Raw genomic sequence first — 144,179 nt, 5'->3', positions numbered from 1 at the left:
TTATGATAAACATTCGACTATAGGTCCTGAGAGGATATAGGACTTTAATTCAAAACTGTCTAGGGGTTTACAGTTAGGAGTACAGTGAAGACACCTAGTTATCAGTAAATCTAAACACAAACACAATTTGTTTCCAGAAATAGAATCCTTATTAATTACACAAAATGTCATGACTGGCTGCATATTTTGGATTTTTTACCTGAGTAGTTACTTTTCTGTACCATGTAGGCCTATCAGACACTGCTGCCAGAAAACCTCTCAAGATCCCCTCACTACAAATCATTGTATATGTTTTACTTAATCAACTTAAACACATTACTGTGTTGTTTTGAATAATTTACTCACTCCAGTACTGGACGAGAGCAACGTCTGAGAGCTAGTTATATATTAATAATACTTCTCGGAATAATTTGTATGCTGCAAAGTTTTTATTTATAGTTATTATTTGTTTGTTTGTTTATAGATTATTTAGTGCAATACACACATATACATATGTATGGTTTTATAATGATTGTTTTATACTTTGTTTGATTGTTTTGTCATGTATGTGAATATTCATGCTTGAAAATAATATGCATGTAAGTAGTTCACATTACAGAGGCCGCCACTAAACCTTGCTGTACTTCGGTAAGCCACTTGTACCAAATAAAAACCTGATCTTTGACCCAGTGTGGATGTTTTGGTCTTAGCATAGATTCATCATCTGACTCCCCACCATCCCCTTTCTCTTTGGAGAACCTTCAATATTTTTTTTTTAATGCATAGGAATGATCCATCCAGTGTAGACAGATACATCAAAAGTATAAATCAAAAGGGGGGGACGGGGGACAATAACTAAACAAACCTCAAATATCACAAACGAGCAAAAAAATATTATGGAACAAAGCAATACAAAAACCAGCATAATGCAGGCAAAGAGGCATGGCAGGGTGACAGCATACAGTATGTACTGTGTATACAGCATACTAAATCTTACAAGGTTTTCTGTATATGGTAGTGGGCAGTGTTAATTACTTTATATCAATCATCTGATTAACTCTCTATTAGTAAAAACTACATAAGCTAAATAACAATTTAAAAAACTATGGGTTTGACATTTCCTTACATATTGATATTTGGACAACTGCATGACACCAAATCAAAACCATATGAATAAATGGATAAATGATAAAACAAGTGAAGAAAACTAATAACATATAAAGATGACTGACATGATGGTGGGATTTCACAACCCAGTTTGTTTTGGTAATATTTTTTATTTCATACATTAGTTTGGAAGGTCTATTTGTTATGTTGATTTTGGATTTCATTACTGATTTAAGTTGATGGTGGTGGAGGAACTGGTTCTGGAGTAGTTCCTTCAATGTTATGAACTGGTTATTTTGGAAGTGATGTTGGAGATAATAACTCTTTTCTGAGAATTATGAAGCAGAAAGTCTAGACTGTGCCAGATAGGAGTGTATTTACAAGGTGTTAGTGATGATTTGATTTGAACTTTGATTGCTTTCCACAAAGCTGTCAGAGGTTTTGAGATACTATTATTTTGAGGGCTTGACAGTAACATTTAGGATGGGCAAGACATTCTGTTTTTTCATGAGCTTTTCTCCTTGTACTGTATGGTCCATTTAATAAGATACTGTAACCAGTTTGCTAAATGGTACTGAATAAAGTTAGGAGCTTCTAATCCACTTTGAGATATTTTGTTTTGTAGTGTTGATGATTTGATTTGCTCATTGGGATGATTTGATTTGCTCATTGTAGTGTTGATGATTTGATTTTCTTATTTTAGAGTAAAACTTTCTAGTTGACTATTGAAATACCAAATATATCTGTGGGAATTGTTGGGAAGAATGAAAAAAGATAAATAACCTATGGAAGACTTTTCATTTTAACAGTTACAATTTAGTTAATCAGTAAGACAGGGAGACTGAGCCGTTGCCTTAAAGCATGTTTTATATTATTTTTTAATAGGGGATAGCGAAAGTGAAACAACTCTGACCAGTTTCAGGCGATATTAATACCCAAACATTTAATATTTCCTGTATGAAATGAGAGTGATGGATCTTGTGGGGAGGCCGGACTGAGGAGTCCCAGGCATCTTCACACAAAGGAAGTACTGTTTAGTTATACCAGTTTAATAAATAATTTGATAGAATTGAAAAATAATTTATTAATGTACAAGTCTCTTATAATGATGGGGATTCCATAAATAGAGCAGAATGCTGTTTGCATAGTGATTTTATGTTCCGCAATGATGGTATGCAATCCGATAATTTCATTACTTTGTGGGATTGCTGCGGTGAGAGGTTCAATAAAGATGGCAAACAAAGATGGAGAGAGTGAAGATCCATATCTGGTTCCTGGTGAGGTACGAAGCTGTGTGTGTGTGTGTGTGTGTGTGTGTGTGTGTGTGTGAGTGTGTGAGTGAGACCCCATTTGTGATTATTATGGCCATAGGTGAGGTGTACATGCAATGGGGGGGACAACTCTCCAAAATTAAATCTGTGAAGGCTTCTAAAGAGAAAAGTCCAGTTGACTTTATCAAGTGCCTTTTCTAAATTTAATGATATGATTTAATTTGTTTACAGTGTGATATGTTGATTAAGTTGAATGGGCTACAAACACTGTCAGAGGCATATCAATTTTTATGAAGCCTATGAATTATTGTCTAGAGGTGAAAGCTTTAGTAATAATTTTAAAATGAATATTTATTTATATATATATATTTATATTTAAGACAAGTGTCCATAACTGGAGGGGTCAGTTTGGTTCTTATTGGGTTTGAGTACTCATTCTCTACTTGTTCATTGGGATATTTTCAGAGTTAATATCTGTCAAGTTTTTAATCTAAATAAAATCTTTCTCCAGTTTCTGTTGCTGTTTTTTTCCTTCTGTGATGACGATGATGTAATCTTTCCCTGATTATTCCTTTGCGCATTTCCTAAAGAGGTGACGGAAAAAAAAATTCCAGAAAGTCGTTTACCTTCAGAAAGTGTGTTCACTGTTTTTGAAGCAATCGATCAAAATCGGCATCTTTCGGCAGGACTGTGTGAGAGCGCTGCCGGGCAGCAGCTCTAATCGGGGGTTTCATCATCTGCTGGTGTTTAGCGAACTAAAGAACTTCGGGATGAGACGAACAATCTGACTGATGTGCCGCTTTCACGTCGCACGGAATGTAGATGCTGTGGATTACGGAAGCTCCTTACTGTTGTTCTGAGTGGATGAGGGTATTTGAAAAAGATCCCTTAGATTACTCTGGGAGTGTACATACACTGTCTAACATTTGTCATATAGCTTTTATACTGACGAGGTTCGGAATTGTAATTAGATTTTGTGGATGTTGGGTGTATTGCATGCATCCCAGGGCTTATTTATCTAGACAATGACCTGAGCATTTTCTAAAATGACTTAATTGGTGAACTGTAAGTTTGAATCATATGAGTAGTCCTTGTATTTATAAGGATTTGGTTCTCTTATACTCATAGCCTTGTAGACTTTGCTTTGAATTGAATACCTGAAAAAGTAGATGAATCCATAAAACTGCAAACAACTTTTTTGTCAATTTTCACTTCATTTTAAATTAATACATCCATCCATCCATAAGATTCAGAGTTATTTTTCTCCTGGCATCTATAGTGCAGCAATAACAGCAATTTTCTGTGGTGAAGGCTGACATACTGACTGCTCTGTATCCCGTAACAGTCCATTGACAAAAAACATATGTTGACCCCACAGTGGGGCATTCTATCAGTGGAATTTCAACTATAAACTATTGTTACTTTGATGATAGGCTCAGAATTTTGTATTGTAGAATAACGTTTTCTGTATTTTTAGTTTAATCATTTGGATTTTATTCTTGTGCCAGCGCAGAATGAGCAATATGTTTTATAATAAAATACATTTAATACTTGTTTAATGTGTTCATCACTTGGCTGATGATGTTAAGTTCATGCCATGATGGTAAGTAGCTTTGTTTCACAGCTAACACAAATGGAATGGATCACAAAGATGCAGGTGCCAACAGCTTCAGCTCAGCTTCTGTCTGTAATGCTGATGACTCCATCGCAGACAAGCAGTGATTGACTTATGAGGCCAATGGCTTATGAAGAAACATACACAGCGAATGTAAGGGGGACGGTATTTAAGGCCTGTGCTAATTCACCATGTCCTTTCATATGAAATATGCCATTTTGTTTTTGTGTATCTTGTAATCTTATCGCCACAGAACACAGAGACAATGTTAAGCGAGACTAATCTGTAGCTGGTTGGTCACCTTTCTTTTCATCTTTCTTGGCAATGAAAACAGATTATCTCAATGGAGCTCTATAACGTTGCTCAGAGGGAATGGGATCCTGTACCATATAAACTGTAGGAATGTATAGCGCAATGCAACACTGGTCATTTCATCTCGGGTCCTGCTAAATGTATCCAATTCTAATGTGACCCCTTTTGTCCATTCTGTGTAATTGCTCAATTGCTGCCTGAAGGGTGATATTGGTCTTTTTAAAATAACTGAACAATCAGTACTAGTAGAATTTCAATCCATCTAGAGTTAGACTACTGTGTGCTGATATTTTGAATCTGATTAAGTAAGAATTCTCTTAGAAAGGGAACGGGGCCTTTACAGATCAGCAGTGTTATACTGTACGTCATACGCTTCCATCCCGTACACCCAGGCAGACGGCTTTGAGATCAGTCTGCCATGACGATGTAGCTTATCGCTGCTGAAGGAGAACTGACAGGCAGCCGCGATTGCATCTGCCTTTTCCTTTGTTTGTTTTGCGGCTTCATCTGTGAGCTGCCCCATCCGACCCCTCCCCTAGGCCCAGCATCCACAGCATACACGCAATATTTATCATTTCTTCCCAGTCAGGACAGACAGGAGCATCGAGCAAAACAAGCACATGATGTCTAAGTTAGGTGCCATCTGTAGGATTTCTGAGTAATTCATCATTAATCTAAACAAAAAGCTGAGCTTATCAGGAAAAGGACCAAAATTGAGAAAGAGGAGTCCAGCACTATTTATGCAGTACAAATGTGTTTCTGTATTTCTCAAATCCCTAGATGGGTTCGCTGGTTCAGCACATACTGGTTCCAAGGTGACAAAGCATTGAAGACAAATCGCTGATTTGTCTGGACCCCTCCCAAAAAACACAGTGTATAAATGAGCTGTGACTGTTAATGTACAAATTCAACTGCACTAATATTTACATGAATAACTGTCAAAATGCTGAGTGATCATGCTTATTATTAATGCTACAGACCTGAATGCACTACGTGCTAGGGGGGGATAGCAATTCTCCAAATCCACGGTTCAGTTCAGAACTCAATATTTGAGCCATGATTCGGCACATACCTGGGTTTTTTTTTTGGGGGGGGGGGAGGGGGGTAATGAATAATGGGGGGGAAAATCTGTGTTTTATTAACTGCCGACTAACAGAAGAACACTAAAGCAGTGTTTCCCAACCCAGTCCTTGGGGAACCCCGGTATAGTCCACATTTTTGCTCCCTCCCAGCTCCCAGCCAATCAGGAACACCGAATACCTGGTACAGGTGCGCTGGGAGCTGAGAGGAATCAAAAACGTGGACTGTCCGGGGTTCCCCAAGGACTGGGTTGGGAAACACTGCATTAAAGGTCATGTTAGATTGCTTTAACTTCACATAGAATAAGTACATAAACAAAAATTAATGAAAAAATAAAAAACTATATTCTACTGAATAACCATTGTTCTCACACCGCTGACTTGAATGTGTCTGGGGTTTTGATCAGTCTTCGGCTAATGAAACTAGCCTAGTTTTTACTGCAGGCATGATCAATCGATCATGATTTGATCAAAATAGTTAGCATGACACACTGTTAGAAGGTATAATTATATTTACAGCTTGCCCTACCTTTAAATAGAATAGTAATTTAGTGATTTATGTTTGATATAGTGCTAATTGTGAAATGAAAAATGAGTTTTGCAACATTAATAACATAGTGAGAGTTCAACAGGCTGCACCTGCAGCAGCTTGTGCTGTACAGGGAGGGGTCAATATCGCGGTTCTGTTTTCTGGAACCGTGACATTGTGGACCTTTGTATCTTGATTTTGGTCTCAGTTTCACAGCTGTTACATCAGTATCATATCATATCTATTTCCATTATTATCCTTCTAAACAGGTTATTCTGAAAATGCAAGTAAAACGCTGAAAGAAAAATGATGAGCATAAATTATTTAGGCTCATCATTTTTCTTTCAGCGTTTTACTTGGATTTTCAGAATAACCTGTTTAGAAGGATAATAATGGAAATAGATATGATTAGATTAAATAAACTTTATTGACACCAAGAGGAAATATCACTATCATATAATTTTTATTGAGAACACTTTCTCTAAACCAAGAGTCAGGACCAGTGAATGCTTATGAAATATCTCCATTATGTCTATTTCAGCCTTTGCAAGGATTTACAAAAGGTGAAAATATCTGTGCAATGCAATGCTCAGTGTTAGGATAACTGCCCCTACATTTGTAATCCTGCTATCCATCACATGCCTTATGTGAGGCCCTACATCAAAGTAAGCGTCTTTTATCGGGAGTACAGAACTAGCAAAAAACAATCATTAGTACATCCAGTAAATACATAAATGCATTTGTGAGAGTATGCTTAACAGCACCATAATAGGGCATTTAGTGAGGATTGAGTGAGACATACCAATTGCCCTACTTCACCTTAAATTGTGTGTTCCGTTCTTAAAGAATATTAGTCACTTTTAATAAACTAATATTGAGCAGCTTTGCATTTTGAGAATGTTTCGCTAATCAAAAATTATAATTAGAGCTTAACAATTCTATAAACACATCTATTTTATGACTAGCCTATGTAATGCAGCAGTGTGCAACAAGGGACCATTAGAAATGTCACTTCATGTCAGCATTAAGCTAATTTTACTAATACAACTAATTAAACTAGTTGGCAAAAACATCAAGTGCTAGCCCCATGCTAATGAAGAACTGATAAACTGACTCGTTAAATTTATAGCCTCTTACACAAATTAAAATCCAGAACACAAAACAACATGTACAATTTCATAAATTTTCTATTTCCATTTTCAAATTCTACAAAAAGCTCAATAAGCCTGTCAGAGTTAAATCTGGACTAATAGAATATTAGTTGAACATTTTATCTGAACCATCGCATGTCTTTTGTCTATTTATTATTTCTTGTGGATACTGTTGTTTTTGTGCTGGATGTGGTTGAACAAGTAAGCATTGCAATACAAGATATTGAATCCTGAAATTTTTAGGTGCCCAGTTTTCTGTCATTCCACATGTCTCTTTCTAAAACCAGAATCTTTCCCGCTCAGCTGAGCCTCTCACTCAGCTGGCTAGCGATGCCATGTTATCTGCGTAGATGTGGCCAGAGATACCTGGCGGCATCTGAAGACATCTGGGCGAGACTGAAAATCACTTTCAGTTTAAAGAGATTATTTGTCATGCAGGGCATGATATGTACTGTAGTCTGTCCAATCAAGTGCACAAACGTTTAAAATTTTTTGTGTTGTTTCTGGCTTAATTGAATGATGGTTGACTAAACAGTCGCTAGGTTGTGAGCCAGGGGAATCTACAAGCGCTAATCTATGCAAGATCATACTCTGTACAGAGCAGATTGGAGAGTAGGGAGACGTGAAAGTTTCACTTGCTTTGGAGAATTTTTGGCACACCATCAAGAGAAAGAAAGAAGTTATCCTTTCAGAACTCATCCTGCTATTTTGTGTGAGACACCTGGCCATCATCAGCCAGAGCACTATGGGATTGGCCCCGAAAAGCAGAATGCATAAATAGCCTATTATTAGCTGCATTGCATCCCCATCTCAGGACAAAGCAGCAGGGGAGCAGGAAGGCTGGCTGGAGGTACTGTAGGGTGGTCTGCAGCCGCTAGTGGGGTTGAGTTTCAGCCACAACTTGTTGCCTGGCACTAAATAAATTCTGGCATGCAATTGCAACATCCGATCCTCCACAACCCAAAAGGGTCATCCAGAGTTGTTCTGGGCACAGAATGCTCCTCCCCTCCCCCCCACCCCCGGGTCCTCCACCTTATACCTTTGCGAGTTTTCCCACCGTGTTTAGGCACCATAGAGCCAAAGGAATAGAAGTATAATGGTCTGAATTTACCATACAAATGTGGGACACTTTTCTGTGTCTTTCTGTAAAGAGAATAGTACTGATACTGGAATTCCTTCAAGTGAATAAGAGAGTCTGCCAAAAGTAAAACTGAATGTCTAAACATTCGTGGCAACTACTTTGGGGGACAGAAAAATGGCTTTGACTAACACATTTTGTAAAATGTATTTTTATTTACCTGTACGGCATCTATTATATAAAAATTTATATGCAGTAGTATGATATATAAGTAGTTAAATTAAAATATAAGCAATAATTTATACTGAAACATTGAAATATATTGCATAAAACTGAGTCTATTCAACAACAAGATGAGTCAATGACGTTGAGGCTGCAGCTGTTGTTTTTGAGTTAGCCAGTGAATGGAAAATATAAACAAAGGCTCTTAAAACATAATTTACTAATTATTGCGATATCCCCTTGCAGTAACTTTATGAATCGGTTAAACTGCTTGAGCGTATTTTAATTTTATCAATGCCAGTCTAGCCAAATGCCATTTAACTGTTCTGTAACATTCTTGAAATTTTGAGATACTTAATTTTCTGTAATTGTGTATATCACTGTGTAAAAACAGACTCATTCAACAGTTACATTTGCAGCTTGTACCAATCAATAGTTCATGCACAAATAAAAATCAAGCTAATGTTCTGATTGTCATGTCCTGTCCATCATGTCCACCTGATCTCCTTTCTCCTCTCTAGCGTGGCCCTCATAAGCCAGGTATGTTGCTCATTGAACCCTCCTTCGTCCTTGTGTACGAGTGCTTGTCTGCCTCGTCAGCCCCTGTCCGGTCATTCACATGGTTCCTCGCCTGTGCCCGTTCTCGTGCTTCTCGGTTCTCCGTTGAACCCTAGGCCTTTCCTTTTTGTTTCCGGTTCTCCCGTTTGCAGCCCTCGCGGTCCCGTTTTGTTTCCCCCATTACCGTTAGCCCCTCCCTGTTCACCTTACTCCAGTCCTCAAATTGTTCCTTTCCATGTCATGACATTAACCTGAATTATACATGTTTACTAATACTGATAGTGTGGCTTAGGAATTTCTAAACACTGCTAGTAGAGGAACCAAGCTAAGTTAATTAAAAAGTTTCAAAAGAAAATCATCTGCGTGTAACACATTAATGATTTTTAATTAAATCTCTAAGGAAACTGAAAATGAATAGCTAACACAGAGAAAGAGCTGTTGAGGAAATTGAAAGTAGCTATTCTTTCAGCAAATAAATTCTCAGGTCTCTCACATGTAGGCTGGGCATGTAACTGAGGCTAAGCAGTCCCAAAGTTCAGAACAGCGGCTAATCATAACAGAGAATGTCCTAGAAACACTAAGTTTAAAATTATCTTTGAGGTTGGTACATTTATAAATGGTAATTTTATTGCCACTTAACAACTTGACGAATTTAAAACAACTGCACAACTCTATTCACATTAAAAATAGCTACTGAATAATTTATACAGTAATATGTTAATTATTGTTAACATAATATGTTATCACTGCTACAATGAATGTATAATTAAGAATATAAATTGTCTAGTGGGACTTCATTCCTTGCCACCCTATTTCATTTTTTGCCTAAAATATTACTTATATTGTATATGCAAACATTTTGCTCCATTTTATTATTGTTGCTTGATAAGAAATTGTTTTCTTCAGTTTGATTAACATTCCTGCAATGAGATGAGCCATCCAGGGAGACAGGGGACACCTTTCACTGGATGCCAGTGCATTGCAAGAGACACACTCACACAAATAAATTTTATGATACCAGTCGACCAAACAAAATATTCAGTAGAGAGAAAAAAACACACACAAGGACTGTAATCCTTTGTAATCTACATATGTAACATGAAGGGATTCAAGAACCTTAAAGTCAAAATAAATACTGTGGGGGTTCGGTGTGACTTGGCCTGTGTAACAGGAGCAGACAGATCAGTCACCTACATTCTCATTCTTTCACACAAGATAGCAACATAGCTAAGAAGGAGTCAAGGGTGTGTGTTGAAACAATCAAATCTAAAACAGAAAAGTCTTTTAAAAGATTTCCTTTAACGGATTTATTCCTTAAAGTCCTATTTTCCTTACCATTCACAGACGTCATAACTTCTGGGATTACCCATTTAATTAGTTAAGGTTTAACATCCCAAGCTCACCCATTTGCCCAATATGTAGACAGAACCGTTATTTTTAGAATCCAAATCTGGACTTGGCTAGAAGTTAAAAAAAAAAAATAATCAGAGAGAGTTGGGTGAAGTACACAAGTGCAGAGCCAGTGAAAACCCATGTGACGCCCCAGACAGCTTCAGTGCCAAAGCCCCGCCCCCAGCTGACCGCTACATCCGATACCAAGATAAGTGTGCAAACTGTGGGAGTAAAGAAATAAATGTTTCTCATTTAAAATAATACAATAAAACAAAATAATAATAATAATTATTATTATTATAATAGCAACTAACACTATAATTTTTAAAAACAAAGTAAATAATTATATATTATAATATCTTAAATAACAGGTGTAGGAAATGCAAGACTAAAAACATCATTCACACGTGTTATGACCCCCAAGTATAGTTTACACTGCATATTGGGTGGATCTTTCTTTGGGGCGTGTCGTTCTGTTCCTGGCTCCGCCCACTATTACATTTTATACATCTCCATTTTGATTGGCTGTATTCTTCTTTCTTTCTTTCATCACTTCCTTTATAAGGCCTGTCCTGACAAGAACAGCAGGCCATTGGTTTGGAATTTGCTTTGTACTTCTTGTGTTGCTGATATTTACTGTGCTTGTCATGTGTTGCCTGTTTGGCCATTGATTTTGCTTAGCCCTTCTTGGATTTGGTTATTTTGGATTTCGGATTTTGTAAATAGCCTGTAATTCTCTGTAAATATTGTGTTCACTGTGTGCAGCTGGGGAAGTAGGGAGTGTGACGCAATTTTGTTTCGATTAAGTCTTCTCATTGTTTTGAAGCTAGTTAGGGTGATAGGTAAGTTTGTGTACTTTTATTTTCTTTTTGTTTGGGCTAGTTAAGGGAATATCTTTTTTCTAGTTAGATGTGTTTTATTTGTTATTTTGGCCTGGTTGGCTCCATAACTTTATAATAGAATTTAGTTTCTGTATTGAATATACTGACTAAAAAATCTTTAACGTAACCTAAGAGCATCCTTCACAGAATTCCCCCCCCCCCCCACCCTCACAGCGTAGCAGCTCTGTGCCAGCACTGCAGAGGGTGTGTGTCTAAGACAGTGTGCACCTCATGCAAGTGAAATCAGCTTTCTAGGTGGGCGCCTCTCAGAAGTTGGGGCCGTAGGTGTCCATCTGTGTCACTTGATTGGTTGACTGGTCCTGCATGTAGAAATCGAGCAAATCCCTAGTAACTTCGGACTATTCTGAAACAACGCTTAAAAATGGCAAATTTTCCTTACAATAGAAACTGCATGCTTGCTCAACAAATATCCAGGCATGTCCAAGCATAAACTGCTGAAACCCTCATATTTTGTCTCAGTGTCAGCATTAGGGATGAAGCGGTTACCGGTTTCGAGGTAAACCGTGGTAAATTTTCCGATAGTATTACCATTTCAAACTTCAATAACCGTTAACACCATGGCTGATTAATGTGCTTTGAAAAACTTACCATAATGTGTGTGAGGCAGCGCGGCAATGGCGAGAAACGAAAACATTTGTTTTTAAAGGGAAACAATGCCTTTTTAAGCCATTAAAAGGACTAACACAGGAATCAAACAACCACCAAACACACATAACGGTGAAACGCAGGGAGGTCTAACGTCGGACTATAAGGAACACACCTGGTGGGTAAGTTTACACAATAACTAGACACACGGATGGACCAGACAGGGTTCACGCAAGACACAGGTGAGGGCACCCACTCCAGTTGGGAACATTTACGTTTTTCCCAGCATGCTCCTGAGCTGTTACTGGGCTCTGCTATGCGGAGCCATCTCACCGACGCTACATAACGTTAAATACTGTGCAGCATTAAGCAAAGTTAGCAAATCTCCCAGATGCAGGTGCGCAGGCACAGCATTGCTGCATGGGTTTGTTTTGTGTTGAAAACATGGTGGAAGGCGATGACAGTACTCAGGAAATTTTTCAGCCATCTAGAGGAATAGCGAATGCATGATCTGGGGACTTCAGAATTCAGAACTTGGTACAGTATTAGTAATAGCTTGTCAATAATGTAAATAGTCAATAACGTAAACTGAAGTTGTAAAAACATTGCACGTTGTCATTGGTGTAATGGAGCCATCAATTTTTGCTCCTGTGAATATGTTTGTATTTATATATTCATTAAAACGGAACACTGTTTAAATCAGTATGGATTTTCCTACAACAGAGTATTTGGACCACATTAAAGAAAAAAATATCTGAAATTTCGAGAATGACGTCATAATTTTGGGCTACGTATTATTTTAGAGGGGAGATATTACAATAGCCACTTTCAGGATGGAAATATAGAGGCAGGAACAAACCACAGTCAATGATAGCGGAATACATGGTGTTTGTTTTATTATTATTAACGTTTTTTTTTTTTTTAACTGTTTTATTTTACTGGCTACATTATTGTTATTATGTGTATTTGTGGTTTTCAATATAAAACGTGGTGAAATGATTTCAGTTTGTGCATCAGTACTTTTTTAACATTTTCAGCCCATTATAACAATACCGCGATAATACTGATAATAACCGTGATAATTTTGGTCACGATGATGGTAATGTTACATTTTTTAACCTTTTCACCTGTAGTCAGCATTTAGGCTTATCCTCCAGCAATGCATGGGCCACCAGACTATTTATGATGTATCAGCAGCCTGGGCTCCCGATTGCGCAGAAAGTATGAGTGAAAATGCACAGCTGTCTCTAATGAAGGTGCCCATAGGCGATGTTCATTATAAAAAGCTAAGCAAGACCTCAAATGAACTTAGTGTTCATTAGTGGCGCCTGCAGAAAAATTTGATTGGAGCGCCCATCAGGGGCCAGTCATATTTATAGGGGCGGCATGGAACAGTGTCTGCAATACAAGTAGAAGACCTATAGCTCTGGAACAACATAAGAGACCACGGCACAATTTTTTTGTTTCACTCATTTTTCAGTTTATATATACATACAAACACACATATATATTGTATCTTTTTTTTGCACACTGCAGCCTGGTACTTTTCTCATTGATGAAGGGCTTCTTCCTTCCTTTATGTGACTTCTGTCCTAATTATAGGAGCCTGATACAAACTATCCTAGCAGTGCACTTCACACCTGCACTTAATGTTTCCCATTCCTTTTGAAGGTCACTTGGTGTCATCCTATGATTCATGAGAAACTGTGAGATAAGCTAACGGTCTCTGGCATTAGAACGTCGCTTTTGCCCTTTACCTGGCTGGTTTCTGGTCGTTCTCAGTATCTCCTGCTTCATCTTATTCTTGTGTACTGCTGTCTTAGAAATGTTGAGCCTGGAAGCAACCTGCTGCTCAGCTGTAGCATTCAGCCAGAAGACCAGGATTAAACCAGGATTTAAAAATGTAGATTTTAAAAAATATATGCATTCATGGAGTGGTCTCTTAATTTTTTCCAGAGCTGTAATTTTAAATCCTGGGAAGTGCTCCACTGTGTCTCTTCTATTAGTGGCCCATGTACAGTATTTACTTCACTTAAGGGTGGTCACCCCTTAGGTTGCCCTATGGTCCTTCTTAGTGTTCTTCAGAGTTTTGTTGAGCACTAATAAATAATCTAAAAAAATAATCTTTGCAGTCAAACCTGTATCTCCTCTTAAAACTGATAAGAAACAGCAACTGCTACATACTGCCATCCTGAGTTACAATATTCCAACGCAGAATTTTTTCCCAAACTTTCTATGTGGTGAACCTGAATTAATTTAGACCTTGTCCTCACATGCACGGGTATTTTTAAAAACGTGGCTTTTTCTGTGTTGTAGCCTTTTGTCTTCATGCAAATTTGTCACTGAAAATGGAACGTTTGGAAAACTCCAAAAGTGAAGATTTTCAGAAACTCAGTTTTCAGCATCGTGTAGACAGTTTTTATGTAGACGTCAGAGTGAGTGCCGTCCGTTGTTTACTGTACATCAGGCGAGCGTGCTATCGTTTTAGCTTAGCAGAACTGGTAATAAGGCTTCTGATTGGCCAACATGGCTTTACGGTTAGAGATATATCGCCACCTGTTGGTTTGGCATGCTCTCTGGACGTCCACGTGGGTGGATATTTCTTTTTAATAATGCAGGAGGAAGAACACCATTTTTAAAAATACCCATGCATGTCTGGACAAGGCCTTAGATTTAATCACAATGGTTGAAGGCCGTGTCCAGGTATTTTGATCTGGACAAGAAAATAATAACAAGTTTGATAACCTGAAATGGGTGCTATTTTCTTAGCAGCTGGAATTGGGCCTCCGGCATAGTATAAGATATTCTCACATTCTCTTTAAAAAAAAAAATCCCTCATTATCTCACTAGCATCCCTTTTCTTTATCCATCATAAATATTTAGTAGGATAGAAGACTAGTAGATGTCAGTTTGAAGTTCTTGAAGTACCTTCTTTGAAGTGGCCAAGTGAAAAAATGAGAAAGAGCAGAGAAAGGGTGAAGCCTTTTTTATAACAATAAAAAGAACATTGACTGGTACAGCATTTCTTGTGGTCTGTCACACATGGTGCAGAAACAACGCCTGGCATTACTCTCGCTGAATGCCTTTGGGATCCCACAGTCATTCAACAGTAGTAGACAAGTTCACTAGAGGATAATTACTACACAGTCTAGAGCAATGAAAATCAGCCTGCTCCTTCTGCAAGGGGAGCAAAGAGGGTAGAATACTCAAACATTTAAGAAGTAAAGAGAAGCACATTTTATATGTTTTATATTTTTATTAGTTTTTTTGCTTTCCGTGTTAAATGTGTAATACCATCAATATTACTGTAAGACCTTTTATTGGGGAAAAGTTCTTTTGCTTTTTATATGAAAGTGGGAGGGAACTTGATCATATTTGAAATGGCAGAAATCGTTGCCTCCCAGAACATATTTTTCATATTTAAATTTTTTTCACTAATTGCACTAGATAGGTCCTTTTCTGACGTATTTGGGCACAGCCATAAAAGGGGAATTCTGAGTGGCTGAGTGGCAGCCTGTCTTTACATGAGGTCATAAATTAGATCAAATTATCTGCCACCAGATTTTCAAGAGTAGACGGTTCTAACTTTTCTATGGCTCCCTAGGCTGTGTGTGTGTGTGTGTGTGTGTATGTGTGTCTTTGTAAAGTTACCACGTCTTCCAATGAGCTGATTCATTTTTCACACACCGTGCCACTTTCTCAATAACAGTCCAAGAGTCCTAATGAAAAATGTTTAACATAAGCATGGTTTTTCCAGATGCTGAATTTTCCTTGTTCCATGTCAACTGTTGACAGTTTTATTCCTACATAGATTTTGTCAGCACACATGCTGAGGTCTTGGAAATATATCTTTATTTTAACCTTTAAAATGTACTGTGAAGTTCATCTAGTAGCATTTGCTGTGATTGGTTTGCCATTAAACATTTTGTGTAAGATGGAAATTGTAATAGAAAACTTTGGGATTATTAAGGAAAAATACCATTATCTGGGCATAAAAATATCTCTAATGTTCTCTACATATGCTAATAATAAAACACATATATGCTGTTAGAATCTCCTCTGTGCTGGAAGGCCTGGTCAGATTTTGTGCTACATATGCAAACTTATCTCCAGCTACATTCATACTGGGACAAAATATCATGCACTAGTGGCACCTTTACCCCATATTCCTGCAGCACCTCTCACCATGTACACGTCTACAAAGCTCATCCAGACTGTGCTGGCAAACCCACACAAACCATGTGAAGGAGAAACGTTCATCCTCTGACCAGCTCATAGACAGGCTGGAATCTATACTGTTCCTGCTGAATTCCTGGTTCAGTCATCGTCTCCATACTAAAAACAAAAGAGTTGGAATAATTATAGCTGAAATAAATCCTCTGATCCAGAGACCACCCCCAGTGGATCCATGCATGCACACAAACAGTCAGATTTTCCTCTGTGCAGCTCACAATCACACAGACACAACCCACTTATTCACTGGTAAAAAAAACTCCAGCAGCACAGCCTCTGCCTGGGAATATAACCACACCCATCTGAGGTCTTTCACTATGGGGAACCTTAAAGTAGGAGAGACTTGCGAGCACATGATATGCATAGAGGTTAACTAACGCCTTTCTATCTCTTGGGGTATATCTGCACTGCATTAATTTATTTAGCATATGCTTTTGTCCTATGCGATGTAGAAGTGAGGATAATGTGTGTCGGAGAGCAGATTCAGCTGGCATCCAGTGCCCTGTAACAGTTAGGGTTAAAGGCTTAGAGCAAGAGCCCAACAGTTATATGAATACACTGCTGACCACAGGATTCACACCCCGACCTCACAATATGGACCCCGAATCCAGCCCTCAGACTCAGGCTCCACCAGAACGATAACTTCCCAAAGCCACAGTGTGATCCATCTGGGTCCTTTCTGCTCAAATAAGTACTGCACCTGACCTCTTACCTGTCATTTTGTGGGTGATGAGCCCACAACATGGCTACATGTACCTATATTGGGGGTGAACGTGGCTGATTTACATATGTAGTCACCAGGTGCTTATTGAAAACCACCATCACCAGGCAAAACCCCACAGATGAACATTCAGCAGGTATTCAGCATGGCCTGTATTCTTTGTCACTTAGCGTAGACTAATAAACCTAAGTCATTTTTATTAATGAAGCAAAAAATATCTTTTTTTTGTCAGTCTGTTGTCACAAGGTTTGGGGAAGCTACATATTATAGAGGTAATTAAAAACAAAAAATAACTGCAAATGAAACACTAAATGAAAAAAAATGGAATGAACATGATTTGCAAATACATGCAAATTGGCTTAAATAGTTTCCTGATGGTTGAGTGGTATTGAGCTGCTTATGCCAGGGTACAGGGACAGCCTCCCATCCACAGCATTGATGGGGGGGTGAGTGAGAAGGGGATGAGGGGTGCAGCAGCCACCATCCGACTGCCGACACAGGACCCTAACCCTAACCCTAACCCTAACCCCACTCCACCTCCGCTGCTGCCTGCGTGAGTGATTTAAGAACATTTTTATATACTAACATGTATATTGTTCTTTTTAAGGACAATAATGTTTCTTGCATATCCATACACAAACACCAAACTTCAAATTTCCCTACACATTTACACAGTTGGTGAGGACTGTAGATGTACACAGAAGGTTGTCACGTCCCTTTAATCACCCAACCCAATGCCGCCGTGTTCATTCATAATCCAGTTCAGTTCCTTTGCATAGATAATGATATTGTGAAGAACTCCCATGGGCCTGTCATTTAAGACTCATTTCCCCTTTGGGACCGAGGGGGAGGAAGTACGATGAGACAAAGGCTTATAGGGAGCCGAGGCAGTGCGTCTTTTGGACTTCCTTCTTGTCTTCCGGGGCCATCAGCTAGTCTTTTACCAAAAGTCACGTCTGGGAAAGACACAGGGGAGGCTTTCTCCTAAATCATTGTCAGCCTGGAAGAAAAATGTCTGTCCCACACCTAGAGAAGTGGGTGACGTACAAAAATCTGCATGCTACCCAAAAAAAAAAAGTGTCTACTACAGTCAAGGCCATTGATAGTTTTACAGTTATAGTTCCTGCTGATCATGGGCTTTGTTCCCACTATGTTTGAGGTAAAACACATTGCATCGGTGTTTTCTGTAGGCTGCGCTGCACAAAAATATCCTTCACCGATTAAAAAGTTGCAATAACATTGTATATATTGCGTCACCCTGAACCTTTTCATAGCTCATTAATTTGACTCTGAGATGATCTCACCAGCTCTGCCCTCTGTGTGACTCCTCCCACTGCATTCCAATCCTGGAACACACCGAGCTGATTTTTGGCTGTTGGAAACCGTCAGTGAGTGTCGGTGACTGCCCATTATACTGGGGTGTGTGGCACAGTGGGACACAATTGGTCACCACTGGCTGTGTTTTGCCTGATTGGTCATGTTGAATTGGTGTCCAGAGTTTGTTGGTGAAACTAAGTCATCTAGTCATGCTGGTGTTTTCCTGCACAAATTTTCACAATCAACGTGAGCCGATGGAAGCCATGTCAGCCGACAGGAGCCGGCCATTTGTCGGTCTTGGTCATTGCTAGTGTTGTAGTGTTGTGCTGTTGGCTTGGTGTGTACCCAGCTTCATATAGGTACATGTAGCCATCTTTTGTCGGTCTTGGTCACCGTTGGCTTGGTGTGTACCCAGCTTCATATAGGTACATGTAGCTATCTTTTGTCGGTCTTGGTCACCGTTGGCTTGGTGTGTACCCAGCTTCATATAGGTACATGTAGCCATCTTTTGTCGGTCTTGGTCACTGTTGGCTTGGTGTGTACCCAGCTTCATATAGGTACATGTAGCTATCTTTTGTCGGTCTTGGTCACCGTTGGCTTGGTGTGTACCCAGCTTCATATAGGTACATGTAGCCATCTTTTGTCGGTCTTGGTCACCGTTGGCTTGGTGTGTACCCAGCTTTACTGTATATAGGTACATGTAGCCATCTTTTGTCGGTCTTGGTCACCGTTGGCTTGGTGTGTACCCAGCTTTTTATATTCACTTCACCTATAAGACATGTATGCATGTTCCTGCAAGCAGTATTTAGTAAATTTTAATGAATATTTTATTTTTGATGTACTGTTTCTTTGTAAAATTTCATTCAAATCATTTATAATCCATGATTAATGTTCATCTTTGCCCTGTGTGTGTGAAGCCTGCATGTTCTGCCCAAGTCACGCCTGGTGCACCAGTTTCCTCTCGCATTTCCAAAGACATGCACTTAGACTAATTGGTGCTTATTTATATTTATAATTACAGTTGCTCCTGCAGATTCGCAGATCTGACATTGCAGGCCAAAAATATATAAACAATATTGAGAATGATTTGGATCACATAAAATTAGATATACGTCTTAGTTTTAATATTTGTTAGTGTACTTGCATAAGATTTCTTTGAAATTAAAGTGATTTTTGGTTTAAATGAGGAATCCACACATCCTTGTCTCGGCATCCAGCCACGTTAACTGTCTCTGTGGCTGTGGAATCTCTTGTTTCTCACAGTAACCTTGAAATTTTTACTGAGCCATGAATTTTGCATTCTTAACATACCTAAGTATTACTCATGAATAGGTGTTTAAAATGGCTTAATATTTTCTGCAATATGCTTGGAAGAAAGGACACTGGCAAACATGAGTTACATAACAATGAGAACAAGGCTGAATAAACCAGTTTTCTAAAACCTTCCTATATACAGCACCACTCAAAAGTGTACTATTTTAGAAAGGTTTATTTGTACTATTCTCTACATTTTAGATTAATTATAAAGACAGCAATACTGTAAAATAACATAAACAGAATAATGCACTGACCAAAAAGTAATAAATAGGAAGAAAAAAAAATGTTTGGGTGGGCTGGTCTGTGGGTTGGGACTCAGAAGGTTGCCAGTTCAAATCCTGTGGTCAGCAGAGTGATCCCACCATTGGGCCCTTGATCAAGGCCCTTAACCCCAATTGCTCCAGGGCCAGGCTGACCCTACTTCCTGCTCTACATCAGTTTCATGAGGTGGCTTCCTGAGATAGTTTTTGCTGAGCACTCATTGGCCACGTTTCCTTCTCTACTGTGTTGGTCAGGTGGCCAGGTCATGTGATGCGACACTATCATTCCCCTCTGTGGTAGCTTGGCGTGTCCAAACTTTTGACTGGTACCGTGTATCCTGTTAACACATTACTTAAAATAATCTTCACACATGGCTTACAATACGGTGTTTTGAACTTTTAATGTACTGTCAATTTTAGTCAGCTTTCAATATAAAACTGATGCTCTATTATCCATTACAACAAGGCTTATTGTGACAATAAAAAATGCACAGTTAAGCTGCCTCACATGGGGTTAATGTCTAACGTAATTGTATTGATAAAGGGATAACAAGCTAAACTATCCCCACCTGGTGCAAAGCATGTGGGCACAAGACACAATATGGTGAAGGGATTCGTTTGTGAGACACGAGTAAAATCCAGATGTTTCTCATGTGAAAAAGAGAAAAAATAAAGAAGTCAATGTAATTTTTTGAGTCAGAGTCAAACATGATTTTGTTAGAAGGTGATGGGTGTATAACAATCCTATGTTCTGAGACAAGATTTTCTGTGTTTATTAGAGAAAACACTGATTATTTTTTGAACAAATAGCATTTATGAAGTAGGGTATTTTTATCATCACCTTTCTTAGATTCTTTTTTCCATTTTATAAACAATAATTTAAAATGATGCCTGGAGTTATGAAGTGGAGCATGTTATGTGACACATATTCCTGAGAATTATTTAATTTTAAATATTTCTCTGAACTTTAAAGTAAAGCTGTGTGTGTACATTGTGTACATTATGCATTCACTGTTACATAGTAAAATTAGTAAAATGTTAGCTTTCTGATTCCGTGCAGTGAACTTTCCATTCTCCAGGCATAATTTTTTAGAGTGACTTATGGGAAGGTAATCCCATTCAGGATGTCCCCAGCCTTTCTCACCCCGTGCTTCCTGGGATAGGCATGAGGCCCACCGTGATCCATCAGCCTTCTGGGAAATAAATGAATGGATGCAGGGATGATGTATTGGTCATTCCATGCAAAAGTCTGCTGTCCTGAGTACCAAACTCCTCCAGACTGAAGTTAGCAGCAGAGGTCAGTGACTAATGTAACTCATGATGAAAGGTCTCCTCACTCCCTGTCGTCACACCTGTATTCCTGCTGAAAATCACCATGAAACCTTTAAGGAAAGTTTTTTTTTTTTTTTCCCCGAATCGGAAAGAATTTGCCCTCCTGCTCCAAAAATGTATAAAAAAACTTGCTCACGAGGGAATTTCCTGGTACTAAATGGACAGCGTTGTTCCCCCCCTGCTGAAAAGCGCTCCTTTTTACGGTGTCTGTGACCCAGTTTTAGAAACTTTATGGTACAACATTGTGTTCCACCTATGTAATAAAACATTCTCTCAGAGTAATGGAGCAGGTAAGGAGGCACTCAATAATAGCGGACAGGAAATAATGTGTTACATTTGTACACCATTAAACAGCTTAATCTCAAATTCAGACCCGATAATTTATGGATCCCTTTCTTAGAAGTTGTGTTAGGGTTAAGTGACTGGAAGTGATATGATTCAATGTCAGCTGCAAAACCACTGTGTTGCACCAGGTAGCACATGGATATGCATGCAGCAAAGCTTTTTTAAACAACCAGTTTGGTGAAATGGGTTATTTAAAAAAAAAGATGAGGTGTGGTGGGGGGGGGGGACCCCGACAGCCTTTTCAGTCTGCAGCAGCGCTTCCCCCTGCTGAGAGAAGGCTTACAGGCCCAGCCATGACCCCAGGGTCTGAAGCATAGCAGCCAGAGGAAAGCTCATTAGCACGAGCTTGGCTCCATGACAGTCTCAGGTGCAGCTGGTAAGTGCTCGGTAACAAGCACCACGGGCTGCAGGCTGCCGTCTATAATCTCGCCCACAGAGTTTTTAGCAGACAATTGCAGGATACGGTACATCATTCTCAGTATTTTCATTAGCGTGTTTGAGCCCGATGTAACATCTGGGAAAATACATGAACGCTGCAATCATCCCGCTGCAATTACAAATGCATATCTAATAAAACTTGATAAATTTCAATAAAAAGTTGAAACGTGTCTCACAAACTTCATCGTTTAAAACAGGCTCAGTGGTAATGCTGCAATGCATAATTCTTGTGTTAAACAATGGGAGGGGGGACATATTTAAGCTGCTTATATGTCTCTGTGTCTTTGCCAATACAAACTGCATAGCTGCTGTGACCTGCTGCTTAGACGAGCCCCTGGCTCAATATAAAAACCAGGCAACCAAAGCCAGTGGCTTGGACTTCTGGGGTTGCCTTGCATCACACCATGAAGCCCATCTGACACAAGCTGGCAGAACTCATGCGCTCACACTGTGAGGACTTGCACAAAAATGAAACATGTCTAAACACACTTAATCGCTCTCGATCGCTAAAGTGCTTCACTTCAGTAGGGTTGGGCTGAGTTATGGAACGTGAACTGAAATGCAATATTCCAGTGTGCCATTCGATTTCCTTTAATACTGTTTTAAACTGGAAAATAGCAAGCAATATCCCAGGTTATACAACACGACTACATAATTGCATATGTGGGGGGTGGGGGTAAATCTTCCTGGGGGCAATTTAGAATTTGGATGGGGGGGGGGGGGGGGCGCTGATATAGATTACTTTTTAAATTGCCCCTTCATTTGGGGGCCTCAGTGTGTTTCTCAAATTACACTACCAGATACCTGTCATAGCAGCATGAATACACCATGATCAAGGCATGCACTGGCTTGCCTAAGAGCAGAGAATATTTGCCCTCATAGCCCTCATTGCCCTCATTAGGATGCATGCTGGTAACAGCAAATCATGCCATGCTCAATGTAAAATTTCTTTCAGAAAATAAATAAATCCACAATTCAAATCTACATTTAAATTTTTTTTTCCATAAACAGTGTTAATGTCTTATAATTTAATCAATAACACTAAGTGCAATTGTGTCAAATAAATCCCAGGGTACTTTCGCTGTATAGAGGAGAGGATGAGCGGCTGCGTGGCTTCCGATTGGACAGTGACAGGCCCTGGCTCTGTGCCCACTGTCTCTGATTCCTGCTCATGTCAAACAGTCATTAATTTTCTGCCCTGCTGGGCCTGGCAGGCAAAATAAATGAAGCCAGTCCAGCTGCATCTCCATCAGACCCCAGGCGCGAGCCCTGTCATGACTCGTCTCTCGTATATTCTCAGCTCGCTTCCTGAATGAACACAACTTCCTCAGTAAAAACACATGAAAATGTGATGTCACCTCACCGCTACACAGATCTGTCAACGATCCACATAGATGGTCCCCTTCCTTAGGTACTGTGTGCCCATTTAGGGAGGGAACCCATTTAACTTCAATGAATTCACATTCTCATTCTATTAAAGGAAAACTGCAATACCTAGAACAATTCTGATTGTAGCTTTATCTCATAGCTTATGGGAAGCTCCCTCAATTTATGCCTTTGAATGTCTTATAAACACAGTGGAATTCAAAGAGAAAAAAAATCATTTAAAACCTAGCCTAGTAAACCAGAAGGTCACCAGAGCAAGGAATTAAATTTGACTCAATTAGATTTGCTTCACTAGCTACATTTCTAGCTTTGCTAATTAGAAATTACTATAATAGCCAAAGAGGAAAACAGTCTTTGCTACGGACAGGGTATGCAGTTGAATCTTTACCCTCTGTTCGCGTTTGACTACTTATTCAGCACAAGACACCACAGGAAGCTGATGCAATATCTATCACTCATTCTTGAGAATAGGAACAAAATCTTATTTTGGGGGAATTTTTATTCTTACTCTTTAATCATGCTGGGAAAATAGATTTTAAAAGATCAAAGTCTTGGCTATTAAAACTTTGTAAAGGGCTAACCTTGGAGTGATTTTATTTTATCTTAAACAGCATTTTTTTGCATCTGAGAGCTTGAATCTTGTCAACTCTGCCAGTCACACAAAAATTTATAATATTATAATATAAAACACAAATAACATACAGTAGGTGTACAGTAGAATTTTTAGTGACATAAACTATTTTTTTTAAAAACATTCTGAGCATACTTTTAATGAATATAATACAAAATCCATCTGACGGAGCTGACAGCCAACTGACAAAGTTGACATCATATAAAACACAAAATAGTACATAAACATTTTAAAAACTTGGAAGCACACAGATTGCCATTTCAAACATGAATCTACAACTTTTGATTGTTTCAGACTTTAACAGAACTATATCAAAACCTTTAAAATATCTGATAGAGTTGACATTTTACGGAGTTGACAAGATTGTTATTTTTCTTTATGTCACAGCATAGCCATAATGAGTACTTTTTTAAAAGTAGGTAAGAGTTCTCTTAATGTTAATCAAAATATGCATTTTTAAACCAGATTTTTAAAATTTAGTTTTGATTTATAAGGTCTAAAAAGTTGATCTTTTATGGTTGAGACATACCTGATTAAGTATTATTTCATGAATTTGTCAAAAAAAAATAGAGAGCTTACCAGTGCTTGAGCAGTATTCCCTCTTTTTTTGAAACCAGGAAGTGAGGTAGGTAGCTAGTCCGTAGGATACAGTGGATCGTTTTAATCCTCGATTAAAGTTTGTTTTTATAGAAATCTGACAGAGTACACAAAAAACTGTGATACAACTTTAAAGGGGCACCATTTTCATAAAAATATACATTATAAACCAAATATGTTTATAAAAGTAAAATTTTACACCAATGTAAAATGATATTTATTGATAGTTTTAGATGTTGAAGGCTTTAACACATTTTTAAATTGTTTTAATTGTTTTCTGGCACAGAGCAAGCTTAGGAGTTAGAAAAGTAAAAGCAGACCAATAATGATGTAAATCATATTGATTTCATGCATATAAATATTAAAAAAATAAAATTTCACCAAAATAAATAAATTAAATTAGTAATATTTTTAAGTTTTTTCTTTTGTAGGACATGGTTTGGCCCAATTCTGAAGAATGGGTACTATACAGTATATCAAGTCACCATTCCTGGTGTTCCTACGTGAATGTTTTTCTCAAAGACCACAGAATATCCCTGGTGAAAAGGAAGTCCCAGACATATAACATGAAATATACTTTACATTTAATCAACGTTATATGATAATGACAGAATCAGCTGCTTCATATCACTGAATACCCCGATCTCAGACAGCAAATAAAACTACAGATGTCATTTTCTACTATGACAATATTCTGTAGGTGTGTTTGCATTGCAGAACAGTAATGTGAAGCTATGTAGCCTACTCATTATAATAAAAAGTACATTCATATGTAAAAAAAATAAACTATCTGATTCATAAATATTTAAATAGATAGTGAATGGCCACAAAGCATAGTTTTGTACATTTAAATAAGGAAAAGTGAATAAATTTAGAAAGGGAGACATTGTAAGCATTATTTTAAAGATATGGGCTGAAAGCTGTATGCATATATTTAAGCAATAACATACGAGGAGTGCAGTTGTACTTCAATATATCACAGCTGTGATTCAGTTGTAGGCACGAGGTCGCATATATATCGTGTGTATGCCGTTACTGCTCTTACAGTTCTTTCTGTATTGTCACCAAAAATGTTGGTCATAGTGTAAAGGAGAAATAAATAGAATATAAATATTTAGATATATAAAAAATATAAATGACATTTTAAGACACACACAAAGCCAAACAGGTAACCACCTCATTTGGGGAGGAAAGATTCTCTGAATTGGCATGTAATGGCAATGGAATGTACAGTAAATGATTGGCTGTAGTTTCAGAGGATTTAATGAGGATTTAAAAAATACATTTATCGGCTTTCACATTTCCTGTTGATCCATGCAGTACTTCTAGAAATTGTAGAGGTTAGAGGGTGTGGGAGGAGTCAGGATTAGATGGGCAGGGCGGGTGACGGGGCTGTGCGGGGAATACAGTGCTGTCATTTCCAGAGCCCTCTTTCGGGTCACGCTTCCTGTCCTATATTAGAATTATGCCATTGTCATATTTGGGATGGTAGACAGAACCATGCAACACGTAGATAGTAATAAGCTGGAAGTTTATCGGGATACTGGAATGGAGATGGGATTAACAAAATGGTCAGGAGGACTGAGAGCAAGACAGCTGTCTCAGCATCAGCATAAGGGGAGCAAACACAGCAGCAGATCTCAGGAAGGGGCCATATCAGGCTGTGTGCTTCATGGTCTGGTACTTATTCAGGGTTGAGAGGCAAAAAATAGGCACCTTTCTGTGATCCAAAATGAGGCACAGGTGAACGGAATAAAAGCCCCTGTCACCTGACTCCGCCCCCCCCCTCCCCCGCCCGCAGTCATTATTTATAAAGAAGTATACATTTGTGTCTGGCCTGTCCTCTGGCATTTCCAAATGACTGTGTACAATGTGACAGCACATTGTATGCTTTCCTTTTGAACTCCTCGCACATGGCAAATCAGCCCTGAAGTTCAATATCCTGGGAATGCAATCCTGTCTATGAGTAATCGCTTCCAGTGATTAAATGGCATTCAGCATTCACTGCCTCTCCACTGCACCCATGCATATGAAAACAGTAGCATAGATGCCATGCTTTTCTGTGGCGTGGGGTGGATCCTTTACAAGACCATGAATTTTGTAGGTACCCAACCTCTATGCCTGCATATAAGGCTACTCTGCACTCTACAAAAGACACATATTTGCTAAAAAAAAAAAGCTTAATTCAGTCATGCTGAATATATTACTTGCAGGCTCGCCTTTTTTTACAACCTCAAAGAATATGGGATTTCAAAGAATGTGAAGAAGAGAATGAGAATATCTGTTTCATAGTCAGCAGTTAGAGTTTCATTCAATTGAACCTGAGCCAAATGAGTACATGTCCAGAACTGGAAAAAAAACATAGTATAGACAATGCGATAATGTGAATTATGTGAAAGCAGATGTATAAAATGGAACCATAAGAGTAAAGTGTAACCTAAACTGCTATACAGATATATTCATCTTTCCTTGTCTGTTCAGAAAAATAATCTCCATGTTTTCTTAACTGAAACATACATCCATTTTCATAACTGTTCACCGTGTGAAGGCTTGTCTGAAGCTCAGGAAGTCCAAGGCACAAGGTGAAACCATGGAAGGGATGCCAGTCCATTGTAAGAAGCTCAGTCACAGAGTCTGGGAAGTTTAGAGATCCCACTTTTTCAGTAGGAAGAAAAAATGAGCAGCTCATACACACTTGGGAGAACCTGGCAGGTTGCACAGATGCAGGAAAGGATTCAAACCCACAGCCATGGCGATATGAGGTCACGGTGCAACCCCCTGAGCAGCCACTGCGCATAAGCAAATAATGCAAAATATGATTCAGTTATTGCAACTGTTCTTCCACTTCCATAATACCCTCATGAATTCCAAGCCATTGATGTGCTTTCAGTGATTTTTGGAAGGCTTCCAAATCCAAAACAAAAAAGGAAGGCAGTTTGAAAGGACCACACATGGGAAAAAGCAAAGACAGAGAGTTAAATGTTGGCAGTGTTCTTCATTAAGCCGATGTGTCACAAGTGCCAGGAATGCTCTTACCCACCACAAACGAGTGCAGTTGTTGAGAAACAAGTTTTGTGACCAAAAGGCTACCAGCTTAAATCCCACAAGGGGGCTGGCTGTTATATCCCTTAGGAAACCACTTGACCTCAACTGCTTCAGTTAAACACATCCAGCTGCATGAATGGACAAGAAAACTTCCTTCGGGTGAGAGTTAGGAGGGCAACAGTGCATTGTAATGTATTACACAAATAATACCTGGCAGAGAGTGACCAACGTTTCAGTCTCTGCTTCACCTAAAAGCAATTAAAATGGTGAAAGCCTGTGGATGTTAATATGAAACTTCGTCAGTCTTGGCAAACACAGCTGGTGACTGCAGGCCACATAAGCCAATAATATGCGTTAAATAACAATATGTCTGATAATAAAAATTGATATGAAATATGTGATCATCAATGGATATTAATTGGTGTTGCCCTGCGTTATGTCCTTCTCCAAGATTTACACCCCTAAGGAGCAAACACAGTAATAGTATGTGTTAACCTATACCAGTATTAACCTCTACCATTTCCCCAAAATATTTTTCACTTGCGCTTTAGAGGGTGGTTTTAAGTGGGGAATAAATAATTTATCTGATTATCTTATGCATTAGTCTTGCCAACAATGCATTAGTATCACTTTAAGTCTGTTTGCGGGTTTGGATTTTCCTCTGTCTGGCATTTTGGAACCCATGCCGTTTCCCAGATTGCACCTCTTGGGATAAAAATAAACTGTGGCCTATAATAGCAGTCACCTTTTCTTCTGGGTGACTGAGGAGTTTCAAGTTTTTCACTTTACCTCCATTAAATTAAGTCGGCCCTCCATCTCTGCCCTTCTCAGTTATTGTTCCGGCAGCTTCTTTGGTGATTCCTGATACGTGGTGCTGTTTAAACCTGCAGCTTTTTCTCTTACTTGCCAAGATTGACTTTGTGTTCTTGACTTACTCAGCAATAATGTAAAATCAACAGTGATTAAATTCAGTGCTTGTTGAGGTCGAAGTTAAGATGTGAATCTTTGTTGTCCCTTTACAAAGCTGTGAAATGTAATTTAATGGCAATACAGCAGCAGTTACAGCATATACTACATAGACAAGGACCATCAGGAGCGGCAGGAGGTAATTCAGTGTCAATGTAATCAAAAGCAAAAGAAGGGCACAAATTCCCCGTCATTATAATGAGCTAAATCCAGAAAATATAATTGGGGGCATTATATATGTTGAAAGGAATCTGCATAAGAGAGATTTTAAGGAACATACTTTTCATTCTTGCACAATTATGTTGTCTTGAGGTGTTGGCCCACCCCAGAGGGAAAGAAATATGTGCGTAGGGAATTCTCTGAAAGATGAGGAAGAGTGGCCTCTGCCTGGTTCATTGTCAGAGATGGGTGACATGATTTGGACTCTGAGCAGACGATAACAGTAAAGCATTTTAAAAATCTCTGCTGATTCCCTGCAGAAATAGTCATTATTAACAGAGGGAGCCAAAATGAAAATGCTGCACAGAAAGAAGACCAGAAACTGACCCAAGAGACTACTAAATTTACTGGCTACAACAAATCTTGTTAAAAAATACAGAAAGAAGGCATGAAGATTTAATGCACCTCAAATTCCAAGAAAAAATTGTACCAAATAAGTCATCACTGGAAATGCTGAAATACACAGCGCTGCAGAGCTTTCAAACGAAAACTATAAAAGGTAGGAAAACATGACATTCTCTCCATACAGCAGATTAGACTTCTCTGATTATGCAATATTTCATCACATCATTAAATACACCTAAGTGAAATAGACCTAAACCCCAAAGTACTGGGGGAAAACTCAATTCTTTTAGGTATTAGTAGGTAATTTCATCAAATAAATGATTTTCCATTCAGTAAGTACAGCACGGTGGTATCATGGTAGTGCGGTGATCAGCATTGCTGGCTTACACCTCTGGGAGCAGCTTTTGAGTCCCCACCATTGCTCTCTGTGTGTGGAGTTTGCATGTTCTTCCTGTGTTGTTTTGGGTTTCCCTCTGGGTACTCTGGTGCCAAATTGTGCATGTATGAGTGAATGGAGTGTGACCTGTGATGGGTTGGTGCCCCCACCCTGAGTTGTTCCCTCTCCATGGGCTCCAGACCCCCTGCAACCCCAAATAGGATGAGCAGTTACAGAAGGGGGATAATTATGAAATTCAATCTTTATTAACACTTTTTGAGGCACAAATATTGTAGTAGTACACCCTTTACTAATTTGTTAATTAATAATTAAGTGTTAGTTATGCACTGATCCCATATTTGTTCATAATTAATCAGTCATAATGGTTCATGTCTTTCATGCGGTTACTATGTTTGTTCATGATTTGTTCTGAGTAGTAACTGAGTTACTAAGTTACTCGTGCCCCCTCAAGTAAAGTGTTACCCAACCTGTTTGGTATTTTCAAACAGAATATGGGTAGCTGGAATACGATGGGCAGATACTAGTGATTCATCCGTAACTCCTTGGGAATCTCTGAGAAAGCTCTCACCTTCCAGTTAAAGAATGAACTGGAGTCCATTTCATTGTACTGGAATGACTAGGACTCTGTGTGAAGGCTTAAACCTGGCGCCGTTTCCCAGTATGACTAGAACTTTGTTGTGGTTGGCAATGAATCTTGACTGGGGTACATAAGAAATTTAATCCTTCTGCTGTTCTGTGTTTAATAAGGGAAACTAAAGAAGAATATCATTGGAAACAGGCCAATACCCTTACGCAAGTCTCTATTGTAATATCAGATAGAAATATTAGGATAAATGAGATGTCTTTGAAGCAGACACTAGACACCTACAACATGCATATGCCCAAAAAAACTAGTAAAATCAAATAAATGTCAAATCTACGCATTTGTCATAGCTGCAAACATATTTTCTCATATATCTATTCGTATACGCATTGCATACATCATCCTACACTGGATAAACTGTTACAATTCCGTCATTCTTTAAAGACCTAAGCAGAAGAATGGAATCAAAATTATGATAATTAAAGCCTGTCACAGGACACGGAGCTGCTACAGATAGTGACAGTTGACACATAAATTACCATGAAGGAAGGTGTAATTTTAGATGCTGTCGGCTGATTTGAAGAAGGTCTCCACTTGCAGAAGCTGACAAGAGAAATATGAATTGCCATGGAAAGGTTAGACTTGACGGGTAATAACGACATGTTGGGAATTTGTATGGGACAACAATCTGATTGGACGTGGACTCCTTAGAATCGTAAAACGGGGTAAATAGAGGTTAATTCAGGGTAAAAAGAGGTTAGAAGGCAGATTAGTAATTCAGATTAGTCATTATTGAAGTAGCTGCTAATAATCGTAAAAATTGCATCCTTCATGCTGGTTCCTTCAAGGTCCTGTAACCTCTCAGGCAATATTTATTTATAAGTGGGATACAAAGTAGAGCTGTTTTCAAATTTTATTTAAAAAAAAAAAGGAAAATCATAGAGAAATCATACAAACAAAGCTTAATACAAATCATGTCATTTTAACTATCATAGCATATTAGGGAGAGAAATATGGTGTATGGTAATAGGTATTGTTCTCGTTATTATTATGAATTTGGCTCAGGTCATGGTGCTGCGGGGAGAGGAGATGTGGGCAGCTGTGTGCACGGGTAGGCAGCAGGGTGGGAGTCATGCAGAGGCCTGCCTGATCAGGTTTCTCCGTGTGATTTACACCAGGGCAGCTGCACCAGTGGCACAAGGGCACCACATGAACCGGCGGGGGTGGGGGGGGGGGACAAAGGTGGGCGTGGCTTTATTCTGCTGCTTCATCCCCATCTCAAAAATGACCCCAAAGCCGCCAGCTGCAAATGATCTACAGAGATGATCAACTGCAAGTCTGCGGTACAGAGGGCTCAAATATTACGGCATGCAGAACAAGTACCAGGGAGACAAATGGCATCATAAAGCTATCAGCTCCTCGGAGTTCATAGTTATAAACAATAAGCATTAACATGTCAATCACCGGGATAAAAAGGGTTTTATTCCCGAGAAAGATTTGCACTTTGCATTTAGGTCTGAAGGTCATGTCTGTTGTGCTGGTTCCCATCTTGAGAGTACTTGAGAATACCCTGAATAATAGAATAGATGTCAGAAGGAAATTAACTTGCTCATATATTCATTTTTATTTCAATTTCACATGAGAAGACACTTCAGATGTAAGTATTATTACCATAACAATGCGTGCTTAGGTGTTGTTTCATCATTGACCACGTGGTGCTTATGCTAAATGTCACTTCTTAAAAGCATGCAAAGATTTTAATGGCATCAGACTTACGCAGGAGTATGACGCTTCAGTCTCATACACAAGGCCTTCGTTGGAGATTGCCCCTCCACTCCCAAGGGTCCACTTACCCCCACTGTTGTTATACAAAGTCCAGGTCTGGTTACACCTCTGCCATGAAGTCTTGGCTTGATTTGGAAGTTATTATTGTCCTTATTACACTGCTAAACACTGGCTGCCTCTCAGGCCCAGAGCTCATTATTCATCCTGATGACAGCTCCAACACATTCCCTGGGCAAAACTGCCTTCCTAGGCGGCCGGGACCAGTTGGAAGTGGAGCTGAGCTCAACACGACCTCCCAACATGACCACGCGTTGTGAGAACACATACATGTCTAAGTCTGCTTGAATGACAAAGAACAGAACAGCGATAAAAGGAAAAAAACCTAATAAAATGGCATATTCATGGAATTTTTGTTTATTGTTATGGAAAAAAGTGGAACTACTACAGAATAAAAATGACTCTTTTTTGTTTTGTCTTCAAATATTTATTATGAAAATTTGTCTATGAACAAGTAATAGATGCAGTTCAGCAAAAAAAATGAAATTTATATTATATTATAAGTAATGGTTAATTCTATATTAGCATTTAGCATACTAAAGTTAATTGATCATAGCCAAAATTGGGATTAAGTCCTTCTCTCAACAAATAAAAATAGAGATTTGAGCCCGTGGATTTTTCCTGCAGGAGGGTCTTAAAGTCTGACATGTACAGCCATAATTGCCTCGCAAAATGTGATGTAACATGTACAGAAATGATTTCATAAAGGGTTTTCTTCAGTTATAAAATGAACAGAAGAGTGCAAAAATAAATACCTGTCTGAAGTAAGAAATGTATGTCAAAAATTGCTCATTGAATGGAGTCATTCTTATTGACACTAATTGGCTTAGCAAGCTAGGAGCACCACTGAGTGAAATATCAAAGTTAAACTTCTGGTGAGAGAAGCAGAATTAGGAACTGAAAAACTTCAAGCAAGAATGACAGAAAAAGAGTCATTTATAGCAAGGTTTTAAATAAAGTGCTTTTTACACCTTCTGTTCTTATTGTCAGAATAGCTGGTTTCAGTTATTTTAGCATCCCATTCTGCAGCAACCAGGTTATAAAACATCACTATACAATCTAAATGATTCCAACTCGTCATGTCTGGAGATGTAAAACGTATCCTACAAAGTCAATTTGAAATGGGCATTACAGATTGAGTCAAAAGCAATTAACCTACCACAATATTAGTAGTCAGTGAAAGCCGGAGGGTGATGGAGGAGAGAAAAGGAAAACTCCTTTGTGTAGCCCAAGGCAATGAGCTGCTAACCAATACTATTTAAATTTATATTAACTGCAAGCAATTTAAGAAGTGTGCGAGTCTTGTGAGCAAATTTCTCTCTAATACACAATACGAAATGTCTCAACTGCTCCTCATTGCTCACCATTACTTATGCAGCTATGGCTGGTAACTGAGAGCAATGCCTTTGTTTAAACATAATTATGCTAATATGGTAAATCAATCTGTTACGTTTACAGACTGTTCTTCCTTAGGCCAAGATATATACAGTGTCTGACTGACTGTAACATTTCAGTCATTCCTTTTAAAAGAAAACAGATTATGTTAAGTGATGTTGGAGAACTTTTGTCATTTAACAAAAAACAACCCACAATTATACACATCTATACAGCTCTGTATTTTACTGATGTATTGCAGGTCATTGTTATTAAAGGGACTAGAACTGACTCCTTCCTGGGAACTGAAACATAAGCCTCCATTCTGTGAATCTGATTCTTGATGCTTCACTACTGCTGGGCAGGTGGTGGGATCATTTTATGTCTGTCCAGGATCCAGGCTTGTATGGCAGATGTTCATTCATTCATCCACTCATTCATTCATTCATTCATTCATTTCCACTTGTCCTGTGCCGGACCATGGGAGCCTATTCTAGGAACTATGGCTGCAAGGCAGGGAATATCCCAGGATGGGGGCTCACACAGCATCACTCACACATTCACACCTATTGGCAACGTGGCCAGACCCACTAACTTCCTTAAATGTTTTCGGTAGGTATGTTCTTATAAAATGAAAGACAAACAGCTGTCGACACTATGGCAGTACAGCACTATGGTTAGGAGAAGTTTTATACAAAAAAGACCAAAAGAACAGTGATGTTTGTAACAATCCTTTAGACTGACCTTCCTACCAATTCAACCTATACTGCTTCTTAATGCTGGAAATCTAAGGTACATTGGAGGACATTAAGGTCAAATCTGGCTCCCCTAACAGAATATCTGGCCCCAGTCTGCCCCCCCACCAGGGGAAATGGTGAAATACTTGCGTTCTTTAACTACACTGCTTTAATATAATATGCTGATGTGCAGTATGGAACTATTCAAGGGAGGGATCCCTCTCCTTCTGCCAAGCCATAAAGGTCAGCCCTGCTCTAAGCATCCTCAGACTCCAGCAGCAGGGGAGCTTGGCTGAGAATGGACATTGATTGTAGAATAAGGGAACAGGTGTGCGTGCGAGGCCACCACCACTTGTGTTCTGTTAGCACATTTACAGCTCCCCAAGCAGCTGAAATAAGCAGAGGCCATGGTGAGCAGCAGTGCTGACAGGACAGGGACAGCCTTTCTGCGGTGAGGGTATATTTAATAGGCCACAAAAGACAGACCATAGACGGACAAGAAATGTCAGGTTTAGGGCACCAAGGAAAGGCAATCTGGCCTGACTGGATGGCTTGAATTGGATTTTTATCTCCATTGTCTTCTGTGTCTATTCTAACCAGATTCGAACAGAACACTCTTGGTTTTCAATTCCGCATAAAACCTATTTTCTAAAAAATCAAATTAATAGATTAATCGTGTGATGTTCTGATGATTGAGAACCCTTTCAGTGAATTATTTCCTTTTCTGCACTTTTGAACCATGCGCTTATCTACCTGTTGCCGCGATAAAAGCCAGCCTCAAGCAATAACATCCAGCAAGGATCCAAATACTCAGCTGTTGACTCAAGACAAGCCCAAGCATAATGGCTTTCAAGCAGATTCCAAGGTTCTCTCATCACCAGTTATTCTTCAGTGAATTATATTGGGATATTTTTCAATACTATGGATATATTGAAAGATTTACAATTTTAAATAAAATCGAATTTTAAATGAAGAACTAGTTACTTCTATGTATAATATTCCCTCCACTGTATTTGCAGGTTTATTTGGGAACCTGCCTGACTGATGCATTGCATGTTGAGGAATAGCACTTACTCGGTTTACTCAAGTGAACTTTCGCTTACATCATTGTTGATATTTCTTAGAAGAAGTTCTGTGAGGTTTTACTGAACTGGCAGTTATTTCAACAACTGCCACTCAGTGCATCCATACTGGGGGACATGGTGGATGGGTCTTGGCAGGCTATGAGAAACATTTAGCATTCAAATAATTTTTTCCAGTATTAAAACTTTTTATTCACCAGGGAATAAATTATGGTTTTGGTGTTCATGTCACAACTTGTATTTATAAATAACTCCAAATGTCATATATGTCTATTACAAATAAAACCCTTTAATGCAGTTTACCAGTTACTGGCAAACTGAATATTTTTCAATTTACACTAACAAATGATTTCACCCACAAATGGAGCTTTGAATAACTTCATTTTCCTTTTCCTTCAGCCAATAACACAGCACTGAAAAAATTAACACTCCATACAGACCTCATCTAAAAGTACTGGATTTATTTCTTCTTTTAATTCCTTCCGCGTTCAGTTCAAAATGTTAAAAATTTAATGATGGACTGAGGTGATGTCATTATTACTAATTTAACACAGCTGTTTTTTTTCCTCCAGATCTGCTAACTTCCTATTTTGTAATGTAATGCAAACATGCGTGCAGTGTTTAAAGCATATGTACAGTACTGTACTTCTGTCACCACCTCATGTCAAATGAATAAGAACCCTACATTTCCTGGTTACAAGCTCCAGGAAAAATACTTTTTCTTCCATAGTTTCTTCCATACAGGAATCTATCAAATGATCTTAATGTTTTTTTTTCCTTCATGAGGTGAAAGGTTTTGAAGTGGAAGGTCAGATATTCCACCTTTGTGATGTCAGAATGGGGTGTACATCTGCTCAGTTTCCTCTTACAATGCTTTGGGAAACTGCTGACCTCATCATTGATAAGCTCTAGTTTACCTCCAGTTTACCTCCAGTTTACCCCAGCACCCTTTGACATCATCCCTAAGGATGTGCCTGGTTCCTTTTCTACTACGCCTGGATGAAGAGTTCACTCCTCTCTTAAAGAGCTCTCTGTTTAGAAACAGTATTTTTCCTGACTCCAGTAGGGGATAGAAAATTGTAGTTTGCATCCAGCAAAATTCCAGCGTGAAAGTGATTAACTGTTGACACACTACAGCACACAAGAATGAAACTTGCCCTCTGCATTTAACACTTATGTGACATAGCAGCAGGCAGCTAATTCAGTGCCCAGGGTGCAGTACCTTGCTCAGGGTAACTCAGTGGTACCTTGCTGGTTAGGGACTTGAACCAGCAACCTTTTGATCACAAGCATGCTCCCCTAACCTTTTGGAGACCAGTGTTCCTCACAGAGCTTGATGTGAATGCTTCCTTGACACTAGTCAAATTCCTGCTCCCCCACTCCCTGAAATTTGTTCATATCCAGACTTTTTTGGTGTATATGTCAAGCTCGCTTATCAATGGCAAACATGTATAACAGATTGCTATGGAAACCACTGACAGATGTATATATTCTTAATTCACATTGCAGTCTGGTCTTACTGGAAATTTGTTTTGCATTTTTTTCACTTTCTTGCACTTTTAAAAAAGAAAGTATATTCAAAATGATCTGTTTAAACATACACATTGGTTTCATATATAGTTCTGATGGGGTGGTGCAGTGGTTGGCACTGTTGCATCACACCTCCTGGACCAGGGCTTGAGTCTCTGCCATGGCTCCATGTGTATGGAGTTTACACGTTCTCCCTGTGTTCATGTGGGGATTTGAGGAAAGAAAACACTGTGAGCAACTCAGGGGTTAAGTGTTGTTGCCTCACAGCTCTGGGGTTCTGACTTCAAAATCAGGAATAGCTTTGCCCAACTGATTTATTTCTTTAATCAAAAGATGTGCTCTAAAGAACGATAATCTCAATAGATTAATAAGTGGATATATGTCTGATCATCCTTTGCTAGATGAAGCAGGATTCTGGTTTACAGCCTTTTCTTCCTGGGATAGACTTTAGATGACATTTATCCCACAACAGAAATATTTCCATGGATGAAGGTGCTTTCCATGAAAAATGGTACCAGATACAGTGGATGCATCATGAAAAATGCAGTGGAAAATACACACGTGCAAGAACAGGGACGGAATGGTTTTGCAATGAAGAGTCTGATAAATAGCACCAAGAACAGGCTGGACTGATTGTCTGAAGAGGGACCCACTAACCTGGGAAGGAAAGACCACTTCTGGATTAAGTCAGGTAGATGGACGGGGTTACATGGCTACAGGATTTTAAAGACAGAAGTTAGGAATGAGTATACCCTTATAAAGAGTGAATGAGTATACCCTTATAAAGAGTGAATGAGTATACCATTGTAAAGAGTGAATGAGTATACCCTTGTAAAGAGTGAATGAGTATACCATTGTAAAAAGTGAATGAGTATACCCTTGTAAAGAGTGAAGGAGTATACCTTTGTAAAGAGTGAATGAGTATACCATTGTAAAGAGTAAAAGATTTTGAGCAATGAGATCTCTTGTAGGTAACAGTAAACACACGGCAGACACACTGAGGAATTTAATACACTTACAAGTAACAAAGACAGCTTGAGAAACATTTCTTTCCTTATGACGTTCAGGCAATCTCATAGCATGAAGCTAGTCACTAATTTAAGTCTTCTTAGAAAAAGTATTTAGTACAGACAAATCCATATTTATGATTTATGACTCTTGTTTGCCACAGGATGTCCCCAAAGCATTTGGATTGTGGAAAATATATTTGCAGTATTAAAAATTTCAATTTAATGATTTGAGTACCAAAATTACAATGGAAGATATTTGGTCTTTTGAAGTTGTAATTTCAAATCACGTGTAATGGCTTCTTGCTAGTGGAAGAGCAATTGCATGTCTACACATGCTTCTCCCATTAACTTCTGGTATTACGTTTATATTAAAACGTACTCACTCATATTGTAGCTGTATTTCCCGAACTGCCAAAGTGAAAAAGGAAGTATATTAAACATATTTTTACAACAATGATCTAAATAATCATATCAGAATAAATAATAAATATTTCCTTTAATTAACATAATTATACATTTGAAAACATCTACAGTATGAAAAGCCTTGTATAAAACACAGTAAACAGACTCATAATTTGTTAACCTGATCAATGAACCAATACTAAACATTTTTCTTTGTGGGGACTGTCCATTCATTTCTATGGGAAAATCCCTAATCCCAATAATGACAACCTTAAACCCTACCCAGCCTGAACCTTATAACCATAAGTAACCAAAGAAAATACAAAACTTTTGGCATTTTTAGTTTTTTGATTGCAGGCACAGATTTTATAAAATTGAGTTTCTCCTTATGGGGACCAAAAAAAATGGTTCCTAAAAAAATAACAGGTTTTTATTCCATTGTGGGAACATTTGGTCTCCACAATGTAATATATGCATGACCCAGACACATGCACACAGACACACAATCACACAATGATCACAGTCATCACACACTACAGGCACCTTTGACATATTTAAGTGGAACTTGCCACTATCTCCACCTTTCAATATTTATGTCCATCGGGTTATAATGTAACGGCACTGTGCTTCCCAAAAGACATTATGCAGAATTCATTGTGCTGAACTTTCCATTATGGATTCATTTTCCACATGTTCCCCTTTTCAGAGTAAAATTCAAAACTGAGAAATGTGCCTGCCTGTTAAACACATCTCTAATTCCTATGTGTCCTGAGGTGTGATGGTCATTATTTTGTCAAGGAAGACCAGGTCTCACAAAGAGCTAACCTGGGGAGCCTTTAAAGCTTAGTTACTTTTGAATGTAGAGATTTGTTGGCCTTTACAAAATAAATTATTAGGCAAACAAATCATGTAACTGTTTCTCTTGATTATCCTGGCCATTTTATGGGCTAAAGATTTATTCATACAGTGAGAGAGCGATGTAATACTTTTTACAATCAATATCTCAATTATATTTTCCATCCTTCTCAGTCTATTTCACACTGAAAAATCTAGCTGGTAAATTGACTTTTTAGCTTCTATTCGATTGATTGGTCCATATTTTAAACTGATTTCAAGATTATAATAAGTGCAGTCACTGGCTCTATATTCCTTTTGGACAATGAGACTATGACAGACTTGTTTTTCTTGGTTATGTTAAAATAATTAATTATTTAATTTTCTTCATGAGCAGACAAGTTGCCAGAGGAAAAAGAACATTATTTTAATATGACACAAAAATCACACAAAGAATAACTTTAACAGTCATCATAAAATCCACTTTCATGCTAAATTAATCTCAGAAAAGAGATTCCACCAATGTAAGATGTTCTGTTCCAATGATATGTTTCTTATGTTAAATAGTTACCAGATTTTTGCGCATTATTATACAGACTGGAAGTACACTACCGTGCAAAAGTTTTAGGCAGTCAAAGACAATGTTTAATCCTATTTATCTGGGTAGCAAGTACAGACGCTCCTCTACTTACGTACGAGTTACGTTCCGAACGGCCGTTCATAACTTGAAATGGTCATAAGTTGTTATTCAACATAATTTTAAGGATATACGCAAGTACAAAGAACTAGGATGCTGGGAGTACGCACGCTACGCTGCTGCGCGGTGGGAGTAGCGGCCAGAAGTCGTACTAGGCGGAATTGGCACGCAGAAAAAAAAATGATGTTGCGGACAGGAAACAGGAGCCCAACGAACACAATTCTGACTTATAGTCCTCTTCGTTCGTATGTCTGAAAGTTCGTAAGTAGAGGAGCGTCTGTATAGAACTTCATCGGTACTCCAAAAAGTTACTTGCTGGATGGCTAGATGAACACCCCTACATTTTACAAACCCTTCCTCCAGGGAACCTCGACCATTCCATGTATTTGTTAAATTCCACCACCAGCTCACTTAATTAATTGATTACATTTGCTAAGTATATTGGATACTGATTAGAAGGTGTGTTAGTGGTGGAGTCAAAAAATACGTAGGTGTGTTGGATGATTGCTGCAAATGCTGGGGTGACTTTAGGAGAAGTTTTCAATTAGCTAAACTGAGATACTTCAACAGACAACAAAAAGGTAATTTAAACATTATTTTCTTTGCTAAGACTTTTGCAGAGGGAAGATTAAAATATCGTTCATTAATTAATTATTATTATAAATTATATAGATTTATGTTCATTGGTTGGGACACAGATTTTCAAAATACCTAATAAATGATTATTGTAAAACCTTTAATTCTCCTCCTTCAGACTGCAGGGAATGCTGCTTGAGCTGATTTCCCTGAGCAGTTAATAGAATGATTCAAATTAATTAACACAATACCAAGGAATAAGGTTAATTAAAATCTCAGCTGGAATACAAAAAGCACCATATTCTTTGACCTACAAGGCCTGGACTATGACACTTGCTCCATGGGAACTAAAAGTATAATGTACTGTTGTAGGGGAAGCCTAGAAAAAAAAACATACAACATAATGAAAAGACTGACCAGAATATAAAAAGAATCAAACTGGTCACCTTTCAGCATGTGAACATTTGTGAAGCTCTGCAGGGACCACAGTGGTTACTGTATTCCCTGGAAATGGAATACACATGGTTTTGCAACTTTTCCGCTGCCACAGACACTTTCCCATTAGCATGACAACTCAAAAAGTATTTCACAAATTATTTCAAAATTTGCTGAAACACTGTCAGGGTGAGGAATTGGAAATGTTCAAATTTTGAGACAGGTCACACCAAAGTTGAGGCAGTCCTGTTTAATAATAGCAAAGAAAAGGGCAGTTTCAGACACTTGATCCTGTTAGCATGATAACTCAAAAAGTATTTCAGGGACTGTTATCAAAATGCTGTATGAGTAAAGATCTGGTTCTACTCAAATTTTGAGACAAATTGCTCCAAAATTGAAGAATCGCTGCATAGTGATAGCAAAGAGAAGGTCAGTCTCCGACACTTACTTCTGTCAGCATGGTAACTCAAAAATTATTTGTCGGAATAGCATTGCTTTTGAGAATACTGGAATAGCATTGTTTTTGAATACCATCTAAATACAATTTACTGCAGTATAAGGCACGGATGATATGACAGTATAAAAAATTAGATTCCACCCAAGTCAAATGTATGGGGGCTAGAGATAGAGATAGAGATTGGGGGTGTGGGAGGACTAGGGATTAAATGGGGGGTGGGGTGAGATATATTGTTGTTATGCTGATAGAATCTAGTTTCAAATTTGGTCAAACCATAATGTACAGAATTTCCCAAATTATAAAACAAAATAATAAAAACCTTAGCAATTAGATGAGAACCAGCCACTAGTCACTCCATTCATTCTATGCTAACACATATCTCCACACCTCATGACATGGAGAGTGTATGTGGAAACCCACTTTATTAGAGTATAGGGTTTTGGGGACAATGACAAGGAATGGGACAGGAACACATTAAACACCACAAAAATGCAAACAGGGAAATACAGAAACTGTTTTAACAGATGAGGAAAAGACAAACTGAACCACCAATTATGTTTGCGGGACAGGTGTTACTAATCAAGCCAAAAACCCTGGTCACATGATGGCCATTCTCGCTCCACTCCCCACTGACATGTGCATACTTCCATTTACCACATCTGCAACACTTCAGCTATAATGGGAAACCATTAGTCAGTATCATTATCAAACATACCACAGCCACATACACATTACAGTTACACAAAGTTAATGAAAAAAGAGCTATAGTGTAATTTTAGCTGTATCATGAAATGTTGAGGATAAAAAACTGCTGTTTAATGTGTTTCTAAATCTAGTCTTTATGAGTTTAAGAGAACTTAGCAAAACAACTTTTGATATGGTATTTGGAGAGTGTGGAGAACAGAGGCAATAGAAAACAAGCTTCTTTCACTTTCACTTATATCATTGTCTCACTCTCATCCTGTGAACTACAGTAATGTAGTAACAATTAGACATAATTCCTTCCAGGTCATTAGGATCTGCAAAAAGACGTGTGGCTTGTCATGCTGTGTTCTTTGGTCCGCCCAGGGCACATATCTACCTTCCTTTTATTCATAAGTTTGATTTCTCACTGTTTACATTACTTTTAACAGAGCTTGTTCCCCCACTGTAAAGTTGGTCAAAGTTTATCTGCATTATTTTCTGATTACGAAAGCTCTGTCATATCACATGAACCTTGGCTAAAAAGTCACTCAATGGCATGCCCAAGAAAGCTTCCTTAAAATTTGTACTGCATTGCCAGGGTTTGTCTGGGGGTTAAAACACTCATACAGTTCAAGGAATGGACTGAACTAAATGTTCACTGTATCCAGTATTTCAAGCTCCCTCCTACTCAACTGACTTGAGTCTCCATTGCACTGGTACAGATGTTCCCACTCCAAGGTTTGGCAGTGAACCAGAGGAGTGCACACAAAAAAGGATTCCCCATTTCTTTATAAAATCGTTCCTCCACAGCTATAATTGCAGGTAGTAGATCATGCCTCCCTATCAGCCGTGCCCTTTGCATGGTCTCTCAGGCCTTTGGATCCCATTGGGAGTCACCGTTAATCTCCCCACTGTTAAGAGATTACACTCTATTAGGGAGAGTCAAATCAGGTTAGAAAAAGACCAGAGCCAGCATCTGAAGACAGAGAGATTTATCAGTACTGAGGTATGGATTCAACAAGTGTGAATTGTGGTGCTGAATCGTCTACCCAGCCAAGGTAGGGGATACTGTTAGTTTTGCACATCACAACTCACTGGAAATTCTGCTTTTGCAGTGAAGGACACCATGTGGGAGGCTAATACACAGAAGCCACAGGTATTCATATCAAGATACCCATGCATTTTTTTTTCTGAAAATGATTTCGTCATCCTTTATTTTAATGTACAAGTCTGATTATGCAGCAAAATATTCCCATGCCGTCACTTTATAATTAAAAACAGTTGTGGGGCGTCAAACAGTGTGCTGGTACCATTCTTTGTCTAGTTTTTTTCTGCGTGCCTACACGTCTATGATTGGACATACACTATTCAGCGTATACCTACACGTCTATGAATGGACATACACTATTCAGCGTATACCTACACGTCTTTGATTGGACATACACTATTCAGCGTATACCTACACGTCTATGATTGGACATACACTATTCAGCGTATACCTACACGTCTATGAATGGACATACACTATTCAGCGTATACCTACACGTCTATGAATGGACATACACTATTCAGCGTATACCTACACGTCTTTGATTGGACATACACTATTCAGCGTATACCTACACGTCTATGATTGGACATACACTATTCAGCGTATACCTACACGTCTATGAATGGACATACACTATTCAGCGTATACCTACACGTCTTTGATTGGACATACACTATTCAGCGTATACCTACACGTCTTTGATTGGACATACACTATTCAGCGTATTGAGGTATTAACAGCATTTTAAAACAATTTTTTCTTCATTAATAACATATTTGATTTTTACATTTTGTCATCATATATTGTGTATTTTTGAATATGTAAGATTTGAAATATGTAAAATACATAGTTTACAATGTTAAAATATTTCATTTGTATTGAATCTGACCTAACTTGGAATATATATTTTCACATATATTGTCTGGGGGAAGCTTGGTGCCTCATTCACACAATCGCTTTAACGCATGAGTAGACAGGTAATAATCAGACCCTCGCATTTTCATTAAATGTGTCCGGCTGCATTAGGGTGCCTGCCTGCACGTTCGCTCATTGTGCATGCAGAACAAAACTGTTTGTTGATGTAAACAAAAGCCCACATCTTCTGGCTATTTCCCACAGCTCCGGCAAATTTCGGTCTCAAACATGAGTGCGGCTAGTGTTTGTTGGCAGGTACAGATTCCGATCTTCCTCCCCCTCTTCCTTTGGTCCAACTGCCTCTTCATTATGCTTCACTTGGTTCAATCAAAGCCAACAGGCTCGGCCCATTAATCAGTAACCTTCTCCACAGGGCTATGGAAGTGATATGTGCTGGACTCAATGAGACGCTGTCTTATGAACCTTCTCCTCTACTCCTGGCCTCACATTTGATGCCATTACAATATCTTTTGTCATGATATGGGCCCACTAAAGAATTAAATCCAACACAAATTATTTAATATCGCATGACAGCCATGTCAAAACTTTCCCTTGTCAGAAATACAGCAGAGAGGTGTTTCAGTAGACAAACAAGCCTCAGGATAAGACACTTCCTAGCCTGAATTAAAAACAGTGAAATGAGAAGTTTAGTTTTGAGTCCATGCAGCTTATCCTACAGCTACTGACACAGATATTTAAACCTCACTCGACTGGTATTCTCATGTTATAAGACACATCGGGTTAAAAAATCAGTGCTTTTTCCCTGACCACCACTAACAAAATATGACCCTCACTTCTCACGGCTGGAAATAAGCCCAAGCAGGCTCAGCCAGCTAGATTACTCTTACAGATATAACTTTTTGTATAGATACAAAGTTAGCAGATAGAGCTTACAGTGCATAGGAATTCCAGACATCTTGGCAAAATTACTTTGATAAACAAATCAACTCATTTGAACTCATCTTCATACCTGTCATCAGCTGTAGAAGAACATTCCCCGAGCTTCAATAAGCAACAATAGGCCCTGTCATTGCTCCTTAGACACTTTTATCAAGGCCTTCAAGATATCGCTCTGCTCTGATTTTGTTCCAGAAAAATCCACTGTATCGAAGAAGGACCAAAAATGGCTTCAGTAATACAACTAAAACGATGTGCAGCCTGCAGGAGAAAATGCAATCTGGTAATAACTGGTTAAATATGTTGATGTGGACTAAATAATGTAATGAGACTGATAAGGAGTAAAATCTGATCGCCGTCACTGCATCAGTAAATGAAGGTCAGGGAAATCGAACATAAGGAACACAGCTTATTGTCAATGCAAATGCGAACATAAGGAACACAGCTTATTGTCAATGCAAATGCGAACATAAGGAACACAGCTTATTGTCAATGCAAATGCGACTCAATGGAAGGCGAAAGTTTTATAATGGATGGCATGTAGGTCAATTATTAAGTAAAGTGAGTTATCCGAATATAATACATAATTTGGTAATATACTATAATGTTCCAGTAAGACAAAATATTAAGCAAACTCGTTTTGACGGGAACCCATTTGAAAATAAATTATAAGGAAATAATTACTTTTCATGAATGTATCATAATAATGACAGGATGTTGAAAGGAGTTATTGAATGGAAGTGAGAACTTATACTTGTTTTGGCATAAAAGCCAACTGCCCATCAATCAGCTCTTAGGAAAGGAACAGGATCAGCATGAATGGTGATAGTGAATGGGCAACCTCTCCGAGAATGCAAGGAAGTGCCACGCTTCACAAGAGGACAAAGATGGCTAAACTTTCTCCAGGCAACTGCACACAGGACTAAGATGAGAAATGAATCCTTTTGTGAAAAATGGACAAAGCTTGATAATCCAGATCGTCACCGTGTGAAGGCCAGGAGGAAACATCCACAATGGCACTGAGGTGCCAGTAATTTATTGATGATAAGGACCACCTACAGTACAATGGTGGAATACACTTCCCTGGACCGAGCCCAACTGCATTTGTCTTGCTGAAAAATTGCACTGCCTATATTGGAAATACTAGTCCAATCAGAAAACACTAACGCTAATCATGCACTGTGCCAGTAAACTTAATGCCACAAAAATACCCAATTAAAAGGAAGACACTCAAGCATATTTGGTTAAAATGAAGTTTTATCCAGTAACAGGAGAACAAACCTGTGATCAGGAAATGGATTGCTACTTACGCAGAAGCTTTCGAAACAGTGGTGACCTTGACATTCTGATCAAATCATTTGTATGTAAATGAATATAGCCAATATAATATGTGGTGAGGCACATTGTTGTGACAAGAGAGTGCCAAACTCCTGTAATTAACCTAGGCTTTAAATTAGCATAGATATTTCTAAAAGCTGCTTGATTGCTTCTTGCTTTGAAATAAATCATATGCAGCAAAATACCAACTCTCTCCAAGCCATTGCAAAAATAAGATAAACATTTTCTCTTCAGGGCTTATACCTCGTTTAAGGAATTTGCCGATATTTACTGCACACATTCAGTGCTTTAAATGGCACTTTCATTTTACCTTTGGAAGCAAGTACCAGATGACGTAATCCATTAACTAAGTTAATGCTCGTCTATGTGTTAGCCAGCATTTGGCAAGTGTCCAACCAACACCTGAAACACAGTATTGTTGGACAGTAAATGGGTTCATCTTTATTCATCACTTTTCATAACACTTTAAATGGCATTGAAACCAATCTTCGATATTAATGTCTGATGGTTTGAGCAGCTAGGACAGCTTTTAATTAATAATAGGTTCATATGCCAGGTACTTTACATCATTCACTCTAAAAATTAACTGTGCCAGTATATAGACATGGAGTGCTTTTGCCTTGAGTGTATTAGGACTGATGGCAGTATGCTGCCTGCTGTCTGTCCTGCCACATTCTATGCCTCCAGAGCAGCCTAATGTGAACAGACCTTAACACTGAGAAAGCAAACACTGAACACTATGCAATCCTAACTTTCATGAGAGAAGACACAGACTCAACGTAATTCCAGTTTATAACAATGATATGGATGCTGAAGGGTATAGGAGTCCGGGGGGGGGGGCATATATTTCCCCCAGTATAAAATGCTCTCCTACACTTTTTTGCATGCTGAAGGGTTAATGTTATACGGAAAGTCTCTTGTACGCTAGAAGAAGGTGCCTGCTCCTTCAATAACCATCCACACATATACATGGCAAAAAGTGTAACACATATAATTGAATACTTTGAAAATTAATGATATTTTATTTCAAATTGTAAATTTCATTGTAAAACTGTAATATGACATATGCCTAATGGAACACATTTTATGAAATGGTGCATACATCAGGTCTCTTAAGACATTGGACTGGTCTGTCTTGTGTGCTTTTCTATTCATTTGAGTCACTGAAAATAAAGCATCAAACCTGCATTTGCAAGTGACAGGTAAGTATTTTCCAGACTTCCTACAGCTGACCAAACTGCTTTACAACCTCTTTTATCCAACTTATTGAAGACAAACGCTCAGTTTGACATATTTTTACAGGTTTACGTTTTTTAAACAAACTTGGAAATTTTCGAGAAATAATAGTTAAAAATAGGCACTTCCTGGTATGCAAGCTTGAAACCGTTTTCATTTATCCCAAACACACCACTTTCTTCTGTTTTGCTCAAGAAACACAGTAAAAGAAAGTCAAAGGAAACTACGTTTGCCTGCAAGGGAAACATATGGACTTTATCATACTGTACATATCAAAAACATTTATGCTGTTTCTCTACTATATTTTTGCCTTCAGTCTTAAGCATTTTTTCTGCAGTGTCTGCAAATAAGTAAAGAATGGTGACACTAAAATCAAGCTACTTAAGTGAAAATTACTTGTGGCGTGAAATTACATCTCATTGTCCACTGATTTCTCAAATCTACTGGAAAGCCAGTAAAGTTTTTACTCGTGTTCTTAAGCAGTTAAAGCCAATTATATTATAATGCCTCCTGTTTCTAGGTAAATGATGCAGGTAATTCAGCTGAATGTCAGTATACAAAAAAAACAAGTTAAGCAATTGGATGAATATAAAACACTTTCTGAACATAATGTGCACGATCGGCGGCATCAGAAATGGCCCAGATCTGCTTCAGAAAGGAGGAGCACATGGAGTACAAGGCAAACACTTCCAGCTGCTGTGATGGAATCATGCCTGCTCCTCCTAAAGATGAAGCAAATCAAGATCTTCCCATTGTTCAAGAACCCAGATAATACAAGGGCTAATGTGACCATTCAGGACTATTTTTTTTGGGAGAAAAGGTTAGAACGGATGTACTGTACTGTAACAGAGATGCATTTTCCTGAGAACAGACATTGCTGCACCACCTACCGCCAGCAGCGAATTCCCTTGTCTGCGCAGTTGCATATCCTCTGGGCAGTGAGGAACCCAAACAGCCCCCCCCCCCCCCCCCCCCCCTTGTACTTCTCGGGTCTCGTTCTTATTCTGGGCCGGTTCTACTGTGATTTATCACGTCTACTCCCAAGCCAAAAGCCATGATGTCACTCCCCCCCCCCCATTCAAGACTCTAATCTCCTCAAAAACAGCTTAGACTGACATGCTACAACTGCTGCCAGACGCTGACTACCCAACAGCCTCCATTCAAAATCAGTATTGGGTCTTAGGAGGTCTTAGGAGGTCTGCTGTGGCCAGAAACTCTACATTTGGTCAGGTGAGAACAGGTGAGAAGGTCTGATAGAAGAATATTAAGCATTCAGAATAACCAATTTACATGCCGTTCTGTCCCTCAATAATATTAGATAGCATGCAATTTATTTGAGAGTTTCAAAAGATTATTACTTTTGATTATATTATTTCTCAATTATTATGAGATATGGAACCTTTAATTATTGCCATTTATACTGTGCATCTTGTTTACCTAGTCTGAAATCCAAAGACTATTTTATTTAAAACGCGTATCGTAGCGTTTCCACATGGACACTGGAGACACTTAACATCTTGATGCAAACCATCCTAAACCTGCGACGATGTCTGGTTGGCAAAATCTGAAAGGCAGATATTTTTAAACCCGAGTTTACACAGCTATCTAATGGGGCTTGAAATTTACTGTGACTTCATAATCTGGCACCAGTCCTTAAAGGAAACACATTCATTACATTAATTTACCCATATGAAGTTTGCGGGTTACACTGAGAGAAAACACGCACCTTAGGACAAGGTGTTTGGCAATGTCTATAGCTATTAACGCCACAGGAAGACAACGAAAGCTAAGAACACAGCCAAACCAAGAAATGCACGAGTGATACCTATTTCTCCAGTCTACTCTGATTAATGATAGAGAATAAGAGATGCATAAAATGAATCATGCAAGCCTAATTATCAATGTCCTCCGGCAAACAATTATGCCATTGAGGGAATACAAAGGGATTTAAACTGTGGTTTTTTTACGGAATTGCCTATTGCAAGCACTGCACAACTGCTAGAATAAAGTGACTATATAACCATGCGTGCCAGTTATTCCACTGTACTTTTTAAATAACCATGGAGTCTGTATATCCAACTTCTCATCCACACACATGTTCATATTTTAACTAACACCTGACCATCCTTCAATAAAAACATTTAAGAAAAAAAATACCCTGCAAACTTCATCGCTTGTGAAAATCATTCATACACATGTTGCATTCTGACCCTTGCAGAACATCTCAATATTTGATGGCTGACTTGACAAGTAATTTAAGTGTGATTCCCTTAGTTCTGCCTCATACCATCCTATCAGATGAAATGCCTCTAGACTACATTAATTTGGTCCCGTTTGTGACTGCAAAACTCAACACTGACCTTCAAAGACTTTGAAAAGTATAGTCGATATATTGAATGGTAACCTTTTCATTATTACACTTTGTGTCTTCATTCAGAAACATCATTGTTACTTTCAGCTGATGTTGCCTATCCAGTTCCCAAGGGCCAATATAAGTGATGTTCTTCTAAAAGGTGGGATAATAGATTATGCCATGGTGAGCTGAATAGAAAAATAATTAGAAATAATAACAGTCATACATTAAACAGATTAATATCAAGTCAAAACCAGTAACTTAAACTGCATAAACTACAAGAATTTATTGAAATATATGAAATTTAATAAAGTCAAGAAGCTTTGATATAAATCTCATGGTTACATTGGCATAGGCATCTCAGCTATGCTATAAAATCATTAGCTTTATAATCAATTCTTATTTAATATTATTACAAGGCAGGTGGCACTGTGGATGGGATAGTAGCCCATCACAGGTCATATACTCAAAACACTATGGAGAAAGTAGGGACACCCATTTACAAAATCATGTCTTTCTTGACTGTGAGTCGTAACCAGAGTACCTGGAGACAGCATATGTCACGTGGTGAGAAAACGCTGTAAACACACAGCGGTGAAGGGAGACAGACCCCAACCCTGAGGTGTGAGGAAGCACCACTGACTACCATGCGGCCACCACAGGACGGCACAACTTAGCTATCAAGCAACATGACTAGTCGCAGGCTTAATATAAAATGTACGTATTTATGTATTTAATGCCACATTCAATGTATCATAATGCAAGGTTTAAATAATATATCATAAGCAAAACTTCCACTTGCACCAGGGTTACATTTAGGTTCTGCGTTCCTCTAATCATGGGGATTCATAAATTTAACACAATGTCAAATTTTGTGATAAGATTAGAATACATAAGTCATTTGCAAGAACATTTACTATGCAGACAAACAGATATGACCTTTCAATCTAATGACTGATTCAGAGAATGCATGAAAAGAGGCTGAACATCAATGTTTTTTTTTTTCATCCTCAGAACGTTAATCAAGTGTTTTCCCTTTCTCCCCTAATAATTAGTTTCTGAGCCTTCATTTCAGTTATTCCATTTAAGTTGGAGCCCCCCTAGTTATGAAATTAATCATTCTACGTGGATCTCCACCTCCCTGTGGAAAACACCATTCTGAATACCAGTCCCAAGTCCCATTATGTTTGGCCTTGACTGACATGCATACCATCCCCAAAAGAGATATGAAGATGCTTTAATGGCTGTCACTCAAACAGGTGACTAGCCAAATCTGAATAGTAGACATTGTATTAAGAAAAGAGGCTTTACCTTATCATTATGACAACCTAAAGGCCAGTTTAAGTGTACAGGGATGCAATACCACCAATAAGCTCTGGCACAGGCTTACATTTTTACTATATCTACCTGATGTGTCTGACAGAAAAGCTTACAGTCTATTCACCTCCATAAACAAAAAAGTAAGCGACAGCTCTTCCACTCTTCCTGTCTCTGCCCTGGCAAATTTATCAGTGTTTTAACCTTGTTCCTGCCTAAGCAAGTCAGCAAGAGTGGTTTATAGGGAAGCTTAGGAGGAGATGATTGCTTTAAAGGAGGTAGTAACAGACATACCGGTTACACCCAAAGGAAATGCAAAGGGAAGAGACCCAAGGATCTCACCATAGCAGAATGAGAGGGGGAAACATATTTCGGGATTTAAGTGCATTAACTTAGAACCCTGGTGCTGCTGACAACTCGTAAATTTAAATGTCTCGCTCCCTCTCTATCCAAAACCCACGCTAGAGAAAAGGGGGGATGATTAGCAGGGAATATGAGCACTCAGTTTGCAGCCATGAAGGGGTGACCTTACACTTTAGTAGCATTAGACAGATAGAAGCGACAGTATGTCCTCTGGGATGGAATGAAAACACTGCACCATGATATATCCATGGGCTGTACCTAGGGGCAGGAGTTAAGTCATTTTTCAACTCCATGACAGAATTCCTCTTTTTGCACTACACAAGCTCAGTTTGATATTGTGCAGAAATCCGTAATAGAATTTAAATGGAAACATCCCGATAATGCACATTTAACATTCATGACAGTAGACAAACACGTCTGATGCAATTTATTCACTTATTTGTTTATATAAATGTTGAAAAGAGGCCAAGCATTAATTATCTAAATCAGGGTTCTTCAACTCTGGACCTCGATTCCAAATCCAGGCCATGTTTTCAGTTCTCCCAGGTAGTTGTTTAATAATTACCGATTCTGATTGGTCAGAGGCTTCACACTTGACTGACAGGTAAAGGAAGGTTGGAAAACCAGCAGTGGTCGGACCTCGAGGACCGTGAGTTGAATAACCCTGATCTAAATAATGCATTGCTGGAGAGAAATATAGTGAGGGCCAGTGCATCACAGGTCCCCCAAATCAGCACCCTATAACCCTATAAAACAAACTGGGTGCCTGGCAGTGGGTGTGGCCCCCCGGACAGGAGGCTCAGCCTGTGCCCTTGAGTGGCAGCAGTCTGTCACCTTGGCTGGGAAGCTCCTGCCAAGATCACAGGCTCTCTGTGGCAGGCCCTAGTCTGTCCTGCCAGCTCCAAACCAAAATCCCCAAGAGCTGCACACAGAGGGGCTGTGTTAAGTGAATTATACCCATTAATAGTTCTTAACGGGTCAGGCCTTTATCCAAGGGGCTCGTGCTTTTCCAGCTGGGTCGCTGTTCTGCTCTGAGATGCTCGACACTGAAACCATTGAACACCCTCCTATGCCATTATTAGAGGAATGGATTTTTAAGATATATAGTTTTGCACTTTGTTTGCTTGATTTAAAGCCAAGCCACAGCAGATTCTGAAGTGCCTGCTTTGTGAAGACTTAAAGGCTCCACTCATTGTCTTTTGTTAAATCACACATAAACCATAGTTTCTCAGCCACATTATTTGGCAGGAAGTTGAGGATAGAGAGCAGAGAAGAGAAACAAGGAATTACAGCGACCATAACAAAATTGAAGTACCTCAAAATTTCAATGAAAGTAAATCCTTGGTTAAACTAAACATGCTACCAGAGATCCTCATCCATCCATCTATCCATCCTGGGCTTCCATCCTGGTTAGGGTCATGGGGAGGAGCCTGCCCCACGTTGCCTAGAGCACAATGCCAGGATACATCCTAGACAGGAACCCAGAATGACAAACATCTTGAAAAAGGAAATCAGTCATGTCAATACAAATTAGTAGCAGTATGAAATATCCATGATGAAGCTTACAATCTGCACAGCACTACAACACTCTGAAAGCTCAGCCTGTGGGAGATATTCTGCAGTTCCCTACACCTAACCCAAGAAAGGAGGTCTGTTATAAACCCATAAAGTAATGTGGTCATTGGGGTCTACCTGCAGCCTTAACACCCAGCTCCTAAAACCCTATTCCTCTCAACACCCTAGCAGTTGGCCTGCAAGGGTAGATGCACTATTGTTATTTAGTTTCCTGCCCCTGTCAAGCTCTGAGAGGAGATTTGTAAGTTATACTAAGCTCAGGTAATCTTCTGTTTCCCAAACAGTGTGAGGTAGTTCTTTTGAGATGTTCTTTTGGGAGGGTGATGTCATCTCATACCTGCAAAGTGACTAGGAGCAAACTACACAAAAAAGCCTAAGCGTTAGAAGGGATTAGATGTCTGATGAACAGAAGACAAAGGCAAGAGGATTACCACAAGCATGGTATCAGTCTCAGGAGCTTAAGGAAATTCCTTTTTCCCGTAAGTAGTTAATTAATCTCATCAACCTGACTTCAGCAGGCATCAATTGATTTAACAAAGCACGGAACTTAATATGAAACGGGATGAGGTCACCTCTAGTAATGGGAAGAGCCACACATTTATTGAGCAGGACACAGCATGTGTATCAAATATGGGCTTACGATGGAATAACATACACAAAACACCTACAATAGCAATGTAAAGTAGTAAATAAGAAGATTGTGTCAGAGTTAAAGGGAAGCATGTGAGTGCAAGAAACGGTGTAATAATGTATAATACACACAGGTGACATTGTGATCCTTGTCCAAACGTTAATGTCTTTCAATACTTGACAGTATAGTGAATATACTACAGCAAAATACACTGAACAAGGTATTCAGTAACAGAAGGATAGAACAAGGATGAGGTTTTTAACAAATTTGGGGAGACACAAAAGCACAGATTTGTTTTACCTTTAGCAGATGAATATAGATGTTAGGTCTGCAAAAAGATTTAGAAGGTCTGGTTGTATGGGCTGGTCTGTTGTGGGTGAGAACCAAACCAAATGTATTAAATTATAAGAAAGTACTTCAGGTTAATCACGAGGGTCTGTCACTTGACTCCTCCCCAATGCCCATACGCTGGATAACAGGGTGCATATAATGCAAAGGTATGAACTGGAAGCAATTCTACATTGCTCAAAATATAAATAAAACTATTTTCTCGTTAGTAACAAACATTCTACAGCTTCTTTCAGCAATGATTATGGCAGATCAACTGCATGTAATAAAAGGAATTAAATGTGCTTTTTGAGCACCCTGTAAAAATATCCCAATTTAAGGCAGAATGGTTTTAGCTCTAATGGATATTGGCCCTGCAATGTACTGGCATCCACTCCATGGTGTCCCCTGCCTTGTACCTTGTGCTTCCAGGGACAGTCTCCAGGTCAGATGGATGGATGGATTTTAGATTCCCTCAGTGAATTTCATCGTGTATCTTATTTTTAAAAACTATGCTCTGCTGCCACCTAATGAAAATGTTGGGAATTACAGTAACATCACACCAAGATAGCCCCAAAACAATAAATGTGATGAATCTACCAACCAACAAAAGAAATGTTAGTTGCATTCTTGATTTAATCACATAAATCCAAAATGTGTTCATTCTTCTACCTGAATTTCTTGCAGTCTGAACCTTTTTGTGCATTTTGTCGCATGACTGAAGCTGTACATGATAAAATGACCAATACTTTTTAAATTTCTTGTAAAGGCAGTAACCTTCATAGAAACTTTCCTAGTGACGATAACCTTTTGAAGAGAATGAGAATGTTTTTGAGGAACTAGATCCTAGCCCCAGAATCCAGAATAGTTGGGATTGTTTCTCAGCAAATGTAACTCCTCAAACACTTGCAAACTTGGCGTACCCAATTGTCCTCAGTCTAGGAAACATTCTGCTTCCACTTCTGGGCCTTCATTTCACGGTACTGTTTGGTTCACGTGATTTGGGATAAAATCACGTGAACCCTGAAGAGTATGGCTCCTTGCTTTGGCTGTTAATCTTTCCTTTTGTTAATTGTGGGACAGCATTTTTCGTAACAGAATTACAATATGTGTAGGGCACACCCCACCATTTCAAGCAGGGCTGAACAGTTTGTTATAGATCTTTAGAACAGGCTTCTCCGAAGACGCCCATTACCCATCAACAGCCACAGAGTGTCTGGACCTTGTATATCAGAGAACCTCGAGTACTCAACTGGTCTGTTCCTAAAGACTGTCCAACTTTTACCTTTTCTGCCTAAACATCCATACCCACTGCTCTTCCTAAAACTCTCACCCTTTGCCAAGCACATTATACGTTTGCTTCTCTTGGGCCTGGCCCCTGGTCCTGTTGGCACATGAAGCTCCCTCCTCAGCTTGAGGCCCCCTCCTCAGCTTGAGGCAGAGCACAATGCTGTAGGCAAACAGAACGACGGCCCCAGTGCTACTTATGGCCTACTTTCGTAATGGACTCCAGTGACCCAGCTAGCCAAGTAAATCATTCCACCCACATGATGCAGTGCAGCCATTGCAGTGCTGTCCTCAGCTTCCTGATACTTTCTTAGCTGCATCTGTAAACTGGACAAATTCAGTTTTTAAGTTTGTCTGTTTAACCACAGCAAGATGTAGCAATTTCAGGGTTCAATTATGCCACCCAGCTCAGAAGGCTTGAAGAAGCTGAGGACTGACTGAGATATCCCCAATTTGTCTGATAGTTTCCACCGGTAGGTGCCTATTTCCAAGAAGCAAACCATAATCAGAACCTGTATAAAGTATAGGCCAAATTTGGGCAGGGAGTCTCTCTAATGATGGATTAACATCAGCACATAATTATAATATATCAAGAACTGACTGACAATTTGAGTGCAAAAAAAAATCAGCTGAGCCAGTGTATAAGTGAGGAAGATAATACAGTGGTACCTCAGAACTCAAATTTAATCCGTTCAGAACTCCGGATCGAATCCTAAAAAGTTTGAGTTGTGATCGAATTTTCCCCATAAGAAATAATAGAAAACCAATTAATTGGTTTTTTTAGCATTTAAACACAAAATGAACCAGATAAAACAAGAAGAGCATATACTGTACTAAACACATAAGCACATTTATCAAAACAGTAATTTGTAAAGTAAGAAAATAAATGTACCCAAACAATATGTCCTGCCCCGATCGTCTGCTCCTTCCGTGTGCCACGCCCCCTCGTTAATCCCGTGTGCAATCCCCGTGATCAGCCGTTTCTGCTTGTTGTCATTAGGCCTCTATTTATTCTGCCTTTCAGTTTGTTTCCCCAGTCCGGTCATTATATCGTCCGTCTGCATTTTGCCTGCCTTACCTGTAATTAAACCCCGTATTCCCCGATACCCTGACGTCTGCGCCTTTGTCTCCATTCCGTCACCGCTCGGCACGACAATATTATAATTAAATGTATTAATGGTTTATTATTAATATTAAAATAAGAATTCTTTATTTTTAAATGTATTTTTACTGTCTAAATATTTGTATTCACCTAGTATATACATGCACGATGCTATCACAGCAAATGCAGGGCTGAGACTGAAGCGTTACCCTTTGTTTCCGCCGAGAGACGTGCTGCGCGACTTATTTCCCTGCACGTACAAGTTCTTAGTTCGGCGTTCACGGTTTGACTTCTGAGATTCAGATCGAGCTCTAGGTAATTTTTCTTCTAATTGGTTGGTTCAACTTAAGAAATTCGAGTTCTAATGAGTTTGAGAACTGAGGTACCACTGTAGTTAGTTTAATGATTACTGATTCTGATTGGTCAGAGGCTTCACACCTGGCTCACAGGTGAAGGAAGGCTGGGAAATCAGCAGTGCTGGAACCTTGACAACCGTGATTTGAATAGCCCTCAGTTAGGGGCTCTGGTGGGTTTTACCCGCATCACTATGAAAAAATAAACCACAGACACAAAAAGGATTTTAGAGTTTTTTTTGTTACATTTTTAAACTAAAACAATGTACACAATTCAATGTACTGAACATATCAGGACAAAAAAAAAAATCATATAAAAACTGCATTATGTTAAAACAAATGCTATAGTGTTGCTGGAACCAAATGCTGGCACATTACACAAGATTCAGTGGTGAACACAGTGGGCCCTGGTACATTTGGCTACAGTATTATGACTATATTATAATATACAAGGAGTCTACTGTACAGAAAATACTTAAAATCTCTCTGAAATCCATCAGACAAAAGTAAACCCTCATGGGGGAAAAAAAAAAAGTGGAAAACGCCGTAGCCAGCTGTACCCACTGTCAGAAACTCCTGAGAGGCTATACTCACCACTGGGTGCGGGATGGGGATCCATTTACTGGTGTCTGCAAGTATGATTTGTTGAACGCAGCCAAAAAATAGGGCTGCTTAACATGAACACATTCACCAACCACAAATGAAACCTTTCCCCCGCATGCTCAGTAACCGATCTCAGACCAGTGGGCAGTATCACTAGCTTGCCCAGTGTTGCTCATTCCCTGAAGAAGGATGTTGCTAAAGCTAACTGGGAATGATTTCAACTGGGACTCCCAGGTCAAGAAAAGTTACACAGAGCAGCCTGGAAAAAGAAGGCAGCTGATGGGTGATAGCGAAGACGGACGTCTGAAATCACATTCCAGAATGCTCTAAAGGACGTTCTCACTCCAGCTCCTTGAAGCGGGCAAACATTGCTTTTCGCACCGCTTGCTTATACGTGGCGTGGTTCCAGACTACGGGCTCCTTCTTCTTCCTCTGCAAACAAAAGAATTGGGAAGGAGATTGAGTTCATCACTCAGCTGGGTGACTGGGTCTTAAAAATAAAGCGGTTATCTCGGCATTCTGACTTGCCTCCATAGTCTCGGCACCCAGTCCAGGTCTCTCCCCAACCTTATGCATCTCTCTGAAAACATGAAGACCAGAGGAGACAAGTCAACAAGGATTCTTGTGTTTGTACACACATAAAGACATATATACACGAACGCACACTACACATATATATGTATACACATACATATATACAGTGGTACCTCAGTTTTCAAACTCATTAGAACTCAAATTTCTTAAAAGTCGAACCAGCCAGAACTACCTAGAACTCGATCTGAATCTCAGAAGTCAAACTGTGAACGCCGACCTAAGATAACTTGTACGTGCGGGGAAATGAGTCACGCGGCACATCTCTCAGCGGAAACAAAGGGTAACGCTTCAGTCTCAGCCCCGCATTCGCTGTGATAGCATCGTGCATGTATGTACTAGGTGAATACATATATTTAGACAGTAAAAATACATTTAGACAATGATAGACAGTAACAGTAATTATAATTATATAATAAAATACATTTAAAAATAAAGAATTATTATTTTAATATTAATAATAAACCATTAATACGTTTAATTATAATAATATTGTCGTGCTGAGCTGGGACGGAATGGAGACAAAGGCGCAGACGTCAGGGTATCGGGGAATACAGGGTTTAATTACAGGTAAGGCAGGCAAAACGCAGACGGACAATACAATGACCGGACTGGGGAAACAAACTGAAATGCGGACTAAATACAGAGGACTAATGACGACAGCCAGAAACAGCTGATCACACGAGGATTCCACACGGGGTTAACGAAGGGGAGCAGACGATTGGGGCAGGACATATTGTTTTTTGTTTTTTAACTTTACACACTGTTTGGATACATTTATTTTCTTACTTAAATGACTGTTTTGATAAATGTGCTTAGATGTGTTTAGTACAGTATATGCTCTTCTTGTTTTATCCGGTTCGTTTTGTGTTTAAATGCTAAAAAATTATTTTATGTAATTTTTTGGGACCGGGAACCAATTCATTGGTTTTCCATTATTTCTTATGGGAGAAATTCGATCACAACTCAAACTTTTTAGGATTTGATCCGGAGTTCTGAACGGATTAAATTCAAGTTCTGAGGTACCACTGTATATGCATATACATACACACACAAATATATAAATTAGGTTTATCCTTGGTATCAAGCCATGTTTTTTATCCGACTTGAATTGGTTTTGAAATTGAAATTGGTCTTCTCAATAGTATAGAAACTCCCTGAATCCTACCACTCATTATAGTCAGTTTCCATTAAAAGCTAGGTATGTGTACAAAGAACCACCAAGCTTGAGATCATTGAATTACAAACCTGGAACCACTTGACCATGTGTTCTGATATTTCTTTCTTTTGAATTCTGGAGAACCACTCAAGTCTCTCTCTCTAGTGTTCAGCTAGAAGAGGTCACAGAATGCATGTTAGAGCAATTTTCAAGTACTGAAGGGAATTACAAAATGAGTCCACACAGTCCAACTCCATCAGTCTACAAAATGGATATTTGTCTATACTATACAATGTATTGAGTGAATTCATCTTACTTGTTTCTCCTGGTTCTCCAGAGCTTCCAGCTCCTTCTTTGATCGTTTAATCTTCAGATGGATTTCCATGTTTTGCTAAAGCAAAAAACATGCACCAGCATGGGTTGAAGCAGTGGTTCCCAACCTTTTTTAACTCACGGCCCACACAGCCAAACACACATGTTTCCGCGGCCCACTGCAAAAGAATTTAAACGATCCCGCTTTTTGTGTCGGGTTAACTAAGTACTCGGAAGCAAGGCTGTTAATTGTCTTTATTGAATAAACTGGTAATTTATTTCATTATATATCAAATTATGATTTATTTGATTTTGACTAGACATTTTTTATTATATTAACAATATTACAATTTCTATTAATAATAATTGGCGGCCCCCCTGCAATACCGTCGCGGCCCACTAGGGGGCCGCGGCCCACAGGTTGAAAACCACTGGGTTGAAGTATTACACCTAGAATTTTTATTTGCCAATGTCTTGCTTTTGGGGACTTGAGGCCATTGTGGATATGCAGGATACTTTCTTCCAGAAGAATCTTTGAATATTTAAATACTGACTGTGCCCTTTAGAGATATCAAATTCCTCCTAAGTGCCCACAAATGTTCCTACTCCAGGCTAATCCAGTATATCAAAGCGAAATGCAGAGATGTACATCTGTACCTTGTGCAGGTCGGATAGCTGCTGGTGTCGCACCAACGCATCCTTGTTGGGGAACTGCCTTCGGCAGAGCAGGCAGGCCATCTTCTTCCAGTCGGTCAACTTGTCCTCCTTCTCCTCTGGCTGGCTGGCTGCTGCCGTCCGTGCGGGCTCGTGTTTCTCCTCCTCTTCCTCATCACTGCCAGCCCCGTAGTCTGCCACCAGCAGCTCCAGAGAACCCATGGGCCGCTACAGAAAGAGCAAGTGTACATGATCCAAAGTAAGAAAATTGTTCTGGATAACTGTAGGAGAGTACCTTTCCCACAGCTGATTTCAAGCAATGTGCCTGTTCATTTAAAGCAGAATTTTACTTCAATAGTACATACAGATTCAGTTGTTATACATTATAGAAGATAGAAGGATGGATTTGGGAAAAAATGAAAAATTGTACAAACAGATGGGAAAATGACCTTCCCAGCCCATTCTTACCTTGCTCTTTTCTTCTTTTTTTGGTGGAGCCAATGGTTTCTTGAATAGATCTTCTCCAGCTGTGCCCTAGAATGGATTTCACACAGACTTGAAACAGGCCAGAGATGTGGAAACAGGCCAGAGATGTGGAAACAGGCCAGAGATGTGGAAACAGGCCAGAGATGTGGAAACAGGCCAGAGAGGCTACACCAGGTTTCCTGAGAAGAAGGGTCATGGGGGCTTTCCTCACGTTCCTCACCTTCCTCTCAAAAATGGCGAAGGCAGCATCAGCAGCCTTGGAGGTCTTTCTTTCCTCCACTCCACCCGGCGTCTTCAGAACTGGTGATGGCACACGGACACTCTCCTTTTGCCGGTTCTGGATCTTGGCCCAGCGCTCCATGTCTTTCATGATCTGAAAAACATAGAACATTATGTTCCACTCGTCCAGAACTTATAGACCTAAAGATCAAACAACATGAAAGAATAAACTCAGCTCTTTAACATTATTTGAAGCAACTTATTCAACATTTTCCTTTCATATCTATTTCATATGTGACTAATATTAGTCATTGTGCCCTGACCAAGCTGAACACTGCAGGTTGTGCATTCAGATGTTTACCTTGAATGCTGCCAAACTTCTGGGCTTATCTTCCTTTTCCTTCTTTTCAGCACGAGGTGCAGGGTCATCTTCTTCCTTCTTCTCTGATGTTGCTTCAGCATTCTTCCTCACCTCCTGCTGGGCATCCTGTACCTGGGGCTCGTGGACTGCTGCCACAGCAGTGGCAGTGTGGACCACTGTAGAGTTAGTTTGGACCACAGGGGCACCAGTTTGGACCACGGTGGCACTTGTCTGGACTACAGTGGCACTAGACTGGACAACTGGAGCACCAGCCTGGGCCACTGGTGGTTGTGTGTCTGTGGTATAGCCTGGTACTGGGATGTATGCCTTGGTAACAGTGTCCCAGTACAGGTACTGCTGGGTTTGTGCATTGTAGAAATACTGTGGACGAACAGACAAGCACAGATTAGGAGGTTCACAGATGAAATGCACGATTCTCTCTTCATAAACCAAACAGAAGCTCTCACCCTTGAGCTGGGGTCATAGTAAAGAGTAGTCTGCGGGTCATAGTAGAAGCCAGAAGTGGCATCATATAGGTAAGACGACATGTCCGGAGCCTCTGCTGCTACAAGAACGAAAGAACATATATCAGACCTAGAGATCCAGAAATCAAACAGGAAACAGAAGCAGGTACATTACAAATGAATAAAAAGGTATTACTACTGGTTAACACCCTGTTTCTCAGCTGCTGGGTAGCAGCACCATTTTCACTGGATCTCTGGCTGGTTAAAAGAAATGTTTTGGAAGGACATGCATTTCTGACAAAGACATGAAGGCGTGGTGGAACAGTTACAATATTTTATGTAAAATAAATCTGGTTCAAATTTTGTTAAAATGTGGGTAATGACTTAATGACTAAGGGAAGATGTGTGTTCTGAGCGGACATGAGCCAAGAACCTGAACCACAATGCCTCTTACCGTAGCTGTAGGCATCAGCCCCCTCCGGCGTTACAGCCGCGCCGGATCCCTGAGGATCCGCACCCGGGAACGAGCCGTCAGCTGCCGGGGGCTCAGCATAAGGCATCACCTGCGATTCATTTTTTAAAATCAGTAATTCAACTCCTCAGAGTCCATTTGTGGCTCTTGTTTTAGGCAACATTAATGTAGGGAAGTGCGACGGTCTCACCTGCACCATGTTAGCGTTCAAATGAGGGTCAGCAGCTACGGCATTATCTCTGCTTAGCTGCGACAAAGGTTCCCCTGGGGATCCATAATCAGGGTTACTCTTCATCAGAAAGGACTCAAAACCGCATGTCATTCTGACTTGATAAACCAGCCAGTCCAAAGGAGTTTTGGTGACTAAGCAGAATTCCTACCTTGAATGATGGCTGGACTCCCTAGGGGTACTTGAGCAGGCGGGCCATAGTACTGCTATTATTGGCAGAAAATAAAGCCAATTAATCTCAGGCATGAGACATTTCTATTAAAAGCTATTAATTCAATTTAAAAGAAAGTACACAGCAGACACCGTCCCCAAACGCAATGCACATACCTCCATGACGTCTGGAGGGTACCCCAAAAGAGAGGTGCCAGATTTGTCAAACTCCCTCCTGTAACTGAAATAATATACGAAATGGGGAATTTCCACAGTGAAATTACAGTACTGTGCAAAAACGTCATAGGCAGTCGAAGAAAAATGCTGTTTAAATGATCTTCATTTTGCCGTAAAACTACAATATTTCTGTCAGTGTGTCAGCGTAACCAATTCAAAACTTAACCTAAAGTCACCCAAGCATTTGAGGCAACAATCCAACATACCAATATATTTTTTTAGTCGACCACTAAACCCACCTTGTTTGGCAAATCAATACCTCATTAAGTTATTTATCTTTAAGTCTATTAAGTGATAGTTCAGATGTACCTCATCTACCCATCCAACAAGATATCAGTAACTTTTAGGAGAAAATAAATTCTAGTTAATTTTTATTATGTTACTGGTAATTTGTTTATGTTCCAGATAGATTTTTTTTCGGGCAAATACACACAACCCAGATGAATTCTTCAACTGCTTAAGATATTTGCATATAAATGCTAAAGGTATTTATACATAATAGACTGGTCACTGCACAGTGTGAGTTACGAAATTAGTTCATGGAAGTCTAAAGTGTACTTACTTCTGATTCTTCAAAGGCTTTGCAACCTCAACATAAACTCGCACTCCATCAATAATAAGAGGGGGAGGTTTGGTCAGGATTTCCACCAGTCGAGTCACTTGCTAGTAGGAGAACATTTTTAAGCCCAGTAAGTAGAGGTAGGGGAAACACCATAAAGAACAGCCATCGGTTGAATGGGACTTTAAATGATCATACCTCATTCGAGTCCATGTCTACAAAGCAGAAGCACTTAGTGCCCAAGGGCTTTCCCTTGACCAGTCGTACATTCCTCTCATCCAGGTAGGCATAGGGGTCCAGGGCCTTCAGAATCGTTTCTACCGTGGTGGTGGGCTTCACATTTTTAATGATCATGGCTATAAATACACGAGAAACAGGTGGCATGACCTCTAACACTGGTTCCACTCTGCGTCAGTCTGAGCAGCTACTGCTCATCTGCACTCTCCTAGTCTTTTCCTGATATAAAATGACTTCAGTCTTCATGCTTAGTTTTCAAAGAACACAACAGACCTTTCTGGTGCAATATGCAATAAACATTTACACTGCGTCAGAATTAGATTTTACAGAGGGCCCGAGCTCCCATACTTTTGCTTTCTTTGAAGATGGGGTCCATGGGATGAAGTGGAGGTCTCAGGTTCCTGGTCACCAGGGACTCTGCCTGCTTCTGCTGCTGCAGCTGCTGATCCACCTGCTGCTGCCAGGCCTCGGGGGTGAGGCTGGAGCTGCGCTGCCACTGGCCCGGAGCCATCGCCTCATTCCTCAGCTTGGGACCTTGGCCGTCTTCGCTGCCCATCTCTGGGGGCTCCATATTTATTGGAGGCGGTCCAGTAAGGGGAGGCTCCAGAGGTTGTGCATCCTTCTGCCGTGCAGGCTGTTGCATTATGGGTATAGAAATAGCAGAAAGTTTGCCAGCAATGTCAGTTAGGGACACTCCTGTGGCGGCATCAATTTCTTTCAAAATTCAGCACGTAAGAAAGTACCTGACCAAATAAGCACCAGACAGTCGACTAATATCAGATTTATCTAATGCCACTCCAGTAGATCAAATTTTACACAATTTACAAAACAATTATCCATACTTCTGCAGGTGCTGTGCATTTTGGGTATTTGACTTACAGATGCTGCTATGCTGGTTCCCTCAGGCTGTATATATCTCATCAATGCTGTCTTAGTGCCAACCTTCAGGGCTCCCTGAAAAGAATGAGAAGGATTATGTCCGCCCTTCGCTCTGGATGGCATGAAAGTCTCAATGACCTGAATGTCTGCATCCAGCACGTAGTGTTTTGTGCTTGTTTTCTCAGCTGGGAAGTTTACATTTTGTCGGGGGACAGGCATGAGTAAATGCTGGTCACTCATCAACCAGAAACCAGTGTTTGTTTGGTTTTTTTTGGTGTGGTCATCATTTCATCTTTGTTGCAACCCCAGAGTAAAAAGTATATAATATGAATTCCACAGAAGTTGCAACTGTAAGCTACTACACTTATGCGTAAACATATGTTGAGGCCAAAAATGGCTATTGACTGAAATAAGTGATAAATGGGTCGCCCTCTGTCATTGTTGTATATTCCTTTAGCTGAGTGTGATAAAAACATAAAGGCTATTAGCACAACAGCACATGTTCAGGCATGAGCTGGATCCTGTTTCAGAGAAATCAAAAGTTGATATTATGAGATGTATGCCTACGCATGCAAGCCCCCTGCCCCCCAGAGAGCTGTTCAGTGTGATAAGATAGCAAGTCAGGGACAACCCAGTTGCAAAGCATTTTAAACAGGATGAACAGAACAAACGTGTTCTGAAATACCGAAGTCAAACCATATTTCTCCAATTGTTTTATGTAGAACACAGCAAATTTCAACCATTGAGACTTCCTAAAAGTTGGCTTTCATTCATTATTTGCCATGGGGTTCTCCAAAAATCAATGAAGACCCCTGGGCCATGCAGTTCCCAAAGTTACTTCACCCATGGATTTTACCTGAGCTGCCATGAACAAAGTTTTTAAGGCTGGAATGCCAGTGTCGAAAATTAACGGCATGACGGTCAAGACAAAACCAGGGAAAAATCAAATTCATTAGCCTAATAGCGCTATACCAATCCTGGATGCCGCCATATAAAGATTCAGACCTGTGGCAGGGAGGTTAGAGTCACATGTTTCGTACAAGTGAGGACCCCCCTCCAGGTCAGGACACAAAGCCTTGTTTTCAGAAGAACTGTCATAAACCCCACCCACCCTGGTGCCAATACATCGGCAAGATCCTGGTCAAACAGCAGCTCTGACAAACAACCTGTGGTAGCAAGACATCCATGTTTAGTTTAAGTTCAGGGAAAGTAAATTTCCGCAGCAATTGATGACACGCACATATTTCCACTTGGGATGAACAGGTCAGACACACCACCTCTAAACTGGAATCGTATACCATTACGTCAAATGGAAATACGGAGAAAAAAGAAGAAAAAAAAAAAACTGTATTAGGGTCCCCACAAGGACTTAACTGGCAAACAGTTAAATGACACTCAAATATATATTTAAAAAAAAAAAAAAACAAACCAGAAAGGTTACCGTGGGGAACATCCCAGTGCCTCACAGGACAGATGAAAACAGATCAAAGGAGAGAAGTCCAAGAAAACTGAGGCAGAACTGGAAAGATGAATACTTAACCCAAACCAAAAATAAGAACTGTAAAATGTTCCGATGAGCCGTAACTGCAAAATCGAAGTCCCTCCAAAACCCTCTGAATAAGGTAAAAAGCTTGTCTATTTGAAACAGTCAATGTGACCAAGGAAGAATAAAAGTCATGGTTCAGGTGTCAAGAGGATAACGCAAAGGGTGACGCTGCCAAAGAGCTACGAGTGACAAAGCACAAAGGCTTGAAGAAAATCCTGGAGGAACTCGCTGAATGTCACCAAAGCAGGTACAACGATAGATGTTTGGGTGAAAAATCTGACACATGAAGTACGTGTAAAAGAAAGGCACCAGGGATGTTTCAAGTTTTCACAAGGAAGCGACAGTACTTGGCTTGTCGTGTACGGATGGTGACTGGAAAGATTTGATAGCAGAAACAATCCACGGGTTTTAAAGTGCTCGGAAACAATCCAAACACCAACTTGAATGAAATAGAAGCCAAGCAAGACACTCTGTGCGCGTCACACACTTTTCTTAGGATACAGAGTGCAATTTTTATAATAATTCCTATAACTTGTATATTCATGTAGACATCTGACATCAGCAAAAGATTTACCCAGAATCAAATGTGCAAGCAAATGGTACAATGCTCCGAAGATGACCAGTGCTACCAGGACACAGAGTGACCGACAACTCTGCCACGATCATGATTTTGACCTGATACAGTTTTCCGTCTTTACCAACACAGCATCTTTAAATACCTCAACTCACAAATATTGGTGTAATTAAGTGTAACTGTTAGTATCCACCAATACTGCCAGATGTTTCTTCTTTTAAATACATAACGATGAGACAAGCAGCTTAATTCCACAAAAGCATAAATATTTGTCATCCAAAACACAAAAGAATTTATGCATCCAGGGTTATATATTCATACAGGTTAAAAAAAATCACTGATAATGCCCATGTGATAACAATGGAATGGAGACAGGCCAGGAGCATGGAAATTCCAGCAAGTGATACAAGAGTTTCCTTCACTCTTCACGTCTTACCAACCCAAACCATCCCACATATCACAATTACGCAAAACACTAAAACATGTTCTAATTCCCAGTGCACTGTATAAATATCTGCAGTTTGCACCCTATGACCATCAACTCCCTTCAAAAGGTTTCTCATAAAGAAGCATCCATCACTTGTTTCGTGGAATGCGATTTCATAACCTAATCAAGGCAACAAAAAAACACACAAAAAAAAAACAAAAAACTTGCTGCTCATAGCTCCAAAGACTTCTAGCAACCTGCTTAAACAACTATCTTCATCAAAGCACTACTACTTCATGTCAAAAACTGCCACCAAATACTTCCACCATTCCATTTCCCCTGCGGCATCTAACTACTCCTCTTGGGAGAAACTGAGAACCTCAACACCGAGTACCATTCTGCAAATCCACCCGTGTAGCTTTTGTCTTGTATATATCAGCCCATCACAAGCTCAACCAGTACTTTTGCTCTCCCCAACCACCCCCAACCAAGCCAGTTCCCTTACATGGACAGGACCAAACACCCCCACCCCGCCCACCGCCCTTCCAACCCTCAACCCCACACGCCACTCCCAGCCCAGGCCTTTCGTCCTGCCCGGTGAGACAGCAGTTGTAGAGCGACGAGGAAGGGCCACCTGGTTGGACTCCATGAAGTGGACTGCATCCTCGAGGTTTAAAAACTCCACATAGGCCGTATCGTAGCTGTAACCTGGGGACAGCATTTAAAATAGATGGATCTGTGTTAGTCAATTCCGGTCAGGATAACACTTTTCAAGCAAAATAAATAAATAAAAATACAATACATGTGAAAAGTATCTTATAGATGAGAATCAATGTAAATGAAGTGCGTTTAACGTCTGGGGAACAGTAGCTAGGTTTGGCTGACAGTTAGCGAGAAAAAAAAAAATAGATAATCCTCCTTAAGATAAATCCATCTACTTCATTGCCCTGGACCTGTCAGAATGGAAAACATTTCCCTCCTCTCTGAAAAGAATGAACAAAAACAAATGATCAAACTCTGCATAGTCTTATAAATACAAACAAACCAGGGAAATCTTTTAGTGTATACTCTAACCTACTAATGACAACTTTTTAGATGCTATACCTCTTTCATTAAAAGGTGCCAAAAACAAAAAGCACACACTGTGTCAAAGTACACACTGTACTGTCACTCTATACCCGTCAGACCATGATCCTAATACCCATCACAAAGGCTACTGAACAAGTAACGTACCTAAAAGCAAATAACATTTCTCAAATATTCAAGCCTAAAAAAAAAAAAATCAAATGATTAAAAAAAATCTAACTTAATACCATAATCTTTAGAATATCACCCCATTTTAACAGGGGCAAAGGCCCAATGCCCAGAACCTACAGATATTTTGCATATTATGACACCATATTGCATAATTGTACCACAATAACAAAAATACAAAATAAAACGACATAGATTCATGGTTTTTCCTCATGTCAATCACTCATTAGCCAAGTCATATTTAAAGCATTTATTCCCTTACATGGAAAAGGAATTTTAATTAGTATATCAACCAGACACACATAATTTAATACAAGCCTAAGAATAGCGACTTCTAAGACAGAAAAAAAGTTCACAAGTTGAAACAAAGATGACAACTGAGTCATTTTTGACAAATATGCAAGATCAACAGTGTAAAACTTATGCGCCATTTATGTACTTAGTAGTCTTGTTTGGTGCGTAGAGGTTTAAAACACACAAAATGTATCTGAATCCTTCTCCCCTCCCGACTTATGGTAAGTGAGGTATGAGGACACACATCTAGGCTTCCTGTAGCCACTTCTACCAAAGCATGATGCACATGGGTTCAAGAATTGTACCCAAGAGAAGCAGTCTGTAATCAACTGTTTCGTGTAGAAGACAAGTTTGCAAACGATAAATCAAATCCAGTTACACCATGTTTCTTCAATATCAACTATCAATGATTAAAACCTTTGAACCAGCATGAACTTCCACCTTCTGATTTAAAGCTTGACTGAGATTTCCAGTATTACTTCAGATCAGTGATGACTGAATGAGACTAAACCGATGCTAAAGACAGAAGATACTTCCCTCAAATATTTAGAGATGATGATTACCACGGTTGGGCTATGAAGGACCAGGAGTACTCAACCAATATGAAGGAAAGTTGAACCAAACAACGAACCAGTCAGCGCCAAAACCATTAGCTCAAATACGGTTTTGACATATCTGACAAAAGCACACTTTATAAAGTATAGCTGTCTCAAACTTTATTTAGGCAAAGGTTAGAGGAAATTTGGCACACATTTCAAAGGAAATAGACTGAAGAGGAAAAAGTGATTCAAGAGCTTCACAACGGAAACCGTTGATAATGGGAAAGCATTGCATCCGACCATTGCTCACAAAGAATGTTTGGGAATGAAAGGCAACAAGAAACTTTTGCCATAAAACACCTTTGCAGTTGAAGCTCCCAACTCAGAACGTCAGAAAAGGTAGCATAACTAGCAACTACTGTTATGACGTAACGTGTTGCTAATGTCTTATTTTCAACAATCCTGTTCACAAAAGTGAACAAATGTACATCTCCTCCAGGTTCAGAGAAGCAAGTGTGCGCATTTTTTGTTTTTTTTGAAAAGAAAAGAAAAGAAAAAACACGAACACAATTCACAGATCGCGGCCATAAACACTCTTTTCGTATCGCGTGGTTTAAATCACAGGCCTCTTCATTAGCAATGTTGTCTCACCTGGCACAACATTCTTTATTTTCATGCCTTGCATGGGGACTCCGTCACGGACCGCAAACGCACCAAGGATCTAGAAAGAAAACAAAACCCATCAGAGACTGTCTGCCTCTCCCAGTTCAGAAGAATTACATCCTGACACATTATAACATTTATGTTCTATATTGCCAGGTTCCAGTATTTACGGAGATTTTTTATTTATTTTTATTTTTTTTAAACAAGAGTTACACAACTTTTACAAGATGGGACTGCGGAGGGCAGCTGTGGTGTATCGCTCCTGTTCATTTGTGGTTATTACTGCAATTTGCGGTGATTGGAAAGGGACTGAAGCAGCCTATTAACATCAGGCTTTCTACTACTCTACATATTATTACTATCCTTATCCCATTTACCTTAGTTTGTGTTTTAGCTTAGTTTAGCTTCAGTTTTCTTTTTTAGTTCTGTATGTACTACGAGCAATACACCATGTCAAATTCTTTGCACGTATGCTTTCTTAACTAATAAAACTGATTGTGATTATTGGATATTTAAAATCTACCCAGACACAGTACAGCTAAAATGCAGAAAAAGCACCATAATACTCAGAGCAAAAATAATAGAATTCAATGGTCAGGTGACACAACTTATCCCTTTTTATTTCGGGAGGGGGGGGGGGGGGATGTACATGCATACCTGCTCCATTGTTGCCGTTTTAGGAATTCCTGTTATGGAGATGGTATTGGATACCTTCTCTTGTACTGATGCATTTCTGTAATCTTGATCCTTTAATAAACAGATCAAGATGGTGACAAAATTTCCTTTTCTGACATACTGTTTTAAGTAATACACTGTTATACAGAACACATTTTTTGTTTTGTTTTTATTTGCCTTTTCATTTTCTGGAGTTTCAGTAACAATTAGTAAAATTTTAATAAGAACAGTATCTTACCTGAGACACAGAGTCACTGAATCCCTGAGGTGGGAGTGATTTGGATTCTACTGGAGTATTTTCTGTTCCTTGGTCTTCCCCAAGCTCATACTCATATGTGTGACCAGAACCTGTTCTATAATCAATGTCCCTATAGTCCTGATCTCTGCCATTGTCTGGAAATTCTTTCTGCCCGCCAGACAGGTTCCCTCTCTCAGGTCCCTGATTAGGAGTCAGGTCCTTTGGCCCATCAAAGGAAGCACAATTATCTGGCCCATGAGGGTCAAGGTTTTTTCCTTGTGTGTCCATTCCTCTAAGGTATGGAGGCCTGCCTCTTATTGACTGGTCCTGCTCCCTGGGCCAGACCTTATTATCATTATCTCTGCTTGAAGCATTTAGGGGGGGCGTGTCAAAGTGATGCCGCGGGGGGTCCTGTAGGCCTTTTCGGCTATATGGGGCCAAGTCGCGACCAGGAAAGTGGTGTTCCGGTGGTGCATTCTTTTCCCAATTCTGAGAATCTAAACCCTCTCTACCAGGAGGACGGAAGCCATAAGATTTTTCACCATCAGCAGGGAAATCCACAGGTGGTCTTTCTCCTCCGGGGAATTTTGGGGGATCTGCAGGACCACCTTCCCTGCCCCTAGGTGGAGGAAGCCTCTCTCTGCCTTTTGGAAAAGGTGGACCTCCCTTCATATGTGGCACAAAAGAACCTCTTTCCCTCATGTCTCGGCCATGCCATTCATCCGGAGACGGTTCACCTTCTCCTCCCCGTAACCCCACTGCAGCTTCTCTCTGCTCCGGAAACTGTTGTTCTCTGAAATTCCCTTCTCCTCCTCTAAACTTGGATCTGTTTAAGCCACCAAAGTCAGGGGGTATGTCAGTCCTTCCTCGAACATCCATAGGTGCCCCATCATTCTCCCCAAACCTCTGAGGAGATCTGTCCCTAAACTCAGCTGGAGGTCGCATGCGGTTCCTGAAGTCCATGTCAGATTCAAATCTTGTCCTAGGATTTAATGGAGGAGCATTTCTCCTCTCAAAGTCCATCATCTCCCTCTCTCTTGGTTGCACATCCATGTTAAATCCATCCTTCATGACCATGCGAGGCCTATCCCTCTCGTGAGCATCCCTAAAACCCTCGTCTCTTCCTCCAATGTTCATGGGGTGTCGCCTCCTGGAATCCATGGGAGGTTCATTGAATCCTGGCATATCACTACGGAATCGGTCTCTATCTACAAATGGTCCAGCCCCTTCTCTCATGCCTCGTGGTTTCATGTCCCTTCCACCCATGTCTAAGGGGTGTCGAACTGGACCCATAAAATTTGGAGGGCCTTGTAGTTTGTTTCTCATTTCCATTTCATATTGCTTTCTCATACCCATATCACCTTCTTCTCCTGGTCTGAAGAATTCCCTGTGTGGATCTCTTCCCCGAATGTCTGATGGTTCCATTTCTCGAGGTCTCATTTCAGAGGGACGATCAAATCGCCTCATATCTATAGGTGGTCGGTCAGGTGGCCTGTGGCCCATGGGCATCGACTCTCTCCCTCGAAATTCTGGACATTCTCTGCGGTTAAACATTTCCCCACGAGGATCCCCACTGCAAATATACATATAATTAATAATAACCTTTACAGTTTTCCTCAGTGCAATTTATTATAGATAACCAGGAAATGCCAATATTTTTACATTAATATGTGTTTCAGCTTCTTACCGTAAGGGCGGTCCTCCTCGTGGACCTGGTCGAGCACCATCCCACATGACTGAGTAATATCGGCTTACACCTCAAAAAAACTCCTATATGATAACGTATCTAAAAAAAAAAGTAATTCAATTAAATTTGCAGATCCAATATTTAACATATTAAAACGCCGATTCAATGTTAATTATATAACGGCACGCTTCGCTTATTGAGGTTACTGCTCAACATTTTAATGGAAGACGTACACCTGAATTTTCATTGACTGGGTTAGTAAGATGCAGTTACATCCTCGTTGAGTGATCATGCAGTCATCCACCTAACAAGCAATCTGACTAAGCAGGCAATTTAACACCATCGAAGTCGGGTACCTGGCGAATCTATTTCCACTATCTCTTCAAAATGGTGGTGGGTATTTTTGCGAGGTCCGACAAGTTGCTAGCTGTATCTAAAATCTAAAACTCAGTGCTAACACTTAGAAATAGTGTCTCACCCCTTAAAAGTGGACCAAGATAAATATCTAGCCACAGACATTATTCTAACCGTAAACCGTGTTTTCATAAGTTCGTAACATCATTAACAATATTACAGATGAAGTGTTAGCTAGCAGGATACTACAGCTAGCCCAGACGTCGTCGCACTGCATTATTAGCTATACCTAGCGACATCCTCTCAACTTAATGCTTGCACTGAAAGCTTTTTATTTTATATTCTAAAGACTTTTTGATAAACAAAAAATATATATGATGGACGCACCGTTTTCTTTCTTCTACCACCAACCTACTGCTGTTAGAAAAATGAAAGATGAAGTCCGGAAGTGTGTCCTCTGCAGTCGCAGATCGCTGATGGATGTTGTAGTACTAAAAGGACTTAGCTAATGACAATCTTATCCATCTTTGTATCTTGTGCTACTAAAACCACGGGAAGGCGATGTTTATTATTTTATTATATCCCTTGAAAGATCAATCGTTGTTTTCAGACATATTTACCATAAACAAACACAAGCGACTGGCAGCAAACGTATCCGAACGCTACAGCTAGCCACTGACAAAGCAAGAAACAGGAAGCTGGCGCCTCCGTCTTCTGAGCCCCCACCGCGACTGCTGCTGAGCGAAAGCAACGCACAAACCACTCAGCCAGAACTGCGTGAACTATAGCGGAAATTACATCAAGAGGTCAAGCAGAGGCGCGGCAAAAATGTAAAAAAGAGCGGACGGGAAGAGGGTAAAGATGCATAATTATATTATACTGACACCTAGCGTGGTGGTTTGGAAAATTCTTTGCCTACAGTCAGGATTATTATTAGAGGTGTATATTGTCTTATTTTCCATATGCACGTATCCAGTCAGGACACAAAAAGCAGAGTGAATGACTCCTTGGATAGGATTCCAGTTAATGTGTGGTTATATCACATGATTTATATTTATGAATCTGCAGGGGAGTAGCTATCGGCATTCTGGGGCCCCGTCACAAAATGTCACCTTGGGGCCCCCAACCCCCTTACAATAAATAATTTTACACATTCTAGCATCCCTGAAAAGTGCTAGGCCCCCTGAATCTCTTAGGGTTCCGATGCCCCCGTGTATCTGTGCTCACATCACGATTTGGTTCAGTGTAGATTACCAACTGAAAACAATTGGCTTAACACACTTTATATTACATCAACATTGTACTTATAACACTTATGTCCTGCGTTGTTAGTTTGCAGTTGGTACAAAGAATAGTAGGCCCCTTTAGATATTTACAAGCTACCCAGCTTCAAACACAGATAAATTATCATAATATTCAGACAAAAATAAGATGAAAACAACAGAAATGTAAGACAAGAGATTTTTCTCTTAATATTCTAACCTGTAACCCTACTGTTATGACACAGATCTATCACTTTGTATCATTTAATGGTCATAAACCTAACTTCTTAAACAACATGGGAATAAGCTCACTTAAACATTCCATATAGCAACATGTTAAGAAATATTCAGCTTTCAATGATGCTACCATGTTTACTGGTTACGAACATTATTTGCTGTTTTAGTCCACCATTATAATATTTTTCAATAAGATTATCCATGTAACACAATGCCAAATAAGAAGGTAACTGCTTTCTTCTTGTGTAAAAGAAACTGTTAAACACATTTTAGTTCTGGCCCATAAAAAGTTCTTCTAGCTGGAAATTATTAAAATATTTGCTGATAAATATGTGTTGCAGATTTCAGCAAACCTCAACCATGCTCCTAACTTAACAGGCGATTATAATAAAATCCAGTTACACAATGACTCTAGGTAAGCCCAAAAAATGTGTGTATGAGAAAATAAGAACCTTACAATAGCGCCAAGGATCACTTCCGGATATGTTACATTGTCTTTTTTACACATTAATGTTTGCTGTCATCATTGCCAAAAAATAACACCTCTCTTTTGTACTGCAGTATTTGTTTTTCATCCAACTGGAGAACAATACTGGTGATAAGCTTTTAATAAGTTCAGCATTAAAAAGTATATATTATTGTATAATATTGGATGGTTTTATGATTAGTGCTTAGACTTTGTATCTTATCCAAAATAAATTCACCAGGAATTCACTCATATGAGTGGTCTTTGAAAAAGCCTCTCCATTGCTCTAGGGGGCAGTAAAGGAACTTTATAAAAACGATCTGTCCGCAGTCCAGTAATCAGACTCATTTTGTACTATTTGGTTCTGAAGCATTTAAATTAAATGCTGTATTAGTTGAATATGTTTTTTGTATTTTGTTCTATTTATTGTCTTTTGACATGATATGGGATATTATTTGGCTGGACATTTCATTTAAGTTCTTTGTCATAATTCTGCCACTAAGTGTTTTTTTTTTCCTGAGTGATTTCCCATTTGCTTTTGACCAAACCAGCGTTCAACACCATGGCATATTTTGACAGACGTTGCCATGAATATGAAATTTTAACCATAGACATGGCATTTAAAAATGTAGGCTACATATACTGTATATTTTTTTCACAAACACAGATGAGTCCTGACACTCACAGGTTTTTCAATGATCCCCTCCTATGGATCTATATGTCCTGTGGGCCTCTTTTACTCGACATGGAGGAAATGATAACTGTACAGTTAGCTTTCTTTATAGTCTATCTAATATATTTGCAGTGTATTTATTTGTTTGTTTGTTTGTCTGTCTATTGATCTGTTTGCTTGTTTTTTTTTGTTTATTTGACAGACGTTTTTGTCCAAAGCAATAAATAAGTGAGTATCAGAGAACAAGGTCAATGTCCCTGGAGCAACTGGGGTTAAGGGAACAACTGTGAAATCACTCTGCCAGTTGTGTTAATTATGTTAGTGTGTTAGTTATGCCCTAAAACAGAACTTTAGTGTCCCTGGGGTTTACTAGGCCACAATCAGATAAGGTGTTGTAGATCAGTTTCACAAATACTGATCTAATGGCCCAGTGAGGCATAGTTCACTCTGTAAGCATGGTGGTTCCATAGATACACGTAGATAAACGATTTCCTTTGGAATAATAAAAGTATTCTGATTCTGATATAGGTGGCTCAGTTAGTGAACTAACAAGTCGCGAGCTAGCTGGCAGGTGAAAGCTATCACAGTCAAACCCTCCGATAGTTATCCAAAAGCAAACCTGACTCAAGGATACATGTTACATGTTGGACTGTTGAAGACTGGAAAAAATGTAGCTCTTTTGCTGAGGCACACAGATGGTAGAGTCAGAATTTGGCGTCTACAGCATGAATCCATGGACTCAACCTGCATTGTGTCAGCAGTCCAGGCTGCTGGTGGTGGCGGTTGGTGTAGGGAGTGTTTACTTGGTACGCTTTGAGCCCATTATTACCTATTGATCATCACTTAAATGCCACAGCCTATTTGTGTGCCCCTTCATGGCCACAAGTCACCCATCTTCTAATAGCTACTTCCAGCATGATAATGCACCGTGTCACCAAACCAAAGTCATCTCAAACTGGTTTCATGAACCAAAACTGAGTTCAGTGTTCTTCAGTGGCCTTCCCATTCATCGGACCTGAATCCAGTAGATCACCTTTGGGATGTGGTAGAATGGGAGATTCGCAGTATAGATGTGCAGCTAACACATCTGCAGAAATTGCGTGACGCAGTCATGTCAGCGTGCACCAGAATCTCAAAGGAATATTTCCAACATTTTGTGGATTCCATGCAATGAAAGTCTGGTTTGAGAGCAAAAGTTTAATTCTTTTAGTGATTCCCATTTTCTCAGCCCTTGCTATACTTCCATACTTGTCTTAATTCTTCATATGTTAAATAGTTCTACTTTCTAAATCTCTAAATTCAGTACCTTTTATGTTTTTATAGGTTACACTTTTAAATGCATTCCTGCATCCTTTTTGTTTTTATTTTTTTTTCTTTGTTATAAAAATCAGTAAACTCCAGGTAGGCATTCAAAACATGGGAATCTCCCGGCTAATCTACAGCTAAACAATTATAATATCAATATGAATTTCTTGTTGCAGGACCAACTAGATGTTTCCACATCCTCCATTAGTAAATGGAATAGAAAGTAAATCTGTGAAGAAATGTTCCATCCATCAACAATTTATGGAATTTATGTGTATATCGTAGTTTGTACACAATATTATACAATTCAATTATTTTTATCTGATGAATTTGAGCAGATGCATTATTATTTATTATTATTATTATTATTATTATTATCTTTTATTATCTCTTCGCTTCATTTTTTATTGACTTAAAGTAAGTTATTTTAAGTGGGATTTATATAATTAAGATTTTAATTGCTTAAACAACTATGAATAGGCATTGTTTAATATGTATCTGAAACAGAAAAAAACATGCAGCTGAATCAAAATTACTGGCAGAGGTCAATTATTCTGTCCGATGCAAAGAACGAGAAGTTATGATGTGCTATGAGGCATCCTAAGAAGATCTTGAGATCAAACAATTAATTTTCACATATGTGTTTTATTAACATCAAATTTCAAAGAATACGAGAATTACATGTAGACACGAGACTACTGGTTTCCCAGAGCAGAGACAAATACAATTATAAACCCATCAGTAAGTGCATGAAGAAATTAACACATTTAATTATTTGTACCACAGAATGTGTATGCAAAAAGGCATTGCTTTGTAAAGCTGTGAAGTACAGTCATTGCTGCAGCTCTCATCACTATAGAATATTGTTACTGCTATCAGCAATTAAAGATCAGATGATAAATATTTCTTTCCATAAGTAAAATTTCATTTTTTAATATAAACCATATGGTTTGGATACAATATAAAAAGTATCTAGTACTATAACTCTACTCACAATATATCACATTTCTTTAGAACAAATAAATAAGCCAAAGTTTGTTGTTAGTAATATGCCTAAATTTTCACTAGTGATTGTAGTGGTATCTGTTTTGAAGTAATATCTAGTATTAGTGTAACACTGGAAAAAACAGAAAAGTTCATATATGTCTCCCTGAAAACTGACATCACCTTTGTGTTAAATAATTACACAAGAAAGGGGTTTTCTGGTCACAGATTTGCGAAGTTAATTGCCGGAACTGATGACTATTTGGAAAGTGTGCTGGCTGTTAGAAAATAGCACAGAAACGTGTGCCATCACCAGTGCTTTCTGGAATCTATGTGGAAACAAGCATTTTGTTAAAGGAGGCCATGATACAGTGGCAAGGAAACACAGCAAGGTCAGATCCAAGAACGGTTACTGCTGTCACAATCGTGAGCACAGCTGCATAAATGGTTATGTGGTTATGAAGAAAACAACTGTAATCCATGTAAGTCAGTCAGGATAAAAGCATCTCAAGGGCAAATAATGAGTGTAATTATAGCAGTTTGACTTTTGCTCATATATATATATATATATATACACACACACACACATATATATATACAGTATAGGGATTACAAAGTGTAGCATCACAGCATCATGGCTATGATAATACCACTGATACCAGTATGACAGCAGTATAATCTGGGACATTCCCAACAGTGAATTCTGCTCATCTATTATTCATTAAAAAGGAAATGATAAGACACATCAAATCACATTAAATTAACAATAATACATAAATTAATAAATAAAGATAATGTAGTACAGCAAGTTCATTGTTATTAAAAAAAACATTTTTAACATAGGATCTTTAGCTTATAATACTGGTATTCACAGAGCAGTAATCTGGTGCATAGCAACCAGAGTAAAAAAAAAACTTTCATTGCAAGAACAACCAAGGGATTAGTTCAAACAAGAGTTCAAAGGAGACCTGCACTGCCTGGACCAAAAGATGTACAGTATGTGCATGAAGTTTGGAGATGCATACCATGATATTATGCTCTCGTCCCTGCCAACTCAATACAATAACATGCATTAACATGTTGTGCAAATTGCAAAATCAAAACAATCAGACACAGTTTATATTCCAACAATTTCATCTATATATTGAATATAGATTTCTGGGATTTTCATCATTTACCTAGATACACACTGCACAGTTCATGTTATATTAAATGAAGTAGGGGCACATGATCTCATACACAATGTGAGACTTCCTTTGCTGAATATTTATTGATATACTATAGATATATATCTTGTGGTCTTGCGATTATGGCGTACTAATCTAATAATGCACATTTCAAAGGAAAACTCAGTCAACAACATTAACAAATATAAAACATGACAATGGTATTTGCTTGTAGTGAGTATACACAATTTTGCTTGCAAACAATACTAAATTAACATTAAATGTTTGGTTGCATTCTGTTTGGCTATACCTTTACAGCACTTAAACATTTAAGGAGTTCTTTGTTTCTTTTAGAAGAGTAGAGTGAAGTTTAACATTGATACAATCTTGCATTTCTTCCACAAAAGGCAAGATTACCCTGAATCTTGTTACCTTTACCTTATTAAAGGGATGGACTGCTTGACACAATTTCTTTTTTGTAACTTGAACTATGGAACTCTGCAATGAGTGGATGGACATGGTGCATTAGATTGCTTCTATATCTATCACTTTTATTTACATTATTGTATGAAATTGTTAGTCACTGAGTACTACACAGCTAAAAGAGCACTACAGGTATGCTTTTTTACCTGTCAAGCAAAAAATAAAAAATATATAAAACAGGGACCTTAACAGATAATATAAACTATTCCCATTTATACAGGGAAATACATAAATTGCCATAACAATAAAGAGGACTAATGATGCTAAGTATGAGGGGTAAATTACAGAAAAGACAGACCGCCTAGATCTCCTCTGGTGGAAACAAGGATAGTTCAAGCATCTGCTGGCTGCTGTTCCATATTCAACAAGAAAGGCATCAGTAAGGCTGGAACAAGCGTCAAGAGAGGGACAATGCAGAAAAAGCAGGTACACATAAACTCTCTGGAGAGATAAACATAGGCCATCCCATAAACCAAGAGAGAACACAAGCTTTATAAGACCATACTGTACGAAAGCTGCGGGTGAGGAGGTAAGCAGATACATGGCCACCATGCCACCAGCTAATATACAGGACGCGAGGGCAGAGTGGGCATGTTTAACCATTCTGCTCATCCCTGGCCTCTGAGGACATCTGCTCTGGGGCTGGAGCCTCCCCATTGCTCAGTGATGATGAGTTGCCCACTTCAGGGGCAGAGTCGGGGACTCTTATCACACCCACGCTGTCAGGTTTGCTCTCTGTGTCTTTGTTGGTAGTGGGAGGTTCCGTGCTGTCAGGGGTGCTGCCGGGGACCACAGCTGGCGATGCAAGCGAGCCGCTTTGAGGTGCCGGGGTGGTCAAGGCTTCTGCCGTGGGGTTGGCTGCCGCCGAAGCAGCCTGTTCAGGAGCCCGGAGTCTCTTCATAAGGGTTGTGACCCTCACTGCTTTCTGCACAGCAGAATACGAATGGAAGATAATGGAACAGTGCATTACTGCACACTGTATGTTAAAGAAGAACCGACTTATGTTCAGATACAGATGAATGACATTATCCTAAGATGTGATATTAATTCAGGGCCTAAAACAGTGTTGAAATGACTGAATATTGGATGGTTAATGTCTGATTTTAGCACTGTGGCAGGAAAACTTGCACAGAGCTGGAGGTAAAAGTTGTAACACCAAGCATATTCTAATTTTCTGATCATCTGATACTTTTATGCATTGGTTCCCATTGGGCCTATTATGTTTCTGAATCAGCTGACACATAGCTAGATTTCATATTGTGCTGTTTAACGCCAAGAAGAAAAAATAAAGAATAGTCTTGTAGTCTTGAACAATAAAGAGAAAACAAAATGCAGTAAAAAATAGATCTTACCTTCCACTTGGCTTTGGCAAAATTCTTTTCAATCTGTGCACAGACACCATCTTTAATGTTCTTGTCTGATGCTGCATTTCCAGAAATCCTAACGGAGAAAAACATGACTATAAAAAATGGAAATGACTACCAAAATTACTTTATAAAATGCTCTATGGTGACAGGATAAGTGCATTTCAGATTACACATACACAGTACTCACGTTTGCCATGTCTGTACCTGAATGATGTATATCAACATATTTTTCTCATTTTATGCAAGGTACAAAAATATCGTTATACATATTAATAAGTTTTACAAGTATACAGCAGTAAACACCTAAATACAAGCCACATATATCTCAGTACCATTCATGGGTGATAGCTTCCTGAGCTGTCAGTCTCTGGTCCTGGTCCACTTCCATAAGGCAGGACACCAACCCTTTCGCTGCAAGAAATATTAATTACCTAAAACAAATTCCGGACTTCATGTGGAATAAAGACTTAGCGCATTGCGTTTTTTTCTTTCTTTCCTATACCTGAATCCGAAATGTCATCCCAGTATGGTGAATCAAACTCATAATCTCCAGACAGGATCTTCCGGAAGAGGTTCTTGTCGTGATTCTCATAGTCATCATCATCGGACTCATCATAGAATGGGGGATTTCCTGACAGTCTGCGGAGGGGAAGGATGGTGAAATGTGCTGAAAAAAATGTGCTGAAAAAAAAACACATTTCTAAAAAGCAATACATCCATCCACCACTCCTATTTAAATTTTTCCAGTTTAGAGACATAATGCCCCATAACGATATAGTATCAGGAGTGTACTGCACTTTGGTTACAGCCCCACTGCACTGAACACATGAATCTTCCAGTTTCTGTTACTTATCAGGTTGTGCCTGACACATCATTCTTAATTTATACTCACTGCACCATATTTGGCCAATAACCTTCTTTGAGTTGGCATAATTATCAGTAAATGAAGAAATAATGAGGAATGCTCACAATATATATATTATGACACCAATAGCCCAGCAGTCAACTGGTCTTCCATATCTTTGTCTTCCAACTACCTCTGGAGCTGAAAGAAAATTGTGGCAACCAAAATCAAATATACTGCTAGACATATTATTTTAAATGATTTTTTTCTATATATATTCAGATATCTCTTCTCATAAGACCTAAACTCCCAAAGTGTCTTACCCAGATACTCTGGTGTACCACAGGGTTCTTTAATAAGTCCATTTTCCAGCTTGGCCAAGTGGAAATCACTTATAACAATTTTGGAGTGCTTCAGACGATTGTAATATACCAAATTCTCCAGCTGGCAAAACATGGAACATTATTATTTTTTGCAAGTGACCATTAAAAATTGAACATTTCACTGTGAAACTTAAAATACCAAAATAATAAATATTAGAAAACTTTGTCTATTATGATGCAGAAAGGGTGTCGAGTCACACACAAGAATGTTACTTATTTGTAAGGCTTTCGTCAACACTGGGCCATACCTTGAGGTTTCTATGAACAATATGCAGTGAATGCAGGTAGGCCACTGCCTCCATCACTTGTCGAATGACATTGCTGGTGTCCTTCTCAGAGTAATATCCTTGGTCCAGGATCCAGTCAAACACCTCCCTGCCGGTGGCCCTAAGTAGAGAACAGGTAATAAATTCATGTCATTCAACCGGTATCATAGACTAATGTTTCTCAATCCGGTCCTCAGAGACCCACAGACAGTCCATGTTTATGCTCCATCCCAGCTCCCAGAGCAAAAATGCGGAATTTCTTTCCTCTTTTAAAATTCCATATTTTCACAAAGTAAACCAAGGTTGGGGTAGGGGGGTAAAAGTTGTTGGGAGTGCTTTAAGTTTTAAATTTTAAAATGTTTAAAAACTTTATTTCAATTTTAAATTATTTAAAATTTCTATTTCAATTTAACAATATTTTAACAGCATTCCAATACTCTAAGTCTTTGGAGAGTGCAGGTTGCCAAAGACCTGCCCTCCCAGAAGATGCCACCCTGGGCAACTACCCATCTTGCCCTTGCCAGGATCGGCCACTGGCTGCGCTGAGATGGGCAACGCCACAGCCCAACACATACTTAACAAGTGTCCTGTGTTCAAAACATTTGGGACTGGCAAGCGAAGCAAGCTTGCATTTCCCCATTGTGAGCATTGTAAATTGCAAGGTACCCTACATCAATATTTCTTGCTGGAGATTAATAAAGTTTGCACCCCAGAGACACACCCCCAGTCCTTTGCTTGGGACATTGGTCTTCAGTGAACATTCTGTGCACATTCTGTAGCTGGCGGCCAATTTACATAATTGATTTCATCAATAAATCAAATTCTGTAATTTTCCATACTGTGTAGAAATCCTGGTATTTGGACTGGTGGAGGTGACCCATGCAACATGCCAACTTCACGCACATGGAGTGGAGGCAAAATTTGCACCTACAACTTGTACCACCCCTCAAACTCAAAAAAATTTCAATTGTACCACCCCTCAAAATCAAAAATATAAATTATTCTTGCAAATTAAATCTAAAATATTTTAACATTTCCATACCCTAAATCTTGTCATCTCAAACTATGCATGTGTCATGACACATAACTCTCATAACCTTTATTAAAATATCTGCAGTATGTACCACAGTAGCCCTTCTGTTGGTTTTTACCAGATGAGATAGCCCTCACGCATCGTTGAGTCATGGCTGCCAAGCATCCTTCCGGCGGATCGTGGTTTTCCACTCCTTTTGAACACCGTCAGTAGGTGCCTACCACAGCTGACCATGAGCACCCCACAAACCTTACAGTTTCAGATATGCTTTGGCCTAGTCACCTGCTCATGATGACTTGGTTCTTATCAATGTCACCCTGATCCCATTTCTTCTATATTCAACATGTCGACTATAAGTACTGAAAGTTAGCTTACTGTGTAATATATCCCAAACCTTGATTTAGGCCATTTTTACCATATACTGTAATCAATATTATTCCCATCATATGGGAGTGGTCATAATGTTTTAGCTCAATGGTGAATAAAGCAAATTGTGTTCATTGCGTAAATTAATTTTAGTGTGAACAATCAATACATAAGTTATTACATACAATGGACTCTATGGAAAATGAAGGCTTTGAACTGGTTCAAGGAACAAAAATGAAAACTAGAAACAATCAAGATGATAGGAACAAAAATTTATATTTATTTGAAATAATGGTACCAGTTTTTCTAATGGTGACATTTTGTTGTTTGTATTTGTCACAAATTAAGATTACTTCCTCTGAACATCACTCCACCTTACAATAAAAGACAGAGTTATGCACAGTATGCAGTGATATTGCGTGAAAGTGCTTATTTACAATCAGAGGAGGTAAATATTATGCAATGTTTCTCATAAATGTTGATCTTAGATATCATATTCATCAATGTTTCATAGATAGGCTACAATGTAATTAATGTTGGAAATAGCTAGCTAGCTCCAGTTAGGTTAAACATAATGTACCCTGTACAGTCTATTGGCAAATTTATTAACTGGGGTCACAAAATGACTAAGTTTCTCATTCTTCTTATTTAAACATTTGAGATTAGATGGGACAATATAGAGAAAACCCAATGCGACAGAGTAAAGTACAGCATCTATCATTAGCCATTTTTATACCCTCCAAAAGTTACATATTGTCATGTCACACAACCCAACATGGAATGTTATTAACCGGTATTTCATTTGGTTCTAACCAGTTCAGAAACGATAATTTTAAGGTGGAACATATACACTTGTTTGAAGCTCTATGAAAAACAAACATATGAGAGTCATATTGCTATAAATAAATAAAAAAAGCTTAATATAGAAATATCTTATAATCTGCTTCACCCCCAGGCTGTTTCCTGGTTTGTTTCCTATAAATGTGCATACAACTCAAAGCTCATTGTGCGAAGAATTTTTTTTTTTTTGAGCCGCACAGCGAAGAGCTTACTTACAGTTCCAGAAACAGGAAGTACTCTTTCCTGGTCTCAAAGACATCCACCAGCTGCAGAATATTAGGATGCTTCACCCTGTGAGGAAACCAGAAAAAAAGAGAGCAACTCAGATCGCATGTGGCATCGCTTTGGTAAAGATGCAAAACTGCACACACCAAGGACACTCCACCATTTTGGCACATCTGCACTCAACAACATGTTTACTTGAATGGTGTGGTAAAGCTGCAGTTTCCTTAGCAGTAAAAGTGCTAGTATTATTTTTTATCCAAATTCCACAAATTAAATAAAAGTAGCTTCAAGTCAGCATACTCATTTTGAACTTGAAAAGTTAATAATCACACTACTGTATTATGTGTATAAATACACCTGCATTTAATTTTTTTATGCTGACATATGCAAAAACTCAAATATTTTTTAAACAGAATGCGTACACTTGAAGTGCCACAGACAAACGACATATTTCAATAGTGTATCTCAAACTATCCACCTTCCAGCTGCTTATCGTGGTACACGGTTTCATGCGTGTGAAATGACAATAAAGTAAAGACACTTGTTAGGGCACAGGGTGGTTTTGAGCCTTTTCCAGGTAGCAGGACTGCAGGAGTCAGAATTTACAAAAAGCCGTCTAACACCGGTATGAGGTGAGAGTGCTGCCCATTTAGCTACCATGCCGTTCAATGTCTTACTGGTTAGCGAAGTATTAGAATAGCAAAGATGCATGACTTTAATGGTGACGTTGTGATTGCTGGTACATGATAGTTCCAGTATCTTGGAAAGCTTACAGAGAATACCGCAATGAACAAACAAATGCAGTGAATGACATCTGTACGGCCTTAAACACATTATTAATGAACAAGAAGAGAGGACATATCCAATAGGAACAAGATCAAAACTGCAAAATATCAGCTCAGTATTTTGACATAATGCTTAGACAGAGTGAGCATTTTCTGAAAGCAGTAACTCTAAAAACATGCTGCTTTAGAAAAAGAGCTCCTTTGAGGTCCTAACATTTCAAATCTTTATTATCGCAAGTGTATTTAATCCTATTTTCAATTGTTATCAATTAATAACTTTTTTTGTAATTTTAATTATTCCCCCTAACAAAATGTTTTTTTTGCATTTTGATCCCCCAAATATATACATATAAAAAACTTTCATACAGGTTGTGAAAATATGGTACATTAAATATTTATCGTCACTTTGACCTAAATTATTTAGCTTAATGTACTTTCTACATTTCCTGCATATCAAGATAATCACTGCTACAATGAATTAGGCTACACCCATCGCTTAGCAACGTCACTTTACATAATACAGTAGCTAATAACCATATATTAATTAATAACCACTGTGTATATATAATTTTATGTAGGGTTGAATGATATTGGAAAAAATATTTGAAATGCTTGCGATAAATATTGTGATATTTATCAAACAAAAAAAATGATCCAAAAGGAACTATAACCACATATAATTTCCTATCTGTCAAAAGAGTCTATCAGTTCAGTTGGTGGTGTTGCTGTGAGTTGTGACAACAGACACAAATTGGTGTCTTTGCTCAATATCAACTCTGTGGAATCCAGAATATTTGCATACACAAGAAGATGAAAACCTTCAATTGCTATATTATATATACAGACGCTCCTCTACTTACAAATGAGTTACGTTCCAAACGGCTGTTCGTAACTTGAAATGTTCGCAAGTCGTTATTCAACATCATTTTAAGGGTATATGCAAGTACAAAAAACTAGGATGCTGGGAGTACGCACGCTACGCTGCTGCGCGGCGGGAGTAGCGGCCAGAAGTCGTACTAGGTGGAATTGCCGCGCAGAAAAAAAAGTTATGTTGCGGACAGGAAACGAGAGCCCAAGGAATACAGTACAATTTGGACTTACTGTCCTCTTCGTTCGTGTGTCTGAAAGTTCGTAATTTGAAAGTTTGTAAGTAGAGGAGCGTCTGTACTATATAAACGATTACTCAATAAAACCATATATTGAATTGAGAGATTACTTGAATACTAAGTTCTGCAACAAGTGCATTTTCATTCACTTTAAATTAGGCTTGGGTGATATCACATCGATATTTTATCACGCATGTGCAATAATCACCAGGGCTTCAGATGATCGACAGACGAAGCATTTGGTCATGCTCCAGCTTTTCGGTAATATACGGACATTATTTGCGCCCATAATTTAAGCAGTTTAGTAGTATGGCTATATTAATGAGGCTTTGTATGATGTCCAAAAGTCATCCATCCATCCATTGTCCAACCCGCTTATCCTACTGGGTCGCGGGGGGTCCGGAGCCTATCCCGGAAGCAACGGGCACGAGGCAGGGAACAACCCTGGACAGGGGCCAGCTCATCGCAGGGCACACTTGCACACCATTCACTCACACATGCACACCTAAGGGCAATTCAGCAATGCCAATTAGCCTCAGCATGTCTTTGGACCGTGGGGGGAAACCGGAGTACCCAGAGGAAACCCCACGACGACACGAGGAGATCATGCAAACTCCACACACCCAGGCGCAGACTCGAACCCAGGTCTCAGAGGCAACAGTGCTAACCACTGCATCACCATGCCGCCCGTCCAAAAGTCATTATTAGTATAAATACGGCATATCCTTATGGTTCATAAATGTGTCAGACTTTGAACTGCAAAAAGTACCACCACACCGCTGACGTCTTTTTACGTTGTTTATCCACAAGATCTCCTCTTTTAAAAGATATCGTGGCTTCTCTTCTTCACTGCGACTTCAGTGCATATTGCACTGAGGTATACCAAACCGTAGTATACCAAACCGTAGTATACCAAACCGCAGTATACCAAACCGCAGTATACCAAAACAGTATTATGTGGGGTGCTCCGCTAATCGAATTTAAGAAACATTAAGTTTATACAGATTACTAACTTTTGTGTATCACAAAACGCATCTCATTAATATTTTAGCCATACTACTAATCCTCTTACCAAATTATGGACATAAATTAATGTCCGTATTTCACCGAAAAGCTGGCGTCCGGCCAAACGCTTCATCTGTCATCTGAAGCCCTGGTGATTATTGCCAATGCGCGATATAATATCGATATGATATCCCCCAGCCCTGCTTTAAATGTCAAAGTGGTCCCACACAGCTGAGGATGTTCATTCTTTGTAGTTACACCCTCATCCACTGTCTTCTTTCTGGCATATTGCCTAGTCATCAAGAAGGCATATTTTAATTCAAGCTTTTTTTACAATCGAGTAACCAAGTTTCATCGAGTAATCATGACAGCTCAATATTTGTAATGGTTTACTTTAGTTAATTACACAAGAAGGAAATCACAAGAGTAAAACCATAGCTCAATTAATGAAATGTTGGAATGTCATACATTTTCTCATTTTTACAAACTAAAGAGGCATTTCTTTCCACTCCAAAATTCAGCAACTAACCTCCCTTTTCAGCTTTTGTGTTTGTTTGGTTCTGGCAGTGATGACGTCATGGATGAAGCTTGAGCATGATAATGCAGTACCCAAAGTTAGTAGCTGAGAAGAATGTGTCTGAGTGAGAGAGCTTGAGAGAAAAATTTAAATCCTCTTGAAAATTATGAGGATATAAATGATATGGCAAAAGCAACATCTGGAGAAATTGTTTAGGAGAGGAGAAGAGCTCTCACATTAAATCCGTCTAGCTCCAGACAGGTCATTAGTTTCGTAGGAAGATATAATTGCATTTATTTTTTTACTGTGAGTTATTTGTGAGATTTTACTCTATTTCAGTGTGTATACTGTCTGCAAAGAAAGTGCCAATACTGTAGCTGTCTCTCACCACCATTTAGCAATTCAAAATGACTATTTAGCATTTCAAATAAAATGTAGGCTTCTCTCTATACACATTATACATTAGGTTTCATAATTATTTCAGAATGAAGGACTGAGGGGTCTATTCACTCATCAGGCACATAAGTCAAAAAAGGGCTTAAAAAGTTATGTGCTTTTGAGTTACGTTTATTCTCTCCTCGTCAGCGTGATCACGCCCACTATGCATAACCCAAAAAAGAAGGTGCAGCCATACAAGACATCTAACTAATACTGTACATCAAGCAAGAAAAGAGGGTTACATCCTCAATGATTCTGATAACAAGCAAAACATAAAACATGGAATCTTTTATATTCATTGTGAACCTAATTAGGGATATTATTTCATTTGAGCTCTAATTTAATGATCCCTCAACCATTTTCTCCAAATAAGCTCTACCATTGCATTTTTAAGATCAAATAACACAAAACTAGATAAAATGTTTTTAAATCTTTCAGCTTTATTGTATGTAACCCACAATAGACAATCAATTATTATAAGATGTATCTTCATTTCTTTAATTGTTTTGTACTGTCAATTGTTTTGTACTGTCAATCGCAAACCGATTAACCACAACAAAGGCAAAAATCAACATTTTAAGCAGTAATAGGTGAGTCTGTCATCAAACTAATATAAGAAAGTAGAGAAAATTGAAATGTTATGCTAATGAGTTACCCACATTGTGTTTAAGAACGTATCCATATACTTCAGCTTTTTTTCCCTCTTCATTCAGAACGATTCTGCAAACAAGCAATGCCTAACTGAAAGATATGGTGTACCTGTCAGTACGATTAGCAGCATGGCCTAAAAGTTGAGATTGCTTTGCCGATAAAATAACCATGCAATCAACTGAATAGTCTACACAAGATAATATGTAACAGCGTAGGCTGCAATGAATTATCCCAAACCAATTACTAGTCACTGTCACTAACAAGCCACACATGTACACCATTAAGTGCAGAATGGTTAGGCAAGTGTCCTGGTCAGAGAGTTCTCTTGGGGAACTCTGACCTAGTGTGTGTACCCCTGTGTACGAAGTGCATGTGTATGAAAATATGGAACAAATCACGCTCCATATTGGTTTAAAACAGAGAGTTTCACGATCCACCTGGAATTTTCTGGTCATCTGTCTGTCCCATTCTCACTGGAGCATAAGTACTGTACATGCACTGTTGTTACTTTTGTTAAACCTATTTTTCTGATAGAGAGTGAATATTACAAAATCCACAACCCTTGAAGGCTCAGGCTGTTTCCGATGCAGAAGAACCACATAAAGAGCATAAAAATCATTTTGGGGCATTTTATTGAAGGAGTGTCCTTTAGTAAAAGCCACTATTGGTTTAATACTAGCAGCGGCGCAAACAGGGAAGTCTACAATTAACAGGACACTCAGGGGCACACACTAAACACGCAAATTGCTAGGGTTGCCAACTATCACGCATCTGGCGTGATGCTTTTGGGCTCCCGCTCACGCACATCTATATTACGGTAAATCAAAACACTCGTATTTGGCGCCATCTAATCCCTTTTTTGTCTTCACCCCGAATATAAGACGACACCACTTTTTCAAACGCATTTTGAGGAAAAAACTTATCTTATAATCTAATATTCGGGTCATTATGGTACGTTGAATAAAACTGTATGTTTATTGAAATCTTACTTTAATTAGAATATTGGGCATCTCTGAGTCTTGTGAACATATATCAATCGCCTCTTGTCTAATTAAAACAAGAAAGCAATCACGTAAGCAGGCTTTAGCGTTTTAAATAAAAATGAACAGTCAGCCTCCAAACGTCTGATAAAATCTTGAGCATCTTAAGAAACATATTGTCTAAAATGCTTCAATTAAAGGATAAAAACCAACACAAAGCCACAACATACAGAATACAACAAACGCTGTTCGCAAAGGATGTTGGGAGCGGCATGGTTATTAACTGGTTCTTTTAGATTTGAAAACCAGTTTGACCAATTCACTGAAAAGAACCAGTTCACGAATCAGACATCACTAGGTCCAACACAACAGAAGCGCCGAAACAGGGAGAACAGCTCATACATCATTATATTGCCAAAGTGATGCTGATTCTATTTACGACTTAAGTAAACAACCATATTAGGCTTTCTTAATATTGCAATATTGCATTTGCCCATATAAGAGCACGTGACTTAATACAGCCCTCTAGAACGTGTAATGAACAGCAAAATAAAAAATGCATATGTCAGTAGCAGGATGCGTTCGTATGTGTCAATTAAACGCAATACCCATATTATGGGGTGTTTAACATTGTGTATTTTATCATTCTTGTATTCATGCATACGTGTTTCACGTTATCTTCCATTGCCGAAATACAGTTCCAATACTCAAGAACAGAAGAATGGAAGATGGTAAAAATCCATGGACGTCGTTCTTGCCCAGCTCCAGACATTAAGGATGCCTCTGTTGCATCCTGGCCAATGAGAAAAATCCTATGATTCATTGCGTCCCAAGTTCGTTGTTGGGAGGCAAGTGAGCAGGAACACATGTATGTACTTTGCGTTCTTGATATTGATGAACACCCATGGTGTTCCTCTACACAAAGTGCGTATCCAGTCTAAGCGTGTGTAAATCCCATACTTAAGCAGATGGGAGAATATGCTTAAGTGAAAAAGCATGCAGTTATGTGCTTTTGAGACTCATGCGCATGGGAAAATCAACTCCTGAGTAAATAGGAAGTGAATAGGAAGACAAGTGGTGAGACTGAAGAACATATGACATACCATCCTGAAGATACTAATGCATGGAGTTCTACTAAGAGTGTCTGCATAGTGTGATCACACTTGCACGTAACTGCATCAATATTATTTCATTAGACATTTAATAGTAAGCTAAAAAAAAACATAAATCAATAACTCACATTTTTAAAATAAAAATCTCATTCTTGGCAGCCTTCCGCACTTTTCTTCCATCCTTTTTCATAAATTTTTTACAAGTGTACATTTTCATCGTATTCCTGTCTTTGGCTCGGAAAATTTCACAGAATTCCTCCCTAAGATAAAACAAATAAGATAAAATATTAAATCACGTGCATATTTTACAAGAGCACAATGTTCAGCAATATACAATATATCAGCAATAGAAAAAAGCTCAGACGATAGCTTTACCAATCAGTAAATGATTGTATTATATATGTAATGCAAGAGTACTCACGATCTAACGATCTGTCCCAGATCATACTTGTCAGTCACCTCTGAGGGATTGTTGTAATCCTTTTTCTCCCCGAGAGTTAAGCAGCCAAATGGCATGACCAGTTCTGCCCTAATCAGACAAGAGAACGACCCATTATTATACAACATAATTACAGTATGCACAATAGACCGATTGATCATAAACCATTAAACAAAGAAATTTGTTCTTTGCTGGAACTTAGCAATACCACAATATACCACAACCTTTTTTAAACCTACCATCCCCAGGTTACGAGCAATTCTTTAAGTCAAATTTGCATGTAAATTGGAATTATAATAACACAGTAATAACAAACAATAATGGCTACATTAGGTACTATAATGACCTTGAGCCAACGAACTGCTGAAGCCGCGCATGTTTTCACGAGCATCACAAAGTAGTGCGTGTGTTAGTTATCATGAACCATTGTATTTAACATAAATTTTTATTATAAAAGGCTTTATGGCAGTCTGTATGTACGAGTTGTCCGTAAGTTGGTCGTTCTTAACTCAGGGACTGCCTGATCTAAAACGTAACAGAACTTAACCCTTTCTTACTTACTTAAACAAAAAGAGATTTCTTTCCCAATATCTTTTTATACGATTAAGCTTTCAAGGTCCTAGTGTTGTATCATAGCTGATCATTCACTTACACAGTAACTAGAATGTCTGCATTTTTACAGATGATTCTTTGCAAGGTAAGTACAGTAGCTACTGCGGCAACATGGACGGGACCAGGACCACCTGGGCTCTCCCAGATGGAGCTCAGCCCCCCCCCCCCCCCCCATTCAGCGTTCACAGCCAGCGATACAGTACAATAAAAAGACGGTGTCTGACAGGTATGCGTGGGCGTGGTTAGATCAGTTGGACAAAATGTGCTGTTGAGAGGCCAATAGATTTTTCTCTCTTTCTTCACTGGGTCTTATTAATGCCATGGGTCATTTAAAAACTGAGAAAAAAAATATCTAGTTGAGTTTATAGTGTGATTTTGTCGCCAAGTTAATTGTTATGGGATTGGCCCTCCTGATTCTCTGCCAACTCACCCACGCTATGATTTCTGGCTCTGCTATTGGTTGGTGGTTCAGCAAAAAGACTAGATCATTATCACTATGCCTTAAAATAGGCTGGACTGATCAAAACTCTTTATTACATGAATTTGTGCTGAAATGATGATAAAAAAATAATCATCCATCGTGTACTGTGCTATGTTGATTGACTATATGCAATTTACTGTAGTTTTGAACAATTTTTTTTTTCAAGCGTCAGTTTTTCTAGTTACAAAACAGGCTGTTTTTTATTCTGCACTTGCTTTTCACTGCTCTTCCCGGTAAAAGAACTGTCACTTCTGTAAATCACAGAACACAAAAGATGTACTCTTCCACAGGCTGTACTGTAATGAAAGAACTTCTAAACGTTGCATTGAAAGAAAAAAAAATCATGCATAACATGACAATTTCTTTCAACTAAAGTAGTCTTGGAAAAGGTTTGTCTCATATAGCATTAAAGAGCAGCTGGCTACAAGCCTCTTGATTCTTTGTGATTCATCGTTTAGAGTTAAGGATTTTAATGTGAAGTGGCCGAGGTGAAAGCCACGTTAATTAACAGAACAAAGCCGTGAAATGCATTATAGAATTCTGCACCTTGAAATTTAGAGGGAAGCTAAGACTTTAAAACATTTTGAGCTGTCACTGTCGTTGCTATTTCTTATCTGACCTTGAAAAGCATGTGCAAGAAAAAAAATCAATTCAGAGCCCTGTCCGTACAAAAACATGCTAACACATTCGCATTTCTTCAGAAATAGTCGTAGAGAAGTCATAAAAAGCTAATCGTAGCTGTTATGTTCTGTGCAGACTTGTGTCGAAAAACAAACCTGCCCCCAAACAGCAATAATAACCAAAATGTTAATGGCAGTATCTCTGCATATGTCCTTGTAGAAGTCCTAAATTTTTCTCAGTACGGCATTACGGTTCACTCCTGACACAAAATCCAAATAATTACAGATGAATTTTGTGACACAACAGCACTTTACGGAACAGAATGTACTTCGTGTTACTGTTGTTCTGTGATTTATCTGAAAGGAAAAAAAAAATTTATATAATGGAAAGAGACAGCAGACATTGTAAAGAGAACAAGTCTAATGTTTGCTCCTACGAAGTACCAATAAGCTCATTTTGCAAAATGTATGACTGGGAAAAATTTCAGGTGCTGCTGTATGATCACATGGGAGAAACAGACAGCTCTATTTACAACATTCTGTGAGGCATCTTTTCAGCCTTTTCAGTCTTTTCTGGTTAACACAAGGACATGAACTCTTACATAAATCTGTGAAATTCTTCACTGACCCTCAGCTTTGTTATTCCCAACATGACGCCAATCCAGCTTTTGCTGGAGCTCAAAAGACCAAGTACAAAAGAGAGAGCGGATGGCATTGACAGAGGTGAATATGGAAATCTCAGTGACAGGGCTGCCTTAGTCCCCAGAATTTAGCCTCTGTTTCTCAGGTTGTATAAGAAAGAAAAGTGAACTACCATCACCACAGTGAAAGTGTTTGTTTTATTTATGCTAGGTTTTGGTCTTTTCTCAAATTGTACATGGTGCAAGTTAGTTGCTCAGGAATAATTCTCAACAAATAAATGCATTCATAATTACATATACACATACTAGGGCTGCTTGATTATGGCAGAAATCATAATCATGATTATTTTAGTCACTATTCAGATCACAATTGTTCAACCTGATTACTCGTTCACCTTCGAGCATCATTGCGAAACAAAATACAGCACAATAATCATTTTACCTTGTGTATTTTGTTTTGATAATTGTTGGAAGTCAAAATTGTAATTGAAATTAAAATTAAGTTATTAGCCCACCCCTAATACAAGCCAACACACATACACACATATAAAAATAAATATGCCCTACTTGGTTTAGTTATAAATGACGTACACTCGGTCACTGAGCAGTACTGTTACCTCACCCCTCCAGGGTTGTGGACCTAATTCCCACCCAACTGTGTGTGAGGTGTATGCATGTCCACTGTCTTCATACAGGTTTTCACCAAATACTCTAGTTTCCTCCCATAGTCCAAAAACATGTGATTGGGTCAATCTGTGTCTCTAAATTTCCTGTTGTGTGTGTGTGTGCTCTGCAATGGACAAATCCATAATTTGGATTTATTACAAAAAAATTAAAAAGCACTTTTGCGATGAGTCAGTTTCTTTTACATACATACAAGAGCGTAACTTTGGTTTGAACATGGGGGAGTTGAGGTCTCTACTCATTCAGGGGGAGACATGATTGTTGGGGAGCTTGTGTTGGTCGATTTTGATTATTGGGAGGGTTAGAAGCCCCCCACCCTCACATAAATTATACCCTTGCATACATACCTTAATAAATTAAGATACATACTTTAATAAATTAAAAATGAATATCATTATAATGCTACAAGCAGTGTCTCTTGTAAGGACAGAATGAGAGCTGTCACAATGACTTGATTAAGCCCAATTACTCAATTATTATCATCATTATTTTTTAAAAGCATCGATTAAAATTTGGCTTCCTGATTACTCAGCAACAAGGCACAAGGAAGACTGAACATAACGGATGAGGGTCTTAAAGGGGGTTCAAAAGAGAGCCAAAGCTTCGGATGTGTGGAACAGCTTCACATTAAAAGTGAATAAAAATGAAGTCATCACAGACCCTGGCCTTCTACTGCACACATAACGCCTTTAAATAGTAAAAATTATTCCACTACAATTCTGAGCTCATTTTGTATCACTTCTGTGATAAAAGTGAATTTATGTGACCCCCCCACACCCCTATATATTTTGTTGCTTCCGGTAAATACTGTGACACAAGGGTAGTAAACTAACAGCACAAATACAATGCAACAACATCGTAAAAGAAGACACAGATATCTAATAATATGAGGACAGCCATAAATAACTATAAGCTATGCGTCATTTAGCCTTTTGGAGTAGCCTATCCTATTTTTTGTCATAACATTGACTTAGATTATTGAGCTTAATTTAGTTTCTATGATGTATCTCAAGATAATCACCACAAAAATGAAGTCTAGCCCCACTGCTTAGCCAGCCGCATCAGCTTACACAGCCTAATATGCTGCATAACACCCATATTATGTTATAAAATGTGTTTTTATCTACCTACAGAGTCTGTCAAATAAAGGGATGGTGTCACTATGAGTTGTGCTAACAGACACAAAGAGCGCCGACACATCGCTTGTTTTTTGCTCAATATCGTCTCTATGGAATCCAAAATATTTCCATACAGCAGAAGACAAATTTCTTTGTTGACTAGTTTTTGTTCACTTCTCTCCTCCTCACTCATTTTTGTTAAATTTCTCGGAAATGCACCACAGTCTATGACTGAGTCTGACAGCAAGAATGGAAAATGATTATTGACTGGCTCAGAGAACGCATGCAGAGCTCATGCGAAAGCAGCTGTGGTATGCTTTACACTGATGTTTGTTAACATATACCAGATAATCTTGAAAAGGAAGTACCATTAAAACTGCAGAACTTGCTAAGTTTTGTTTCCTGTGGCAGAGAAAAAATGTTTTAGCATAACCTGTTGTCTTAACCCAGCTGCCTATTACAGTTGTGATGTACTGTACAGATGTGAGAACTGCATGTGCACGACATAAAATGTGTATATTAACGTTACACATCGTGCCTGCCTAGTGATGACGCACACGGTGGCACAATTGTTAAAGCTGTCACCGCACACTAACATTTTGCACGTGTGTGAATCCTCTGGTTCTACTGGCAGTCTGAAAACATGCAAATGAAGTACATTAGAGTACCTAAATTACTACGGCTGTGTCCCAATTCAGGAGCTGCATCCTTCTAAAGCTACATTCAAAGAATGAATGCTTCCCAGTGATACAACAAGGCTGTCCTATATTGAAGGCCAACCTGTCCAAAATTCATTGTGTGGACCTTCGAAGGACACAGGCTGTAAAGGCTATGCAGATTGCCTCATTCAACGGATGCAGCCCCTGAATTGGGACACAGCCAAGGTCAATGCCTGAGTTTCTCCAAGTAAGTGTGCACACTGCGATGGGCTAGTGCACCATCCAGGTTTGGTTCCTGCCTTGTGCTATATATCATATAAGCAATTACTCAAACAATACGGTCATTTCACTGCAAGCCTCATAAACCCTAAACAAGCTGTGTCCCCTTACTATTGTAGAAATTCCATTACCACAACAGACACTCTCAAATTATAGGCAGATGGTAATTTAATTCTTCAGTTTAAAAATCATTTTCTGGTTTGCTGTTCTTGAAACTACACATGACTGTGACTTTTTCCCTGCAGTGTTCATTCTGAATTAAGTAAATGACGGGAAATGAGGGTGTGATGAACTCCTCCAACCCGTTCATACATGGTCTGTCATGGTTTGCGTCTCTTCTGGTGCTGGGCCAGCCATTCTACAAGCCTCCACTTAAACTGAAAGATAACATTTTTAACTCAACACTGGATTGTAGGGATGCATAGATAATCCTTTTTGAATTACGATCTCATTCTTATGTGACGTGGATTCAGTCATGTTTCTATTAGTGCGGAGATCCGTCGCATCAAATCAAGCAGTCCTTCATTCTCCTTAAGCTGTATCAACAAATGAGAGGACTGCATTACACCACATAACAGGAAGAGGGGGCAGAGAAACAGGTGTTATAATAAAGAGCAGATGAGGTTTAAGCTGCTAGACATCCAAGAGGCTTTAGTCCAACATCCGAAGTACATTCCCACATTGTCTTAGGATACAAATTGAAAGAATGAAACAACTGAAAAAGCATATATAAACTCAAAGACAAGTGACGCATTCCGATTAAGTAACGCACATGTGCTATCAAATCATAATCTTAAACTGCGGTTACTGAAATCACGGATATGGGGTTCCAACTGTAATAATTAGAAGGGATTTATTGAAAAGTGGCTAGGAGCTCCATGCAAATTCAGGCACTGAGAACTGAGGAGTGTGCCTAGCAATGGCTGATCGACCAGTTAATGGGTGCTTTCTTAAATTCACAAGCAGATACAAAATAGTGTCTTTCCACTAAACTGCCTCAGGAATTTCAATTCCCCACAACAGTCCTTCAGTATCAAAAGATGCCATGCAGCGTCCTCATAGTGCCTCATTACGGATCCCTAGAAAACTATTTCACTGAAATTGTCTAAGAAGGAATAATGGCTTCCAAAGAGTTCTCATTTCTGTTTTTTAATAAATCATAAAAATATTCAGAATACAATTTAAACTCACTGCGCCGCAGAACTGTGTTTTAAGCTAGCAAGAGCACAGCAGCCATGTCTCCTGACTACTGGCATGGAGCAGTAACAGACTAGGAGACATGGGGATTTTGTGGTCAAATAAGTCAGTTAATAACGATTATGTGAGTTCAGCAAGAATGTGAAGAATAACAGTCTGTCAATCAAAAAACTACAAATAGCTCATTGTAGAACAGACATTCATACATGTTGATGAAATTGTGACAAACCATAAAAATACATCCATCCATTTTCTAATTGCTTATCCTCCTTGTGAGGGCAGCATTGGGGCGTCAGGACTCAGGAACCCGTCCCAGGCAGCATTGGGGCGGCAGGGCTCCGGAGCCCGTCCCAGGCAGCATTGGGGCGTCAGGGCTCCGGAGCCCGTCCCAGGCAGCATTGGGGCGTCAGGGCTCCGGAACCCGTCCCAGGCAGCATTGGGGCGTCAGGGCTCCGGAGCCCGTCCCAGGCAGCATTGGGGCGTCAGGGCTCCGGAGCCCGTCCCAGGCAGCATTGGGGCGTCAGGGCTCCGGAGCCCGTCCCAGGCAGCATTGGGGCGTCAGGGCTCCGGAGCCCGTCCCAGGCAGCATTGGGGCGTCAGGGCTCTGGAACCCGTCCCAGGCAGCATTGGGGCGTCAGGGCTCCGGAGCCCATCCCAGGCATGAATTACCTTTATTCTTGAATGGTCAAGGACCTAATGAAAGGCTCTAGTAGCTCAACAAGTACAACATTTTGCAAAGGTTTTGGGTTCAAATCCTAGAGTGCATACATAAATTGTAACACCTTCCCTCTGAAGAATTTAGATAAAAGTGTCAGATAAATGTAATAATCACAAAAGTTTATTTGGTAACACTTTATAATAGTTCCGCAGTTAACAGGTATATATGCAGGAAGTAAGCAGGAGTAGTGCTTCATTAACACCTAAATTAGTACTATTCACTACTAAGGAATTATGCTTAATTACTCAATAGGTAATAGTGAACTAATTATTATAGTAGTTCACTATTACTTCATTAGGAACTATTGAGTATTGCTGGTCTCATTGGGAATTATATACTAACTATGGATTATTTCTAATAACTACTAGTTCATTACTCATCAAATGAACAGTGCTTTTTTGGACTAACTGGTATCTATAGGCTATAAGATGGGACATTTGTGCAGTGTTAAAGGCTGTGAATATCAGTTTTAGAAGACAAAATGAAAATTCCTATTCCTTTGTTGCTGCTTACTTCCTGCATATTTACCTGTTAACTGCGGAACAGTATTATAAAGTATTACCGTTTATTTTTCTAAATAAAACACAAATATGTCAGTTGTAGTTATAGGCTGCTAAGACTACACCTTGAGGTTAAATTGGGAGGCCACACCAAAACCGGTTTGAACTTGTAACCCTGAAGCATTTAGTTTTATATTATTGCATCATGCTGTGTTTCCTTAGCTTCTACCAGATTAAATGCGTTACATATAACTGAAATTTGTGAATGTATAAGAAGTCTTCAAAGCAGGCATCTTGAATTAAATTCAAATATTGTTTACAAAGATAAATCGGATCATTGTTTGGCTAATCCTCATCTAGGTCCAATAAAATTTGACATGTCTACACAGTGTGTTTAAAATGAATTTAGAGATCAGTGGTCATTGTTGACACACCACAGCACACAGTGCACAACAATGAGATGTGTTCTCTGCATTTAACCCATATGTGACATGGCAGGGGGCAGATAATTCAGCACCCGGGGAGCAGTGCTTGGGGGCAGTACCTTGCTGAGGGTACCTCAGTGGTGCCTTGCTGGTCAGGGAATCGAACCATCTTTCAATTACAAGTGTGCTTCCCTAACCCTTAAGCCACCAATGCCCACATTGTATTACTGTTCAGTTTGTGCAAGAAAAAGGAAAATATATAAAAGTTTTATTCTTTGTAGTATTTTAATGGTTACTGATTCAAGCTGTTTAAAATTAACTAACTATTTCCATGAAAACCAAGCTGATTTTCAAATATTTTGCAGGTTTTCCAGCTTAAATTTGGCCATAAATTATGGTGTACAATGATATATAGAGGAGGTATGACAAAAAAATGAAACGGAGTTTGGTACTTCTATTTTTGGTAAAAAATGCAATATTCAGGTGTGAAAAATATATTGCACCCCCAGGTAACACAACCCAAATAAAAAGTGAACTGAATAAAGGCGTAAACACTGACTACATTTTGGACCTTATCCACAGATTAAAGTTGGCAGGAGAACAAAATCAAAATAAATTTGAGAAAAATCTATAATGGATTACAGTCATTTTGGGGGTTTGATGAAGACATGCATGGTCAGAGGAATATGACCGCATGAAAATTCTGAACTATAGTAAACCTCTTAAAAAATCTCAAAAAGCTCTGAAACTGGTCAGGAAGTAAAAATGATTTCTAGAACATGGGATCCACAGCCCATGAATATTCTGCTTCATTTTCCTGAAACCATTTGCAAGTTCTGCAACTGTGTTTGACAAACAGATGAATGAAAAGAGAAACTACTTGGCTGAAATGCTACAAAACCAAACACAAATATCAAAGGCCATTGTGCTTTGCTGTTACAGTATAAAATGAGGTTAAAGCACTGCTGGCATATGTAGCAAGACAATGATCTGAAACACATTAGCAAGTGTACAATAGCTGAAAAGAAAATTAGTTTCTCAGTGGGCTAATTGCATCTAAACCCTACTGAGGTATTTTAGCAAAACCTGCAATTAGCACTTTGTGTTTGCAAGCCCAAAGATGTCACTGAGCTCAAGCAGTCCTTTGCAGGGACGGGATCAGAATCCAACCATTGTGCAGTCAGAGGCTGATGAATAAGTACATAATGTGTCAGGTTGCATTAACTGCTGGTAGTATAATCAATTATTGGTTAGTTTTTAACACTGTGACATTAGGGGCCCTATTTCAACGATCTAAAGCGGTCTGAAACGCATGGCACAAATTCATTTAAGGCGTGGCCAAATCCACTTTTGCTAGCTTGATGGCGAAAAAAACGGTCACTGCACCAAATGCATGGCTCAAAAGGGTTGTATATGGTCTCGTAATTATTTATTGGCGTGTTTGGGGCATAACATGCTATAAACCAATCAGAGTGTAATCTCTCATTCCCTTTAAAAGCCAAGTGCACATGTACCTTGGTGGATTGGTATTATATGGCAGATTTGTCAGGTAGCAGAAAAGAGTGCTTCTTTACAGACGAAATGGATCTGTTCCTGCATGAAGTGAAAATGCGTGAGCAGACCATTTACGGAGACAGCAGGATTCCACCAAAGCCCCCTGAGTTTAAGTTTCATTGATGCATTACGAACAGTCAGGACGACATTAAATACAGTAATAATAAAGTACATCGTATATTGTAATACACTACTGTACTCTCTCAAATGAAAGTGATCCTCACGTTTTATCCTAATTTTCAAGAGATATAGCAATATAGCAAAAAACATGTATTATGGGGTAACAGGAATGAAAATCGTGCATTTCATATCCATCAAAAGACAAAGGAACGCTGAAATAACATAGAGCTCTTTTATTCATTTTACAATGAAAAATATTACATCATGTACCTGTACATAACCTGTAATGAGAAAAACATATTTGTTTAAAAATAAATTAGCCTACTGTAGGTACTCACTAGTTTACAAGCTACGCTTGCTTGGTACGCGCTTTGAAACTTATGAAACGTTTGTACAAATTTTTTACTTTTTTTTGACCAAGATAAACTGAACTGGTACCTGAAACTGCGGTTACTGAAATCACGGATATGGGGTTCCAACTGTAATAATTAACGAATTTAATTTGTCATTACTACTGTTGGATAATTCTGATAAACACTATGACTATCCATTAGGATATATTTCTTAATTATCATAAGGTACAAATTAATGACCTTTCACGTTGTAATATCTTTATTATTAATCTTCTCCATGTTTATGTGCTGCAGTGGGTCCCTGTGTGTGTAACAAGCAGTATACAGTACATGTTCTGTGCGCGCACAAATGTAGGTACGTTAATATCCTAATAATGTGCCCTTAAAATAAAACTGAAATACTGTGCCATTGACTTTAGACCAGGCTTTAATTGGTTAATACTGCAATTGTTTTCTGCTGCTTCAAGTTACCAATGTGGCAGCAATACACCTGCCTCCATCTCATTCACTGGCAGCATTGGCTCAGTGGACTGTCTCTGTGCCTGTGATCAGAAGCCCAGCCTCGGCACGTCTGCGGGTCCTTGAGAAAGGCCCTTAACCCCCAGCTCCCTGGATACTGCAACAGGTGGCTGTCAAGGTTGTTCTAATGGACAGTAAGATGGGGGATGATGAAAAGAAAATTTCCCCATGGGGATCAATGAAGTACCATATAAAAAAAAACAAATTAAGGCCGACATTCAGATGGCTGCAATTACATTTGTGATTTCGTAAGTGCTGGACCGGAGAATGACAGCTGTGTCGAGCTCATGCTAGCAGAGATACTTATGCCATGCCAGGTGTATGATAGGGCCCTGTGTGTTACTATTACTATACAGTATACTGTAAATATAAGCTAAACTTTGTGTAATTATGTGAAACACATGTATCTAATTCTGTTAACATCCATTATCAGAGACATGCAGAACGTTGAATCGAGGCTAAATACTTTAAGGCACTGTAATCCAATAATTTAATTAACGATGGGTTTATCCAAACATCAAGCCTAATACCACAACTCTTTACAGCTGCATTTCCTAACTCGATGATAATCCTGCATAGTGCAACTATGTAAAAGAAAAATAAAACACTTTTTATACAGTTGCTTGTTTGTCAGACGCTTACCAAAACTGAGAATGCAGAGTCAGCCATATTTTAGCATTTTACTGACAAATACATAGAATGCATAAACCACCTAGAATATTTCAGTGCTATAGGGGATTTAGTTACTGTTAGGTAAAGCAAATATAAATTGGATTTATGGAGTTAATGAACAGCAACCAAGAGGATGGGGTTTGGGAAAAAAATGGATTGTTTTATTCAAATATAAGAAGACACTCTGGTAATGGACAAGAACGCAGCACATAGAAAGTAGTCTTTGCTGGGGGACAGAAAGCACAAGCTTCATAGGTCTCCTTTGGGGTGCTTGTTTTCCTCAAGGCTATAAAGCACCTCTCTCAGATAACTCGAGAAGAATCTCTGCATTCCCTCTGCATGATTTTCATAGTTTTCCACTATCCATGCATGCATTCCTCCAAATGCTGATTGATTCGAAAGATATGTCTCCACAGGGCAACAGAACAATAAGTCAGTGCTCAGCAGCGCTGTGTGATATGACCAAAATCTCATATCCCAATATAAGTAATCTCATATCCCGATAACGATATATGTTGCAGCTGCACCTCATAATTATGGCTTTTTTTCTAGAAATCCGCCGCGGTACGAATTGTAAAAATAATCCGCAAATAAAAAGGAGCGAGGTCACAAAATAATGCAACGCGATCCACAAATAGACAGGAAATGATCCACAAATGTGCAAAACCCGTTTCAGGTCTACAGATCGCTCCATATTTTTGTGGATATGATTTTGTACAATACAAATAAAAATACATACTTGTGGATAGTGATACATTTGTGATCTTTTTCTATAGATCAGCCTCGGTATGAGTTGGGGAAAAAATCCGCAAATGAATAGGAGGAAAGTGACAAATGTGATGTGATCGACAAATAGACAGGAAGTGATCAAGAAATATTCAGAACCCTTTTCACAAGTAAAAATTGCTGTATTTTTTTTTGGATATGATTTTACACAAAGCTAATAACAAATATATATTTGTGGATTTATTAATAATTGCTCTGTGTCCATTCACCACCAGTGACTGTAAACAAGACCCCACATAGCAGACAGGTCTGGCCCAGATCTGGCGTCAAGCCGGCATTGCTGGCTGAGTTCTGGCATGGCAAGTGGTATGTCAACCAGATATGGGCCAGGTCTGGCAATGATGGCACTGTTTACATTATGGCATGCCAGATGTGGCCCGATTGTGGTTTGGTCTATGTGGCCCAGGCACATAGAAGACAGGTCTGGCCCAGATCTGGCGTCAAGCCGGCACTGCTGCCCAGTTAGCAAGCACATGTGGGCCGATTCTCGCTGAGTTGTGGCACATTCGGTTCACTGTCAGCAACGGTAAAAAATTGCGGGCCGATTGTGGGCCTAGCACGGCGACGATTCTGGCTGACTGTCGGCATTTTTAATCTGGGCCAGAACCATTCTGAGCACGGCGAGCGATTCTGGCTGACTGTCGGCATTTTTAATCTGGGCCAGAACCGTTCTGAGCACGGCGAGCGTTTCTGGCTGACTGTCGGCATTTTTAATCTGGGCCAGAACCGTTCTGAGCGCGGCGAGCGTTTCTGGCTGACTGTCGGCATTTTTAATCTGGGCCAGAACCGTTCTGAGCGCGGCGAGCGTTTCTGGCTGACTGTCGGCATTTTTAATCTGGGCCAGAACCGTTCTGAGCGCGGCGAGCGTTTCTGGCTGACAGTCGGCATTTTGCGTGTCGGACGACTTTGGCTGACAGTCATCCATTTCAGCATTGGTAACATGATTTGTGTCGTACCTAGCCCTCACCTGGCGTAAAATTCTGGCCTGATGTCAGATAAATATTCTCAAAAAAATTCGAACCAGAACTAGTCTTAACATGGAAGATCATTCTGACTACAGTCTATAGGAGGGGTCACCAACATGGTGCCTGCGGGCACCAGGGCGCCCCCAAGGACCACATGAGTTGCCCACTGTGACTGTTCTAAAAATAGCACAACTCACCATTGAGCATGGCGTCTAAAATTTAATTTTATCCTGTTGATATTCTTCTTTAATCACATTTGCATTTATATAGATTTGAAAATGGCAATATCTAAAAGAAAGCATTTAAAACGCGTTTATTATACATGATTTAAGAAAAATGTATCAAACTGGTAGCCCTTAGACATTCCTCTAAGACCAGGAATCATTCTCGTTGCACCTTTTCTAAGGCAATATATATGAGGTTCTCATTTCATTATGTTGTATATGTAAATCTGCAAGATGTCACCTGGGTCTGTTCGAGCATTGGTAATGCTTTGTCCCATACCTGACCCTCATCTGGCATAAAATTGTGGCTGAAGGCTCTGCTCTCTATTATATCATAACCACTGTCTGTTTGGGATAAAGCCTATACTAAAGATCATGAGAAACACAATAAAGGGCCAATGGCTGACATACAAAAAGACTCCAAGCACCAGCTGTTGACATAGTACAGTCCCACTGATATGATAATTTTTTTGTTTAACATTGGAAAACCATTAAAACTTATTGGATATTTTTTGTTAACTACGGTATATCGTCAATCATTATTTTTCATCTGACATGTTTACTTAAAAAAGGAAAAGTAAAAACAAATGAAAACATTAATTTATCTTCTCTAAAATCTTGTCTTTTAAAAATATAAACCCGTTTGGAATACTTTGTGTATATGGCTTTTCTATTGACCGTTCGGTATTTGATCATCTACGCTAAACAACCAATCCTGAAATAAGTGGGCGTTAACGTTTCAGTTTAGACCAATCAATGTCCTTTAGACGTCACTGCAACTTCACCGGACTTTGAGGCTGTTGACGGCGTCGATCGACTTTAGATGGCTGATTCAGTTTGAATAATAACGAGCGAATTGTGGTAAGTGAAATATTTCAGTTACTTTTAAAGTTCCATTTAACCTTTTTAGTCAGAGATTTTAGCTTAAGATTCTGTCGGAACGGTATGTTGGGAATGATCGTTCATTTTAAAAAGTCGGTTCAAACAAGTCACACGCCTTGACATAATATTAAATACAGGGCTCTTGAGTTTAAATCAGATGTTTAACGTTAGATTACATCTGCAGAGCTCTCAAGTCTCACGTATTGTGTGTGGGACACACGCATTTAACACAACAATCTCCCACGCCAAACGACATTTCTCTGTCTGAGAAGTGATAAAGCTCGCGCCACAGCTAATCCAAACCTGCACCTTCTATTTTTTTCTTTTCATGGGGGACATGTCACTTCAGTCCACTGCTCCTTTGTTGCTGGTGATATCTGAAACTTGTTTGGTTAAAAATGAGCACCGCAAGTTCCAATTTACGACTTTGTGCATTTAATTCCTAGTGATGGAAATATATCCTTATATATATATGCGTCTAATTGATCAATCGACAGATTTATCAGTTATGCATGATCATAAGTTGGTAAAGTTGTGTGTCATATTAAAGTCACAGTAAAAAAAAACAGGGATGAAATTCATATGGAACAATCATATATTCTGTGCAGTATTGGATATAGCAGCCTTCTGGACAGTTACAGTTCAGCAATGAGTGTTTTTTATGTCAGATCAGAACAGATATTACATTTCAGATTGCATACATATATGCATACAACTTTGACGTGTTGTGAATTAAATGGTGAAATTAACAACCCTGTTTAAATATTGTTTACTTGTTCATGATATTCTGTCATGGACATAATGATTCATATCTCCTTATTTGTGTACTACTGTATGTGTTTTGGAATTGTTTTATACTATAAATGTTGGGTGCTGTCTTGATCTTGATGGTATGATTTATGTTCTATGCCTTAGAAGCAGGTGGCATTAATAGTTTTGTGTTGTGTGTTGTGGCTGCAAAATTCCTTAACTAGGAGTGCAACGGACCAGGAGGCAGAGAAAAACATTCAAAGATGGCTTCAGTTGGCACCTGACAGGGATGGAGGAATGAAGGAACATGCAAAAAGGGCAAATGACACTTAATTCCATTGTTTGTGATGTATTTACTTGTTTTGTATTTGGATTTTTTTGTGTGTGTTTTTGACCACCCAAATTTCACATTTTATTAACCAGTTTTACAGGGCCATGTTCTTAGATATTTTGTATGTTGTGAAGTGCTTTAAACGCCTCATCTGTCTGTTGATGTTACAAAGTAAAGTGTAATTAAATATCAATCAGTGGTTTGTTGAAAAGCATTTATATGTTGTTTATAGTAAAAGTAAAAATAAACTTTATTGATATCAATTGTGTATCCATTGTGCTTTATGATGTCACTGGGCCTGTTATGGCCCAAATCAGGTAGAACCATGTCTGGGCCATCACTGGGCCTGTTATGGCCCAAATCAGAAAATCCATGTCTGGGCCGTCACTGGGCCTGTTGTAGCCCAAATCAGGTAGAACCATGTCTGGGCCATCACTGGGCCTGTTATGGCCCAAATCAGAAAATCCATGTCTGGGCCGTCACTGGGCCTGTTATGGCCCAAATCAGGAAGAACCATGTCTGGGCCGTCACTGGGCCTGTTATGGCCCAAATCAGGAAGAACCATGTCTGGGCCGTCACTGGGCCTGTTATGGCCCAAATCAGAAAATCCAGGTCTGGGCCGTCACAGGGCCGTCATTCTTTGCGGTATCTGGGCCAAAGGAAAATGAATAGTGTGGGCCAGATCTGGCCCAAAAGAATTTTGCTATCTGGGACAGCTGGGCTATTGAAGGTGAAATGCACATACAAACATTGAAATATTAACTAATATTCACCCGTAAAAGAAATCAGGAATACCAATTAAGGGGTACGTGTTGCTTGCTTTTGTAAAAAGACAGCTGGAAAACTGAATGTAAAGTTAACTTCATAGTTAAGGATTAAACCCGAAACCACTTTCAGTTGGCCTATACCTCCCTGGTATTCTCGCTTGATGATGTATGTGGGGATATCCGGATCTATACTGAACTATTCCAGAAAGTGGGTTCGAGTTTAAACTTTAATTACATGTATAACACTGCATCCAAATGATGAAAAAATGTTGCCGTAAACAGACGTGTATTTTGCAACTAAATAAACGATCGAGCATAATATGAAACGACATGTTTTTCTTTCGTCATCTGATAAAATATACATAAGGGTATAAACTTGTTGCTTGATTCAATGTAATCAGGTTAACTATAGAGCTCTGCCTGTTCATTTCCCACCACTAACTACGACTAGGGCTTGGGTGACACAATTATAAATTCCCCCATGATAAATTTTCGGCAATCACCTACTAGATTGCAACCGATAAAATTTGACCATAAGGGGAGCTGGTGACAAAAAAAAACTTTATATTCATAAAATCATCTTGCTACCCACAGTTTGTGAACCAGAAAGCTATACAATGTTCCTGGGACGTTTGAAAAAGATCCATACTTTCAAATTTTATGCATTGACAATATGGCTTCTGAACCCTCCCTTTATGACCTCTGCTGCCCCCTAGTGCTGCTGCTTCAATTTTGGGCCGATTCATCTCCGGTGAAAATTTTCCATCCACATAGTGTATCTATGAAGTGGTAATAACATCCATCTTATCACACTCACATAGCCAAATGTTGCCTGCAGTCACCCTTCCCTTTACTGTCGCTGAGTGATGTTATTTCCATTTTGGGGCGATTTGATTCAATATTTCATCAGTTCCAGATTGTCACCCATAAAAAGGCTTGGCAAAGTTTGAAAAAGATCCATCAAATTCTTGTTACCACCTTAACGAGAATGTGTCCAGGCAATACAATGCATATACTGTAGGTAGTACTATATATGATAGTCCTATCTGTGTGTTTCTGGTTGATCACGTCACTCTGGAATCACCCTGTTCAAAACCTGTGTGATTAAGTTTGCTGTATACATTTATTCTCAAATAAAGGTGTGTCAGTAGTTTAGCTCTGATTTTAAATTATTCCATTTGTCTGCACATCATGGATATTTGGATAAACCTATCGTTAATTAAATTATTGAAGTCCTGTTCCTGGTGGTTCACTGTAAATGCAGGATTTCGTTCTCACTCGGTTTTTATTTTAAAAAGAATCAGATCCTTCATTTTATGTTGAACAGGATATATAGTAAGTATAAGGACAATTCTGCTGGCAGAGGGATTATTACTGTGAATGTTTTGGTCACTGTTCCACACCTTGAATTAATAACACTTTTGAAGCTCAAAAGTATGCTGAAAATGAAGTGCAGAGTCAAGAATCGTTTGAAAATTAACTTTGTGTAGCTCAAAAAACAAAACAAAAACAAAAGGCAATCTGGAAATGAAAATGGTGGCTTTATTTTGGCAAGTAAATTAAGACTGAATATCAAAATATTCTAACAAGTAAATAATTTACATAATTAATATGAACATTTAATTAACCATAAAATGCAGGTATTCCTTGACTGATTCAAATGTAATTATGAGTGAATTATTACTTTATGAATGGATTAACTCCTCAATAAAGACTAAAGAGTTAAGAGCTAAGTAGAAATTTCCAGCATGTGCAGTAAGCAGTAACATTGCCAAAGATTTTAACCTCACAGAGACCAATCAATTCTTGATAGTTTAAAAATAATAAGGGACCAACACTGCATTAATAGAATACATTAACCTCTGCTACGGTGGAGCTATTTAATTATTTTAATATTTGCCATGAATTACTGACTATATATGCATAAATACATACACTCATAGCCTGCCAGATCATTTGCCCCATCATTTGACAAAATCCCTTTGCTCAAATATGTTCATTCCCCTATTCACACAATTGCTTTACAAATATAAAAGATAAACGGTATAGCTATTTTTTCTATTTACCTTTACTGAAAAATGCACAGTCATTTGCACAGTGAATTTGCTTACAGTTTCCAATGAATTCTATTTAAAAAATATGGATAATGTAGGCTGATTGTATGACTCAAAGGGCTGGAGCTCTGCAAAACTTGGAAACTAAAAACTGGAAAATGGGAACAATTATGAGACTGAATATAAAATAGGATACTATTAATATATAACTCAGAATGTTAACAATACACATTATTACTATGACATCCATAGAAAATAAAGGGTAGTAAGTTATTCTGTGCTCACATTTCTGTTCCCCAAATCCAAGAAATAAAGGTAACCTTTGATAAAAGCCCTTTCCTTTCAGGCTACCTGAGATTGGTGAATGTGGAAGAAATGACGGAAACGTCAAGCACCATTATTTGCCTTGGTATATCACCCATAACCTGAATGAAAGATATGTTGTTGAGTATGAGCTTAAAATGACATGAGACAGATTCTGCTTCACAAAAATTAGTTATGGTATTTTAGTGCATTAAAATACATTTGGAAATAACAGTAGGGAAATAAGACAGAAAGGAGGCCAGAAAATAGAGGATGACTCAGATGGAGAACTGACAGATGGAACTGGATATTCTGATAGATTAGATTAATTTAGTGAATTTAATTAAGACACTTCACACAGCATGTACTCTATACTCTACATTGTTTCCTCTATATTAATTCCCACCACCACTTTTACAGGCTCTTTCCAGAGATGAACAGATTTCAGTGTATGCACAGTTTAATAAAGAAGAGAAGAAAAAATGCAGAAATTTTCCTAATTGTTGGAAATGCTCGGTGAGGACAGTTTAATTGGTCCGAAGTCCTGCAGTTGGAATACAGGGGTCATACAGGGGTCACATCAAAGTGATTTACATCTATTTGTAATTAATAAATAGATATTACTATTTGTAATTCATAAAACCCAATTTTGAAAATATGCCATTATGAGAATGTAACTTCCAATTAAAATGTCACTTATGACTACAAACGTATTTATAACACATGCACTATCCTTAAATAGAAAAATGTTATTGCATCTTATCAAACGGTGCACCACAGTCAATTGTTTTTCTGTATTCATATTTTATATATTAGCCTGTAATCATAACAAATCCCATCTGAATTAAGGACAAAATGTGAACACACAAGACATTTTATCCCTTAACTTATTTTTAACTCTCAAAGTAATATTTGCTTTATTGCAGACTCCTTCCTCATCATTCCTACAATTGATCATCAGAAAGCTTCCTTATGTTCTTTAATGAAACTGTACCTCGTGTCTAAAACAACATTCCTATTGCATGAACAAACCTAAACATTTACAATGGTTACTCTAAAAATGCCACATCAGACTCGAAATATGATGAAAAATAAAATACTTAAGCTATCAATAAAATACCAGCTGTGTAACTTGTAAAAATAAAAAAAAAGAAATTTTGGAATATCATTCAATTCATATCCTCTAATTCAGAATTAAAACATACATTATGTGGCCTTCAGTGTTTGCAGGAGAAAGATTTGCAGCTCAAAAATGGGGCCACTGTGACTGGAAGGTGACATATTATTCATTCATTCATTCATTCATTCATTCATGAGAAGCATTTAGCAAGAACACTGGTTATATGTCATCATTTCTGAATGAGGACGGGTCTGTCAAATAGAAAGATGCACAACCAGCATACAATTGCCTTCCCAGGGTTGCTGCTGTGCTTACTCAAGGACCATATGGTATGCGTTCATTCCAGCCCATTTTCCCCTGGCCAATGACATTATACTGAGCAACCGTCACAGTGTGGAGAAATAACCACATTTGCAGTAGCACCACTGAAATGCATGTTTTTTGGGCTCCAATCATGTCAAGAGGTTTAGAGTGCTTTAGAGTTTCGAGCAAGACAGAGAACAATTCCATTCTTAACACTGAACACATGGTAACCTATATAACAGTAAAGGAGGACACACCATCACCTTAGAGTTTGGCTCTTTGGCTGTTGCCTTCCCTGCCAATTTAATTTCATTTACATGCTGCCCAAAGTAAAAGCATCTGTCAGATCAAGGCGCATAAACTGGAAAAAAGGGGAGAGCCATAAGAAAACTGCCTGATGTTTGTAAACCTCATCGAATATTGGTTTTCATGTCAGTAATTTCCAAAAGAGAGAAAACCATTAATAAATCTGACTGAAAATAACCAGTATGTCTGCACAATAAAGAATTTAATCCATCAAGGTCAGAAATCACAAGGGAGTCCACCTGCTTGCAGTAGCTGCCAAACCATCTCTCATCACCTGAGAAATTACCCAGCTGACCCAGGAAACTTGCCCTACTGCCCTAGCCAGTTCCTTTCAAATGGCCCAGTCATCTCCACAAGCTTCTGGCACACTTTGTGCCCATTTAGCCTGTAGTCCTTTGCTCACGATCCAACTGAGTCTCAGATTTACCCGACTTCCAAGCCATGAAAGTGCTTCCCTCAACCCCAGGAGTTCAAAACGATACAAAAGGCTCTTAGCAGGGCCCTGGCGCCAGGCAGCATTAAAGAGCAAAGCTTTCTAATGCACCAGTGAAAAGCACAGATGGTGAAATGCTCTTCCAAGTCAGAAGAGCTGGCGCTTTTCATGTTTCCGTTGTATTACTGGTGTATTTTGCTCTGGGAGGAAAGGCAGACTGGAACACAGGAGATGAAATGCTTCTTTCCAGTCCACACTGGAGGGCTATGCTGCATGCACAAGCAGTTGGCCTCCCACTTTTCATGTGATCTCCTAGGTATGGCATTTTTAATTACTCCGCTCCTTCGCATGAAATCACTCCCATTTATTGGACAGATCTAGTCGCTTTTGCTTACAAATTTGATAGTATATCATTCTAAGATATTTTAGATTTCACCATGACAGAGCCATATTTTAATATGTAGTGATAAGAAACCATAAAAATATGTGATTCTGTGTGTAACTTTGGAAATCACATGAGACCCACAGGTCTGTTTTATATGTCACCTCACCTGATAATGCTTTCATCTGATGCGGTTATACAACGTTACATTATCAGACACAAACTTTCTTCTTCTTATGTTGAGGTTCCCCGTTTTAGCATTAGAATGGATGGCAGAGTAGGAATGTAGCATTTTAAAGGAGCAGGGCTGTCATGATCATGAAATATTAGTTGATGATTGTCATACAAACAATTGCGATTAACGATTTAATTGTCTTTTTCTGTTCATGTTATAACACTATCAGCCTAGAGTTACCCTAATCGTAGTTTAATAATACATATACTGTATACCTTATAAATAATTTTATATTAAATACTGGAACATATAAATAAAAATAGAATTTGCTTTTTAAGCTTTGTAAACAAAACTTGTACTGGTCAGATATAACATAGATAACAAATAAGAAGTTAAATGCCTTGACACAGTGTCACTACCCGATTTTACCTCACATGTCTGCACAGGCCAATCCCTTCATCCTGCCATTTCACTGCAAATCAAATTGTCTACATTTACAGCAAACTAAACCAGATAACTTATTGAAATTAAGACGATTCTAGCGATTATGCAAAAAATAATCACAGTCAGCTCAAATAATCGAGATCAGGCGATTATGTAATAATTGTGACAGGCCTACATAGGAGTAACACACAATTAGCTTAGCCCATAACCTTACACTAGTATCTGATGAGGCTACACATCTCCAATTTAGTCACAGAATATTCTCTTCCAATGAACAAAAAAAGGTAGATCAAAGGGGAAACATAGACATACACCAGCACAAGCGAGACGCATTCATTCAGAAAGCTTCATCTGGCCAATAATTGTGGTGCTATTTATTTTTCTTCCCACCAAAACAACCAAGATAAACACCATCAAGATCACCGAATTGAATTTACAGGAGAGACAAGAGAAGATGAATCATGGGACATGTTTCAAATATCACTCCATTAGAAATGGAATTATTCACTGTTTTTTCTGGATAAGGGTGGGGATTAATCCTAAATCTCTAATGTGGTCTCTAATGGTTGATTGGTCAGGATGACCCTCACACAGTGTTGACAGTCTAGGAGGCGACTGGCCATACTGTAAAACAGGGAACCTTGCTATTTGCTCTCCACAACCTCAGACCATTTCAACAGTGCAGAGACCAGAACTATTTAACTCCTTAACCAATGTCCTCATGCACATCCTAACTCAGGGGTGAATACTACCTAAATATTCTGTTAAATCCACAAAACATAAGAAGATGACTTTTAAGATACAAAAATGCATTTTATGAGGATCACAAATCCCACTCTAAACCCCAGGCTACAAAAAATCCCTTCTTCTTTAAAGTGCCTAATTCTGCGGCCTCCCCGGTTTTATCAAATTATTTTGGAATCTGAGTCACTACTTTAATGCATCACTGCCTAATCTTGACCATTCTGATGCTGTGTGTTGCCTTGGTTACAGAGCAACACATATGGCATTTAATTAGTCTGAAAACTCGCTCACACAAAAACCACATGCGCGTGTGCGCTCGCGAGCACAACCCTTCATCCACTACGCACGCGCCTCTGCGCCACACTCGCTCGCTCAACAGGTTGAGTTTTGAGACTTTGGAGGCGGGAACAGTGGCTGATTTCTCCACTTCGTTGATTGGTCACTTTCAATCCTATGATTGGCTGCTTGCTTTGGAAGATGAAGAAGACGATCACTGACCATCAATAGAGAACAACCAGTTTCACTCTCTGTCATGATGTCGGAGTAAAAAAGTCTTACACTAAGTTAACATTTTTTCAGAGACCCTATTTTAATATTGCACATTCGAGGTGGTAATCAGAATCAGACATGTGTGTGTATTTAATTCCACTGCAAGAACATTTCCCGTTTCGTCTTACTGTATATAAAAGTCACTGCAGAATGAGCCACCGTACAGTAAATTGCACTGTGAGCAAGACATCTTTCTTCCTTCCTACAACATCACTGAACCAGTTTAAATCATGGGAGCAGCGCTACTAGTTATATCTTGAGTTAGTTAGAACCGACGAGAAGTTGGGTTAATATCGCACTTTCAGTGAACATTGTGAATCTTTAGGCTTGAGCAAAGGAGACTAAGGGGGACATGATCCAGGTATATAAGATTCTAACAGGTCTATAGGCTACTGTTCAGCCAAATGGCTATTTCATTATTAGTTTAAATACTAGAACTCTTGGCCATAAGTGGAAATTAGCGGGAGAACATTTTAAAATGAATTTGAGGAAGCACTTCTTTACACAGCGTGTAGTTATAGTATGGAATAGTCTTCCTGCTAGTGAAGTGCAAGTTAAAACCCTGGGTTCCTTTAAATTAGAGCTACAGTAGATAAGATTTTAACAACTCTGACCTATTAGTTAAGTTCTCCCCAAACGAGCTTGATGGGTCGAATTAATGTCCTCCTCTCGTTTGTAAATTAATTTCTTGTATTGAAAAGGTAATGTTCATTTTTTGTTTGGAGTAAATAAATTAATGTTGCGAACATCAGCAATATCTCCTAATGTTTTTGTTTTCTAAGGCTATTTATTTATTAAAATGTGTGTATATATATTCAGTGCTTGAAGTGGGGAAAATAGAACACCGGTACTCCCCTTATTCACGTTGGTGTGTTTGTGACGGTATCAACTAATCATTAAGTATTACATTCTGAATCATATATGTATGATTCGAATTACGACTACGAACGTGCAATATTACAATAAGATCTCTGAAAGATGTTAACTTAGTGTAAGACTTCCTTGCTCCGACATCATGACACAGCGTGAAACGGGCTGTTCTCTCATCCACTGGTCAGCAGTGTTGCCAGACTGAGCTGAGTTTTTACAGCACAATCATGTCTAACAACCTGCCCACTCCGACAAAAAAACGCCCAAACAACAAAAACCGACTTGATCACAGCTGTGCACTTGGTCCTGCGCATTTTAAATGCACCTACCTCGTTTTGTAATATATTAGACATATCGTGTACTACATTCATTGATGTATGGCAGGCAACGTAGCTCGCTATTTTAGGTTCTCTGCGTTTTCAGTCGTCTTTAATTGTGACATCTCTGTGACTAGATGCTGTCGGTACTGTAAAAGACTTTACACTAGGTATGTAGCAGGGTTGCCAACTTTGGTCATCTGGCTGGCTGATGCGTGATAGATGGCAAATCTGACACATCAAGACATGTTGAGCTTCGATTTCAGTATTATAATATTTACAACGTACCTTAATTACACCCATCACTGGAGACAGAGGCGATCTAATTTTTAGTTCTGGGTGTTTCCCACTCCTTTCGGTACTGCTTATTGTACTTTCCCCACTTTGGCATGCTTTATAATTGTCAGTTTCTCAATGTCTTAACTTCCTTCTACAATCGAGATCCATGAGATTAATGAGAATGTCCGCCGATTACAGTGAACCCCCCACTAATGATTTAAATTAAAACCTGCCCGATATACGCTAAAGCAGCCCAAAATTTCACTACCCGCACAAGTAAAATTTTACCCGTCAAAGCAAATCAAAAGAAGCCCAATTCGGGGGGAATCCACCCAATCTGGCAACACTGCTGATCAGTGATCGTCTTCATCTTCCAAAGCTAACAGTCAATCACAGGATTGAAAGTAACCAATCAACGAAGTGGAGAAATCAGCCACTGTCACCGCCTCCAAAGTCTCAAAACTCAATCTGTCCCGTGAGCGAGAGTTGCGCAGATGCGAGCGCGTAGATATAGGTTGTAGCGAGCGTGAGCGCGTTAAGAGGATAGATTTTTAACACTTAATTTCAGACAAACTCTTTAAGTGTGTGGAAGTGTGTGGGGAGGTTGATGTGAAAATCTTCTAGCACTGTGCGAAACTTTCCATACATTTAGTAATAAATTGCTTGTGCTTCTAACTCACACAATGCACATAAGAAAGCAAGCCAATTTGCAGAGGTGGAGATCTCAGGTCCAGAGAGTACAAATCCAGACCAAGATTTTGTTTCAACCAACCAGTTGAGTATAAAGAGTCACAAAGTATTGGTTAGTTGAAACAAAATCTTGGTCTGGGTTTGCACTCTGGACCTGAAATCTCTACTTCTGCCAATTTAACAGGACTAACTTTGACCAATAACTTGTGTTGCCAATGTGCTGGCTGAAGACACAATACTATCTGAAATTAGAATAATGGAAGGCGTATTTCATGTATGACAGTGTATAACGTAACAGGACATACCCAGCAATGCTAGACTGAAGGTGCTGCAGCGATTCTCCTCTTCAGCCTTCACTTGTAGATTCTAATTCATTGGACTGGCTATGCAATGAACTTGCATTTTACACTTCTTCAGTATGCATGAAAACCAGCAGGTGCCGACTGCTATTGTGTAATAACTACTTCATGAATACACAGAATACACAGGAAGCTCACAATCTCTTTACCCCACACACGTTACTGAAGTCTTTGAATGGCTCTGGTTTTACTTTCACTGTTTGAGTGCACAGCTGGTGGCGACTCAGTTTAAAATTCAGTTTATACTAACTGCATTTTTGCTATGCCCCCTAAAATGAATCAGTGTCACTGAAAATTCATCAGCACACGTTCCCATCTTGTGGGCTGCTGGATCGCTGTCAGCCAGTCGTATGCAGCCTCTCAAGCACTAGACCATTTTGCGTCATATCTGAGAACCAAACTATCGACACCTTCGGCTGAATGACATCACAGTAGTTTGGCAGCTACCCTGGTCCAGGGATGACTCACAAAGCATAAATCGAGATGGCATCAAGTTAGTTCAGGCTGGGAGAAAAACTCAGCAGATACTGCAGCCAGACAGTCATCTAAACAGCTCCGACTAACAGAATTTAGTGTGGGCCTAACAGTGATGTCTCAGTAAAGTACTTCAAATCCAGTCTCCTAGTCTGCTAGTCATAAAAATCCTAGCTCATTGGTTACCAGCTTCAGAAAGATACTACTGCCTTGCTCAACAAGCACAAATCATAAACACATAAAGCAAGAATAATCCACTCAATCAAATACAGGCCTGCCATCTGAGCTCAGATATGGCAAATAGGATCAGCTGTTTCCTGACACTGAAACCATAATCAAAAGGATGAGCATGTATAGGATGTGGAATAGATTTTTCTATTACGGAAACAAGGAGCAAATGACACAATGAGAAGTCTGTCAAAAGATCATGAAAGAGTAGAAATAAATATCAAGAAATCAAATAACTGATAAATATGCTCCAAAACACTGACTATTCACAGAACTGTGCTGACTCTGCTGGCAGACAAGTACGAGTAGAAAAAGAAAGTACCATTGCTTCAAAATGCTGAAGTAAGTAAGTCTGTTGCCAATATGTAAATTATCCCAAACAGAGGGGCAGCTTGTATCAGGGATCCTCAAACGGCAGTTCACAAGTCATACATGGCTTCTGTTTGAAGCACAATTAAAGTGGTACTATTTGCAAAAGTAGTAAGAGGAGCTTTAATAAAGGGTGACAGTAGCATTAAATAATTATAACACAGAAAAGTACTGTGGTTTAAGGAACTTATCAAGGAGCTTGACAACTCAAGCCGATCTATGACCACTGTCTCCTATTCAAATGTTTTTAAAAGGCAAAATATTTAGTTGAGTATTTAGGCACCTGAAATTCAACAAAGTTACAAATACAGTGTAACAGTTCCTTGAAAGAATAGCCATGAACGTAAAAAAAACATTTTTTAAATCCAATGTGAAACTTTATCAGCACTCAAAATTAGCAGCACCAGACCTAAAGAGACACCGTCTAAAATAATGGAGGTGATTGCATTGGACGATAAGCCATTTTTCAGCAGTGCTTGATGAAGGATTTCATCAGCTTCGAAGTCTTAAAATACCAGCCCATGACATGTTTTTGTTTCATTATTAAATCCAGGGGCAGTTTTAGGGTAAAGGAAGATCCAGGGTTTAGATCAGAAACCTATCAATGAGTCAGAGTTCAAGATTTAATAGTATAAATTTCTGTCTATCTATTCCGTTCAAAATACATTAGTTCCATGTCCATTGTGGCTCTGAGGTTTCATGGCAGGGAAACCATATTATTATGTAGTGGCTAAGATTGAGGGCTTTGCTTGGCTTTTGAAGGAGTATCGCCATGGGTGTGAATTACAGGGGGGATGGGGGACTGTAACTCCCCCCAATAATCAAAACTGGCTAATACAACCCCCCAAAAACCACGGAATGCCTGTTTATAGGTCCAGCAGTGCAAGAAGTACATGCAATATTTCTGCCCAATAGTTATCTATGACTCCCAAACTGTCCTAAACCAAAATTATTATTAATGCATATATTCACATGTGGCAACTGCCCCGGCACCTGATTTCATGATGGGGGCATTCCCCAGTGCTGGGATGATGTGACAGCATAATCACTTATGCAAATATGTTGACTATGGTGTTGACGCATCGCGTTATCACAGACTTGGAAGGGCAAGATCGCAATGCCTAGTAAAAGACTTCCTCTGTTTAAAATGTCACAGACATCAAAAGTCTGTGAGTTTTTTAAAGGAAAAAACAAACAATATGATATTGCTGAAGTGATATGGAAATTTTTAACTGACACTGATAATCATTATGTTTTTGCTTAATTTCACCGAATGAAAGATCGATGTGTGGCCCAAATTTAATAGTGACTTGTTAATAGTGAAGATGTCACTGGCCAGTACTTTGAGAATCCTTTTAAGCAGTAAACGAACAAATGAAATCCCTTTTCCTCCACCATGGATAATCATCCAATGTAATCAATTTCATTATTGTACTGCCCAGACTTTAGGGAATACATAAAGTTTCATCCCTGGTCTGCCACACACAGACCAGGGAGTATGTAACACACAGAGGCTTAAGTATGTAAGGCGATGACTCAAAAACTGTTTGACGGATCTTTTTCAAACGTTGCACTGGCCTTGTATGTATGGGGTCCTAAAAATAATTACATTTTGAGACTGATCGCTCCAAAACTGAACCAGCACCGCATAATGATACCAAAAAAAGAGCAGTTTTGACACTTGATGCTGTTAAGACGATAACTCAAAAAGTTTGACGGATCATTTTCAAACTTTTCAGACACATCAGAACTTTTCAGAACTGGAACTGATTAAATTGTGAGACAGACTGACCCAAAATTGAACTGATGCTGCGTAGTGGCAGCAAAGGGGAGGGTGAAAGCAGATGACATTTGACCTTGTAAATATGATAAGTCAAAAAGTATTTGATGGATTTTATAGAGGCTTTCCTGTAAGCCTCAGAATGGATGGTCAAGTGTTCTCAACGCGTAGTTTTAAATAACCAATGTCCAAGTGGTCTCTGCAATTGGGTGATGTTCCCGTTTATTCCATACCTTCGGTTGGCATAAAAGGACCTTTTGCTTTTACATACAACACTTGTGCTGTATAATGTGCTGGCGGCGTGCTGTCTGTGCCATGCTCCCTTACAGGTGCTATGCTAAGAACCGTGTTCCCGCCACCATCCACACCGTCCAATTGGAAAACACCTATTTATACCCACCTGTCCTCACGTGATCAGACCACTCCATGCACTACACCCCCCAGTGGCCAAAATCCATAATGCACCCCAAATTTATAAATGGCTCCAACAGATCTTATTACTGCTTTGCAAAAACATTATATGGATGAAGGTCCACACCTGGTTTCATTTTCAGACAAATTGCCCCAAAAATGAAGCAGTAGCACTATGTATATTGCAACAAAGGAAGGAAACGGCAGCTGCAGAAAAGGCTTGGGGTCAGATTTACTAATGTTTTGCTGCAGCGCAAACCCTCATTTGGCATTAAAATAGTACTGTCAGGATTACTAAAAACACGTAATGAAAAATTACCAGTGGAAAGGCTTTAACACAGTTAATTTTGCAGCTGGACATATTGCATATGCATTTGTAGGGATTTCCTTTAAAAGCACAACATTTGGAGGAGGAGAGTATTTAAGTGAATCACGCAACGTGATTTACTAAGGTTTGCGGTGCAAAAATTGCACCATTATTTAATGCCAAAGAAGCATGTCTTATTTTGCACTTGACATGGCTGTCATAATCGCCACTAGGAGGAGGTGTCGCCAAGAGAAAACATGCGTAAACCTACGTTTAGCGCTGGGGGGTATGACCGAAAATTTGTATCATGGTATTTTTTAAGATTCATGCTGTTTCACGGTATTTCACTATTTTATTTATTTTTTATTTTTTTGAAGTTCACCCATAGAGCGGCAAGCGTTTACATCAAAACACATTCCACGTGTTACTGCAAGAAACGTGAGATTCCACGGTCACGGAGACAGCTGACATACTGTATAAGTGAGGCTGGTTAACAAGGCAAAGATGCGTGGTGGACCATGTCAAGATGTGTACAGGTATATCCCACAGTTTTAATTTTGGGAAAAAGGAAAAACTACTACTAAAAATATACTTTGCTCTATCAGATATTGAATCACTGATTCTCAACCCAGCCCTCAGGGATCCCCAGACTGTATACATTTTAGCTCCCTCTCAGCTTCCAGCGCACTAGAAATAAACAATCATGAAAACTGTGTACTTGCTACAGAGTATTGGACTGCCTTGGTGTCTCCATTAAGTTTGAGAAAGTGTATTAAATAACACTAATACTTATATGTGTTTTATGTGATCCACATTCTTTTCAGTATTGTTTATATGTTTTTGTTTTACCCGTCGTTCGAAAATATTCCCAGTTAATTGTTCATGGCCAACCAAATAACCAAAACTACGAATGACAAATTTGTGAATCTGGAGGGGTGACTCTATATGTATTTTTGCATTTATGTTAGTCGTGAATGTTGTAAACATGTACTCTTTGCTGTGGAATGTGTGTATTTCATTAGCATGTAAATATGAGTGCTGTGTCAATTTGTTGGCTTCTCTGAAAGTTTTTTTAGTTCGTAACACTGATACCTCTGATGAAACTGTACTGTTGTACCATTTGTTAGGATCATTTTCCTTTCGCACTCAACAACTAACACAGGATAAAGGAAATCTGATCATTCATTTTTGGGGTTTGTTACAGACATTACTAGTAAATGGAAATAGCTGTAACATAGCTGCAGCTGTAAAATAGCTGTGAGATAGCTATAAAGAAAGGATGGTGGACCACCAAATGGAAATAGACCAAAGCTAAGGACACCTGCCTCTAATGCCTGATTACTATGGGCTGGGGGGGGGGGGGGCTTTAAATTTTTCACCGGTGTGAGGCATTAAATAATTTGGCTATGCTGAGAAAGACATTTAAAACCTTCTTTTACTGAGAGAAAAAAAGATAAGAGCAGAGTAGTGTTACGTAGTGATAACACATTTTGCAGAACACGTGGGAGCAGCACGGGAGTAGTGTGGGAGTAGCATGTGAGTAGCTTGGGAGTATCATGGGAGTAGCACAGGAGTAGCATGAATGCATTTTCTGAAGATTTATGAAATGTTTCTGTGAACTGCCTGCAAAAATTCTGCAGACCACCCCCCACCCATTTATGACCTTAGCTGTACAGCACTGTTGCTTAAAAATACCTTATGAAGCAAAAACCAGCAGGACTCTACTTTTGTCATTATGACAGTTGCAGCACTGGTGCAAGCATATATTCAGCTATCCAGCACTCCTACTCTTTACTATTTAATATTGGGCTCGGTTGGTGATCATGGCTTTTGTGTTTCCAAGTAGTAAAGTTAGACAAAGGGAACCCAGCCTCAGACCAACTAAGACTAGGAAACTAAGTATCAATAGCAAAAACAAACTGAAAAATTCTGTGCCGTTGCAATAATTTATGACTCACTTTTGTCCTGCCTAAGAAAAAAGTTTCAGACTAGTAACTCTAATTACTGGAAATCTAGTGGCTCCAGAAGCATACCTGCCTGCCTCTCTAAATGCATTGAAAATGTAGTGAAATCTGCAACCTCATGAGAATGCCCTAAGCACTTCTCTTCCCAAATGGAATGCAAACATTACTGGAGCCCCAGCAGCTCATACTGTACGCTTTCCCCATCTTAGGAACTCACAGGCTGAGGTATATCATTTTGGCAGAGCAACTGAACTGATGGCTGACATGTAGGTATAGTCATAGGCATATAACAAAACACGAGATCAGGTGAGCAAGAAGACATTCAGGAAGCTGTCCTCAGGCTTTTTACAATGCTCAGATCGCACCCCATCTCATACATAAGTCTTTTATTTTTATTTTATCCATCCATCTTCTATACCCATTTGTCCTGTGGAGGGTTCTGGGGGTCTGGAGCCTATCCTGGAAGCTACGATCGCAAGGCAGGGAATAACTCAGGATGGGGTGCCAACCCATTGCAGGGGTGTAAGTATACAATTCGCAATAAATTTAGCCATGTATAAAAATCAGGGACCATATCATTGACTTGGTTAGATGACGGATGGACAGATGATGGACACATGGATAAAAGTCAGAGTGTTTCTATATCCAATAGAAGTAAAGAAAAATTCATATTCAGCACATGAAGTCCGATTACTTCGGGCACTATAAATCTGGCCTTACTCTAAATGAAATATTGATGTCTGCTTAAACTCAACTCTTTTTTTTTTTTTTTTTTTTTTTTAGAAAATCTGTTACAAGATATCTAGTACAAACTGTAGAAAACCACACTCTTAAAAAATGCCGCTTGCTGGAAATACTGTAATTGATCATCAGTATATATGTTTTCAACTCTGGAGCCGTGTGTATACTTTTTTTTGTAACATTCGATTACATTTCCAAACAGGCATATCAAGAAACACGATGCGTAAAAGGTATCCAGGCATAACGTATAAAACATGACGAAATAATTGCGTTAAATCCTTCTAAAAATACGTGATAAAAAAGCTGGATGTAAGGTGCCCTTTTATACTGGTCGAGCGATTTTAGATAGCACGAAAAAACAAGAAGCGATAAACTTATGCTTCACATCGCAACTACTCTAATATGCACAAAACATTTACCAGCATATTTAAAAAACAGTAAGTTAACTGATCACCTTTCTGTTGTAACGTTTTTTTTTTTTTAACAAAATCTTCATTTTTGTAAACAATCAGCCTATTTCTGCGTTTACAGATACTTCAGCGTTAATTTACAAAAAAACAAAAAAAGATCATTTACATTTGACAATTGACAACAAAGTTCGACATCTTTCGAGTGAGCAAGCAAGCCACTGCATGACAGTATCACGTCGCCGTCTGATTCACAAGTTTACAGCATCAATAAATAGTGAATTATTTTTACGTCATGCTGCGGGTTGTTCAAAAACAAAAAGCAAATTTCATCCCAGGTAAACGCAACACTATGTCATTAGTAGACATTTCCGAACATGTTGCATACACCGAGACGAAGTGGGAAGAACCAGAAAATCATATCCAGGTAGTACACAGGAGTCTTGCGATGAACTAAGTCAATGATGTGTCAGGATGTTTAATGTCCATTAAACCGCAATATCTTATTTCATTACTTGAAGCTCGTGTATAGCTACAGATGCCCTCACACTATGTACACAGCGATAAGCATTTGCGCTCACTTACCAAAGGTACCAGTTTGTCCGTGAAGATGGATTCCACTACGCTCTTTCCTCTCGGCTTTCGAGGAGACAGGAGGATCTGATCGTCGTCGTCGGTCGCGATGAGGCGCCCGCTCCTTTCCCCTAATAAACACTAAATCCCAGCTCTTCCCCAGCACTCCGCGGACAGCTAGACTTCAGAAACACTCAGTGGTACCATTACGCACTCATCGATGGGGGGAAAAGGGGAAGTGGGTGGGGGGAGTGATGGGGGCTGTGAAGATGGAGAAGAATTAAGAAGGAATTAAGGCAATATAACTTGAATGCTGTACAAAAATGCAAGATTTATCTACGAATATATTATCAACAAGTAGGCTATGCAACAATTTAGGGAATCAGCAGTTATTCTGCTAAAAAGACGCTTCTTATTAAAAAGACCAAACACACACGTTGCACTTAGTAAAGTTTAAATCAGTAGCGCGACTCCATAAAGGAATGCGTTATTGTTTTATTAACAATTCTTTTTTGCCGGGGTATACATAAAAAAAAATCACCGTTGCCAAAAAAAGCTGCAAACGTCTGATTTGGTAACTAACGATGCTTTAATAAAACTGGTAAATTAGATAATGTTGTAAAGCAAAAAACATAAATCAACACAGAGAGATGGGTGTCAAAATGAAAGTCATTCAGCGTGCTCCGTGTAGCCAAGCTCTTCCTTCTACTTTGGAAGGAGACTTAACATTGAAATTTGATGAAAAGAAAATGTTGCTACTATTTTAAAGGATATTCATATTGGTCTGGACGTGAAACCCTATAGGTGACTGCATGCCATATCATATGCACAGGTCAGAGTTCATGGCCGTGTTTAAATACTATAAAGGAGCAGCTTCGAGCTGCGTGAATGGAAAGCCATGGTGTATCTGTTACCTAACTAGGATGTAGCACTGTTCTTATGCACCTGTGATTTGATTTACATAACACCAAAACTGGTATGCTGCTGTTCTTTTGTCATATGCTTCCATTTCTAAGTGTTGTGCCCACACGCAATTGTCGACGCTGCTTTCACTGGAATATAAATTATACAATTATATTCAATTATTTCCAGTGAGCCGAGACCACCAGTACAGTACGTAAAGAGCCGGAGCACTCTGACTTTGAGCGACGTCACACCGACAAATCGGGTGTTTAACAACGATATCACGCTACTACTTATTCACCTGTTAGTTACATCATACTGTAAGGCAGACTTACCCTATTGGATTAGTTTAATGGTTCAAAAGGTAAAATAATGTAATGCGCGCGCGTGGTGCGGTTGTCCCCTTTCAAATCAAAAGTCAGATCTGCGAAATATTCTAGACGGAAGCTTGTAAAAAAAAAAAGTCATACAACACAACCAATTTTATGTGTGTGTGTGTGTGTGTGTGTGTGTTCACTTAAATTAGTATGTATTCCAAAGTTTACCTCAAAGTAATTTTAAGTTGAATTTCATTTGGTGCAGCGTGAGACTGAGCGCACGCGCACTTCAGAGGTGGCAGAGCACATGCTGCCGCGAGCCAGAGGTCCCGGAGCTGAGCTCCGCCAAACTCCGGCACAAATTAAACACTTCCTGTTTGTCATTAACTCATTAACTGTTTGGACGCTCAAAAAAACCCTGCAGCTTTTCTTTAGTTACAAAGTCTATTCTATTCCCAAACTGCAATCTGAGCATAACTTCAGGTTTATGGATTTTTCTGTGTATACCTTCCTTTTAATGTATTCTGCCTATGATTTTAGATTATTAATGTCCTCTTTGAGTCCAGTCTAGGCCTACCTTAATCTGTTCTTTAAGTGTTGCATGTTTGTTTTTCACTGACAACTAATGGATCCACGATTGGATCTGTACTATAGGCCTACTGTCTGAAAAATTTACCATTTTATTGTGTTTCATTGCTTTTACTGTGGTTTTCCTACATGTCACAACATTACATTTAACTATTTCCTCACATGTATAATTTATGGCTTCCCCTTTTCTGTGCATCATTTATTGGGCGGAAAGCTTTTGATTCCGCCATCAAAGGGGACTGTATTTAAAATTAGTTTGTTATTTGTTGACTTTTACTGCGATGTTCAGAAGTCTGAGCCCTCTGCATGCCACATAAATGTATAAAATCAGTATGAATTTATAAGTGCATCATCCCTGGCTAACCTTCTCTGACAATGTCGTTGCTACAGATGGCAACTTAAGTTAGAAAGCAGATTAGAATATGAATCTTTCCTTTTTACTAAGAGTAGTATTTCAGTGTTGGAGATGCTTGAGAAATAGTTTGCTGAGCTATTTTCTAGCACAAATCCACATTTTTCTATCTGTATTTGTCACATTTCTAAATCCAGATTTTGAAGAGGTGGCACAGGTGCTTTCTTCCTGCACTGTTTTAAGGGATCTCTTTTAGCTGGTTTTAATAGAAATTCACCTTTAACATATTCGTAAGACACATTTACCTCATATGCATGGAACTGTAAAAAAGAAGTAGCAATTAATTAAAAAATAGAAATAATAAAAAGTTGTTCCAGCTTGCTGCTGAGAGCCTTGTTTTTGATGTCCCTGTAAATTCACACATCACTGCACTCAGACCTTGCTTCTGGTCAATTAGACAGTAACACAGGACAGACATACCTATAAGGCTACTTTACTTAATATTATCTGCTCTTTGTTACTTTCTGCACTAGCAATTGTTAAAGAGTCATTACCTCTTTGTTCTTTCTATATCACAAAACAGTGGTGAAGATGAGGGAGAGGAGCTTTGTTTCCTTTTCTATCAATAATAAAAAAAAAAATTGTGTAAAATATCTGCAATATCTGTTCTGTGAAAAACAAGAAGCAGACTTGCAGTAAGAGCCAAATGTTCCACTTAAATAGTCTGATGTTGACACTGGTGATGCCTGTTCCTCTGGACTCATGAATGTTGATTTACAATTTTAATCAAACTAATAACATCAGAGTCTGAGGGACAAGGTCACACATCACTGCCAAGACAAAGTTGTTGTCTTTCCAGCATGACCTGAACTGTGCAATACAGACTGAGCTTTTCATTTTGCTAAAAAAAGATTGAGAGTCATTATATTTGACTGCAATGACAAATTTGTTGGATTGTCCCTTAGTTTTCCTGATTGTAAGACCCCATTGTAAGAGTTGAGGGGTCTGCTGCAAATTGTTTTGAATCTTCTTCTCATTTGTTATACTTAAAGTTGTTTATTCTATATAGAGACAAATGTGAGGTTTAGGATAAAAATGGAACTGGAAAATCTTAAGACTAGGTGCCAGAGATGTAGAACACACAGCTTTGGCACTAACTAGGAAATGAAATGAAACCTCAAGCAAGAGGCTTATGAAACAGACCTGGATTGAGATCATTTAAAAATGGCTACAAGTAAAAGATCTGCTGGATGTGGACGGATGAGGGTTCGACAGCCTGTAACTCTTTTAACCCAACAGCTGGTAGCGATCATGTATAAAAAAATGCTCAGTTCTTCTTTTTAGAATGTGTAAGCCAAATGCAAATTTGAATAAAAATTACATCATCTGTAAATCTGAGCACCTGTTATAAATAATTCAAGTACCTGTATCTCCTGATTTGTTGTGGTTACCATAGCAACCGGTGATCGAAATTCTCTGCGGAAGGGTAAGAGTGTTAAACTGATATTGTTTACCAGCCCCCATCAAGGTGGCAGTTAATGCCACAGCAGATGCCCATTAGATTTGGTAGCTGGCTGTACCCCTATAGCTGGCTAACCAGCAGATTTAGACACGAGCCGTGAAACTCACGCTTAGCTCCCCGAATGTATGTGTCGCTTCTTCAAACAGAGAACAGCCTTTTCACAGCTTCTGTCATTGCCGTCAGAAATGGCAGCCACTCTTGATTTACCCATGGTGCTCAGGCACAGGTTGTGTCCAACAAAGTCGCTGGTGACATTTTTAAAAATCGGACCTAATCCAAACTCCTGTCACTGACTTATCTTTGTGTGGGTATATCAAGTGTACCTCTCGTGTATAACTGAGGGGTTGCACGCTCTAGATAAAAAGATAAAACTAAGATCAAAATAAGACAACAGAACAGCACAGAAGTCCACCGACAGTAAGAGTAGCCTGGACAAAATTTACAAAATTGTGAACTGATCAAACCTATTTCTAAGCATATTTCTGAAGAAAGAACCAAATCCATCAGCATCCTGCTTATGTTTTTCAAACTGCTCAGGTTTCTTTATATCTGCTATGAAAAATAATATTTACATGATGAGCTTTTACTCAGGACAGTAACCCAACTTTTTAATATTTTTTTTTGTAGAAGTTAAATCTTTGTTTTGTTCTAATTTTAGCAAACCTACAGCTTAAAATAACTCCAAAGTCTTTCTTTTTGAATTCAATATATCAAATGTTTAAACTTTTTTGAAATCGGAAATTTTTAAACATGAGAGATTTACTATGACTGATGACAGCCTGAACATAGGCCACATGTATGAATTTAAGTTTCACGTTATGGAGTATGTTAAAGACACTGGTTTCCTTGACAACAGAATTGATATGCAATCAATGTGTAATAACAAGCAATGGAAATAAGATCCCTTTAATAAGCAGCCTGCTGCAGCCTGGCGGGCTCACCTTTCAGAGTATTTTGTAAATCAGTTTAATCCCAAGAGTACATTTTCCTATTAGAAAGATAAATTGTGTATTTTTAATTGAAAATGTTACTACTCATGGTTGTCTGCTCAAATTCTCTAACAAATTAGTGATATATTAAACTTGGAATCATATATACACTTCCTGGATTACTTTAAGGAGCTCCAAAACCTGTTGTGGTCTTCCATCATCTAGTCTTCCACCTGCACCAATATTCATTTACCAGCATAGCAGCTGGATAGATCTGGGTTTTTCAGGGAAGCACTGTGCTAGAGAAGACAGTGGCAGGGTCCTCACTGAGCTGACTATGGTCAGTTTTGTAATATATATATACAGAGGGTCTGTTTTTTCCAAGCATGAAATTAAGTTAGCAGGAGAAAATGCTATCACTAACTATGCAGTATCATTTCAATCGATAGGAAAATATTGAATTTATATTGAGTCGATGGTCTGCTATTCTAGTTCTGGTGAGTTTTAATGTATCCAGGTATTCCAGCTCTCAGCAGGATTATCGTTTCACAAAATAAAGGCAGCGTTTGACTGTGGAATTAACAACGAAGGAAGTGTGTATGTAGGTGATTGATAAGGCTCAATTGGAACCAGGTGATTTGAATACTGGAACTGGAGTTGTTCAACCTGACAGATTGATTAACTTTTTTGTTTACTGATATCTATCCAAATTTAGTTATATATATACACAGTATTTAGCCTTTTAAAGTGTTAGACTGTCATAGCTACTTTCACGTGTTATGGGGACATTTGGTAAAACACAATATAATTAATTTGCACTACTACTGATCTCTTAGCGACACTCTTGCCTCCTGCGCTATACTTGGAAAAACTGGCAAAAATGTACAGCAGTACAAAAGTATTCATTCTTAAGATCACAGCTAAAACAAGATGGATACTTAGAAATGTGATTCTCAGAGACAATGTTGCCAGTTAAACATCATGAAGAATATTAATTGCTTTGGGAATGGCAGATTTAAGGAGCAAGACAGAACCATAACATTATGGATCATTTATCTAATGGCTAATAATCATAGCAGTAATTAATAAAAACACATTCACAGATTGAAATGAATTCCATGATAGAGGGAAACTGACTTAGAGTTTATGATAGACCATTGGAATAAATTAGGAAATTTTCGGTGGTCAGCCTTATATTTCATACTTTAATGGCAGGAAGTTAGTCACTGCAATTGCAGTGTTTAATTGACAGAGAGAACCCAAAGTGCCAGAATGAAATGGGCCAGTGTGCTGACACCCACTATGAGTTGGTTGATTTTCAAAAGGGCAGTTTTCAGCTGTGTCTGCAAACATAAAATTTCAGAAAGTTGTAGAGCCAAATTTGCTTTTCGTTTGTATTCATTCTTCAGGACACGGCTTCTGGTTTCAGGTAGGTTTTTTGACCTTCTCACTTCCACTTCCCTTTCATTTTCAACACAGATTTATTTTTATGCCATTTTGTCATTATTTTATTTGATGGTCAGGTGAAAAATGTTAGTGTCTGAAACACCTTCTTGTCCATAATGTAGGTAATACGCTCAGTGAGGATGTCAGTGTACACAAGTGGCCAAAATTGTGGAAAAACTTCCAGTTTTTAGAGATTGCATCACTGTATTCACCTGTTGCTCCAATTAATTATGTAATAATCCAATGTACGATATCTGTAACATTCTTTGATTTCTTATAAACGTTACCGGCTACATTCAAGTAATAATTTTTAATGTTGAATGCCAAAAATGCTAGGTATTTCCAAAATTTTGCCCACTACTGTACATGATTAAATGCAACATTATGTTTCGTCAAAGACAGTACATGAATGCTGATTAGCATGTTCCACTCAGAAATGATCTTTTTCCAGTTTCAGTTCAGTGACTGTCACTACTCATAATATAATGTGTCCAAATGCTGCAGTTCTTGTAAAAACAGTTTTATGCTCTTTGTTTTAACTATGCAGTTTATTTAGTGTTAATTACATATATTGCTAATACATCTTTATAAAATTGTATTGTATTCTGCAGCACATGTAGCTAGAGTAATTGGTACACGTTGGCCATTGTTTTGGTACCTTATATGGGCAAAAATAAAATCTATCAATGCAAGCTGCCCCAAAACTCAGCATAGCTGAACACTGGTCAGTGGACATGTGGCATTTTCAGTGCTGATGAAGAAGCTTAGACACAGGTAGACACAGCATCCAAATATGTGCTAAGGTTAGAAGCATGTAAATATAAAAAGGAGATATGAACCACGGTATCTTGCAAGAGTAGACTGAAAGTGAAACAGTAATAGACAGGATTTTAAAAATACCAAGATCAAAAGTGTTATCCCGTCCTAGGTGTGTCCTGTAATGGATCGTGGTTATTGGAGTTGTAGAAAAAATACTGAGGACTTCACCTCAGTGTCTTCAGTGGTAGGTACGGACATAGTAATGGTGTATTGATTATGGTGTATTGTACTAACTTGAATTGGAAGTTTGGAGGTTGACTGGGGTGGGGTGGGTGAATTAGGGTGTTCCGAAGTATTCAGGCTGAATAATTTTGCACTAAAAACCCCCACAAACACTCCCCATGCTTCTGTTCTTTTCAGTACTACCTTCAGTTCCATCTTCCATAATAGGAAATACAGTATAATGCAGTGGATTCACAAAGGATTCAGGTAACCTCATGATTTTCAAATTTTATTTTGTTGCAGCCTTATGCTAAAATAATTTAAATTTATGTTTTATCTGCACTCAGTACTCCATAATGACAAAACAGAAACAGGATTTTAGAATTGTATGCAAATTTATTGAAAATAAGAAACTGAAACATCACAATGAATTAAGTACTTGGTTGAAGCACCTTTTGCAGTGATTACAGCCTTGAGTCTTCTGGGTATGATGTGACAGGCTTTGCACACCTGGATTTGGGGATTTTCTGCCATTCTTCTCTGCAGATCCTCTCAAGCTCTGTCAGATTAGATGGGGACTGTTGGTAGACAGCTATTTTCAGGTCTCTCTGGAGATGTACAGTTGGGTTCAAGTCCGGGCTCTGGCTGGGCCACACTAGGACACTCACAGAGTAGTCATTAAGCTACTCCTGTGTTGTCTTTGCTTTGCGCGTAGGGTCATTGTCCTGCTGTGGGAAGGCAAACCTTTAGCCCAGTCTGAGGACCCGAGCATTTCAGGGGCAGGCTTTCACTAAGGATATCGCCGTACTTTGTTATGTTCAACTTTCCCACGACCCTCACTAGTCTGCCAGTCCCTGCCACTGAAAAAGTAAGTTGTTGTCATCGCCATGCTTCACCACTGGGATGGCACTGCGCAGGCGATGAGCGATGCCTGATTTCCTTCAATCATAGCACTTAGACCAGAGAATCTTGTCTTCAGGTACCTTTTTTGCAGCCTCTAAGTGGGGCTTTATGTGTCTTTTAGCGCAGATCGGTGGAGTATTGTAGTGATGCTTCTCTTCTTGAAAGTTCCTCCCATCTCCACAGAAGAGCTCCAGAGCTTAGCCAGAGTGACTATCGCTTTCTTTGTCACCTTTATTACCAATGCTCTCCTCCCCTGACAGTTTTTCTGGGCAGCCAGTGTTCTTCCTTTTACAAACCGTGCTCTTGGAAACCTTCAAAACCTCAACATAATCCTGTCTCTGAGCTCTGTAGGCAATTCCTTCCACCTCATAGCTTGGTTTTTGCTCTGATGTATATCGTATCCAATCAGTTGAATTCACCATAGGTACTGAGTATAGATCTATTAGGGGAAAAAAAGAATTTCAACAATTTTAGCATAAGGTTGCTGCATATTAAAATGTGAAAAATGTGAAGGGGTTTGAATACTTTCTGAATGCACTGCAGGAAGGTCACTTCAACAAAAACTTGACTAAGAAAATGACACTAATTGCCTCCAGATGACAAATAATGAAACCTGGGTCATTAGTTTAAAGACAGTGTGATGTTGTAGAGTGATTTTCTTCATCCGAAACTATAAATCTCTGCTATGCACTTTTAGGTCGTATAAATGAACATCAGGAAATTGTAATTCCAGTATATATGTTTCATGTTTGTTCTGAAATTAAATTGAAATATTCAGTAATGAAGAAAATGCAGGATTAGTGTGTACAACATCATACTGGGCTCAAATAAAATGTGTGTTTGCTCAAGGGAAAATTACAGGCCCCCATCTGTTGCAGTTATAATGTTACATTATGGGTGTGACTCAGTCAAACTAATCAACATTTATCAAAAACAATCGATTCACAGGTGCATCAAGATAAAAATATAACAGTAATTGCCTGCAAATGTCAGTTGTCATTAGCGCTGTTGTTCTAGTCGAATTATGTTAAGCATCTCCTTTAGGTACCTATGTAATATAAGCAAAACTATACAACACTGTTGTGCTAGTATTTTAATGAAAGGTACTTAAGGTTTTTAAAATCACTTGTTTTAGTGATTATAGTTGCATCTGCAGAATTCAAGACGACCACTTAAGCAGCAGGAAAGTGGGACAAACAACATCCTGTAGACCTGAAGAATTTAAAATTGTAGATTTACCACAGCTGTAGTGAGCACAGGACGGAATGTTCCCGCGAGCTTTCTGTCACACACACATATTTTATTCGCCATTGTGAATTTAAATATATGTATGCGAGTCGTTGGTTTATGTCAAAATTTGTATGATGCAAAACAAAATCTTTTTCACCTGGAGAGATGGACATGTAGAAAACAGAAGAGCAAGAACATACAAACCATCCCCTGTTCTGGGTGCAAAGCTCCATATTAATGCTGGGGAAGCGCAGTCCCGGTAGTACGAGAGGCCCAGAAATTCGATTCCCTTGGTCTGGTTGATATGGAGCTGGTAGGTGGTGTGGTTTCGTTTGACGTCAGCCTTCAGCCTGTGGGCTGCTTGCTGGTCTAAGACACGCAGATCCTTCCGTCGATGATTGATGAGCCTCTTTCACACAGTGCAGCCAAATGTCAGTTGTTAACTGCTGTAAGAAAAATTCTGCGATTTCTGATAAGAAACCCAGATTTTCTGCAAGAATCCCTGGTTGCCATAGTTATCAAGTGACAGCATGAATTGAAAAGGGAAAGGAATTTTAATAATGTAAGTAATTAAAGCGTATAAAGGGTAATCGCCAGAAAACTTCCTATGTCGACCCATAGATCAACAGAAGAATAAAATAAAATAAAATAATTAAGTTGCAGTATAAAATGTTATACTTAGTTACTGAAATTATCTGAACAAACTGTATGTAACATGTATATGGTACATACAGAAATGCAATTTTTCTCATACAAAATATATTGCTTTTGACACATTTGATTGTGTACAGACAGGTCCCTGTCATAATAAGATAATCCCTTAGTAAATGTCCCATGGTGAAAGTTTATAATAATATTTTCACCTCCTATGCAATATATACTTTATAACAAAAGTTCAGTAAAAACAAAAAGTAGAATTATCAATTATTAATATATTCAATATATTTAAGAAAACAAGCATTATGTTCTTAATGAGATATACTCAGATTATATAACAACCAATAGAGTGATACCTTAAAATGCAATGAAATATCAGGTAATGTCTGAAAAAAATCAACATCATCATCAGGATCATCATCACCTTCATCATCATCATCATCATAATCATTATTATTAGTAGTAGTATTAGTAGTAGTATATTCATTGTATATTTGTACAATGACAAAGGAGTCTATCTATCTATCTATCTATCTATCTATCTATCTATCTATCTATCTATCTATCAGTAGTAGCAGCAGTAACAATATTAGGAATCCTCAAATTGATGTAAACTCCTGGCAACCGTTGTAATGATTGAGCTTCAGTCGCAATTCAAAGTTCAGGTCTGATTTGATGAAGAATCCATGCATTTGTTTTCTTTACAACCCATGATATTTTATTCTCGTTTTTGCGGGCACTGGAGTTCAAAGGCATTGGTACTCTTCCTGATCTCCCTGACCTTTTCCATTTTCCATTGTGCATCAGCTATGATATATCTTGGTTCTTGGTTCTTGGCCTTTCATGCCTCATGCTCCATGCACTCTACACTCCAATGGTGATCCTGTTTTTGAATCTTCAGATTTTCTTTCCCAGCACACGAGCATTGGCAGCTGAAGGTTCAAAGGGCTTTGATATGACCATGTCAAAAACACCAGCTGTTCACCAAGAAATCCTTAGTCAGGTGAATCGTACTTTCTAGCATGTCTTTGGATGTGAGTCTTACATTTACCAGATGCTTTTATCTAAAGCAGCATATGCTTATGAGAAAGCAGGGTTAAGGGCTTTTCTTAAGAATCCAATAATGATGCCACGCAGCCAACTACAAGATTCAAGCCCATGACCTTCTGCTCACAGGTACAGCGTCTTAACAAGTCAATCTACACGCCACCCGCATTTCCCTTGGTCATCTTTGGCACAGCTTGAAATATTGTCTTTGCCATTGTCACTGCTGCCAACATGGCCCTATATTGCTAGCGTCCAACATAAGTGGCATTTTTTGTCTGGCATCTCTGCTAAGACCTGTTTCTCATGGAGAACCATGAGAGGAGGTGAAAACTGCAGACAGCATAGCTCTTAGCTTTCCTGATGCACACTAACCTCTTTTCTGCAAAAAGTCACCCTATCCTGAAAAGGAGATCATTCTATGCAAATAGAGGATTTATGCTTTTGTCATTATTACACATAATAATTACTAGAGAGGGTAACTTAATTTCGCATAAAGTACTGCACATTGTGGAATAAAGGCTTTTTTTTTTCAAAACTGTCATGAGATTTGAGTTTGTAGATGCTGCCAGCTCATTACAGTCTTGAGGGGAGGAAAATAACTTTCTTATTGTATTTGGCTGCAAAAAACGAACTGTTATGCAGTTGGATGTGAACATTTACTTTTAATGTGCTGTCTCAATGGAGTCCTATGGGAGGTAAACAAGCAAGCATACACAAGCCCGCTCCACAGCCAGCGCTCGATTCACTCCAGATTAAATTAATGGGCTAGTGCACTAGACGAGCCGGCAAAGAGCTGTCAGACTCGACATTATCGACTTTGCGCTGCAGCAGGTGACCTCCAAAATGCTGCCATGACAACCACTGGCATACACGGGCTCGCATTACTCTGGTGATAAACTAAGTTGGTGTAAACATTGCTACACAAAAGGAGAATGTGTTGATGGAGCATTGTTTTTACACCTTCTTGTCATCTGAGCATCCCTTTGCTCTTCTTGCTGGGAAAATTATAACTCCTGCTATATTGACCAGCATTTTTGCATTTTCCAAACTCTCCAAGAACATGGGGGGCAATTGCTGTTTGCTGCGTGTCGTTACATATGTTTATGCATCTAATTGTCACTAGTGGTGAAACTAGGTTGAAAAATGCGCAGATTTTGGTATAATTGTGGTTCAAATGTTATATGGTGTAGGGATTGAGGGACAATACGTTGACTTTCAGAGTTAAAAGACCGTGTTTGTTTGATCTGTTCATTTTGGTCATCTACTTCTAAAAAAAGGGGCTACTTACTATTGCCATCTATCAACATTGTCAGTTTTTAAATATTTTTTCGACTGGTCACAGCATCCAGTGAGCTGAGACAAAGACTGGACTCCTTCGGTACTGTTTCTCTGAATCCCTGGGTACCGCTGGTTTGAATTTGTGTCGAATGAGCGGTTGCTAGAGGAGTCCCGAATGAGGCACATTACCTGCATGGTGAGGGAGCGTCAGTTACGGCACTACGGCCATGTAGCACGTTTCCCTGAGGGTGATCCGGCTCGCAGGATCCTCACTGCTGAGGGCCCAAGTGGCTGGACCAGGCCAAGGGGACGCCGGTGTAACACCTGGCTGCGGCAGATGGATGGCCATTTCCGGAGGGTGGGACTGGACCATGTGACTGCCGGGGGGATCGCCGGCCAGGATCCCGAGGAGTTTCACCGTGTGGTGTGTGCGGCAACGCGCTGCATCAGCGCATGCTCACCAACCTGACCTGCCCTGGTCACATCATACAATACATAAAAATATTAATGCATTATGCTTATTTAGCAGATGCTTTCCTCCAAAGTAGCATAAAAGTTAGGATCAGACATGCAGTATCTGTAGTGCAACAGGGAAACACCCGGCTATCGACTGAATATAATTGTGTCTATAAATGGTGATAAGAATTGCTAAGGGAAACGAAGGTTTTTGGTGAAGTTATTCAACAAAGTCAAGCAGTCAATAGCTAAATGTGCAGAATGAGGCCTTGAATGTGTCTTTCAGGAACATAGAAATTGCCATAGACAATTTTACCAGCGGTGCACTTCCAACCCATACTGGTCAGATGAAAATGGTATTTGAACACCATCCACCCCATTAATCCATCCATTCATATTAAGTTCAATAAATTTCAATTATATTGTAAAACTGTATTTGAAAATGTGGCTTGTGTTGATTACAGAAGCCAAGAAGCCATGCTTGAAATAATTTTTTAAGGCTGTTATCTCGAGATCATTAGTTAATTATATTGTTATTGCAAGAAAACAAAAGATTGTGTCCTCTTATTACTTCTAAGCTTTATATTATTATATATGAATGCATATTATATTATTATTTATATTATATTGTGTGCTAATATACTGTATATGAATGTAACATACAGTACAGGGAATGACATAACTGGTACGCAAGTATGCATTCACCTTTAGAGGCGATACGTGCAGCAATCGATTAATGTACTGTAACAGCGTGAATGCGTATGTATTTTATGTGCATTTTCGCCGATATGACAAGAAATTATTGTGCATTTTAATCTATATACCGCAAATGAAGTACGAATTAGCATATAAAGGTTAAATCCCTGGTAATATAATGATAATATACTTTATTATGTTATTAATTATATCGCGTATAAATTAACCCATTATCACGAGAAAATGAGCTGTGTCATTTCATGATAACGAAATTAAGTTGTGATCTTAAGATAACAGCATTAAAAAGATAGCAAGTACAACCGTTCTTCACTTTCGTAATCAACACATTTACAAATATAATTTTGCAATATAATTTAATTCACATTCTCGGCTTCCGTAGTTGGTCATATCAATGATAGCAGTAATTTATTGCAAATATGTTAAAATTTTTTATGTGTGGCCCAGTTTGGCATAGCCTATAATAAAGGGTATAACTTTGAGATGAGCATTGGGGAGTTGAGGTCTCCATCCATTTTAGGGGGCCAGAGCATATCCGTCAAGTTTTGGATTTGAAAATAAGGGAAATTTTCCGGCACCCACCGCGAGCCATCCCACCACCCCAACCAAGCTCCAGTATCCCTTACATTTTAAGACAGGTGTACAAGAAATCTAAAATAACCACTTGTCATTTACATTTTATTTTCATTACACGTTTTCTTTTAATTTCTCATGCTCACTCATGTGGCTCTCTGGCATTCACTAATGACTTATTATACAGATTTGTTGCAGACTTTGTATCCTTGTTGAAGTCGTCACAGAAGGTGAAAGTAATGTTGTTTTTGGCACACAGCATTGCCATTTTAACCTCTGCATTTATGACCTGGTTAATGTTGTAAATGACCTGCAGACTACTGCAGGTGGCAGTTCTCGTGAGGCTACTGGCAGTTCAGTTTGGAGAGGCAGAGGAATTTTTTTATAAATGATATTATAATACGGGAGATTATAATACTAAATACATAAAATACTAATACAGGAGCATGGCGGGAAAGAGGGGTAAAATACGGTAGTTTCCCGGCCAAAACGGGAGACTTGACAGCTATGGCCCAGAGGGCTGTATTGGCTGGTTTTGGTCTTTAGGAGGGTTAGAACCCTCCATCACCTCCATAGTTTACGCCCATGCCTGTAACGAACGACTTGTTGTGTGTTTTCACCTTGCGCCCCCCCCCCCCCCGAGACAATGCTAGAGATGCCTATTCAAATAGCTCATCACTTTTATATAAAAAGCCCAAAGCAATTTGTTTATTGAAATAAATTAAAATATATAAATTGAAAATCATCTTCATTGTCATACAACTTCTCCTGGTTTGAGCTGTGATGGTAACATGATGAGCAAGTCACACCGAACCCCTCTTTCCAAGTCAACAAAATCAAGCTTTCTTAGATGACTTTGGGGGGGAGGGGCATCAAATCTTGCCACTAGGTCTGAGTGGTCTCCCTGTGTGAGCAGTTTGCATGCTTTTCCTGTGTTTGTGAGGGTTTTGATTCCCATCTTCAGCTCTATGTGTGCAGTTTGCATGCCCTAACTGTGTTTGTGTGGGTTTGATTCCCATCCCTGACTCTGTGTGTAAATTTTACATGCTCTCTCTGTTTTTGTGTAGGTTTGATTCCCATCTCTGGTTCTGTGTCTGCAGTGTGCATGCTTTCCCTGTGTTTGTGTGAGTTTAATTCCCATCCCTGGCTCTGTGTGTAAATTTTGCATGCTCTCCCTGTGTTTGTGTAGGTTTGATTCCCATCTTCAGCTCTATGTGTGCAGTTTGCATGCCTTAACTGTGTTTGTGTGGGTTTGATTCCCATCCCTGACTCTGTGTGTAAATTTTGCATGCTCTCTCTGTTTTTGTGTAGGTTTGATTCCCATCTCTGGCTCTGTGTGTGCAGTGTGCATGCTTTCCCTGTGTTTGTGTGAGTTTAATTCCCATCCCTGGCTCTGTGTGTAAATTTTGCATGCTCTCCCTGTGTTTGTGTAGGTTTGATTCCCATCTTCAGCTCTATGTGTGCAGTTTGCATGCCTTAACTGTGTTTGTGTGGGTTTGATTCCCATCCCTGACTCTGTGTGTAAATTTTGCATGCTCTCTCTGTTTTTGTGTAGGTTTGATTCCCATCTCTGGCTCTGTGTGTGTAGTGTGCATGCTTTCCCTGTGTTTGTGTGGGTTTGATTCCCATCTCTGTCATGGATAGCACTGACGAATCCCCATCGTCGTCTCAGCCACGCCCCTCCGGGGGTTCCGATCAATAGGGCTTCCCCGAGGTTTTGCGTCCTGTCAACCAGTTTTTCTGGCCGTACCGGTTGCTCCCGTTCCAGACACTCCTCTCCCAGATGTGTCTTGTTTTCCCCGGTTTCGGTTTCACTATATCAGGCAACTCGGTCCTCTGATCAGTGCGAGATCTTCATGGTGTGCCCTGAGTTCGAGCGTTTTCTCCGGTGTGTGTTTCTCTGTGTTCTGACCTCTGCTACGTTTCCTAGACTCTGAGTTTCTGCCTGCCCCCCTTTGCACCTCTCCCTCATCTGTACCGAAGCCGATCTTCCTATCTCCCCGCCTGAGTTTCAGCTACGTTCTCGGGCTCAGCCCCGGGTACCTCTGACTTCTCTGAGGAGAGTATTAATAAAACAACAGGACTTACAGCTTTGCCGCGTCAGTGTCCGTCTTATTGCCTTCACAACAATCTCTGGCTCTGTGTGTGGAGTTTGCATGCTTTTCCTGTGTTTGTGTGGGTTTTGATTCCCATCCATAGCTTTGTGTGTGCAGTTTGCGTGCTCTTCCTGTGTTGGTGTTGAATCTGCATACTCTCCCTATGTTTGGTTGGTTTCCTCCAGGTATTCTGGTTTTCCGCCACTGTCTAAAAACATATCATTAGATGAACTGAGGTCTAAATTGTCTAGTTTATATGTTTGTAAGTTTGTTCCCTACAATGGGCTGACATCCTAAATATGGTGTTCTCTTGCCTTGTTTGGTGTGCCTACTGGCACAGCTTACTGGTTCAGCATACCTCTACACTTGACAAATGATTATTGAAGATAGATGGATCTTTTCATCAACTGCATCACATAAACAGTTAAGCACATGACGTTTCATGTGTCTGTCACTAACTAGTGTTGAACCAGAAAACCTCTTACTTTTAAGCGCATTGCTTGAAATTAGAAGCATAAACAAGTTGCAATGATATCTAGAGTGGTATTTTCTAGGATGGAACACATTTACATCAGTCATTGGTAAGAATGGCACAGCATTACAGTTATTTCTGTTTCTGCCAGACTACATATAGTATAATGTCTCCAAACCCCCTCTGTGGTCTCTAACGAAATCTGCTGTAAAGCAAAATGCATTGGTCTATATGTAATATTAATTTGTCGTTCAAATGCTGTTCATTTCATTTCTTTCCTGGTGCGTCAGAAACAGCCAAATCCCAGTTAAATGCAAATGACAGTATCAGGTCACTTGGATGTCATCTTGTACATGCTGTTCTCTTACTACTGTCCTGCCCACAGGGCTGAATGGACCACTGAGATCAAGTGGGGGGGATGGATGGTATGTGAGTTAATGAGGATACAAGGGACGGCAACACTCAGTGAGGTGTATAAACCTGAATGTGGAGTACAGAAGTGTGTGGAGTGACTGCATTATACAATAAACACATTAGTTACTGGTACGAAACATTATTATTATTATTATAATTATTATAATTATTATTATACTTTTTGCCAGGCAGTGATCACTGTAAATATCAATAGCAATTTAGGGAGTATACAGTTGATAGAAGTTTGGGTCACATACAAGTTCAGCACTTTCCCATCTGGGTTGTATATCTGCTAGGTAAACATCAAAAACCCATTTCTTACTTACACTACTTACACTATGTGGTATTACACGGCCACAGTTACACTTCATGTACTCCATAAATTTGAGGGGGCAGTGCCCAGCCATGTGTTAATAGGACAAAAGGATGAGCTTGCACTTTGCAGTCCAGTGGTTTAAAAACAGATACTCACCAGACTTACACCAGACTTACACCAGACTTACAACTAGCTCTCTAACAAGTCAGTATTTTACTCTGTACACGAACTTTGGCCGTGGAAACGGCAGCATGGCATCTCAGCATCAAGCAATTATGCAAATTAAAAGTTATCAAGTTGGAGTTTCAATTAGATCTTTTCATTATTTAGAATAAATAAAAACGATTACATGTATTTACAGTATGCAAACCTAAGTAAGGAGCTGATTTCATCTATTCTGTTTATTACACTATACAGTACACTACTGTATAAGCATTTATAAACGTTCATCTTTAAAATCAATATGTGGGGCAATAGATTGTTGTAACAGCACATATACGCATAAAATAAGTATGCATTTGCACTGTTATGTTGCTTATTGACCAATTCGCTTAACGACCTAGTCGTGGGAATGAAACTCGGTTGTTAAATGAGCAGCACCTGTATATTAAAAGTGTTAAGACAAAAACAGGTGTTCTCCGAAGCATACAGAATAAATCTACAATAAGGAGCATCTATTTGAACTCTGCTGAAATAGTTTCATAAACAAATTAGCATTTTTCATTTATATTTACTTTGGAAAGAGAATTCATAAGTGTTTTCTGTCATATTGTCTCAGTAGGGAGTATAAATTCAATATTAAATTAGACATATTTAATTTTCCATGTACATTGACTCCTATGATGATTGATAATAGGAATGGTGTAAATCCGCCCGGATTGAGGAAACCAGGGCCTCTGGAGCCAGGCCTGGGGGGGGGAGCTTTAAGGTAAGCACCTGGTGGCCCAGCCTCCACCCATGGGGCCTGGCCAGCCAAAGCCCAAAGACAGAACATGGGTCCATCCATCCAGCCTGCATGGGGAGCAGAGCATGTGAGCGTAGTGGAGCAGAGCATGAGCGAGGAGCTGAGCAGGCGGAATTTATTCAGAGCGCTGAGCTGTTTTTTAATTAAGGCTGGAGCGGTCGCTCTGTCTCGCTCCAATTTCGCTCTGATACCGCTCACACTACGATTCTGAGGCGTGCCCAAATCTACCCAGAATTCATCTGTACAATTATCAAGACTGTTACACAAACTGGCCGAGATGGAATTTGCAAAGTATTTCACAAAGGAAACTGATAAATCATGCAAGTGTACTATTCTTATCAAACGTATAGATGACAAGAATGTACAGCAAGAACAACAATGTGGTGAAACTGTTTCAGTGAGTAAAGATTCACTTTGGAATCACTTTTCTCAGAAACATGAGAGTGTGCTACGCGAACAGGTAGAAGCCAGAGCAAAACGTGAGCAATGTGTATATGATTGTAGCATATCAAGTCTATAAAGTAAAGTATAAAAGCCTATAAAGTAAATATTGGTAATCAAATAAATTCGTTTTGTCATTCAAAATAGTTCTAATAGGATTTTTTAAATTTCACGTAACACTGTCCGTGAAATTTTATTTTATAGAGAGACGCAGCAGCAGCATCAACAGAAAAAAAATGAGGAATTTAAAACGTGGATGCTTAGCTTGTATTTTCTTTAGGCTATTAAGCCCACTGATTCCTTTATTTTTAAGCCTATTTTTGTGTGGAATGCCATTGCCAAACCTGTCCGTTGTTGCCTATATGTTGCTTATAAATAAATATTTTCTGTTCTGAGTGGCAATGTTGCCATTGCTCATATTTCTTTTTGAAAGGAATATTTGTTTAAGGCTTCGGTTTTAGGTGACATTTGTTAGGCATGCAGATTATTTGTCCCTCTTTTAAATTGGAGCGAGCGTGGAGCGATTTGACTGGAGCGGGAGGACATTTTAGTGGAGCGAGGAGCGGTGTTGAGCGGAGCGGCTTAGTGCGAATTAGAGTGGAGAAGCGGGCGGAGCCAACAGCCTCGTGAGCGAGCAGCGGAAATTCTCACCGCTCCGCTCCGCTCACATGCTCTGATGGGGAGCCGCGGGGGTCTGGTGCAATGTAGATTGGGTGGCAGTAGAAGGTAGGGGCCTCAACAGACTAATTGTTAGCCAACATTTAATTGTTAGCCAATGAAACTGTCTCTTGGTACATTTAATGCAACCTGTCTGGTGGGACAGGAGCTTGAGATGGTGCGGGAGGTAGAGAGATACCAGCTAGATATAGTTGGGCTCACCTCAGCACATGGCACAAGATCTGGAAGCAAATTCCTAGAGAGGGACTGGACTCTGTTCCACTCTGGAGTTCTCCTTAGTGAGAGGCACCAGGCATGTGTGTTTACTTATAGGTCCCAGTTTTGGCGCCAGTTTGTTGGAGTTCAGCCCGGTGAACGGGAAGGTCGCTTTCCTTCGACTTTGTGTTGGGGGACGGGCTCTGAATGTTGTCTGTGCATATGTGCCTGTTACGGTTCTGCGTCTGGCAGGGAGTGCATGTTCCATCCGGGGGATGTCTGGGGATTGTTGTTTCTTTGTGTGTTTTTGGTGCATGGTTTACAGTACTGTTGTATTACGTCAAATGGTCATTGTAAATGCTGAGACTTGATTGCTGGAAGAGGGTAGGAGCCCTTTTTTTGGTGAAATATTATTGTGTTTTTGTTTAGAGAGGAAGTTAGGAGGAGTATTGTCTTTACTTTTATTCTTTGTTTTCTGTGTAGGTTTAAGGTAGCCTTGTGGTGGGTGGAGTTAGTTAGCATTTGAGTTTTGTTCGTTGTTTTGACTGCACCTACCTCCAGAGAGATGGTTCATGGTTTGTTTAAGAGTCATACTGAAATATTTAATGTGCATTATGACGGGCAATCAATAAAGTCAATTGTTATATGTCAAGCCCCGGCATCTCCTGTATCGTGACGGCCCAAGTGGTGTGCTCGACGCCTGCCATGTAACAGTGCCGAACAGCAGTTCAGGGAATCCAGTCTTCTTGGAGACCTTGGATGAGGTGCTGGAAGGCGCTCTCTTATTGCCATTGCTTAGGCAGCTGTGTGGAGCTGTGGCCACAAGGTTGGTGGTAATTGTAGCGGTGGCAATCCCCAAACCCGGTGGTGGTCACCAGCAGTAAAGGGAGCTGTCAGGCTGAAGAAGGAGGTCTTCCAAGCTTTGTTAGTTTCTGGGACTCCTGAAGCAGCTGGCAGGTCAAGCAGAATGCAGCTTTAGTAGTTGCAGAAGCAAAAACTCGGTGAGTTCGGTGAGTCCATGGAAAATGACTTTCGGTTGGCCTCAAAGAGGTTCTGGCAAACTGTTAGGCAACTTAGGACAGGGAAGCAGGGTTATACCCATGTTGTTTACAGCAGGGATGGGGCCCTGTTGACCTCAAATGGGGATGCAGTCAG

The 144,179-nt window shown here is 39.1% G+C and overlaps 2 protein-coding genes and 1 long non-coding RNA gene across 5 annotated transcripts; 1 reads left to right on the top strand and 2 right to left on the bottom strand.

Moving 5' to 3' along the window:
- Positions 1 to 56,539: 56,539 nt before the first annotated feature.
- Positions 56,540 to 72,952, bottom strand: rbm6 (RNA binding motif protein 6). 3 transcript variants are annotated; one of them, XM_023805501.2, is made up of 23 exons: positions 72,568 to 72,952; positions 71,827 to 71,925; positions 70,140 to 71,712; positions 69,884 to 69,973; positions 69,215 to 69,284; positions 67,111 to 67,184; positions 63,930 to 64,004; positions 63,399 to 63,684; positions 63,012 to 63,169; positions 62,817 to 62,917; positions 62,195 to 62,258; positions 62,019 to 62,073; positions 61,829 to 61,902; positions 61,621 to 61,729; positions 61,170 to 61,267; positions 60,703 to 61,083; positions 60,343 to 60,495; positions 60,105 to 60,170; positions 59,640 to 59,864; positions 58,987 to 59,061; positions 58,760 to 58,842; positions 57,449 to 57,500; positions 56,540 to 57,352 (listed from the first exon to the last, which is right to left on the bottom strand). In XM_023805501.2, exons 2-23 carry the CDS (start codon positions 71,871 to 71,873, stop codon positions 57,260 to 57,262), a joined length of 4,002 nt encoding a protein of 1,333 aa, XP_023661269.2. In that variant the 5' UTR covers positions 71,874 to 71,925; positions 72,568 to 72,952; the 3' UTR covers positions 56,540 to 57,259. The 3 variants fall into 3 exon arrangements, with proteins under 3 accessions (XP_023661269.2, XP_023661272.2, XP_023661270.2); XM_023805504.2 differs by having other exon boundaries at positions 61,170 to 61,264; XM_023805502.2 differs by lacking the exon at positions 72,568 to 72,952 and adding an exon at positions 72,183 to 72,533.
- A 3,796-nt stretch (positions 72,953 to 76,748) lies between these two features.
- Positions 76,749 to 124,243, bottom strand: LOC111840526 (caM kinase-like vesicle-associated protein). Its single transcript, XM_023805454.2, has 12 exons — positions 124,094 to 124,243; positions 123,565 to 123,813; positions 91,096 to 91,203; positions 90,803 to 90,934; positions 84,072 to 84,146; positions 81,599 to 81,737; positions 81,291 to 81,411; positions 81,093 to 81,168; positions 80,626 to 80,762; positions 80,456 to 80,534; positions 80,109 to 80,196; positions 76,749 to 79,681 (listed from the first exon to the last, which is right to left on the bottom strand). Exons 3-12 carry the CDS (start codon positions 91,188 to 91,190, stop codon positions 79,352 to 79,354), a joined length of 1,272 nt encoding a protein of 423 aa, XP_023661222.2. The 5' UTR covers positions 91,191 to 91,203; positions 123,565 to 123,813; positions 124,094 to 124,243; the 3' UTR covers positions 76,749 to 79,351.
- On the top strand, positions 104,898 to 106,466 carry LOC140591643 (uncharacterized). The gene is made up of 2 exons (XR_011991916.1): positions 104,898 to 105,101; positions 106,097 to 106,466. It is a non-coding gene; the product is annotated as an uncharacterized lncRNA (long non-coding RNA).
- Positions 124,244 to 144,179: the final 19,936 nt, after the last annotated feature.

Source organism: Paramormyrops kingsleyae, chromosome 6 (genome assembly GCF_048594095.1).
Source record: "Paramormyrops kingsleyae isolate MSU_618 chromosome 6, PKINGS_0.4, whole genome shotgun sequence".
In the NCBI taxonomy this organism is placed as follows: Eukaryota; Metazoa; Chordata; class Actinopteri; order Osteoglossiformes; family Mormyridae; genus Paramormyrops; species Paramormyrops kingsleyae.
The sequence above is the reverse complement of the archived record's forward strand: the minus strand, read 5'-3'. Positions and strand labels throughout refer to the sequence as shown.

Bases quoted from the DNA above. Each gene is read 5' to 3' on its own strand.
- rbm6 (XM_023805501.2), bottom strand. From the start codon at position 71,873: ATGTGGGATGGTGCTCGACCAGGTCCACGAGGAGGACCGCCCTTACG. The intron at 62,259-62,816 runs GTAAGTACACTT...ATATTATTTCAG, and splicing joins AAGCCTTTGAAGAATCAGAA to TTACAGGAGGGAGTTTGACA. The intron at 61,268-61,620 runs GTAAGAGGCATT...TCGTTCTTGTAG, and splicing joins GGCTGATGCCTACAGCTACG to CAGCAGAGGCTCCGGACATG.
- LOC111840526 (XM_023805454.2), bottom strand. From the start codon at position 91,190: ATGCCATTTGGCTGCTTAACTCTCGGGGAGAAAAAGGATTACAACAAT. The intron at 81,169-81,290 runs GTAAGACACTTT...ATTTTCTTTCAG, and splicing joins TGGTACACCAGAGTATCTGG to CTCCAGAGGTAGTTGGAAGA. The intron at 80,763-81,092 runs GTGAGCATTCCT...TCCCCTCCGCAG, and splicing joins GGTGTCATAATATATATATT to ACTGTCAGGAAATCCCCCAT.